The sequence below is a fragment of the Triturus cristatus genome, chromosome 7 (genome assembly GCF_964204655.1).
Source record: "Triturus cristatus chromosome 7, aTriCri1.1, whole genome shotgun sequence".
In the NCBI taxonomy this organism is placed as follows: domain Eukaryota; kingdom Metazoa; phylum Chordata; class Amphibia; order Caudata; family Salamandridae; genus Triturus; species Triturus cristatus.
Genome location: NC_140590.1, coordinates 1,065,862,134 through 1,066,006,312, shown reverse-complemented (window position 1 = coordinate 1,066,006,312; position 144,179 = coordinate 1,065,862,134). Strand labels below are relative to the sequence as shown.

Below are 144,179 nucleotides of genomic sequence, written 5' to 3'. Positions count from 1 at the left end.
TGCACTTTCCTGATAAGGAGTCTAAGACCACTTCCAGATATTCAAACATCCTGAGAGAAGTGGGGTAATAGGGGTCCCAAGAGCAGATCTCATCATTTCTGAGGGTCCCTCTGAGATACCAGGTCCCCTCTTTCTCGCTTGCAATTGCCTATTTTACATATTAGTTTAAGACCACTTCGCAGATACACAAAGGGCTTGGAGAAGCAGCCCATGGATTTCAAGGGTCAATTCACACTGCAGGGCCACCTCCTGAACCCTTGCACTTTATCTGCATCCATATGAGCCCTGAGGTCCCACCCCAGGCAATGGTAGCACCTGCCCCAGCATAGCGCACAATCCCAATGCAGGCAGATGCTGTTTCCTTCAGCTTTACCTGTCTATCTGCAGGGCACCACAAAAGTGACAGGATCCTTATTCACAGACAACCCGGTCTTGCTCTTTAAATGGTGTCCCATCTGCATAATTTTGAGTATGACTGTGTTAGATGTTGAGTCACTGCTGTTTGTGCGCCTTCACTACTAAATACCTCACATTACTTGATAAATTAATCCACATTCACTTAATTCCCATAACTGGTGCTCATCCAGTTGCATTTTTTAACTGTACACCACTAACAGATACATTTTAAACACCACATTCAGTTTTAAAGTCACTAAAGTTAGCTCACCCTTTCATGTGGATGATCAAATGTTTCCAAAACAGCAAACTGTCATGTTTTCTATTCCACTTTAAAAAAAAATCCAAGAAGCCTCTGTTGGAGAACTTTCTATGCAATGACATAACATACACCTTTTCCTTTGCACGAACCAGTGGAGCAGTTTCAAAATGATGCTTTACACATCAGGTCATTCGCTTTAACCTCTTATATGAAGGCTTGATTACCCCACTGTTAGAAATGGGATTTCTGTTTGCCTAGGGTATGCACCGAAGCCAGGCAGAACCCACCACTCCAGTCAGGGTACACACCCAAGATAGCCCTTGCAAACCACCTTGGTCGATTGGCAGAGCAGTCAAGCTTATCTCAGAGGCAATGTGTAAAGTGTTTGCGCAACACAAACACATATTGTGTATGTTTCATATAACACATAGACCACAATCACATAAACCTTAAATCACTTTGCCAACTAGGCAGCTGTCATAATCAGAACAGTTAGTGCAATAAAGAAAAAACGTATATGTTGCACACGTCATAAGCACACCCTTCCTGCGTTCCCAGGGCAAATTCTGAAATAACGCTTGTTATCCTGACCATGCAAGGCAAAAACGACATACATTAGAAAACATCAGGGACTGCAATGCAGGTTAGGTCATACATGACTCATGGTTGCTGGACTTACTATGCCAGTCCGGGACATGTGAGAAATAACAACATACATCACAAAATCAGGGCATAAGTATGACACAGTTAGGTAATGCACAACACAGCATATCCATGTCACCATAAACAGCACAAGTCACAGCGCACTGGCGCTTCTATTAGACCTGTTATGGTAGGCAGTACATTCATGTAGGGCACAGAACCCTCTGGGCGCCTCCTTCCTTAAGTCCAGTAATCACTGCACTCTGATATGTAGGCTACCGGGTCACCTGCCTGCCTACAACAGTGAATTTGGGAGCTCAAGGTGCTTTCCTAACATGCGGCCACTCCCACTAGGACTCTGGGTCTCTTTTCTGGTTCCTGGTTCCCCACACAATAGAAGTGAAGAACCAGTGGTGGGCCACACACACTACCCCTCTCGGTGGGGTAATCTCACTAGGTCCCCCACATATGGAGTACCCAGAGGCAGCAGTGGACGCTGTGAGCTCTCCCACTAGGGGAGCTACAGCCGGGTATGAATATGGGCAGAAGAGCTCTTTCCTCCAGGACTATGCAGTCACACTTCTCACAATGACTTGTGCCACCCGCGAAAGAGGCAGGATGGACTCCTGGCTTTAGGGCAGGCCCCCACACAGCCACACTGTACCTCCATAAGCAAGCAGCTGCCCGCGACTGTTCGGTGCAGCCGCTGATATTCAACCTTTCACAGGGAACACAGCCACCACAAATAAAGGAGACGCTTGGACAGGCAGCAACAGGAGACACTCTCCTTTATCAATTGGACCGCGAGCCCTGCTCTCCAGGTCTCTTGAGGTAGAGGGGGACTCACTGTATGTTTTTTAACAGCCCGCACAAGATCAAAGAGCAGGGGGAAGGATGCCTCCACAAGGTGCTTCCCCTTGCAGTAGGTGTCGTCGCAGCCTCCCTTGGGGCCGGGTGGAACATCGGGGCTTCGCTGGAAAATGAATCAGAGCCCACAGCGCTCATAACGCACTGGCTATGGGGACAAGCAGATCAGGTTGCAGTGCCCGCCACACGCTGATCTTTTGTCCTCTGCTGAGACAGCAGAAAACTTAGTGCTCACCCCGCACTTCTTCCTTGGCACAGGTCGGGACCATAAGGGGGAAAATCCCCCAGGCTTCTACATCAACCGGGGTGGGGAAGAAGCCTACCTCCCCCTTGAGAACAACTGGGGGTACAAGATCAGAGAATGAGCATCAGGCCAGCACGTCAGAGTCCTTGTAGTCAGTGGCTGTCCTTCTTGAAGCACAAGCAGGCAACAGGTCAGCACAACATGGGAGTAACTCCATTTGTGGTTGCTCCTGGCAGCACCACAGCTCCTCCTGGCAATGTGCAGTCTGCACATTTGGTTACAAGTCCACACAGTGTCTAACATCACGGGGTCAAAACCACTGTACTTATACTCCAAATGTCTTTGTTCTGGAAGTGAATTCAAATAACTTCAGAAGTGCAAAACACCCTCATTCAGTCCCCAGCCCTGGCTCCAGACACAATACAGGGGGGCAGAGACAGCATTGTCAAACGCAGGTACAGCCCTAATCAGTTGCAGGTGACAACTCCTCCCACCATTTTAGCCCAGGAAGACTCATCAGAATATGTAGGGTGCACATCAGCTCCCTCTGTGACTGTCTAGAGTGAATGCCCAAAGCAGGCCCCTGTCAGTCTAAACCAGATGTTGATTAGAGTAAGACTCAGTGGCAGCTGACACGGATCAGGGTGGTGGGAAAGGGGGTAAATAAAAAGAATATTTATCTTGCCTCCTCGCTGCATATCTCCTCCTCGTCCCTCTGCTCCGGCCGGAACAGGAAGCACCCAAGCTCCCCTAAGCCTCTCACAATGCTGCAATGGAGCATTGTAATTGGTCTGAGTGCCGTGGTTCGGCGTTCAGACGGGGACTGTGAGCCTGGGCATGCTCTCCACTGAGGCTATAATGCAGCCTGGGTGAAGAACATGCAAAGTGTGCATGACTGTTTGGCTCGCCCAAGACGGCCAGCCAAACATTCATGCACACTTACAGAGTGCCAACCCCTCCTCCCCTTGCTCCTCTGTCAGCAGAGCAGCCCAGCCCCACCCACAAAGCGGCCACAGCAGGCAAAAATAAAATGATAATAACATTGGGTTATCATAATTTTATTTTTCCTTTAATTACACTGCTAAAAAGGAGTGGGGCGATGCTCCTCCGCCTTAGCAGAGGAGCCGGCACTGATCAGGCTGCAAAGCAAGAAGAGTCATAAGCACAAAGAAATGCCCACTTCTAAAAGTGTGATTTCTAAAATAGTAATGAAAAATTAGCTTTCACCAATAAGCAAGATTTATCACCACAACCAAACATGGCAACACTGCTCCTTCAAGAGTAGAAATTACCACTGAAAAACATACCAGGGAACCCCAAATGCAAACCTATGAGAGGAGAAGCCTCACAGCAGTCAGAAACCAAATAGGCTGTTTGTCAGTACCAGGACATGCCAGACACAAAGGCACATGTCCTACCTTTTATCTACACAGCAACCTGCCCATAGGGCTACCTAGGGCCTACCTTAGGGGTGGCCTATAAGTAGTAAAAGGGGAGTTTCAGACTTGGCAACCACTGTAAATGCCAAGTCACTGTGTCAGTAAATTGAGACAGGGTTGAAAGGCTACTTCTGTGGGTGGGGCAAGCAGTGCTGAAGGCCCACTAGTAGCATTTTATTTACAGACCCTGAGTATATAGAATACCACTGTACAAGAGACTTACAGGTAAATTAAATATGCCAAACAGGTGTAGACTAATCTTATAAACTTCACAGGAGCAAGCACATGCACTTTAGCACCGATCAGCAGTTGTAAAGTGCTCAGAATCATAAAACCCACAGAACAGGTCAGAAAAAATACAAGTGGAAGGCTAAAGATTTGCGGATAACCCTGGAAAAAGGGAAGATCCAACACCCGCAATGAAATATGCATAACAAAGAAAGGCTTCACGCCTGCAAAGTGCCGGCAGCATTTTAGTACTAGCTGCATACAAAGAAGATACTCAGTGAAGACCCCTACAGAAAGGTGGCACCTCAATACAGACTTACTATTTAGCATCAAACCCCACAGGAGATCTCAAATTAATTGCATGAATTTAACTGACCCGAACATTTTGGGAGAAAAAATTCGTATTAGCCATCCGTTTTAGCTCTTTGGCAGCTTCAGATGCTTGAAGCTTTTTCCCGTCTGCCTTCCCTGGTAAAACACCCTTAACACCCATGAAACACTTCAACTTCCTGAAAGCGTTGTAAATAGAATTACACTGTAATAACACTGCACGAGTGATCAATGGTACTACCAAGACATGCTTATTAGCACTGCCATCAATTGTCTATGAGTCTGCTGGAGCTAACTGGCTGAGAATGAAGAACAATAAGGGTAAGTGAGCTTGCGATACATCAAAAGACACTCCAATTGCAACCCGTTCGGTGCCACCAAAAATTAGAATGTCACCCACCTGATGCACCTAAGCCCAGTTTTTCCCCTTTTAAAAATCAGTGTAGATATGCCAGTGTTTTCAGAAGGAGGCCACACAGCAAGAGGCCATGGGATTACATCTTGTTTAGAAACGTGATGCACTCTCTGCATGGTACAGTCAAGAAGTAACCAAGAGGTGAGCTGGGCGATCTGCAGCCGCAGACACCCATCACACACATCTCAGTTGGGTGTGGCAATGTGTTCATAATGGAGGGGTCAGCAAATGCGTACTAAATAACCAGTTGCAGTCCCTCACTCTGGGCGTAGAGCACTTATGTGCTCGAGTACATAGCGGTAGGGTACTGAAAAAGCTTTCTTTTTTCGTAAAGCTCAAAAAAGCAAAAAGCCTCTCCTGGCTTCCTTTCTTACAAATGCATCTAATATGACGCAGAATCAGGCTTGCATGTGCTGGCCATGTTAAGTAAGGGGAAACCCCCTTCATTCAATAAGACTGCCATACAAGCCCCCAGTCATCAGGTTTTAACGTGGAAGTCATGTAGGCGAGCACATACACACTCATAAGTCAATACGAAGACAGCAAGCACTTTCAATTGAAGTACACTAATATTGCCTAATCAAATGTGATACTCCTGGCTCTCAAATTGTGGGTGGAGCGCTGTCAAGCCAGCCCAAAAAAATCACAAAGTGTTACAGCCCCAAACAGGACAGTGGATGAGGAAGAGTGCAAGATGACAAATGGGAGCCTCCAGTCAGGATCTGGTAGGTGAATTAGGTCAGGATTTAAGTATCTCAGGCCCCACATATTTTCAAATTCTGATGCACCACAAGTGCCCCCCCCCCCCCATTACTTCACCACCAAAAGATCGAATTAGGTAGGGTTGTTTAAAAACAATAAAGCAGAGGGTGAGGGTAAAGAGCTTACTAAAGCTATCAGAGGTAAAACTGGTCGAAGACGTGGTTTCATACCAGGAAGGCGCCTGAAATTCAGTCTGTATTGTTGCGGGGATTCTGCTCATGCACAGAACTATGCACAGGAAACCAGGACCTCAGTGAATTGTGGTGTACCAAAAAACTCACCTCAGTACTCAGAACCCCTATCCGACTAGCATCAGTGTCTCATTCGTTCTCCGTATCATCTCGAAGCTACCAATGATTAGACAACCGAGAACAAGTGACTTGGAGTACTCTCAGGAATGGTGGGAATCAGAAACACCTGTTCGTTATTATTCTTATATCAGTCCACAACAAAAGTAATCAGAGACACTGAGAAGTTTAAAATTTTTATTTTTAACTACGTGCTCTAAGGTGCAGTACTTTGGCTAACATAAGCAGACAAATGATTAAAAATAAAACCATCAGCATTGTTACAATACCATAGAAAATGAAGGGAGAAATCATGTTAAAAATGATAGTGGAAAACAAGTCCTATAATACTTTGTGAACCACCCTCCCTTGGCTAGTAAACTAGTTTTATAAACTAATAGAAGGTCTCTAGGTTTGAATGGGGAGCCCCATACCTCAAAGATCAGCTTAGGTGAATCACATCACAGGATCAGCTCTGCTCTCTGTGTCTGGAAAGGATTTCTCCAAGTGTCTGAATCATGCATGCAAATGCAATATTAAAGGCACCCGAGTTTCAGATATTTGCAGCTGTGTGCCTGTTGTGTCTAGAGCGTGGGCCGATCAACCTGAATTCAACAGCATGCATTGTTATTTGACCTTGACGGCTTCTGCACACAATGTTCAGACTAAGTTTGCGGTGCACGTCTAGGGATGTGAATAACAGACCGTTCTCATGTGAAGAAAAAGCGAGCAAGCAGTTTTACTTGTAATAACAGCTACCTGTAGTGTTGTGTGCAAAAAGCAGCAAGGTGGCAAGATGGCGTTTAACTTCTAAAGCGCTTATGCTAACATAGCAATGTATGTACATAAAACCCTGTCTCCACTACAGTATCAAGAATGAGACCAACAGCAGCAAGGAGAGCGACATTGGTCAGGTGACTACATTCCTCAAGCCTTATCTAGCGCTTGAAGCTCTAGTGGGGATCCCAGCTACCCAGGAGAAGATTCAGAGACCACTGCCACTATGTCCTCACCCTTCACTGCAACTCCTCCAGCACGTGTTGGTGACTCACTGCACGTCACATGCCTCACGTCCCTCAGAGGAGCACAACTGGGAGCACGAAACAGGAAGCACTGGGATGGAGCCATTTGAAGCTGATACTGCTCCAGCACCTGTCTCTCCGTTGTCAATTTTTGAAAACCAATCTCATTTCACCAAAACAAGAGGCATATATTTGTCATTAATAAGCATGTTTTTGTCCTGAAATAAAAGTTTTAACTTGATACTAATTATACATTTTGTAACCAAACATCAGCTTGTATTTTTCATCAAATATTTACATGTACTAGTGACACACATGAAGAGACTTTGCCTCACACGGCCTATTGTTGTCATCTAAGGCAATGGATGCTGACAATATAGAAAGAATTACCACTATTAAATCAGTACCACCATTATACAAGATATGGGATTTTTTATTTTATCGTTGCCCACAATATTACCAGAATTTTTGTTGTGTTGCCAGGCCTAGTATTGTATTTTTTGGGACATTTTCATGCCATATATTTTCTCATTTAGAAAGAAACAAGACTTACCCTCGTTTTGCTAGGCCAGAGTTATATTAAAGGTGGCATCAATGATTAATTAATCCCCACTATTGGATCATCATTTTGCTTTGTTCACCCATTTTCATTTTTGCAAAAGTACAAGAAAGATTTTTCCTTTGATTTGCTGGACATTGTTAATAGCATGAGTCAAACTTTCTTCCCATTTGCAGATTCACCTTACATACAAACTTTAGAAGGGCTTGTCACGGATCAAGCAAGCTGGCACCTTATGGTCCCAGTGAAATATAGGACACAGAAGGACATCTTTGTGAAAGAGCCATCTGACCAGTTGATACTGGACTTTAGTATGGCTCTTGCTATACAGGGAGTGAATGAGCCTATCTCCCACTGCTGTCTGTTCCCTACTATCCTAGAAGATGTCTCTGGCAGTCAGGGAGCTTCAAGAATGAACAGGAGGAAGGTATCTAGAGTCATTAGTACATAAAAAGTTATTTCAGCCTACCGAGAACAAGTATAAGATGCCAAGTATACTTGGGAAATATGCAAACTCAGGGGTGGGGGCTTGATGAATTCCTGGTTTGTCAAGCTCTACACTTTCTTGCAGAAAAAACAAAGCTTCAGAGGGACCTCATTCAGAATGTATACCTCCAAGTGAAGCACTGTTTGGTTGCCACTCTAGTTCTTGCTCCATTGGAGGAATTTGAGGCCCCAAAAAGTGACTAAATCTTAACATTGAGAGGAAGAGGGAGGGAGACGGCAAGGTGGCCCAGTGAGAAGTGGGCCACGAATTCCATGTTTGTCATATTCAGTACATTTGGTGACAACATCAAAGGCTTTCGTGGAAACTTGAATTTGACATATCCGTCCTTGGCAAGCCATGCTCTGCCTTGCCTTGCCTGGTTGACTATGAGCTCAAAAAAAGAGAAAGTGGAGGGGCGTGGCTTGGCAAGCTAGTATGGTGGACATGTGCTGAGCGAGCTCCGTCCAGCCCTTAATTAATCCTACACTATCCTGTTCCTCCGATGGCTATTTGAACCCCACGGAGAGCCTACAGCCCCGGGGCATTGGCGACGCCTCTCTGAGCCGACTTTCGTTACCCACAGGGGCTGGTGGCGGTGAAGCGGGGTCTCGGCCGTTGCGAGGCCCTCTGGAGGCGCGGCCTAGCTGCCCAGCGCGAGACCAGGACGTCACGCTGGATGCTGCCTGGATCCGCGTGCTGGGAGAGCGCGGCCGCTTTGGAGCTGCATCGCTGCCGGGGTGAGGATGATTGTGCCCTTGTGTCGGCCCGGTGGATGAGAGAATCTGAAGGGAGTCAGCCACTGATCCGTGTCGCTGATCGACGCAGAAGACGGCTGGGTAGCTCGGCGGCTGGATCGGGCCACGGAGGTGAGGAGCGGTGCTTGTGGGCGGCTTGGCCGGCAGGCACGGGGCCTCTGGCCACGCTCATGGCTGTGAGTGAGTCGACAGTCCTCTGGCCCCGGAAGGAGGGTGCGCCCTACTGCTGTCTGATGCCCTCTACCCAGCAGTGAAGGCCCGGAGAGTGCGCGGCCACTCTGGGCTCACCGAGAGTGGGAGCCCGGACTCATATGCCTGTTTTTTTCCCCTTCCCCACCCCCCTGCCCACATATCGACGGGGGTCCGGTGGCACCATCGAGCCGCGAGGGAAGTTGACGGGGAGCTGTGGAGGACTAGCATGATCGCCGGCGAGTCCCTGGGCCGGCCTGGGGTTCTATGTTGTGCAGATTCCTTTTCCCCCCCAGGCTACAAGGGGCGCTCGCTTCGGTGGTCATTCGGACCACGGGGGTGCCTCATATAACCCTGTTGCTGGCTGAGATTTGCGCAAGGCAGTAGGGGTGTGAGGCCTAGGGGTGTTTTGTCTGGGGCGGCAGCAGTGGAGTTGGTGGCTCGAGTGGAAGCCGACAGTTGAGTGCCCCCTATTCCGGTTCTTAGGCGCCTTCGCATCGGTGGTCGGTCGGGCCATGCGAGCGCCATTTGGGGCCCCTGGCCAGGTGGGGTCCCACGTGAAGTAGGCCTCTAATATCGCTTGCTGACCTCCATACGTACTCCTACTCGGCGGCTGACTTGGGTCGCGGGAGTCCGATACTGGGGGTCTCTCTCTTTCTTCCCCTGTCCTTTCTGGGCTTGTGCTGGGAGCCCCGAAGACGGCCATGACGAGAGACAAGGGAGGCAGTGGCTCGTCCAAGCAAGGCCCCATTGACAAATTTACTGGCCCCAGGGCAGCGGCTGCGGCGTCTGGGGGACAGCAGGGGACTATGTCGGATAATGCGGCGCTCATGGCCGCCATTACCCAGTCCAGGGACATGTTGGATGCGAAAATCGGGGCAGTTGGCTCTGATGTCATGCTTCTGCGGCAGGACTTGCGCACTGCTGTGTCATGGATAACTGAGGCTGAGACCCGTATCTCCGGGGTGGAAGATGATGTTACCACACTAAAGAAAAAGATAGCCGCCATGGAGAATGCTCAGAGGGGGCTTGCGCTGCGAGTGGAGGATGCTGAGGGACGAGCAAGGCGCAATAATCTACGCTGTGTTAGGTTCCCGGAGGGATGTGAGGGGGAAATATGGAACACTTCCTCATGCAGTGGTTGGAGAGGTGGCTCCCTCTGGAGGCTTTGTACTGCTGTTTTGTGGTGGAGCGGGCTCACAGGGCACTTATGCAGAACCTCCCGCCTGGGGCTCGTCCACGGCCAGTTATAGCGAAGCTCTTGAACTACCTTGATCACGATGCGATACTGAAGCAGGCATGGATCAAGGAGCCTTTGCTCTATGACAATGTTCGCATCCTCAAAGGCCCGTTTGAGAGAACTTAAGCCTCCATATGCTCTCCTGTTTCCTGCCCGTCTACGAGTTGTATACCGCTCCCGCACCCATTTCTTTGACTCACCAGAAGAGGTTTTTAAATGGAATGATGAGACGGTGCGGGTGCGAGCACATACGCCGCCCGGGAGGGAATCCGACTCCTCATCGGGCAAAGCTGCCCGAAAGGGACCCCGGTTGCAGCAGAAAGGCACCAGACGTTCACGGTGCTGGTGCCGCTCTCAGTCCGGTGGCGCTTCCTCCCGGATGGGCTCGGCCTCTGGGCGACAGACTTCGGTGGACTGATTGGTGGATCTGCGAGGGACTGCAGGGTCATGGACTAATTCATCCTTATCGGAGGGGCTGCTATATGGGCCGGGATCTCTGCTAGGCTCTTGCTAGCGGGGAGCGCGCCCAGGATACATGGGCTGTAAGTTGGGGATCCATTGGTCGGGGTGGCTCGCACCCTCCATGTGGGGGTTGGGGGTCATTCCCACCAAGACAGATGCTTCAGTGTTTTTGAGGTATAGGGTGGGGGGTTTGTTGGGTGGGGGTTGTTTTTGTTCGCAGATCGCACTGTAACTCATTGTCTGTTGTTCTTCGCACATGCACCGTAACGTCTTCCTCATTCGTACATTTGCTGCCACACTCCCAGATGGCCGGTATATCCACTAGGGGGCAGATGTCCTCAGGTACTCTCTGCATCATTAGTTGGAATGTGCATGGTGCCCTCGACAAGATTAAACGTGGGGCCATACTCCAGCAGGCTAAACGAGCTGGGGCGGATGTCCTTATGCTACAAGAAACACCACATGGGAACAAGGACCCTCTGCTTTCAGCGCTATCGGTTTCAGGATGTCTTCCACTCTGGCTTTGCGAGGGGATCATGGGGGGTGGCAATTATGATTCACCGCAGGGTCCCCTATACACATACCAAGCATTGGACGGACACTCAGGGGCGTTATTGATTCCTCCAGGGCAAGGTCACGGAGGATTTTTTGGTGCTGGGTTGTGTCTATGCTCCCCCGCTGGAGTGGAATCTGGTGGAGCGTCTCATGACCCTTTGTGCAGATATGCCGGACGGCTTATCCGTAGTTGGTGGAGACTGAAGCGATGTGATGGACATGGCCAGGGATCGCTGGAGGGCTGGGGTCGGTCCAGAGGGTGGTTGTACCACGAGGTTGTACTCCTTAGTGACGGGGCTTGACTGGGTTGATGTATGATGGCAACTCTACAGAGATGGTTGGGAATTCACTTATCTTTCTGCGGTCCAGGATTCGTATTCCAGAATTGATTATCTCTTTGTCCCCTGGGTGGCGGTGAGTAGTGTGGTGGCGGCGGAGATTCTTCCGCGGGGCCTGTCGGATCACTTCCCGGTAGACCTCACGCTCCAAATAGGGCAGAGGAAACAACCGTTTAGATGGCACCTCTTCAAAACGATGACTATAGAGAACACATGAGTTGTGCTATTGACCAATACCTGACTGTTAATGTGGGGTCGGTTCCCAGGGCCGAGTTATGCTGGGAGGCAATGAAACCCACACTGAGGGGGGCCAGACATTTCCTGGTGCACGGCGGCGAGTATGGCGCGAAGGGAAGAACTGCTGCAGGTGGAGGCGGGCATAGAGGATCTCGAACGCAGGAGTCGGGAGGCTGGAGGCGGCCAGGTTAGGAGGCAACTATTGATGGCTCAACAGAACTATGCCGCACTCCTGATGGATGAGGCCCGCCAAGCTTGGCTGGTGATGCGTAGCAGGGTGTATCAGTGGGGGGATAAATCCAGCAATATGCTGCATCGACTCTGTCAAGGGACGTTTCATTCTCGGGCTCTACCAGGCGTCTTGGGCCCGGCTGGCGAACCGCTTACAGACACTCTGGCCCTCGCGGAAAGCTTCGCCGCATATTATGCAGATCTGTATGCCCCTAGGGAATGCCTGCAAGCAGCCACAATAGATAAGTTCATAATTGATCTTCCGCCCAAGGCCCTGTTGGATGAGGTAAGGGACCAGTTGGAGTTGCCCCTGACAGACTGAGAGCTGGGCACGGCCTTGGGAGAGCTTAACTTCGGGAAGGTGCCGGGGCCCAACGGGTTTCCCAGAGAATTTTTTAAACATTACTTTTTGCAGTTGGGTCCTCAATACCGATCAGTGGTGGAGGAGGCTCGAGAGTGGGGCTCACTCCCTCCGGACTGGAGACATGTGGAAATGGTTGTATTTCATAAGCCGGACAGGCCCCCGGAGCAACATGCATCATAGCGTCCCATCTTGCTCCTGAATGTGGAGGCAAAAATTCTGGCTAAGGCTCTGGCCAATCGCCTTCTGCCCCGTATTGCCACTCTGGTCCATCCTGACCAGGCTAAGTTTATGCCCCAGAGGGCGACCAGGCACAACATCAGGTGGGCGTATGTGGCGGTGGCGGCTATTCGGCAGCTGGGGGAACCGGCGGCACTTTTATTGGCTGACATGGATGGGGCATTTGATTCCCTGAGCTGGGTGTACTTGTTCGCTTTGTTACATAGGCTTAACCTTGGACCATGATTCCTTTCCTATCTAACTCTCCTATATACTGATCTAACGGCGTTGGTGCGGTTTGCCGGTCCGACCTCGTCCATGTTTTCTATCAGGCGGGGTACGAGCCAGGGCTGCCCCCTGTCCCCCTACTTATTCGCACTGGCTATGGAGCCTCTGGCTGCATGGGTGCGAATTGATGCACAGGTACGGGGCTTCGAATGGGCTCCGGGACTGTCCGATAGGATCGCAATATATGCGGACAACGTCCTTTTCTTTCTCACGGCTGTGGACAGGACAGGGCCGTGGCTACTGCGTATTATGCAGATTTTTGGGGAGACATCTGGACTATATATGAATCCCCGTAAGTCCACGTTGTGGATTCTTGGAGATCGGACGGGCGTAGGTGCGTGGGTCTCATCGGTTCAGCTGGCGGTGGAGTGCTGAAATATCTTGGCATGTTCCTATCGAACGTGCCCACTGTCTCCTGGGAGCGTAACCTGGTTCCGGTGTGGGAACGAGTGTGTGATGGCCTCAGGTCCTTGTCCCGTATGGTCCTGTCAATATATGGCAGATCGACTATATTTAAGATGATGGCGCTTCCCCGGCTCCTCTACCAACTGCAAAACCACCCATACCAGATCTCGCCTGATGGTTCTGACAGGTGAATGCTGCGCTAGGCAGTTCTTATGGGAGAGGGGCAGGGTGCGGGTAGCCCTGCGGATGTGTTTCTTGTACACTTATTGCGGGGGCTAGCGTCCTCTGACATTCACTCGTACTACAAAGCCTCACATTTGCTGGTCCTCAATGAGTGGTGGTATGGCAATAAGGAAGATCCAGCATACACGGTCGAGCGGCGACTCATGGGAAACTACTCGCTTCATTCGATCCTCTATTCGGCACCGCTGCGGGATTCGCTGCTGTCGGCTACAAGGGTCGTATTCCAGGTCTGGAGGCAGGTGCTGCGATGGATGGGGTGGTGGACCACTCTGACTCTGGAAACTCCCCTTTGGAATAATGGGTGTTTGCAGCAACTGGCGGCACTGCAAGGCTTCCGGGGGTGGGATAACATAGGTATCTCGGTCTTGGATGATGTTATGAGGGGCTGGCACTCAAATCCTTCCAGGACCTCCAGAAAGAATTCCACATGCCGCAGTCCCAATTTTATTGATACCTTCAATTTAGGCACAGCCTGTCCCCTAGCCTGGAGGGCCTGGAGTCCTTGCCGGAGTTCAGCCCACTGGAGGCAAAGGTTTTTATGGGGGACCTCAAGGACCGCAAAATCTCCCAGATTTATCAGTCCCTAGTTTCCCATTGCTCCCCCATGCTACAGAAACTCCAGGGGGATTGGGGGGGCGATGTAGGTCCGTTGGAGGAGGAGGACTGAACTGAGGCCCTAGCTGCTCCACGGGGAGTGGCCATAGCAATACGACTTCGCCTCGTCCAGTTTAAGTATCTACATAGGGTTTATTATACACGAGTGTACCTGCGCAGGGTGGGGCTGATAGCCTCTTCTATGTGTCTTCGATGCAACCCGGTAGAGGGCACACTTATCCACACTGTCTGACATTGTCTCTCCCTAGATCTTTTCTGGAGGGGGGTCTTTACCTGTCTCTCGGAGGTACTGGGTTGGGATCTCCCCCGCTCACCGAGTCTGGCTCTGCTCCATGTAATGGAGGGGATAGGAGGCAACATCTATAAGCGACACCTAATGCAATTGGGCTTGACCCTAGAGAAAAGGGACATAGCAGGGCGTGGAAGGCGCCGAGGGCCCCTTCCGTGGCTGCATGGAAAAATGGCCTAGACTTTTGTATGGGTCTGGAGAAACCCATCTTCATTGCTAGGGGGTACCCGCACAAACACTTCTAAAATTTGGAAACGATGGGCGGATTATCGGGGACTGTTGTTGGAACTGGTATCGGTAGCAGAGGACCATCCTCTGAGATGACTCCTATTTTCATACTGGGAATGCGGGGATGTTGTGCGGGGGGAGGGGTCCGGATGGGTGGGCCTCCTGCTCTATTCAAATGATTCGGTCAGGTTATGAGGGCATAGTGTGATCGGGGGTGGGAGAGTTGGGGGCGGGGGGAATTGGAGTTATTTTTGTATTGTTACTTATTCTTTTATGCTTTCAATTGAAAATGTCAAAGTCATTTTTTTGTGATTGGATTGTGCAGATGTCTCTGGGGTACAGAGCCCTGCAATATATGTGTATCTTGACAAATAAAATTTGTTTAAAAAAAAAAAAAGAGAATGTGAAGTTAGCAGTGGGCAAAGGCAGGCAAGTCATCTAATAACACAATTTCATTGGCTACAGATTTTAAGTTGCTCTCACTTGGAACTTCAGGTACCCAAACTAAGGTTATCAGAAACCTCCAAGGGAATACGGTATGCTCTATTTGTTTGCGCAGAGTTCTCCTTTCAAAAGGTGTGCTGTGCACCAACAAGGAGAGTGCACAGTATTATATTGAATGCACTGCTCCCAGGGCAGCTGTGAAGTCATGCTGCCCTGGTGGCAGTACATTCAACTGAAGTATGGAAGGGTTTTAAAGCCGCCACTACATGTTTCACTGTGCATGCTGCAACCCACCTGCACCTTTCGGGTGGGGGGTCAATGAGTGACTGCACCCACCTGCAAGGGGATGTCTGGAGGTCCCTAGGACCTCATTAACCTGCCTTCATAGGGCTGCTATGTAAGTGTGCCTCCTTGCAGCTTCTTTGCCTCTGTGCCAGTGTCTATAATACGATACAGGCAAGGAGGCAAAGGGATACCCTCATTTGCATGGGGCCATGCCCCCATGTAAATGAGGAAGCACCCTCTGGTGATAGGGATGGCCTTACATGTGCACCAGTGCTACCTGTATTACAAGGGCCGCACAAGCGTCTGCAGCCCTTTCTGCATTTTTAAAGTGCCCCGGGAGCACAAAGTGGGAGCACATGCCCATTGCGTCCCCGGGGCACTTTCCATAAGACAGCCCCTAATCTCATATTAATGAAATTAAACTGTACTGACATTTCTATAATGATCTTTTCCCCTGGGTGGATAGCTCAACATAACTAACTGAGTTATCTCAGATTTCTTAATGGAATACCAGATCTAAATGAACTCCACTTTTAAATACAGTGAAATCGACACAAGTCATTTTTACAATACACTTGGGGCGCTATTGAACACAGGGCGCACTTTCCCTGTATGCGCCACGGCACACCCTGAAACAGGCGCGCCTGGTGCAAACAGTGGAAGTGCGTCTTATTACATTGAATGACCTGCCCCTAGGTCATCCACGAAATCATGCTGCCCAAGTGAAAAATGAAGCAGCTTTGATGCAGCCGCTCCTTGCTTCACTGTGCAGGCAGCAACGCATCTGTACTATTAAGAGGGAAGAGAGATCGACTTGCAGGTGGGTGTAATGAGTGACTGCAGCTGCCGGCAAGGAGATGCCTGGGGGCTCCATATGACTCCCTATCCCCCCTCTGGATGGCTGCGATAAGGGGGTTCACTGACAGTGCGCCACCTAACAGCTTCTTTGCTTCTGTGCCCACGTCTATAATATAGCAAACACAAGGAAATGATGGATAGAGTGCTGAAACTTTTCAAACACTCACCCTCAGTAATAGATCTGGGTTGAATCCATTATTCTTTAGCTCACTTCGCCACCCCAGTTCAGACACGGCTACATGGGACAGTCCAGCCCGAACTGCCAAGCCATGTCTAACCTGGACCGGAAAGACAAGGAGATGATGATTGGGACCGGTTTCGGGGTAACACCCCTCATCAGCCAGGCTCGCTTGAATGCCATCTCCTTGTGTTTGCTTTGTTTGGCCTATGTTGGCAGGGTATGCCCAGACGTTGTTCCCTTGCTTACTTTGCCACTAGATTCAAGCTAGCCTGGCTGATGAGGGGTGTTACCCTGAAACTGGTCCCAGGATGCTTGTTTCCGGTTCACGGAGGACCTGGCTTGGCAGTTCAGGCTGGACTGTTCCCATGAGACACAGGGTCAAGACTGATTTGCATATAGCTGTGTCTGAACTGGGCTGGTGAAGTGAGCTAAAGAATTATGATGGATTCAACCGAGATCTGTGACTGGGGGTGAATGTTTGAAAAGTTTCAGCACTCCGTCCATCATCTCCTTGTGTTTGCTTTGTTCACATCTATAATATGGCACTACATGTGCGCCAGTGATGTCTGTATTACAGAAAGGGCCACACAAGCGTCTGCAGCCCATTCTGTAATACAAAGTACCCCGGCAGCATGCAAAGCGGGCGTACATGCCCATTGTGCATGCGGAGCACATTCCATAATACAGCCCCTGAAGTAGCACGCATAGTAGCTCACCCCAGCTACTTGATGATCGTAAAGGTAAGCTCATCTAAATGCTATCTCTTTTGTGAATTGAGATAGGCTGTCCTTGCATCAATGGTGGTCTTGCAAGGACTCTTTTACAATCAATGGCAGGGTTTTAGGCTAGACCGTCTAGGCTTTCTGCAGTCTGATTTTGTTTATTGTACGTCTGCAGCACTAAACCACCTGAACACCACACACAACTATAACATTTAAGATGTGTCTGTGTCATTACATTTCTTGTTGGAGCGTTTGAATGAAAGGCAACTGAGATGAACTTCTCTGCAAGTTTGTCAATGGACTGCCGTACAGTACATTAAAACTGTCCAAAATTCAAAGAAAACAAACCAAGATTATTGGCTTGTGAAGAGTAATTTGTAAATATGCATAACTCATTTGGCAACTTGGGAAATAAATGGTAAGAGATACAGTTGATTTTGTTTTTGAAAGCAGATATTTATTCGATTAAATCTCAAATTGCAAAAACACTATGTGCATGCGTACAACATGCACAGTTAAGGTGACCTAGAATATTTTGAATAGCGGCACCACAACGTTTTCAACATGTTCGCATTTCAGTGGGGAATTTCCTTCTGAATGGCACTCTAAAAATGAATGAATTGGGTCACAGATATTCTACTTAAGACCCAGATATTCAGGTCTCACTTTTACTCAAGTTCTACGTGAGATTTTAACGTGTTTACACCAACAGGTGGAGGATGACAAGCCAATTTCCTTCCATTCAATCGTTTGGTTGCAACCATGAAAAAAATGGTTTAACTTGAGTGTAACCTTGAGAAAATTTCAATGATTGGTGTTTTGATTAATATTTTGACAAAACAGGTCGAAGGACCTATTAAATCTGTGTCTAGTCATGCAATGTTAAACTGAGAAAATACTTCATAGCTCCCACATATGTGGCAGGTGTGACATAAGTATTATTTCCTTTTTTAAGCCCAGTTCTCCAAACATACGTTTACTAGCAATTTTGTTACGTTTTTGTGTTTTCCTATGATTTGTTGGATTTGTATTGGTTTCAATAAACAATGCAATACATTTTTTATGGCTCTCATGCTCACATTTGCACAGTCAAATCCTGTTACAGGTTTCACCAGAAGTGTTTTTTCTTGGGGAGTCCTTTCCTGACAGGCATAAGTTGATGTGCCGGGAGGTATGTGGTGACAGTTGTGATGGTCTGTTTTACCTTTTTCAAATTTTCTTTCTCAAGAGTAGAAACCTGCAGGATGTCAAAAGTAAAAGTTTGTAAATTGTTCGTTCTGACATGATAAACATCAATGTTTCTATGCTTGACTACATGTTAGCAAAATATGTCTCTAATATCATCTAGATCACGGTTACTCATAGTAAGGCCCGCGGGCCGCCAGTAGCCCGGCAAGCCTTCCTTGGCGGCCCGCGGACCTTACAGACATCCTACCTGTGTTTAAAAAAAAAAAATAGTGTTAGCAAACACTGCCGGTTGCAGCAGCCCGGACTCTGAGACTCTGCTCTGTGGGGGCCGGGGGATTCCAGTGATTGTCAAAGTGGAGATGCAGGCGCCTAAGAGGTGAAATGCAACAAAGCTGATTAGCATGTAAATGGTCGTTTAAAGACCTGTGAAGTACTGGGGTGCGGCTGTGTGTGCGCGCTGGGAAGCTGACTCAGCCGGGCTGAAGACTGACACACACACTGACACACACACGGGGTGAGATGACAGAGGGTGACGGAGGGAGGGAGAGGAAGAAGGAGACAGAGGGAGAGGGAGGGAAACAGAGGTTGACAGAGAGAGGGAGACAGAGAGGCGCAGTCTGGGGGAGACAGAGGGAGGGAGACAGTGGGAGAGGGAGGGAGGCAGAGGGAGGGAGAGGAAGGGAGACAGAGAGAGGGACAGGGAGGCAGAGAGGGAGACAGAGGGAGGGAGGGAGAGAGACAGAGGGAGGGAGACAGAGATGGGGGAGAGAGACAGGGAGAGACGGAGGGAGGGAGACGGAGGGAGGCAGAGGGAGGGAGAGAGACAGAGGGAGACTGAGGGAGACAGAGGGAGGGAGGGGGAGGGAGAGGGAGGGAGGGAGGGAGACAGGGAGGGAGATGGAAGGTGACAGAGGGAGGGAGGGAGACAGAGGGAGGGAGGGAGAGGGAGACAAGGAGAGAGACAGAGGGAGAAGGAAGGAGACAGAGGGAGGGAGAGAGACAGGGAGAGATAGAGGGAAGGAGACAGATAGAGAGACAGAGGGAGGGAGACAGAGAGAGAAACGGAGGGAGGGAGAGAGACAGAGGGAGAGGGAGGGAGACGGAGGGTGACAGAGGGAGGGAGGGAGACAGAGGGAGGGAGAGGAAGACAGGGAGGGAGACAGAGGGAGGGAGACAGAAGGAGGGAGACAGAGGGAGGGAGAGAGACAGGGAGAGACGGAGGGAGGGAGACAGAGAGAGAGACGGAGAGAGGGAGACAGAGAGAGAGATGGAGGGAGGGAGACGGAGGAAGGGAGGGAGACGGAGGCAGGGAGGGAGGGAGAGGGAGACAGGGAGGGAGACAGGGAGGGAGACAGAGGGAGAGAGACAGGGGGAGGGAGACAGAGGGAGGGAGAGAGACAGGGAGAGACAGACAGAGGGAGGGAGGGAGATGGAGGGAGACAGAAGGAGGGAGAGGGAGGGAGACGGAGGGAGACAGAGGGAGGGAGGGAGATGGAGGTAGGGAGAGAGACAGAGGGAGAGGGAGGGAGACAGAGGGGGAGACAGAGGGGAAGACAGAGGGAGGGTGACAGAGGGAGGGTGACAGAGGGAGGGCGACAGAGGGGGAGACAGAGAGGGGGGAGGGAGACAGAGAAGGAGGAGGGAGACAGAGAGGGAGGAGGGAGACAGAGAGGGAGGAGGGAGACAGAGGGAGGAGGGAGACAGAGAGGGAGGAGGGAGACAGAGGGAGACAGAGGGAGGGAGACAGGGAGAGAGACGGGGGAGAGAGACAGGGAGAGAGAGACAGGGGGAGAGAGAGAGAGAGTGAGGGAGAGGGGGGAGATGGAGAGAGAGAGAGATGTGTGTATGCCGGCTCTGGTGGCTCAGTGGACGAAGGCGTCTGCTGCAGGGACCTGTGTTCAACCTCATGGTCATAATTTTGTTTTTTGCTTTAGCCCCGCCCCTCCCCCTCTGACCCCGCCCCCACCGGTGCGGCCCTCGGCCACAAACCACACTGTAAATTTGGCCCCCGAGTGAAAGTTTGTGAAAACCCATGATCTAGATAGATATGAGGATTGTGTCTAAAATATCTGTGCCAAAGCATAGGGAATTCCTAACAAAATCTGTCTTCAAAGATCAATATCCATCCGCCTCGATATTTTTGGAAGATCACTGAAGGACCATCTGCAGTTCCAAGAGTGATTGTATCTGCATACCCCAAAGTTTAGTTTTCCTTTTGAGGACAGACTCACGTAATCTAGAGGCAACTCTCAGGTCATATTGGTCTAGTGATATTTAACTACCAAATCAGGGCCCAATTTTCTAGCCACTGCTTTGGATCATCAGTGTCTGGAGACCCCATCAGGTGTAAGTGCATTGTAAATCAATTGGTCTCATGTCTCTAATATCATCTAGACAGATGTGAGGATGGTGGCTAAAATATCTGTGCCCAAGCATAACACATTTTTTACAACTCTGTTGCACCTCACCAAAGTTCAATACACATCTTTCTTGATGCCATGGGTCTGAAATTAGGACTAATGGCTATGAGGTTGGTCATGTGTTTGGAGTGTGGTGGATTCATCTAAGAAACGTGATGACTGCCACTCAGGAGTATTGGATGTTCAGATCATGGTATACACATCCATGAGGAGATGTAAATGCCATGCTTAAAGGGGACATTGTTGATGTTGTAGCAATATATCTTAAGACTCAGTCAGATATATCATAAAAAATGCAACATTCTACAATGCTTTTGGTTACTGATTGTTAGTGATAAAGGACTCGGTAAAGATAACTGTTTTTTCCTCTTCACTGGTTGTCCCCACTCATTCAAATTCACAGGCACAGCACGGAACTATTGCTGTGTTGTTACAAACATTATCAAGTCACTTTCTGCCTCTTTAGAGACATGTGTTTATAAACTGCTTTGCAATGTGATTGTAGCTTATGCCATTTCATAGAACAAAATAAATAAGAGCTGTTAAAACGGAAATATCTCTCCCACCTAGGCCATGATATAACATTTGGGCTCAGGATTTCATCAATTTTGAAATATGTTCAGCTTCGTCACCCATTTTAAGTGGTTCCTTTGTGTCTGTCTCCCTCGGAGGGTGTAAGCTTTGAAACAATATAAATAGAGGCATAACCATAAGATCTATTAAAAATGTAATTATCTCTCCCATATAACCGTAATATAACTTTTGGGCTAAGGATCTCATCAATTTTGAAGTATGGTCAGCTTCTGCACCTTTTCGACTGAGTATTTAATCAATCTTGAAGTATCGTCAGCTTCGGCATCCATTATAAGTGATTCATTTGCTTCTTTCTCTTTTGTAAGCTGCAACATTTAAAACAATAAAAATAAAGCCATGTTCATATCTCATATTTCAATTTAACATGGGCTAATTTGTACAATGGCTACATGATGAGTGCAAAAGGCACTAAATCGGCTAGGCGATCCAATTACAACTAATATTTTATGAATGGAAGAATTTATCTACTCTAAAGATCTGCCATTTTGGGTGACCCTGAAACAGATGGTTATTATTATAATCATTTTGAAATCAAACATTAGAAATTGAGAATTATACATTTAGCCACACTCCATCACAGAAAATATGTATTTGTAATGAATATTCAAGAGGTTATAAAACCAAGTCATGTTTTTGTGTGAATAAAATGGGCCTTATTGATCACAGTAATGTTTAAAAAGGTGTTTGTAGTGGGTGGCATGATGGTGGTACAGTAGAACGTGGATCCCGACAGGCCCCTTGCCGGCATCACCCAGCAATCCAGCAAGCCGATTCCACCAATATGACAATCTGATGAGCTGCAGGACAAATTTCCTTCCTTGCTGCGGCAATGGCTCTTGAATCGTCAAAGCTAGAGGAAACCGAGAGCCCCAAGATGGCGGCTAGCACATAAGGCAGACGATATGAGCTAGACAGTGATCGAAAGCAACATGCAATGGTAAGCACAGAAACTGTTCGAGACCGAACAAAGATGGATCTTCCGTTTGTCCACACAACACAGGGGTCTCAATTGTAAACATACTAATTGGGTTCTCATGGACATATAATTTACACACTTATCTCCAACCTACATGACCTTTGGAGTATTGAACACATAGGATGTGACCATGCTATAACTCCTTTATTAATATCCAAAACTATCTTACAACAAAAGACACATTAACCCTCTGTTTCTGCCACACTTTAACTGATAATCTACATCCTACTCTTTAGGACTATTTTTCACGCCCAACCTGTTGTCTTTCCATAGAGGTGTAACACAGTAGACAACCTCAGAGTGAACTCTGGTCTGTTGCCCTGAAACTATTCATTTAGCTTAACTTGTGTAAAATCCGCTTCTATCATCATTTGAATAGGATTAAGTCACACTGATAAACTTCCTGTTTAGACCTCTCAGCCCAGAATTTTTTGCAAAACGATGTCTCATCTCGCTGCATTATCACGATTCAGTATCAACACGAATCGAGTCAGGTAAATCCATGCAGAGACAAGATGGCGGAGTGGCTACTTCCGCTTTCCGCGTCACAAGATCACCTTTAAAACAAAAGCGGCTCCTTAGTTCCGGTAATATCCAGATGTCGGGGAGACGCGTAGGATTACCGGCACTACCCGCATCCTTAATCCGGTAAGTGAAGATCACTTAGTTAGTAAATGTTTGCCGCTTCCATATCCCAGCTGCTGCACCCCTGGCCCGTTAATTCGTCCGGCAGGGTAGCCTTTAGTTTCTACGTCCAAGATCCAACGTACCTCTGTTCAACTTCCTGCTCACTTTATGGGGCCATTTTTAAACTGACTACATGTCGGGTTTATTCTCCTTAAGGACCCATTGTCGCCCTGTGCAGATTACCGGGTTTTATTAGGAATCTCAGTTCCGTGCCCTGCCGTATCCTGCATGTTCCGGGCACCATTCACTGATGACATATCGCCACAATTAAATCTATAGGCACGTATATCTTACAAATTTGTCGCTTTCACTCCTTACCTCTGCTTAGCCTTGTTTGTTCGCCTTACCTGAGCTTATATTAGGGCCATTTGCTCTCCATAGGACTTGACTTCACATGATTTTTGCCCACTTGAAGTCCTCACGTTTCATTTATATTTATTACTGCACGTAATCATTACGCACATTGTGTCCTTAGTTACGCGACCCCCAGCGATTACCTTTATAACGCCAGTCTCAACTTAGCTACATTGCCCTGGGGTCATTGAATTTTAACAGCTTGCAACCTCCTGCCATATATTGATATATACAGAACCGGACACTTGTTCACAGAGGGATCTCCCACCCAGTACATTCGTCTATGGTATACAGTCACCATTAGCTCACTATTGATTTAGACTCACAACCCCAGGGAGCATGTACCATATGTTCACCGTTAGTTGCGATTTCTAGCTTTGTACACACGGAGTCCTTTCAGACAGTTTTCCCTGGATACTCTGTGTTTGACTATCTTTAGCTCTGATGTCTTTTATGTCACTTTTCAGTTGGCCCGTCTATGTGGTCGGGATCCCCCCCCCCTTTGTCTATGAAGTGAGACTACCCACCGAGTGAGGCAAGTCTCTACCCCACTCTGGAGGGCCTGGTACGGTCAATGTGTTTAGTCCTTTTAGACTACACCTTTTAATCATTGCGCTCTCTCTTTTTTGGCTAGCATATGAGTAATTTTACTTTTACCTTACATATACTTGAGATATGAACCCTGGTTACTGCACCTCTACTACCGATTTGGGTATGAGGTCTTAACTCTGTCTGTCGATCTACTCGCTTGACGGAATGGTTTGATGTCGCTGTTTTTCTCTTTTTCTCTTTTCTTTTCTCTTCCCTCTTTACTTAGGTGGAGTGAGCCTGCGGGTTCCATCATCTGGAACCATCCCTTTACATACTGCACTCACCTAATTTCTTAGGGAGTGCTACTCTAGGACCATATTTTGGTGTCACCCCTAGAGATTTATTGGTCCTGAAGAAGTGCCGCTCGACTTAGGAGCCCCTATGGCACGAAACATGTCGACCACCCATGCATAACAGCTACCCAGGTACCTTATGACCAATTGGTAGCCACACTGTTTTTACTTAGTCCCGGTCCTACTTCTGGAATAAAAGGGTCCTTAGGACCAGTACCTATTTTAAATCACTGTATCACCAGATACACACCATCACTAAATTCCTTTTTGAGCCCGCACACACACCATCCACATACGGCGTTCTCAGATCAAAAGAACTCCGCTAAAGATGCCACCAGGCCCATTGGACATTGCAGCGCCGGTCCGACGAGGAGCACCTTATGATGAAGCATGACACCCTAACAGGTGTGTGAGGGCATTACGATCTGAAATAGAGTTTTCCCAGCGACACAAACAATAGGCAGTTACTGTCTTACCTGACATCTGCCTTATAGAGGAACTATCTCCTTCTTTTTGATTTAAAAGTTATAAAACCATATAATATATATTTATAATGCATTTTCCAGAGGTTATAAAACCAAGTCATATTTTTGTGTCAATAAAATGGGCCTCACTGATCACAGTATTGTTTAAAAAAGGTGTTTTGTAGTGGGTGGCATGATGGTGGTACAGTAGAACGTGGATCCCGACAGGCCCCTTGCCGGCATTACCCAGCAATCCACCAAGCAGATTACACCAATGTGACAATCTGATGACCTGCAGGACGAATTTCCTTCCTTGCTCCGGCAATGGCTCTTGAATCGTCAAAGCTAGAGGAAACCGAGAGCCCCAAGATGGCGCCCGCGTAGGCCTCGGCTGTAATCCTCAGTCTCTTCAGCCTCACTGGAGACACACTCGTGGCGAAGTTTCACCCATCAGATGGCTCTCCTTGGTGGGCAGTTAAAAATCTGGTGGGGGTCGGGGAATCTGGACTGGATCCTGGTCTTGCAGCCGTCACACCACACAACATCGTAGCTGTCTGGTGGACCTTGTGGTGGGTGATCCAGCCTTCTGCTGTCAGAACCCTGAGCGCTGGGCTGTCCACAGCAGCCACTTCAAGCATTCCCCCGGTCAACTCAGAAGATAGACCACCCTGGCCCCCGGCCTAGCATTCATAGTGCCTACTCCAGAGCCACTGGGGTTATTCGGCCCAGGTCTGAGCCACTCGGCCAACTAAAGACTTGTAGCGGTGGCAGCTGGGGAGCAGCATATCAGGACTTAAGCACTTGGATACCCCCTTCCTCACTGACAACGGCCTCACAGGCTCCCACTGGGGACTGAAGATTATGAGCCCTAACCTGATGCAGGCCCAGCTCCACAATGCTCAGCCAGCACACAATGTAGAGGTCGGTACCTGCCTGACCCTGGGGTGGCTGGTGCTGCAGCAGACTAAGCCTCCAGAGAATCTGGTATGCCCTCATCGCTTTGCGACTTCTTTTCTGCACTTAGCGTCCACTAACCGGGCCCTACGTCAAGACTTTGACTGTACCCTGCTGCACCGGCAGTCACTGAAGGTGGCCTTTGCCCCCTTTGGCTCTTGGGACTTACACTTGCTGTCCATCTCTGTGGCGGATGCTTCCAGGCATGCGGGCTCTGAAGTGTTTCCCTTGGCACAGACCTATCCTGATCTCTGCCTTAAAGGCAACCGGTGGCAACCTGCCATAATAAGGCTCAGGGGTGGCGAACTGTTTTACTCATTACAGTCCTTCTACTCTCCAGCAGCTTCTGCCCCCCACCAGGGTGGGACATTCACCCTGGTGGTAGCCTACATCTAACTCAAGGTGCAACCTACCCTCAGCTCCTGCTGCGCACTGATCTGCACAATGAGATCTTCAAAAACCAAACAGGACCAATAGGTCAGAGAAATGCTCACCCGCTCCACCCTGGTCCCTGCCAAATACTCAGCACTATGTTCTCAGCCTGTTACTCATTCTGAATCAGAGGGACCACTGGATGCAGATTAAGCCCCGGTGGCTTTCCTGGACTCTCTCTTTGATTCTCTGAAGACAGACCTCCAAGCCCTCAAAAATGACCTCTCGTTGCTACATGCTGGAAATGTGTCAAGACCTGTACTCACTCGAAGATCGTGTTTCTACATTAGAGGACAACGAGACCTCTAAGGGACAAGAGGTAGAGATGATAGGACAAGAAATATTACGCCTGCATGCACAACACAACAAGTTTAGGGCCCAAAGGATCTGGAGAACAGATCCCTACATAACAACATTTGTCTCAGGGGCGTCTCATCAGTGGAGGGCTTCGCCATGAGAGAACACACCCAGGCACTCTTTCGCTCCATTCTAGAGTGGGAAGACAGCACTGAACAGGACCTTGAAAGAGTCCAATGGGTCAGCCTGCCTGGGAGCATAGCATCAAAGTCAAACCAGGCAGGAGGTAGGAGGCAGAGGCCAACAGCGGCCCTCCGCAGCCAGAAGAAGTGGGTGAGAGACTATTTAATTGTCCCAGGTAAGAAAGAGACTATAGGGGGGAAGCTGAACCTGCATAAATACCTATGCCACTGGGTTGTAACTTACCAGTGAAGGGGTGAAGGATAAAGTGCATAGAAGGGGCACCCATCCGGCTTATTCGGATTCACATTTATACAACAGACATGGAGGTCTCTGTGTACATATATGTAGTTTTTTGTTTTTGTTTTACTATTTTAAAAAACTACTTTTATTTTCCAAATCAGAACCAGGGCACTGGACAATCCCGTTACTGTGCTCCTGGGTCCATTGATGAATTCTGAGCCTGTTATACACCCCATACCAACCTCCCTGAGCAGCCTGCGTTTGCTTGCGAATGCTACCACTCTCAAGTGCTAACAGGGTAGGCCCCGTTTTGCCAAGCCATAGTAGGACAGACCACAGGACAGTAAAGTCAAATGACCCCAGTCCCTATGGCTGTGGCCCAGTAGCTCTTGGCTGTACGATAGATCAACCAAAAAACAAAAAATAGGATCTGATAAATATTATTCAATTCCCAATTGAAAAACAAAATTGAATTGCATAAGAGAAACATGTTTGACCCTTATAAAGAGTGTGATCTCGGACAATGGAGCCCAATTTAAAAGAAATGTCCGCATCACTAGTCAGCTGAACAGACTCCAAATACATCTGTCTTCTTTCATCCACTGAAAATAAAATACCTACTCACACAGCGATTCTTGAGGGGCTTTCCAATCTGATCATTTTGTCTACTATAAACATAGTAGGCTTGTTAGACCTTTCAGCCTTAGGGTGGTCTTCCCCCAAACCTTTGCCTTCCTCTTCCATTTTTGCTGATCTCAATCATTTTTGCTGGCCTTAGGACTCTGCGCATGTGCTAACGTGCATGTGCTCCCTCCTTAAAACATGGTAACATTGGCTTATACCCAATTGGCAAATTTAATTTACTTGTAAGTCCCTAATAAAGTGGCACCACATGTGCCTAGGGCATGTAAATTACATGCTTCTAGTGGGACTGCAGCAGTGATTGTGCCACTCACTTAGGTAGCCCTTTTACATTTTAAGTGCGGCTGTCGGCTAATGGCCGATGTCCTCACTACCTCCCCAGTGCAGGTGTCAACCATTGGGTGATACTGGGGAGGCACTTAAAGGCCCCACCAAAGGAGTCCTTTTTTTTCATCTGTTTGCTCAAGAAGATCCTACTGAGCATCATGATTGTTTTTTTTTTTTTTTTTTTTTTTTTTTTTAAAAACCTTTATTCGTGCATCTTAAAAGAACAAATACGGGCCTACAACCGTCAGGCCGGCCACGATACAGTAAAGCACTGATACCCACATTACAGCCCCCGTGCATCAACGGTCAGGATTAACAACAGGTTATGAGTCACATACTGGAGATATCTTTGAAACCCGGGGAAGGAGAGGTGAAGGTTAATTTTAAGTTTTTTGATAATTTTATCAGAGAAAAAAGTCAATGAAGGATAAGAGCAAAGGAGATTCGAGTCCGCAAGATAGCTTCACCACACGGGCGAGCAGCAACATCAGTAAGAACAACAATGGGAGTAAAATCTCAATCAGTGAGGCGGTGCAGAGATATATCAGGATAGTCACATGAGCAAGTACGCGCCCCTCCAGAGCCGCCCCCACTCGATCCACCCCACACCCGGACCCCGAATCGAGGAAAGTAGAGCACAGAGACATAAAAGAAGAAAGGCCCATAGAACTAATTGAGAACAGAGTATTACCCCCCCACCCTACACCAATGCGGAGGCTACGGCCTACCCCCCCCCCAGCATAGTGCCTGTCGCCCAATGAACCCGAAATATAGAGAAGAGAGAAAGTAGGAACAGAGTAAAGAAGGGAAGAAAACAGAAAAGAAGGTGGGGAGGAGCCCACTGGACACCAGAGCGCCCCGAACCATCAGCCAGTTATGGCCCCCACACACTGAGAGCCCTCTACGCCAAAAAACGGCATGCAAAGATACCATGGCACCACAGTTTAAGCGAAGGGATACAAGTCGCGACGAGTGCGCGCAAAACATACATACAGTCCCAGTCCCAGGCCAGCCCGTCCATAAACCATAGCGATAGAAGTCAGTCTAGCCCTGGCCCGATCGCGGGCTTGGGATTAAACCAGCTCCTGCGTGAAGGCCCCGTGTCCCGGGCAGACAAAGACAAGATGGCCGCTTGTGAGAGGATGGTGAAGTAGGATCACGAAATGGCCGCCGACCATCGATTGAGGTCCCTCGTTGCACCACATAAAATCCAAACCTGGCAAGTAAGGTACAGGAGTTCCACAAAAAGGCAGCAGTGGGCCACCGCGGACGGTCCCTCGAAGCCGTTAGGTATCGCTCAGCAGGATAGCCTCGCGGACGCGGTGAGGCAGGGAACAATAAAGCAGGCAGCCATGACCAGGGGGACAAAGTATCCGCAGTTGAGGTGGAGAGCGGTGGACCCTGGGCGCCGGGAGCGCTAGATGAAGGCACCAGTGTAGCACAATCATACACCGCCGCTGCGTCCCCGCCAGAGGACAAGAGCACCGGGAGACCCACGCCCTGTGGATGACAAACAGTGCGCTCACGACCCGCAGCCGACAGTATGGGGTCAAACCGCTCACTCAGCGCCTGCAGGCCAGCGCACATCTGTAGTTGAAAGTCCCGCAGGACAGCCAGAACGGAGCCGCATGTCAGCGGAAGCTGGGCCCCAACATCGGCAGCAATCCGGGACGGCACTGTGGAGCTGGTGTCCGGAAGAGGGAGGGCGAAGTGGGCAGCGGGCGAGACCGGAGCATCACCCCCCAGCCGCGAGCAGGCACTCAACGCCATGTTTTGCCGCTATACGGTGCAATGGCCAGGGGGGGGGGGTCGTGGCAAGGGGTCAATTCCCCTCAGGTCTACGCCGCAACAGGAAAGGCCGACAGTCGCTTCTCTTCTCGCCGGTCCCCCTCGCCGCTGGCTAGGCAATAGGCAAAGGGGGCAGCAGCCTCCCACAGCTCGGTCCTCAGAGCGGGGCAGGAGACTCACCGCACCGGGGCCCACCCCACAGCTCCAGCCCGTCAGGCACAGGGTGCAGAAGGTGTCCGGCCGTCTCTCCCCGGGCTCATCCGGCAACGATCCATGGTGCGAGGCGAGATCGGGACCGCGGGGCTCAGGTTAGCGCTAGCTGGTCCGGTAACTGCGGAGCTTCCAGGAGGCCGGCAAAGGCCGTAAGGGCGCAGGGTTTCAGTGCCGAGGACAAAAGCACCCAGAACTCGGGCATCCGGGCGGGTTGAGACTCCGGGAAAGCAGCAGCGCGGTCAGCGCGTCTTCGCACACGGTGCACCTCGAGAATCGGCGAGGATGGGCATCAGGATAGTAGTCCGAGGCCACGGACCGACGGAGCCGGGCGCTCAAGCGTCTGCTCCGGTCGCCATCTTGGCTCCTCCCCCATGATTGTTTTTTTTAACTCCAATGACGATAGGCGAAATCTATGGGCTCATCTATTTTCAGTGAGTCAGTACTCAATGAGATTTCTCAGTCCTCGTTGGAAAGGGGAAAATCTCTCCTTTCCAATGGTACCTTTGCCCCATTGATCACTGCTTGGGGATTGCCATTGGAGAGCAATCCTTTAGCAAGGATCCACCCAGAAGACACCAGGGATAGGGGGTCATGGCCCCTTAGGCAAGGGCGTGTGCTTCCCCTTCAACAATTATTTTATTTCAGTCTTTCTGCCCCCCTGGGGGGCAGCTTGGAACAATTACCCAGGGGGCAGAAAGCCCACTAGGCACCAGCGTTATTTAATTCATTATATAGAAATAGAGGCGTGGGATCTGCCCAGCATGGGCATGGCCATGCCCCCACTCCACATAAATGGGGAACCTGTCTTTCTGCTCTCACTGGAGGTAATTACCCCAGATCAGGCCCCCTTGGAGGGGGCAGAAAGCCAAACAGGTGCCAGGTTATTTAATATAAATAGAGGGGTGGGGAGCCCACCATGAGTATGACAAAACCCCACGCCAACTAAATGGGGCAACAGTCTTTCTGCCCCACTTGGAGGGAGACAGGGACAAGTATTCCCGATCTGCATCCCCCGGGGAGGCTGAAAGTCCAATAGGCACCAGGGTCATTTAATTATATAAAAAGAAAGGAGTAGGGGATGCCCAGCATGGGCATGGCCATGCCCCTACCCTCATAAAATGGGAAACAGTTTCTCTTCCCCCTTGGGAGGCAGATTGAGGTAATTACCCCTGAAGCCCACTGGAAACCAAAAAAATGAATTTTCTAAAAAGAATACTGGGGTGGATGCTGTACAGCATGGGCATGGCTATGGCCTCACCCAGAGTAAATGGAGCAACAGTCTTTCTGCCCTCTGAGGGGCAGATGGGGGCATGTACCCCTAATCTGCCCCTGGGGGCAGAAAGCCCACTAGACTCCAGGGAAAGTTTAAAAAATATATATGTATATGGGGACGGCCTGCACACCATGGACATGGTTATGCTCCCTCCCCAATTAAAGGAGGCAATAGTCTTTTTGCCTCTCAGGGGAAAGATTGAGGTGATTACCCCCGATTTACCTCTCAGAGGGCCAGAAGCCTACAGTATGGCAGCAATATATATTTTTAATGAAACAATGGAGTGGGTCTTGCCCATCCTAACATCAGGCCCACTCTCACCCCTAAAACCTCAACAGTATTTCTGCTCCCCTGTGGACTAAAACATCCCAACCAAATGGCAAGCGCGAGGACATTTGATTCTTTTGGGTGTTGTTCTTCATATGGGCTATCTCCCAATATCTACCCACTTACAAAGGTGAACGGCTGCACTTTTGGAGTTTCGGTAGGCTGCCACCTAGGAAAACGTACCAGCCGCAACAATGAAACAAACCACACATTAATAAAGATATTTCGCCTTTCAAGGTTTTGGTATTGTATGTCATAACTGTTAAGAGAAGCATCAGCAGCAAATGCAGACATATAGAACACAAGGGGTGTTGCACATGAGATAGATCTATAACACAAAACCTCTGGGTATTTCTATAGAAAAATTAAGGGCCTTCTCTAGAGTTTGGCAGCCAGGGTACTCCTTCAAAAGTGTAGCAAATGTCCTGTTCACCGTATTAATCGTGCATTAAAAACAATGACAATCTAAATGTGGAGGACGTGAAATTCAGCACATTTTAATGGAGTACACTGTTCACTGAAGACTGACTAAAACCCCATGATCCCACCACAGAATCCACTGCATAATTCTCCAAGAACCTGTCCAAACCTACAACCACAAGAAGTAGGACGTGTAGGGAAGACCCGCAACCTTGCAGCTACCCAGTGTGCATCAATGTCGCTCTCCTGTGCAGAACATACTAAAAAGCAGTGTTGAGTAGAAAAACAACTGTCTTGAAATTTTGCGCCACCATATCTAAGAACAATGGCCTAGGATTTACACAATACTCAATTTTGATATCTAGCATGGACTTCCAAACACTGACTATTAGTGCACGAGTTTTTCCTGATGAGTAATCTATATGTGCCACACATCAAAGTTCTGGCATTTCTATTAAGGTCAGATCTGTTGCAATTCACATGGGAGCGCCTTAAAATCCAGATCCTTCACTATAATGAGGAAGATTACACGCATTTTAGCATTTTTTATAAATAATGTCCATAATTTTATTTGCCTGCAGACTTGGATATCATTTTTCGTAGATTATTTTTTTTTTAACCCGATATGCTGTGTATGTTCAAAATCAAACTGAAATCTTTGGAACTGTGTTTCTAATTCTCTTACTAAGTGTTGAAAACTAATATGGCACTAACATAGTAATATGGCTTCCAGTAACTGTGTAGTGCAAATAGAGTTTTCATTAAAAAAGAGGACTCCATTCTTGGTAATAACTTCAAGTCAATACATCCCTGGCCCGAAGATGTTTCTGTACCTGGATGTTTGGCAGATGTAGCAATCGCATTAAAAGGTCATTTCTGCTACTTGTTTTTGGTGGCTTTCTTGGTAGTAGAGACTGTAGTAGAGTATGGGAGAGAAGCTGCCATATTTTTCATTGGCTTGTGGGATTGTCTTTCGTAAATGCTGCCTTCGGATTCGTTAATAGGCTTGTAAGTCCCTCCTTAGTACGGCCTTGTCTTCATTTGGACCCTCCCATGGTGAGTGACCATTTTACTTCAGTTGTTACACAGGACCTGTTATTTTGTCTGTAAGCACTATTTACTTTATTGAGTTTCTCTTACTGCTGGCCTAACATGCGTTGCTTCAGCTGAAACTGCTTGTGTTTTCTTAAGCAGCACGGCCGACCGCGAAACATGGGCTCCTGCTTTCAATCACTTTAACCCGGCATTATTGCGTGTCTGTTTCAACCCCTCAAGTAAAATGGATTTAGAAATGATTAGCGAATTAAGTAATGTGAATTCCAGGTAGCACATCTGTGTTACATGTCATCTGTACTACAGCCACCTGACGGGTTATTTTCAAAAACCTGTTTTATTAACAACACCACCATCAATACCACCACCACCAATACCACCATCAACAATACCACCACCATCAATACCACCACCTTCACCAATACCACCACCGCCAATACCACCACCAATGCCACCACCAATACCACCACCGCTGCCAATACCACAAACACCAACCAATACCACCACCACCAAACCCACCAATACCACCACCACCAATACCACCAACAATACTACCAATACCACCACCAACAATACCACAACCACCAATACCACCAGTGCCACCACCAATACCACCACCACCAATACCAGCACCAATACCAGCACCAATACCACCATCACCAATACCACCACCACCACCATCAATACTATCACCAATACAACCACCACCAATACCACCACCACCAATACCACCACCACTAACACCACCATCACCAATCCAATACTACCACCACCAATACCAATACCACCACCAATACCACCACCAATACCACCACCACCACCAATACCACCCCCACCAATACCACCACCACCAATACCACTGCCATCAGTACCAATACCACCACCACCAATACCACCACCACCACCAATACCACCACCACCACCAATACCAATGCCACCACCAACAATACCAGTACCATCACCACCAATACCACCACCACTAATACCAGTAATACCAGCACCACCAATACCACCACCAATACTACCACCAATACCACCACCACCAATACCAATACTACCACCTCAGCGCCTCTCGCTCACTAGTAATAGCAGGGGCACTGTACGAGGCTGGTGCTGCAGCCGAAACCATCCCTCCCTCCATGCCTGCCATAAAGCACAGCCCGCACTGTACAAGGAGGTGAAGCCAGGGCCCTGCTACAGCTTGAGTTTTTTTGATAGTATCAAGGCCACACTGGCCATTCCGGGCCTCGGGACTTTCCCTCGGGTGGCTGGAAGGGTGTGGGACGGTTTTGTAGCAGTGCAGCAGTTTTAAAAGCACTGCAGAGTTCCTTGAATATTCAACAGTTTTCAGGCAACAATAAAAGTGCCAAGATAACTCTGGTGATTAATGTACCTCCTGGAGAGAGATCGAAGTTTTGACTCATCTAAGGTAGCACAGAGGGTTAATATGCCTGCAAAGCACATGTAATATGCAGATCACAGAACAGTAGTTTATGTTCCTCTCTTTAACAATTGCTTTAGTAACCTTCTTGCTTTCTCAAATATGCTTGAAAATGCACCATTTGCCCACTATTTTTCAAAATTTTCTTTGGGGGACAACCCCCCAAACCCTCCTTATGATGGTCAGACACGTTCGCTATGCTTGCTCGCCGCTCGGCACTCACCCTGGACATTTACGCCTCACGACTTTCAAATGTCACCAGCCACCACTGATTACTGAGGTATGAAGTAAACATTACTGAGGTGCGTGGGAGGGGCAGTGGCCTCTGGAGTAACTCATTCACTTACGTTCTCCCACTCACATCTCTTTTCTCTACTGTCTTGTCCTATTACACGCCCTTTTTGTTCCCTGCCACTTCTAACGCCCTTTTTTCTCCCTGACACTTCTCTTTTTGTAATCATCCATCTGCAGATCTTACATGTCATCTCCTTCTTCAGCATTCGCTTTTCACTATGTCCCTTTGCATGTACTTCCTTGTGACGCTTCCCCACCACCATGCCCCATCACACACACACACAATGTATTTCCTCACTTGTAAACACTATTTTAATATCCTTTGGCACTCTCAATATTTAAACAATTGTTGCACCTCCTTTGCACACTTTCACATAAAACGGTAATTACATTTGGCACATATATGACAATTGCTCTGTGCACCTGGTAGATAGACCAAGGAATGGATGGGTTGTAGCCTGAACACTTAGGATCCTTTGACATGCCGTGTGAGATGCTCACACAGTCTTCAACCTCAACTCCAAAGCTCCCAATCCTAACTTCCCAGTTATATTTTGGGGGCTTTAAGTGGGGAGGGTCTTGCCAGATCAAAGACATAGAAGTAATTAAGAATTACCATTGAAAATTGTTTCCACTGGGACCCATATTCATGTCCACAAATTTACAAGCAAAAACACTGATCACATGAATATTTATTTTTTATTTTATTTATTTATTTTTTAGCATATATGCCATAAGAAGTAAAAAATGTATACACAAACGTTAAGGACCAATAACAACATTTGCAAAGATTTGGAATTGGTACATTCCAGAAATTAATTTCACATAAAAAAATTCCTGCTAAGAATAACATTTAAAGTAACCAGTAGACTCCAAAGACTGATTCCTTTATACAGCACCCATAGCTCGTGTAGAAACTTGGCCAGCTCATCTCACTCCCACTCAGTGTGTGTAGGGGAAGCCGTCGGGGATGCCCACTCTCGCCATTTTTGTTCACTCTTGCAATGGAGCTATTGGACCAGCAGCTCCGTCAACGAGGCGGAGAGTGGGGAGTCCCCTTGAATAAAGAGGTTCATATATATTCCTTATATACTGATGATTTCCTCATCTATATTCAGGACATCCGGGAGGGGATTTATGAGATTGCAGGGTCTCTTGAAGAATTTTTCAAGGCCTCAGGACTGGGGGTGAATTGGACCAAGTCATGTGTCTTCCCATTCCACAGGGACTGCCCCCCAACAGTTGATGGTGGACAACCACCTGCTGGCATGGGAGCCTCGTACAATTCACTATTTAGGGATCCGCATGTACGACACCACGCAGGATCTCATTGATAGAAACCTCCCTAGAGCCATATCCTCCCTACACCCCCAAATGCCATTCTGGCGCACCTTACCCCTTACAGTCCACAGGCCAATTTCACTATCTCAGATGGTAATGCTTCCCCACCTCTTGTTCTTCTTCCCTAATGTCCCAATGCACATTCTATGGGCCACCTTTTGGGCCCTACATATCTTGCTGGTAATTTTTATATAGAACAGGGGAAGGAGAGCAGTGGCACTGAGGAAATTGCAGTAGCCTGAGGACAAAGGGGGATTGTGGGCACCCAACTTTGAGCATTATTATTTGGCGGCTCAGCTGCAGTGGTCTGCAAGATGTCTAGCGGGGCGACTGATGTAGGAGCTGGGCCTGTCATTGGCAGCTCGGACACAGATAGTAGTAGGTAATATGCTGCTTCTCGGAGCTAGACCCCACAGGGAGTTCAATAACCTACTGCGCATGGCCAATGCGTGCTACTGCAGAGGGCTCAGACTCATGCCAGTACTCTCCAGAGGCTAGCCTACACAATATAGCGCCATTCGGAGCATTAATCCGATGGGAGGGCGTGGTGGCCTGGGCAGAGGCCAGAGTGGGTCGTCTGGGCGACTTATTCCGCGAGGGTGTCCTCATCCCCTTTAACCATTTTCAACAGGAATACGAGTTACCAGCCTGACACTTCCTTGCATCAGGCCCGGTTCTAGGGAGTGTGCCGGGTGGGCCAGGCCCACCCAAACATGAGCCTTGGCCCTCGCAATGAATCTGCCACCGAGGTACAACAATAAAATGTTCAGATTGGAGATTCATGATCCTGCTGGAGCTCAGTCATTTGTCTGTTGGTAGTTTTTAAGTGCAGATAAACTGTATTGTATGTGGATAGCTCAGTGGGCTACTGCCTTTGTCACAGAGATCCTTGTGTTACTTGCAGTTCAGAAATTACAATCCTAAAATAGGACAGTGACCTCTGAACTGTCATCAATGAGCTGCATACAAACGTAGGTTTTTTTGTGTTGTGATATAGTTAGAACTTCCCTGGTCTTTCATTATTCTAATGTTGCTAAAGGGAGTTTGTTTTGGCAGATATACATTTTTATCAGTAAAGCCAATCCGAAACCACAGGAGTACTCTTTAAAATACTGAGTTTGTGCTTCTCCAGACCAAACCCTCTTAAAATATATTGCTCACCGGCATGGATGACGTGATTTCTACACCTTGTATCCTCACTGGCTTATGTGACATTCCCCGTAGACTGATTTACATGTTTGCATGATTGATTGTCTCTGTATAATGTGTGAATGATGTAAAGTACTGTGACACCCTACACTGATATGAGTAACGCTATACAACAAATAAAATGCATATGCGAGAGGGGCTATGGAGAGATGAGGGGCACTGGTGGAGGGTGGCAGTGAGAGAATCCGAGGAGGAGGTCATTGGGGGGGCGGGAGCTACAGAGAGATGCAGGGCACTGGTGCACGGTGGCAGTAAGGGAATCCAAGGAGGAGGTAATGGGGGGAGGGACTTTGGACAGATGAGGGGCACTGGAGGAGGGTGGCAGTGAGGGAGACTGAGGAGGAGGTCATGAGGGGGAGGGGCTATGGAGCGATGAGGGGCACTGGTGGAGGGTGGCAGTGAAGGAGTCTGAGGAGGAGGTCATGATTGGGAGGGGCTATGGAGAGATGAGGGGCACTGGTGGAGGGTAGCAATGAGGGAACAGAGGAGGAGGTCATGGGGTGGTGGGGGGGCTACAGAGAGATGAAGTGCACTGTTGGAGGGTGATAGTAAAGGTATCTGTGGAGAAAGAGGTCATTGGTTGGGCGCCAAAAAAAGACTTTCGCACCAGCACTAAAGCCAGCCCTGTCATGGCCTTTCTGTTTTTGGTTATTTAATTAACAGTTGGGTCATTAGGGCAACTGTGGGACGTACATTTACTGCTATATTCAATGTTTCAAGTTTGAAGGTGATTTTACTAATGTTTTTTTCCTGGAACAATGAAAGTGGAGCAAGATGGTGGCTGATATGGGGCTGGGGCCCAAGGTCAGCTGTGAGATAAGGTTCACTGGAGAGGGGTGGTAGAAAAGTGGATAATCAGGCCTGGAAGGGAGTGCGGTGCAGAGTCTGGGGTCAGGTGGAGGTAGAAATGAAGAGGGATCCTCCCTGGAGGCTCACAAAGAGGGAGCCCGAGTAGTGTCACTTGCCTGATATTCCCACCCCAGAACCCTCCTCTTCCCATCAAAGGGACATTACATGGGAAAAAAAACTTTTTGAGAGTGATAAGATTTAGAAAGTGATTTGGAAAACAGTGCATTTTACTGGGCTTTGTAAGACTAAGAAGAGATGAAGGAGGGCTGTGAAGCAGGCCTGGCTAGACATCTTAGAAACAAATCGGGCCTGCAGTGGCCCACCCGAATGCACCCTTGGCCCACCCAAATAAAAATTCCTGGAGCCGGGCCTGCCTTGCATATGGTAGGCTGGTGACTAAACTAGGAAGGCTATGGGGCATTGTGGACTCGGAAATAGAACAGAACCCGCTTGTATACACCCTCCATATGATGGACAACGGATGAATGTTCCTCACGTGGTTTGCACAAGCACTAGCGTACATCACATCTGACCCACGCAGGTGACACTCGAAGAGACACTGGTCGAGATTTTACATCCAAAGAATGGGGCAAAGTCCGACACTACTGAAGGAAGGTGTCCCGAAATGCCGAGTTCCAATCCATACATTCCAACATCCTCCACCGAGCTTCCTGTGGTGTTTCAATTAGTGCTCATTGGCATGCTAGCGTGCTCGCGCTCAATAAACACAGGAGCCGGTGGTTGCGTTCTACACGCGGCTCCGACTAACTTGCCGAGGCCACGCCCCTTTATTTAATACCCGCTAGCGTCTGACGTCACGCGTCAGTGCTGGCGCACTCCGGCAGCGCGGTAGGCTAGAACGCCTCCTCGCGCGCCGAACATTACATTCCTTCCCAACTTTATCAAAACAGCAAACAATTAACACGAAATGCAAATAAACGATGGATCTGTTACCAGTCCGCCAGTCCAGGTAGGTTACAGCAGATAGTCAGCCAGCTGGGATGATGGTGCTGGATTCCTCCGCAAACCATAGTGGGATTGGCTTCCTCTGTACCGGGTCACCTCCGGGGTCCTGCACCGTCAGGTGTTGTACTCATCCTGGGGCGAGGAGCAGCTGGGCAGGTTACCCCCGGGGGTGGCCGGCCGGGACTGGGGGTCGCGGTCCATGGGATCATGATTGTCCTCCGGAGCTTCCTTCCCCTCCCGGTCTCCACACAGTTGGCTCGGGCTCCCTCCTTCTGGCTCGCACCCGGGACACGGAAGTGTTCCAGGATGGGCTTTCTTGAAAAAGGATACATCCCTGGTGACTGTTTCAGCTCCTCTCTGAGCGGTTACCGCTGTGCCGGTCCGGCGGGTGACAGTCCATGGTCGTGGTTCGAAAGGAAATCGAAATTTGCTTCCAGGGTATCTGTCCTTAACATATACTCGATCTCGCACTTGGATTGTTGACTCCTTAGCTCCTCTCCGTCGGCTGGCTTGATCATTTGAGCGAGTCCGATTGGCCAGAGTCTTCTCGTTGCTGGCCTGTGCTGGAACCCAAGTCGGGTGGTGGGGAAGTGTGTCACTCACTACTCGGCCCATGGTGGCCGTTCCTGGCGCTGCCTCCGTTGTGATGTGGGGGGTCATCCTGTATTCCCTCAGAAAACGATAAATCGCCTTTTCCAACGGAGATCCGTCCGCCATGGCTATGCGTATTGTCTTATTCAGGGTGCGCATAAATCGTTCCACCTCTCCATTGGCTTGAGGCCAGCGCGGTGTCACCTTGCGGTGGTGGATCCCCCAGCTCCTGAGGTACTCTGCGAATTCTTGCCCCTGAAAAGGGGGTCCGTTGTCAGTCTTGACCACCTCAAATATGCCATGAGTGGCGATAGTTTTCTCAAACTTTGCAATCACCTCTGTGGCTGTTTGGCTCCCCACTATCTCGACCTCCGGATACTTGGTAAAATCATCGATGATGACTAGTGCATGACGTCCATCTGGGAGGTGCCCGAAGTCGGCACTCACACATTCCCACGGCCTCTGGGGGTTTTCTTCTGTCACCACGGGGTGAGGGTGATCCGGCTGTCCGGCCGCTTGCCACCAATTGCAGGTTCTCACCGTTTGCTCTACCATTGTGTCCACGCCGGGGAACCATACTTTGGCTCTGAGCCTGCCCTTGGTCTTTACCAAACCTTGGTGTCCTCTGTGGGCTAGGTCTACCGCCTGCTGGGCAAGGCTGGCCGGCATGACCAGTCTGGGGCCTCGTAGCAGACATCCTTGGCTGTCAACGGACAGTTCCCCCTTTATCTTCAGGATGGAGTCCAGGGTCATCTTGGCATGGGGTGTCCTCCTATTTAGTGACTCTTAGATGGCCCTCCAGTCCCCTGACTTGACTGCAGCCGCCACTATTTGCAGACATTCGTCTCTTCTTGACGCGTCGATGATTGCGTCGAGGCTCATAGGAAGGGGTCGTGAGCGTTCAGTCACTAACCGGACATATTCTTCTGTGTCCTCCGCCTCGTCCCTTTCTTCCTTGGTGGCTTTGCGCGGGTGCCTAGACAGGTAGTCCGCTGGATTGGTGGCTCCCGGTTTGTACTCCACCCGATAATCGTACCCTGGTAGTTGGAGTATCCACTTCTCAATTCTGGGTGGAGGTTTTGACGCCGACCCTTGGAAGAGAGGTATGAGTGGCTTGTGGTCAGTCGCTACCGTGAAGTGATGGCCATACACGTACACGTGAAAGTGCCTGCAGGCCCAATGGATGGCGATGGCCTCTCGCTCGATCTACGAGTAGCGTTGTTCCGTCTCAGTCAACGATCGGCTGGCGTAGGCGATGGGGGCCCACTCTCCGTTGCTCTGAAGTTGCGCCAACACCGCTCTCAGACCATAGGGGCTTGCATCCACTGCCACATTGGTGGGCTTCGCCGGGTCAAAGTACGATAAGGTGGTGTCTGCCGACAGAGCTGCTTTTGTTGCTTGAAAAGCTTGCTCCTGTTCGGGCCCCATTGCCATGTGGTCGTAGACTTTGTCAACTCCCTGAGAGGCTTGGTGAGGTTGGAGAGGTCGGGGATAAAGCGTCCACAGAAATTTACCATGCCCAAGAAACTCCTTGCTTCTGAAATGTTTCTTGGGGCGGGGGCTTCTTGAACGTCCTTCACCTTGTCTGGGTCTGGGGCCACTCCTAGATCCGAGAATGTGTACCCGAAGAAACTGATTTTGTTCTGCAGAAATTGGCATTTCTTCCGGTGCAGAGTCAAGCCTGACTCCTGGATTCTCTTGAGGACTCCCCTCAATCTCTGGTGATGTTCCTCGACGGTTGACACGTAGATCAGCAGATCATCACTCACATTCAGCACTCCAGGGAGTCCGCTGAGGACTTCCCTAATGGTATTCTGGAATACCTCGGCGGCACTCAAGATGCCAAAGTTCAGGCGCCGATACCGTCTGAGGCCCACGTGCGTGGAGAAGGTGGTTATATACCTCGAGTCTGGATGAAGTGGCAGCTGGTGATAGCCTGATCGGAGGTCCATTTTTGAGAACCACCTGGCCCCATTCAACTCCTCTAAGATGTCATCAATGGTGGGCGTCAGGTGTCGTTCCCTTTTTACGGCGGCGTTGGGGAGGCGCATGTCCACACAGATACGGACCTGTCCAGGCTGTTTTGGCTTTCTGGCAATGACGATCGGGGACACCCACGGGGTTGGTCCACTGAACTTCTCGATGATGCCTTGTTTTTCGAGCGCCTCCAGCTCCTCTTCGACCTTTTGCCTCAGATGGAACGCAATTCGCCTGTGCCTCAGCGCCACCGGTTGGACAGATGGGTCGATATGTAAGGACACCTCTTTCCCCTTCAGGCACCCGATTCCTTTGAATACTTCCCCGAACTCCTCCATGATGGTATCCAACTCCTCCTTCAGGACTGCCATGGCGAACGATATCAGTTTCAGCTCTTCGGCCGATTGCCCGCTCAGCAGCATACCACTGCTTTCTTCTGTGACATAGATGGTGGTGCCTATTTTCACCTCCCCGTGTTGCAATTCTGTCTTGAAGCACCCGATGAGTGGGATGGGCGTCTTTTGACCGTATGCAAACACTCGGATTCTTGCTTCTCGTAGCGGGGGTTTGGTGCGTAATTGGTGATAGACGTTGGCGGCCATCAACTCAATGGATGCACCTGTGTCAATGGTCGCTTTGACTTCCTGTTGGTGGATCAATATGCGACATTTCGGAAGTCTGCGCTTCTTCCTTTGTGGCTGGTTGATCGCGAATACGTAGTGGACTGGGCACTCCTCGGTGTCATCATCCATGTCTTCGCTCTCCGCCTCTTCCCGCACCGCGTGTGCAGCTTCTTTCTTGACTCTGGCGGACCTGCACACCGCTGCGAAGTGGTTCATCCACCCGCATGCGCTGCATTTCTTCCCTCTTGCCGGGCACTCTTGTATGCGGTGGGGATGGCCTCCACAATACCCTCAGTCTTTCCTTTTCGTGTCCGGTTGTCTCTTTCCTCCTGCTGGTCTCACCTTGGGGCGTACCACATTCACCTTTTCTGCCACCTGGACCTGTTCTGTCTTTACGGGGCGATGTAAGGCTGCTTCCATGTGCGAGGCCCTCGCCTGCGACAGCTCCTTCGACCGACCTAAGGTGAGGATGTCCGCTAGGGCTTGCCGTCTTCCTGGAGGATGGTGACTCGGAGTTTGGATGAGTAACACCCTTGTATGATCTGTCCTCGGATCTCCTCCTCTCGGAACCCACACGTGCTGGCAAGCTCCTTCAGTCTGTCATGGAATGCATCCAGCGACTCGTCGGCCTCCTGCTTGGCTTGACGAAAGATGAATCTTTCATAGTCTCTGTTGGCCATGGGTTCGAAATGGGCATTTAGCGTATTCAGCAGCGTGATGTATGTCTTTGGCGTTGCCTCCACGATGGTCTTGTAGATGCGGTAGATGTCCTTGCCGCCAAGGTGGAGCAGTAAGGCTCTGCGTCGTTCCCGAGCTATGCCTGCTCCCTTAAAATATATTTGTAGACGGTCTGTCCAATCCCTCCAGCGCGGGGCAAGGGACGACGGGGCCCCATCAACGACAAACGGCTCTAGGGCGGGAATCAACGCCATCTTGGCACGTGCTCAGCGTGCTGCGGAGGCCGTCCGCCTCTCTTCCCTCGCCGAATGCAGATAGTGGGCAAACGCCTTGTGCGCGTCTGGTGTGGCTCCCCCCGTGCCTCCTCACCATCAAACGGGGTCACGTCGCTCAAGGATCCAGTTGCAGGGTCCTCGGCCTGGACGCTTCAACAGGGCACGGGCCTGCTCCGGGGCACAGGACAGGCATCGGCTGGTTAATGGTTGGGCCTTCCCTGCCACTCACCAATCGTGGGGCACTGCGCCTGGGCCTCTTGGAAGGGCCTCTCACCACCTGTCCCCAGTGCAGCACCGGCTGCCTCCACAGGGCCTTCCTGGAGAGAACACTGATTGCTGTGTAAACCCATGGGAGCAGCCACTCAGCCCCATGAGGTCACCTGCATAAAGTGCAGGGTTCAGAAACACTCCCTCGTCGCCAGTGTGGTGTTTCAATTAGTGCTCATTGGCATGCTAGCGCGCTCGCGCTCAATAAACACAGGAGCCGGTGGTTGCGTTCTACACGCGGCTCTGCGCGCGCCAAACATTACACTTCCCTGACCCCCAAAAGCTTACATAGAATGTTTAGGTCTTCGCCACATTGCTCGTGGTGCTGTACACCGATCGCCAACTTGGCACACATGTTTTGGACCTGCCCTGTGGCTATGGCCCTATAGCAAGGGTTTACTGAGGCAATGTCTGAAGTGACGGGCCGTGACGGACTGCTCACTATGGAAGGGGCACTGCTGGGCACATTTGCACAGAAGAAAACATGGTGACAAATAGATTTTTAGACCTGCCCTCCTCATAGCCCCGCCGTACATAGCAATGCACTGGAAGACGCACACTCTCCCAAACACACAGTACTGGTGCGCGGCCACATTAAATGGGGCAAGACTGAGGGGGTGGCACTGAGACGGGAGGAGGTCCGGGGATTGTGGAGGGTCCTTATAGGAGCCCTGTGGGAGGGGCTACTGCATGAGCTCCAGATGTACCCTAACTGGGTCGCACTCTCACCCTATGAGATGACTCCATTGCATATTAGTTTGCCGCATTAGCTGGTTGACTCCTCTAATTTGGCTATGGGCCCTGACGACCCTTTATTTGGTGGGGGTACGGGGTGTGGCCTTCTCCTCTGCGGAAATGCATGTGATCTCCATGGAAACAGCATTTACAACGCTGCCATTACATCGCGTAACTTTTACAAAGCGGTCATTACAACGACTGCCTTGTTAGAACACGATGCCTTTACATCGCAAGTCATTAGATTGACTTGCTGTAGGGGGCGCTCTAACCTAAGGAATAGTATAATTTACTAACCCAACACCTTCCCTACTGTTGCGCACGATGGAGTTGGAATATTAAATTATACTATTCCTAAATCCAGCGCGCCCCCTACAGCAAGTCGATCAAATGACTTGCGATGTAAAGGTATCGCGTTCTAACAATGCGCTGTAAAAGAACGTGATGTAATAGCATGCGTTGTAACATGCTATATTCATCTCCATACTGCTGGCAGAGGGAGGAAGTGACCTAACCGCTAGTTGTTTACTTTCAAAATGAAACGTAATGAGGAGGTACTACTGAAGATAACTGATTTGCTGCCACAAGAGGATGGAATATGAATTCCCACTCCCGTTGTGATCTGACTTGTCAATGTTTGTATTATTGTTATGCAATAATGAACCGACTGCTCCTGACCAAACACTGCTAATACCGTATATAAATGCTTCCTGGTTCGTATCCTCTTGTAATCCATGTACTGAACTGAAAACCAATAAAAACGGTTACAAAAATATATATAATTTATAATAAGGATGCATTTTCATTATTTAAGAGCATACAATCCAAAATCAAATGCAGACTAATAGTATAAAACATGCTAGAGATGACATGCTAAACAATCGATAAATCATGCACCCTGGGCTCGCACTGGCAGTGGGCATCATAAACTGCAAAGACAGTTGAAATACACATACGAATACACATTTAAAAAACTGTCTGTAAACCTCTTGAGGTAATTCATGCTGGCAATACAGTCGATGTTTACATTTGTCATGTTTTTTCTTCATCTTGCATTCCCTAAGACATTTGATTTTTGCAGATGTTGGGCCTCTTTCTGTAATTGTTTTCAAACAACTTTTCTTCTACAGCGCATACTGTGAACTGACTCACCTCTAGGCGTTTCGTTGAAATCAGGTTGAGGGTATTCGTGATGTAATTGCCCTACATACACAAAGTGAATAATACAAATGGTGAGTATACATAACTTTGTATTACTGACGTTAAATTTGTGGTAGCGTGCCATCTAGTTTGGCTGTACTGTTGCTTTAAGATAGTTTACGCCCCGCTCGTTGATTTCTCTTGTGAAGCTGCTCGGTTGCCAGTACAGTCATTCACTGTGCGGTCTGTTTATGAGCCAGTCTCCTCTGTTGCTGCTTTGCGTGCGCGGACGTCACCAGGAAGAGTTTCCCTCAGCTTACATCAGCTGACGCCCACAGTGGGAACACCGACTTTAAACAGGAGCCTTCCTGGAGCCAGGTAAGCAAGAACACGGTCTCCTGTGCTCGCACTCCTCCTTCAGGTATTTGCATTTTTTTATATTACTCAACGATAATGGGGAACTTACTAAAAAGTAAAGCAAACGAGTCGTGTGCCTGACGTTATGAAAAATAAGCTTTTACATTCAACAATATGAAGCACACAGAACAGGTATTTGGGGCTCCCGTTCACATAGTAGTGTTGTTAGATACAGGTCTAAAGTAATCCAGCACATACATAAGTACCACTTGGTGGAGATAGCTGTATTTTTTTAGTCATTTTACTCAGCGTTCGAAGTGGGCGGGATCGGCATGGCACGGCGTGCCCCTAGTTTTTAAAATTTAATAGAATCCGTTCCCCTATTTTTTTATTTAAAAAATGCGTCCCAGGACGGAAGAAATAGTCAAGACCTATAGACAAGGCTCGGCCGTTCGGGGACGGGAGGGTGGGCAGAGAAGGAAAATGACTCTGTCTTTTCTTTCTTGCCCAGAGAAGATAAGGACAGTGTCCAATACTCCTGCCCTGCCTCTGTCCCTCCCTCTCTCTCACACTCTCTTTCTTCCTCTTCCCCATATTCCCTTTCTTTCTGTCTCTGTCTCCTTATTCTCACTTGCTGAAAACCATGACTTCAAGTAACAAGTCTTACCCTCTCTAAAAAAAAGAAACACTTATGCTGGAAAAGTCTTCTTTTTCTGGCATTTTTCTTTTCCAAAGTGAAGCCCTGGGACAGAGAGAAAAAAAGTCCGATAAATAAATCATGACAGATCGCGCAATAATCAGTCCACGCAAGGTACTTTAGCGTAAAAGGCCTTTTTATTAGGACAGGGTTGGACAACCATAACCAGAAACATAACACAAAATCCCCAACAATCCCCAACAACAACATTCCTCACTACCCATACTCTCCAAGACTCCAACTACTCCATCCCCACTTCACACCGCAACCTTCTCACTTCCATTCGCTTCCTCACTTCTCTTCCAAAACTCCACCATCATCTCCATTCGTCGTCCACTGCTCTGACGCACCCCCACGTTTCCCCAGTATCCCCCTCCCCGGAAGGGTGAGTATGCCCGTCATGGACTCCTCCCCCCTCCCCAATCCGCCCCACACAAACACAACCCGCCCTAAACTGGCACGCTGAAAAAACATGACCTCACCAACTAGTCATGTAATTGCCGGGTGGGCGGGTGGCCAACGATCCACTAACTACCCTCCCTGAGGCGCTGGGGAAAGGAAGAGGAAGGACTTCCTCGTCCTCCCCCTTTTAATCCCTACCTGCGACCCCACCCCTTATCCCACCCCTTCCTCCCCTGTCCTTCCCTTGCGCGAACTCCCCGGGGGAAGACTAGACCGCTGGTCTTACTTCCCCCGGGGGCCTCCTCGCGCAATAATCAGTCCACGCAAGGTACTTTAGCGTAAAAGGCCATTTTATTAGGACAGGGTTGGACAACCATAACCAGAAACATAACACAAAATCCCCAACAATCCCCAACAACAACATTCCTCACTACCCATACTCTCCAAGACTCCAACTACTCCATCCCCACTTCACACCGCAACCTTCTCACTTCCATTCGCTTCCTCACTTCTCTTCCAAAACTCCACCATCATCTCCATTCGTCGTCCACTGCTCTGACGCACCCCCACGTTTCCCCAGTATCCCCCTCCCCGGAAGGGTGAGTATGCCCGTCATGGACTACTCCCCCCTCCCCAATCCGCCAACCAGGGAACCCCCGGAGGGCGGTTACCTGCCCCACCCCACACAAGTGCACCTTTCGCCCTCACCTCCTCATACACCAGATCGACTCATTCCACAGCCCACTGATAAAATCCCTCATCTCCATCATATAGTAAGCGTTTCCCATGTGCGAAAGGTGCACGCCATCGGTCCTAAAAAGCAAGGGCTCCTCGAGCCGCAGACCAGGATGCGCCAGCACCTTGATCCCACAGTCCTCACAAAAAACTCTCATCGCCCTATTCAATTTTCTGCGAGCGCGCTCCACCGCAGCGGGCTTCAACGCCCCCCTCCAAACTCTTCTGGGAATGAACTCAGTCCACACAATACAAGCGCCAGCCAGATTGCGTTTGATCGCTGCCAAGTCCCTCTGCATCAAATAAATCAATGACACCGCTGATTGCCGCACCAGGTCGTTCTCTCCCAGGTGAATTACCAGCAGATCCGGACATCCTTGCTGCGAGACCTTCTTCGTGAGCCAAGGCAAAAGTTCCCCCCAGCGCATTCCACTCCTACCCCACCAGAACACCTCATGACTGCAGCTTCTCAGGCCCAGGCTACGCCCATACACCTGCCTGTCAGAAAACTTGGCAGCCCAATGCACAAATGAATGTCCCACTATCCAGGTAACCGTCTTGGCTCCAGGACCCCCAACACAACCTACGAAGAAAAAAGGAGCATTAGAAACGAGAAAGGTCGCGCACAACGCTCACACAGCCGCCGCGCACCCCTCCGCCCTACTTCCTAACGTACCGCTCGCAGCAGCGCGAACGCCATCTACCAATCCTCCTGATCTTATCCCAGGACCAGCCCAGCCGTGCCGCCGCCGCGCCGATGCGAAAGGAATGCGTCCCATACCCCGCCGGGTCCCTACCTAAGCGCCGCAACGCCATGCGCAGCACCGCCAATAATTGGTAAGCCGTGACCCTTTTTCCCGAGGCATGACAGAAAATCTCCCCCACCAGACGGCCGCACTGCCCGCAAAAACTGCTCCACTCCCGCACCGGGCACACTGCCAACTCCCCAGACTCACACAGCCACACCCACGTGCCTCTGCCAGCCTGATCCGTCTTGGAACGCCCCAACCATATCCCCAGGCGCCCCCCATCCAAACGTACATCCTCGAACCTCATCCCCATCCCCCCCTTACCCCCCAGCAACTCCGAAACCCGGAAAGCCCCAAAGAACATCCACGACATACATAGGCGGAACAACGCCAACTCATACCGATCATAACACAGAAAACCCAACTCCCCCAACACATCCACCAACAGGTCAAAAGTGATCGCCTCGCGCAACGGCGCTCCCCCCCGCCCTCCCCGCTCCCTGGTCCAGCCCTTCAGCATCCTGCTCAGCAACTCACCCGTGGCCGGATCAAAACCCAAATAGAGCTTCCCATAGAAGGAAATCCCCGCCAGTTTGCCTGCAATCGTCACTGACGACAATCCTCTGTCCATGCAGTGCAACACATAACGCACGACACCCGCCTCACACTCACCCTGAGACATCCGCCACTCACCCCGCGACCACCCCAAGAACACACACAACTCCACCCATGCCAAACGATACGTCCGCCGCATGGACTCGGCAACAGACTGCTCCACCAGATTCACCACTCTCACTCCCCCCAGCTCCAAATACCCTCCGGCACCTTGGTCTTGGCAAAGTCCGCTCCGGGCGCCAACCTTCGGAAACGCTGCCACTGCGAACGAGACAATGCATCCGCGATGTCATTGCTAACGCCCGGCACATGTTTCGCGCGAAACAGCACATTCAAGCGCAAGCACAGCAGCATGAAACTTCGCAGCAAGCGCAGCACCCGCAGGTCCCTCGCCCTCTGATGGTTCACCAAATCCACCACCGTCCTGTTGTCCACATGAAAAAGCACCGATCGGTTCCGGAATTCCTGTCCCCACACCTGCAACGCCACCAGCAGCGGAAAGAACTCCAGAAACGCAATGCTCCTGCCCTGTGCCAACCAGTGCGCCGGCCACTGCTCCGCACACCACCGACCATCCCAGAAAACTCCAAAGCCGCGCGCCCCAGCCGCATCCGAAAAGATCTGCACCTGCCACACCATGTTGTCATCAGCAAAGTCCAAGGAGACCCCATTGAAGTCACTCAAGAACCCCTGCCACACTCGCAGATCCGCCCGGACACCCACCGAAATCCGCACCCTGTGATGGGGCAACACTGCCCCTGACATGGCCAGCCCCAGTCGCCTGCAAAACGTCCTGCCCGCCCGCACCACTCGGCACGCAAAGTTCAGCAAGCCCAACAAACGCTGGACGGACCTCAAATCAATCTTCCTTTGCACCACAACTTGGCTCAGACAGTCCTGTATCTCCAATACCTTCTGCTGGGGGAGGCGCGCCATCCACTCCACTGAATCCAATTCAATCCCCAGAAACGCCAGACAACAACTGGGCCCAGCCGTCTTCTCTGGCGCCAACGGCACACCAAACTCCCCTGCCATCCTCTGAAAGTGGCCCAAAGCCGCCCCACACTCCCCCGACTGACCTCGGCCTACAAACAAGAAATCATCCAAGTAGTGGGACACCAGCCGGTGCCCCGCCCTGTCAGTGAAGGCCCATTGCAGAAAGGAACTGAAAGTCTCGAAAAGAGCGCAGGAGATCGCGCACCCCATGGGCAAAACCTTGTCCACAAAGATGGCCCCCCCGAACTGCATGCCCAGCACCGAGAAATCCTCCGGGTGAATCGGCAGAAGGCGAAACGCCGACTTGATGTCACACTTGGCCAATTCCGCCCCCCGCCCACACAGCCTCACCAACCCGATCGCATCATCCACCGACGCATACAGCACCCGGGAATCCTCCTCCGCGATGAAATCATTCACCGACCGTCCCTCAGGCCATGACAAATGGTGAATCAAACGAAACTCGCCAGGTTCCTTTTTTGGAACCACCCCCAACGGGGATATGATGAGTTCAGGTAGCGGCCACGTGTCAAACGGGCCGGCCACGCGACCTTCCAACACCTCCCTGCGCAATTTTGCCTCCACCGCAACTCCTTCGCCGACCGCAAATTCTCTGCCCACCTGCGCTCCCGCGGCCCCTGGTACCCCACCCGAAACCCTTCTGTGAATCCCCAAAACAGCCGCAGCGCCGCCGCCCGATCAGGGTAGCGGGAGAGCCACGGACCCATGGCCTCCACACTAACCGGTGTAGGAGCCCTTTGGCCCAGCCTGTCCCCTTCCTTTCGTGACCCGCCATTGCTCGGACGGGGTGGCCAACGTGAAACACTGCGTGACCGGGTGCTTGCCTCCACACTTAGAGCACTCATGTTTAAATCGGCAGGGGTGGTGGGTGCAGAACCCCTTGTTGAAATTCCAACAAGCCCCAGTGGTGGCTCCCCCACTCTTAGCAGGCTGTCCTGTTGCGCCGGCAGCGGCAGCCTGCCCACTCGCTCCCCCAGCTCCACCTGTTCCCCCACCCGCCCCCCCCGAGGCGGGACGGGACTGAAAAGGCCGATAAGCCACCGGAAGGCCACTCGCAGTGTGGGTTGCCGCAGAGGACTGCGTGGAGGCCATCCATTGCACCCACAGCTCCTGATCTACCTCTCCCCAGGGCTTGTCAGGGTTGACGCTGACCCGCGCCCGAAATTCCTTATCGTAACTGAGCCAGGCGAAACCCCCAAAGTGCATCTGCGCTTTTCTGATGACATCCATGTATTTAAACAACGCAATAGCCCTATCCTGATGCTTCTCGCAATAAATACTGGCATAAATCAGGAAGGCCGACGTCCAATTTTCCATATTTACCGGCACCCGCGGCCGCCGTGTCAACTCCCACTCCTCCTCTTTAGACCCCTCCTTCGCCTGAATCTCCCGATGCAACAATTTAAAGACGTCCACATACTCATGTTTCCAAATCCTGCCCCTCGTCTTTTCAGACAGATGGGACCCCAGTGGCATCGCCAACCCCATATACGGAAGCTTTTTCTTATGTTTCTCTCCCCCTTCTTCCTTCCCATCTGGCACCTTCTCCGTCTGAACGCCAGCTCCCACCATCCGCTTCTCATCCCCCTCAGGGGCCGCCGCCTTAGCCGGCACCTTCGGCTGCGCCGTCTTTCCCACCACCCTCACTGACCCATCCCCCACCCCCACAGACCTACAAGACTTCTTACGCCCCAGCCCGATCCCCTCCTCCCACGCCCCCCACCATGTGCTCTCACCTGTCAAAGTGCGTAGCACCTCCTGCGCCCGTCCGCCGGGACCCGGGGCTGACACCCTCGCCGCTGGCGTCTTGCTGCAGCTGGCTTTGCTTTCCTGGAAAACACCAAACTTCCGCGTTGCCACCGGCCCCATCACCTCACGCACTTCGCCTTCTTCCAGCTCCTCACTTTCCGACTCGTAATCCAGCTCTTCGACCACCACAGGCTCACTGGGCTCCACGCGCACCTCACGCACTACACGCTTCATTCCTTTTCCTTTCTCTCCTTGGACAAACTCATACTCCGGCGCCGATGATGCGCGCTCCCTCGATGGAGGGCAGGCCGCCGCGGACCCCCCTACTGCTTCGCCCCGGCGTCTGGAGGCCGTCGTGCGCCCCGCCGGCCCACCTCGGCCTCTACCAGCAATCTGCGCTGGCTTGGATCCCCCCCCCCCTCGTGACCGGCATAGTCCGAGGGGGCCCCAGCGCCACCAGGTCTCTGCGACGTCAAGTCCGTCCCTGCCTCATCCAGCCACACCCAGCGCCCGCGCCCCCGCGCCGGCTCTGCTCCTCCCCCGCGCGCCGCGGCCCGGTCCGCCGCCCGCTCCCCCTCCCTGGCCGCGCACATCTCCTCCCACCGCCGCTCCGTCTCTTCGATCAACCGCCGCTGTTCTCGGATACGCTCCTCCAAAGACATCTCCTCCCAACCGTCGTCCCACCGCCCCTCCCCCGCGGCCCGCGCCCCACGACCGCGGCCCGTACCCCCAGGCGTCCCAAGCCCCGACCCCCGTCCCCCCGCCGCCTTCGCCGGGCCTTTGCCCTTACTTCCCCGCCCCCCACCCTTCCCCTTGCCCCCACCCGCCGTGTCCGACGCCTGGTCCCCCCACCCACCGCCCTCACCCCCCGTGGACTCACTCCCCGAAAGATACAGGGCGAAATCATCCCCCACCTGCCCCTCTGCGTCCTCCTCCAGGTCGCTGTCCTCACTATAGTCCACTAAAAATGAAGCCACCCCGCTGCCCCCGGCCCCGGGCCCCCCCCGGCCCGACCGCACCTCCGCCGCCCCAACCTCGTCACCCCAAGCCCCCCCACCCCTCCCCGCAGGCACCCCCGACGACGAACCCATTGCCGGGAGGCTCAGACGCCTATCTCCGGGCTTCCCCCCAGGCCCCGCCTTCCTGCCCCCCCTCGCGCACCCACCGCGTGCTTCTTAAGAGGCGGTTCCTCCATGCAGGCCATAACCGCCGCCGCCACCCCCGCGGACGCCGAACGCGGCGTCCTGGACATTCCCACCCACGCCTGCTCCAACACACCCGGCCGCAGAAGGTCCGCCCTCCCTGCACGCCCCAACAACTGTAGCGCCGCCCGCACCGCCGCCTCGTCCGGCGCCTGACCCCCTCCCGACTCCATGACAAACGCGCTCCGCACCAACCACCGCTCCGCCCCAGCCGACTCCACCCGACACCCGCAGGCCGCCACACGTTGCCAAACGAGGCAGCCCTGAAATCGCTCGCTACACCCACAAACACACTCCACTCACCGCCGCAAAAACCACGCCCCCGCCGATCCACCGAAGCTCCGCAGGCCCCGCACCGCGCACCAACGATCCACTAACTACCCTCCCTGAGGCGCTGGGGAAAGGAAGAGGAAGGACTTCCTCTTCCTCCCCCTTTTAATCCCTACCTGCGACCCCACCCCTTATCCCACCCCTTCCTCCCCTGTCCTTCCCTTGCGCGAACTCCCCGGGGAAGACTAGACCGCTGGTCTTACTTCCCCCGGGGGCCTCCGTGGTTGCAAAGTGGCCAGACTGGTTTTATTCACACCCATACACATTAGCGCCACACTACAGAGTTTGCCAGCTTCTTCCATTTTCTCGTCTTTCTTTGAACAGCATTGTTTTCCCCAGGTCAGGCAGTGCACCATTCCTGGAGGCGCTGCAATACCTTGTCCCCAATCCAGTATCTTCATGAGGGACCTGTCTTGGCCTTGGGTGGTATAATACCCCCTGTTCTATCTTTCTCCTATTTGCTACAATCTCGAAATGCCACGAGGAATGTCCATTGTCTGTGGTATTTCGCAATTGGAGCACGTAGGAGAAAGATAGAACAGGGTATTATACCACCCTATAGCCTTGACTGGTTTCTCATGAAGATACTGGATTGGGGAGAAGATTATACATCATTCAGAAATTCGACATTGATGCAATGCACAACCCTGATGAAGTCCAAAGGGAGGAAATGGGTTTGCTGGGCTGAATGGAATAAGCTTTTTTTAAAATAATGAATAAAGACTCCTGAATGATTGAATCACACCAAATTATCGATATTGGATATGTTTTGGACAGCTCTATATCTAAACTACGTTGATTAATCAAACAAATATTTATATATAATAATTCATGCTCCTTTTTAATTTTTGAAATTGTTGTTTATGGATTGTGGATTCTAAGCAGTGGGGTCACGAAAAGTAGAGCCTACCAGAATCATAGATAACAATAACTATACACTAGTGCGCCATTAAGACCCACACTGCTGGCGCTTATATTTTCTTATCTTGCATTCTTTATTTACTATGTGACAGATTCATACATTTGCAGGACACTACTTGCAGATTGGTGTGTTTATATTATAATTGGTGCATCTTGTGGTACATTTACCTAATACACAGGATTAAAATTTAAACTGGACTCTACATTTGACACTGGACCAGGGTCCAATGGGATGCTTTTGGGACAAACATATTTCAGCAAAGAACTGTAATCTGCTGTCATGCTGGTGCCTCATCCTTCAGCATACTTGACTCATACCTCTGGTCATAGCCTGTGTAGTAAACTGCTTTAGAAATTCCTAGCCCCAAGTTTGAAAGAATTTGGTTGAGGACCAAATCAAATTTAAAATAGTTATTTAAATTTGTACACCTTTCTGTCGTCAGGTGAAACAGTCTCAATTTTGACTCAGGATTTCTTCTCTTTCTGTACAGTTTTACCTGACGTGTTTCAGTCTCGAGATGGAACCTTTAAGTGTGCTGCTACTAAGTTGGTGTGAATGGGGGTGTATTGCGTCTGCCAGGACTCTGTGATTGCTCACGATCACTGTGCCAGTTAGCAGGAGATCAGCTTCATTCTAGGATTTGGCAGAAATTCTTAGAGCAATGCAGAAGTGGTCATTTTCCAGGTGGTGGTTCTTCAGCTAGACAGTTCTATTGCTACCCCACTTAGGCCAATAGGCCATATCTGCAGTATTGGGAGAGGCGGGACGCCACCTAAAGGTGCTGTGGATAAGCAGCATTTTGCATCTCTCTATCTAGAGGCAAAAATGTTTGATGAGGCTGAGAAAAAAAATATGAGATACCAATAGTGATAATGACTTCTCAATGCTCACAGCGAAAACAGTTGTGAAAGAAAGGGAGAAGCTCAACAGGAAGACTAGTGCCACTCAGTTCTTATCAGTTCCCAGCTACTTGAACTCCTGGCATGCCTCAGAGATTGAAAGAAATGCTTAAACCAAATTAATAAAAAGTGTTAGACATCAATGTGATTCCATAATTTTTTTTAAACTCAATAGATGATCAGAATCTTCTTTAGTTTGCCCAAATTAGCCACCCGGTTAAGTCTCATTGCCTCCAGAAGCGGGGTTTGTGAGTGAGTGAGAAGACACTGGCTAGTTTTCTTAAGTTAGAGAGTGAGAGATTGTTGATGGTGGATCAGAGGTGATCCGCACAGAGCGAATGCACCATTGCAGTGAACATTGCCTCCTTTTCTTCAGCCATCCACCTGCACTTCCATCATTTAGGCTTTGTTGTCTGTTTAATCTTTTTTGTAATTTTTTGACTTCTCTGAGTAGTGCTATTTGACCGCTTTGCTCGTTCAGAATGTGTTGAAATGGCACCACCTTGTGTTTTTAACATATTAAAATATTTGTTTCCACCACACTTCAGAACTGCAAAAAATGTGCTTTATTTGTGCTTTCCTAATTCTGATATATTCTGGAATAATTGCACTGTTCAATTACAGACATTTAAATTGTGTTGTGCGCTAGGAAAAGCCTTTCCTTTCACATGTCCAGATTGTCAGATAAATCATCTCACTTTGAAGTGAGAGAAAGAAAAGTAAACACAAAACTCAATCGGAAGACAGAGCCTGACATGTGACCTCTATCTAAGAATGCACAGCAAATGTGACAAGATAAGAACAAAATTTAAAGGTCTGTTTACAGAAAGAGAGCGCACCTGAAAGAATACAATAAACAAGCTGTGCTCCATAGAGGCACAAATACATGCTGGAGAGCCTAAAGCAAACCGAGCCAGCAAGTAGAAAGCAAGAAAATGTGAGTTACAAACCACAAAGCCAATGGTAAGCAATGGGCAGAATGCATTCTTAGGTCAGCTTTCGGAATGTACCCAAGACGTCTTTAACAACCATACAGCTGCGTGTCTGGTTGGCTTTGACCTAAAAATAAAACCTTTGTTATGTATTTTCTCGAAAAAAGCCTAATTATGACTACGAAACAATATATCACTTTTTAAAGTAAAATAGTGATTGGATGCACCAACTGTTTTGAATTTCTTAATGATGCACTTCTTTTATCATTTACAGGGGATTACATGTCTGCGGAAGACAGGGAAGCTCAGGAAGATGAGCTGCTGGCCCTGGCTAGTATTTATGAAGATGATGAGTTCCGGAGAGCAACGTATAGCCAAGGCGGGCAGATAAAAGTGTGCCTCGAGCTGCCCCAGGATTTCAGAATATTTGTTAGCGGTGGGTCAATTTTGTGTTTTAAACTCTGTCCTAGATCTAAGATGTAAAACGTCACCTGCTCTCCTTTATCTTACTTCGGAGTTACATATACTGCTCTAAAATGGATTGAATTCTTTCATTAGAAACAGAACCAAAGATTAAGACTTGTCACTGCTATTCAATACATGAGACCTCTTATAAGAGAAACATATAGGACACAGGGAATCATAGAGTATGCACCAACTACCTTTAAGCTGCTAATTGGGGAAGATGCTAAGGGCTGTTTGTTAATACTAGTGGAATCTAGCTGTGATAAAGAAGTCGGCTTCAAGGTGTTAGGGGGCAGCCTTTAAGATCCGGGCAGCTTGATGGAAAAAGGCGGGCCTAGGCAGGCTTAATTGGTACACTCCCCTACAGAGGAATTCACTTTCGCCAGATATAGTCCATGATACTTGCTTGCTAAGATGGGAGAGACGGGCGTTGTCGAAACTAGGGGAAGGGATTTGTTTTCAAGGAGTAGGTCTGGCATAATTTGTGGAGGTCCGGGACAGAGTTGATTGAAACTATAGAGATTCCTTCAAATATCTACAAATCCACAATCTTTTACATAGGAAAACTAGGGGCCTTACTGGGTTTTCCAGAGAACCTCTTCTGGAGCTACTGCTTGGCTCTGAGGGGTGTACCATTATGAAGATATATAGACACTTGTGCTTTAACATCTCTGATGATTTGGAGAAACACAATAGCAAGTGGCAGCAGAGACTCAACTCAAGTGATCTCTTTTTGTATGAATCCCTCTAGCTCAACGGTACCCTACTTTGCTCCTCTGGGTTGCAGGCCCAGTATTACAAAACATTCTCTGACTTATATTTCACTCCTGCAAAGATTGCGAGGTGGGGAGTGGGGTACGGAGGGGACACCCTGCCCTCGTTGCCAAGGTCTTGAAGCGGCTCTGATCCATATCTTCAGTACATGTCCACGGCTAGATTCACTCAGGCTGGAGATCTCAAAATTCTTGGGGGACGTCCTAAACACTAATTTAGTATTGACTTCACAAATCATGCTTCTAGGTGTGCAAGAGGTAGCAGATGCTGTAGAAAGGGAGGCTTTGGTTTTCCTCGCCACAGCAGTTTGTAGTATTTGTATTGCTTCAGCAAGGCTTGGTCCCCAACCCCCCTCCTTCCAGCAATGGCGAGGTCGTTTCTTGTCAGTGTTCAATCTAGTGTCTGCACTATACGACTATAAAGGTAGAAAGGCTAGGCAGAAGGGAAAGAAAATCTAGGGTGCCCTCTTAGACGGGATACATTCCCTCCAGAAGATGTGAGACTCAATCATTTGTTGGATTTGGGTTGGCTTGGTGACCTTAAGATATTTTAGAAGGGACTTTGTAATAAAAAAATATGTATCTGCATGCCTTAAGCACTTTATTGCTCAAGCAATTGTATGCCCTCTGTGCTCTAAGAACATGTTTAGGCGGATATAGTTCTGATGATATTATGATATTTTTTTTCTTACTAAATGGTATCAGCTGTACTGCATTTATGAGTCTGGATTTTAGACATATGTGCGTTAGTAGCTTTTATCTCCACTAGGATATGAATTGTGTATATAGCTTTTTTATCTAGTATCAATGGTTTTCATTGGGATGTTGGCAGTGATCTTTATTCTTCACTGAGTATAATTCATTATAAGATGTTTAGCCAAACACTTTAGAATTGAGTTAAAATGCTTTTCTGTTTTTTTGTATTTTAAGAATATGACAATCTGGAGATTAGCGCATTGTATTGATATTTTTTGTACTTTATGCATTGTATTCATCGATTTGGATTTTAGATATACTTGCCTTAGTAGCTTTTGCATTCACTATGGTATGAATTATTGATATATGTTTGTCTATTTCATCCTCGAATTCCCTTTTTTCACTGTGCATGTCCCCCTCCTCCATGTCCCCCTATAATGGTGAAGTATATATTAAAAAGCATCTCCAAAAATGTATATATAAAAAACAGAAAGAAATATAATTAAAACGAATAAGTCAATAAGGTATGCAATGTTCATCAGGCATAGATACTTCCTGTGTCTTACTACCTTCTGGCGATGACTCCAAGATTCAAATGTTCTATTGAGAGAGGTTTAGGGTCATATGGAATTTTGGTGGGAGATATTTATATATGATAGGCCAGGGTATTGTAGCAGTGTTTGAGTTCAGCCTGTATTTTTGCAGTCTTTGCTTTTACCATCTTTTTTCACAAGTTACTATTCTGCGCTCTGTGGAGCCGTTCTGCTATCGCAATACTATTTGGTGACATTTCTAAGGATGCACTATCCACTTAAGTCACAATTGTTTCAGAACTGAATCTTTACTGGGATTTCGGAAATAGGAGCATCAAATTGCCCCATATGACTTAAAAGTCACCTGTCGCCCTAAAAGTGATTACGACTAATTGGAAGAATGTAGGTAGCTTTCTCTACAGAATGGGTATTCCCAAACATTTTCCCCGGGTCCAAAAAGTTTGGTCCGTGATGTGACCAAAGGCCACATTGATGCCAGTTGGGTGGCGGTTCAAGGAAGATTGGCAGTAAGGTGGTTGTAGGGTAAGTGAACCATGTACATCTAGTGGATGAATTGGAATTGAACAATGTGAAACCAGAAACCATGGGATTAATCCTGGCTTCCCCACTTTACCAATTTGTGTGATCCTAGGCAATTGTTTTATTTAATTGTCCCTCCTTTTTCTTCATTATCACTTATAGGAGGATCTCGAAATACATGACTTCAGAATGTGCGCTGTACAAAACCTTCTCCTGTGTTTGATTTAATTATCTAAAAATGTTGTTCATATATGTTAGAAACTCCGGCCAGCCAAAGGGTGCACATAACAACTGACTTGCCGTTTTAGTTCACTATTGAAATTATTGTCAGGGTGGTTGAGAAGAATGAATATTTCTAAATTCTTGTTTGAAAACTATCACTTTTAAAGGAATATTTCTCAATGCACTGATATAATCTGATGTACTAAGGTGAAAGGGTAGTTCTGCATGTTAATTAAATGCATTTTTGAATTTTGAAGAGCCTTTGTCATATTTGTATACTTTTGATGCACAACGTCTTTAAAAATGGAGGTGTTCCTAAAGTTAAGTGGTGCAGGACTCCCTAGTTACATAATTTCTTTAGCATCAATAAACCTTTAAAAAAAAGAATTGCCTGTTTTTTTAAACATATTTTTATTGTTAGTGTGGAGTTGAGTAAACAACAGTCCAGTGCTGCTGTTGATCAGTGGGCCCGAGACGAGTAAACAGCAGTCCAGTGCTGCTGTTGACCAGGAGGCCTGTGTAAAGGTCAGGAGGGCCACATAAGGCCCTCGGGACGTACTCTGAGTATCAATGCTCTACAGGGAATTTGCTTCTGATTTAGAGCTTGGTGGATAGGTTACTCCATCACAAACGGGATGGATACCCCATCCACTTTATTGCAAGAGCATCATCTCCTATGGTACTTACAATTGGCCAGACAGGAAATCTGTCATGTTTGTGATGAAGTACCCATCCCCCAAACTTTAAATCACGCTTTTTGTCACTAGCATCACATAAAAGGAGAGAACGAATTGCTGATTACATGCAACTCAGATACAGCATATAAATCAATTTAAATGTATGCAACAAAGAAATCCTAATCCGTGAACATCACTCAAAAATAAGCAAGAGGATTCTGCACTATTGATTTTAATTCAAACAGAGACCCATATTTTACATTTGAAATGCTGAGGAACTGTATTATCCAATTTTTATGAAGCAAACAGGAAAATACTTTTAAACATGTCTTTTCCATGCCTTTGTCCTGTCGCAAATACCATCAGCACCATTCCGCCTTACACAATTAGAAAATTGGTGCAAATGGATGTTCACTTTTTTTTTTTTCTTCTTGAACTGTGCATTTTTGTTTTTTACGTGGCCTACTGCTGTCAAAATATCTCTGCTAAATGCTGCTGTACTGCAAGGAAAGCTAACATGCGTAGGGCAGTGGAGACACACAGATAACATATAACCTATGTGTTTACAGCAGTGTTTCCCAAACTAGGGGGCTTCACGAGCCGATTTCTGGTGGGTTGCCAAAGATGCCTTTAAAAGACAGAGGTCCAATGTGAGGCTATTTCTTCTGCTGCTTACTTTTCCTTAACATGGGATTGGTGTTTACAAACTTCTCTCACTTTGCAGTCAGAGAAAGAATAGTAAAGTGAATTATGTGACATTCCGGCTGGGGTACATAAAGCGTGGAAGGAAATGAAAGGCTGTAGAATGTAATTTTTTCCTAACACACAGCAAAATTTAAATACATATAAGTGTAATGTAAACAAAGATTTTAACAGGATCAGAGCAAATCAAGACACTTTACTTGGTGATGCAAAAATAATAAATATTCATTGCAACCTGATTTCCACGCATCATCATTTGTGTGCAATATAGTTGTATCTATAAAACTGTATGTGTGTGCAAATTTAATGACCATTTAAAAGGAAAATGTGTTGTCCGCAAATGACAATGCGCTACCACATGATCCTTTAGTTACATGAAACAATCACCTGCCTCATGTCCGTTAAAGCTATGTGGGTTCGAGAAAGTTTTTCATACTAAAAAGTGGGTCTTGGGTCTAAAAATTTAGAGAAGCATTGGTTTACAGTGTATGCCATAGCAGTCTGTGGTGTATATATAGTAGTTTTAGTATTCACAGTATGTATCATAGCAATCTGTGGTGTATATATAGTAGTTTTAGTATTCACAGTATGCATAATAGCAGTCTGTGGTGTGTGTATATATAGTAGTCCTAGTGTTTACAGTATATATCATAAGTCTGTGGTGTATATAAATTAGTCTTAGTGTTTACAGTATATATTATAACAGTCTGTGGTGTATATATAGTAGTCTTAGTGTTTACAGTATAAATCATAGTAGTCTGTGGTGTATATTTAGTAGTCTTAGTGTTTACAGTGTTTATCATAGCAGTCTGTGGTGTATATTTAGTAGTCTTAGTGTTAACAGTATATATCTGATGCCGCCGAAGCGTTGTTTTTTTTTTTATATCATCTTATGTCCCACACCAATTACTATAACACTAACGGAAACATAACTTTAATGATGGGCCCATCAGTCATTTTTATTCAGTTAACAGTTTCAAAGGTCCTCCAATGGATCTTTGGTCGAGCTAAAAGGAACTAAGTAATGAAAATCGGAGAGCTACTACCCAATGAGGACCTGTAATGAAAGAGTAAGTTAGACATCAATAAACAACAGTATCATGTCAAAAGAACTCATAACTCATGAATAAAGACAAACACTATTCTTTTCTATATATTTCCTCTTTGTTATTCAAATATTAATGGTCAAACACAAGTACAGAGTAAATTATCATCGCATAGTTCTCAATGTTACAGGTTAATTCCACAACAAGCATAACAGTTTGAATGCTCAAAATCATAAAAATATCAGGTAGAAAGCGAGAGCGAGAAAAACATCTGCATTAACAGTTCTCTTACGAACCTTTTGAAATGAAAATTCGAATGCACAGCATGCAAATAGACAAAAAGGCTAACCCCACGGCCGTTAGGATATAGCATGAATGGCATCACCAGCCAATGATGTGCAAAGTCTTAAGGAAAGTTAGGATTGCGCAGGATATGCCAGCCAGAGTAACCAGGAATCAGCATGGCATACAGCATACCACAAACACAGGGTCAAGTCACCAATCTTGTGAACTAGCCGCCGAACACTTTCACACAGTACATTTTTATAGTACAGTTCTTCTTTATCGCTGATAAATTGTTTCTATTACAACTCTCTACAAGCCTCTCTATTGGACAATGACCATAGGAAGACAATCTCCTGACAATGAATTTATAAATATTTTCTAAGCATGCTTTGTCTAAGAATTGTATAACTTCCTAGAGAGGAAGAGGAAGAACTACAGCTACATTTGTGCATAAATGTTGAAACAGTTTCATCTGAGTCTACTACATCCTTTGCTTAGGCAGGAAAGAACCTATAATGTTCTATTCAGAATAAACTAATATCTTCATTCTAAGGAAGCATTTAAACAATACAAGGCCAGGAGCACAAAAGCACATCCCCTAGCATTTCTATGGCCTACAATATTTTAGCTAAAGAGAAAATAATCATTTCTAAAGCCTGCATAAACTTTGACGAAGAATAAACAAATTTCTCGTGTTTTAAAGCAGATTCCTGCAGTTCAGGACATATAAAAGCATTCATTTAGACAGACAGGATGATTCTCATTTAATCATCCATTTTCAGTTATACTAATTTGACACAATCATGTTATTATTTCTTCGGCTAAATGAGTAATTCTACCAGGTTCAATTATATATTTTGCTTCGTACACTCTAACAGTGCACATACTAAGGAACCAAGCTACACATTTTGTGTCATACCTTTTAAATAATGCATATTTAGTGTTTCGTTTTCAAGCATTACTATTTATTAACACACACACACAGGTGGATGTCATTGAGCCGATTTTATTTTCAAAAATCATGCTCCATCATATCCTAGCAGTCTGTGGTGTATATATAGTAGTCTTAGTGTTTACAGTATATATATCCTAGCAGTCTGTGGTGTATATATAGTAGTCTTAGTGTTTACAGTATATATATCCTAGCAGTCTGTGGTGTATATATAGTAGTCTTAGTGTTTACAATATAATATCATAGCAGTCTGTGTTGTATATATAGTAGTCTTAGTGTTTATAGTATATTTGCTAGCAGTCTGGGGTGTATATAAAGTAGTCTTAGTGTTTACAATATATATCATAAGTCTGTGGTGTATATATACTAGTCTTAGAGATTATTTCTGTCTTTATAAGCCTCTTTCCTCCCCTTTCAAGCCTTTTGCCATTTTTCATGAGGTAACACAACCAGGCGACAGGGAAGGTTTAATATAAGACATATAGTGATACATATGGATATAGTGTTGCACACTTTAGCATTATCTGTAATATTGATATAATATATTTATTAAAATATCCTGTCAAGGGATAGACTGCAACACTGTATTGTATTCAACTGCATTGTTTATCATTGATTTCATGGACCCTAAAAACGTAACTTAATTTTCCAATCTTTTATTTACACAGGCGATGATGGTAAAAATTCTATCAAACGTGACTTTGAAGTTTGCTTTTTGCCTCCAGTTCTGCTTACGTTTGAACTCCCAGCTGATTACCCATCAGCCTCTGCTCCGGTGTTTATGCTCAGCAGCAAATGGCTCACACCAATGCAGGTTCGACCGAAACCCTATTTCTTTTAAGTTACCAATGAAATAACATTTTGATGAATTACAGATAATGTGAAGCACTAGAAATGTTTTTTTACTTACTCACTTCCAAAATACTTTTTATGGTAGCATTTATTGAATACTGAGCGCCATTATTCTTTTCAAATTATTGATGTAATATCTTGAGGTATGTAGCGTAATGCCATCTAGAACATGTTTAAGACAGTCAAAAAGGTTTTGCTCAATAATGTACATGAGTGTGATGGGCAATATATGATTAGCCTTAGGAGTTGATTCTAGTGCGCAGCCCTTTAGGGGCGAGGAAATAGAGGGAAAACAACGTTCTTTTCACTGATCTTGAAAAGATTTGCTCACTAACTTAATTGAGAAAAATCTGCTGCTAACTCTCAATTTATTATCACAATATATTTTGAGAAAAAAATTGCTCTTACTCTAGCCCTTGTTTACATCCCTAGCATCAAAGTACACAGTACTTTAGTACATCCTATTTTACATTAACCCATTAGCCTTTCTTTTCTTTTTATACCTTCCAATCTGTATACATAAAGCAAAAACATGCAAATTGTCTAGGCTGTTATGCATCATTAAATTTACACATAGGCAGACACTAGGTAAAACCCTTTGATTCATCTGGCTCCTAGTTCACCCTCTACCTATCCAATGAGTTCTAAGCCTACCACAGCTACCTTCACTATGCCAATAATGTGCCTTGAGCTCTGAAAAAGTTAATCAAGGCTCATCCACCTTCCACTTCAACCTGCTGAGATACCACTTCAGTCTGCACGCTACCACACCTAAACAAAGCACACCTCTTACAGTATTTATCTGATTAATTACCACACTCCTAATTCATCACAGTCACCTCTGCTATACATAGCAATATCGATATCCCATCTAATACCCGAAGCCAGCAATTACAATTACCTGCTCAAAATCACCTTATTCAATTAGTGCGCCGAATTCCCAAGAGAACCACAATCACCCTCAACTTAAGTGTACATAACTGTAGCTCCACAATCACCTACTATGTCTTTTCATAGCAACTATACCTTAAGGAAGTCTGGGTATATGATTCATTCCCCTACCTTATTTGATAAGGATAGGAGACCCTTCTTTTGTATCAGAGCAAATTAGTGGATGCTGCATTCTGATTTGTGACTTGGTGTGGGCTTATGGGAAAGCTGTATTTGAGAATGCCTGTATTACAAGCATCTTGGGGGTGGAGCGGGGAACACCATCCACAGCCCTAAGAGAGAAACAGGAGCAGCCATATTGACTCTCAGGATAATCCTAAGCCTTTGATCCTTTGGGCCAGATCATGGCTGAACCTTGCATAGAAGCAATTTGTATTGCATTTCAGAATAATGTATACAGAAATATTGCCTTAAATGCATATGTTGTCCTAAATAATGCTAACAAAAATATCACCCTATTGGTGCTAGATGTTCTGCTATAAACAATAGTCGGAAAATATTTTTGTGTACAATATGTAAGACACAATATTTATCTCAGATGATACTCCAACAACCACATTCTTGTACCACACTATAGTGGCTGTGCCAAAGTAAAGCTGGGCTGGGAAAGCTGGATTTCCTGAGTTTCTGGGAAATGGGCAGAACTGGGAGATAGCATGTTTTTACAATGAAAGAAAGGTCCAAGTAAGTCAACTTGGAGTGACTGGTGCCAAGGTGGCCACAAATTATTTAGTCATATTCTACTTTGATTTAAAGTCCCTAATTACCATGACAAGTTTTTGGATAGTACGTATGCACTAGACTCTAGGAGTTGTTGTCCTAGTTATGGGCAACTTACTGTGTCAGCTGGGCCGACAGGTGAGCGCACAAGCCAATGGTGTAGGGTAAAAGTGTTAAACATGTATTTCTTCCACTTTTGATCCCATTTCAACTCACAAATAAGGGTATCAGAAGAGTGATGTTGTCCATGATTATATTTTCTGCCACTTAAGATCCAGTAGTAAAGTTGATGATGAAGGTGTGACTGCAAAGGCCTTGTGCAATCTGTAAGCAATAATTTTGTGGTATGAGTTCAAATAGACACCTGACAGTTTTCAACTTAGGCTTGAGTTTGCAGAGGAGAGCAAAGTAAAGGGATTAGTGTCTATAGAGGAATTGTTATTGCTTTTTTGATTTGTGTCTTTAATTTTAAGATTTTATGGTATGATGTATATATCGTTGTGTTATCAAATTTCATAATAAACTTTGTTGTGTTATTAAGGTAGACTGACAACTAGCAAAATGGCATAATCTGTTTTTAGCACAATAAATCTATTTGAATGGGCTCTCTTTCAGACTTTACCATGGTACATTTTCCTCCTTTGACTCCAAACATCCTGTCTCAGTCCCTTAAACAGCACCTTTTCTGTCATCCTGTATGCCGCTCAGCGGTGTGGAATTTTATAAAATATCTACTTGCCCAAGGGACAAGGTGCATAAAAAAAATCTCCTTTTCCTGCCTAAAGATCCATTTGTCCCATTTGGTGCCATGCAGTGAGATGATTAATGACGACACCCTTCTTAATGTATATGAACTCTGAGAATATCCTTTCTGATTATGTCAGGACTAATAATATGTGAGAAGTTGAAACCTAGAAATGCTCTGCTTATGTCACAATTCTGTTTATCCAGAATCTGAGCATACAAGTATACCAGTATTCTATTTATGCCAAACCTTTGGATATTTACAGGCTCTGTTTATGAATCAGCTCTATTCAGAGCAGCTTTTTGATCACAGGAGGGATCTGACTAAGGCAGCATTTTAATTATACGCGAGTCTTGATCATAAAAGATTTCAGGATATACCATTGTTCTAACTGAATCACTGATCTTATTCTCATTTTGGGATGTTAGTACACAGATCCTCGATTGTTTGTTCACAGAGATTTTCTTGGGTTGGCTCTGGCCAGGTACTCTTGCCAGGCTGAGGTGGATTTGACAGGAACAGTATGCATATTCTCCCAGCCCAAGTCTAGACAGCAACAAGGAAAGAGTCATGCATGTTATCACATCCACAAATGAGGACAGGGACAACCTAAAGGGTCATTTCCATTTTGTGCAGCCACCACTGATTCCTCCACAGTACATTAGTCATCCTGTGCACGTCATCCTAGGCACATGACTTAAAGTAACAAATAGCACACTGCACAGCACAACGATTGGTGTGCAGCAATAAGGGCCACGTTTATGGTGGTATGAAATAATTTTACTGTGTAATGCCCTAAGAAAGAAATTTGTTCTGGCCTACAGTTGAAAACAACATATAATCCCCTGAAAACAAATTAGCTGACACAAATTGTTTGGATGCGATGTACACCTCAAGTAAGAACTTTCACAGACACCAACAACAGTGTGCTTCACCAAGAATGGTCCACAGGACACTGCATGTAATCATTCCTTCTTGGACTAATAGAACATGGTGTGTGGCTGCTCAGAGTGTCAAACAAGCATTGGCACAGCTAATAAGTCTCGCCTTTTGGACCTTATAAGTGTTTAACTATGCAGCACCTTATCCTGGGACAAATACAATACAAAGTAAATGATGTAATAAAATAAATATAACTGAAACCACCTACATTTTTTCAAGTCACCTCTATGAAGTGCAATCCACCTGATTCCCAGTTCCCTCCTTGGCACTAATATCCACAATCCAAAATCCACATGACTTGTCCTGGGCATGTAAACAAACCAATAAAGTTAACAGGGGCGGCTCCACCGCTAAGGTGGAGGAGCGTCGCCCAACTGCTCTCAGAGCAGTGGAAGAAGGAAAAATAAAATGATGATAACGTTATTATCATTTTATTTTTTCATAGCTACCGGGCTCGGTTAGGGTGGGGTGAGGGTGGTGTCACAGGGAGGGGGGGAGTGGTTTATGCACAATAAGTGCACATGATGGTTTGGCCGGCCATCTTGGGCCGGACAGTCATGTGCACTTAGCATGTTCTCTGCCCCTCTGTATCGCACAGCCTAGGTGGAGCACATGCACAGGCTCCCACTCCCTGTCTGAACACCGAACCACGGTGCTCAGACCAATCATGACGCAACTGTCATACTGGTGACAGTAGCATCGTGATTGGCTTGAGGAGCCTGTGTGCTTCCTGCATCTGGGATTCGGAGTGAGGAAGAGAGGCAGTTATATGCCAACTCCTAGTTAACGTTTGTTGATGCTGTTGTGTGTCCTGTGGTCATCTATATTTGGGTGTGATCAATCGAAATGTGCACCAGCATGTTTTAATTGGTTATGTTGGCCATGACTACAGTATTTAAATCCAGAAAATTTGGATTAATCTCTATCTTGGATTTTGACCAAACATTGTTTTTTTTAATGTGTGTTAGAAACAGAGCGTGCCTAATGAATGTGTATGTGCGTCTGTGTGTTGGTGCACGCACGGGAAGAGACGGATAAGGGGCTTTCATTAATCAGTTTTGTGGATGTAAGTGTTTTTTCAATATTTGAATACTGTCTGAAATTGTTTTTGTAAATTCTGATATTTGAGAATAAATAAAAGATAATAGTTGTGTATTAATAATGGTGCTATTCTATTGATATCAGAAATTAATGAATTGTATAGCCAAGCCACGTGGGAATTACTTAATTGTTTGTACATGCCTTTAAGGTAAGCAGTCTTTGTCTGTATATTTGTTTGCCAGTGAATATGTTGTAATTGAGACAACGTTCACTCTAATCACACAGTGGGCTTCAACAACTCCAGCTGTATTACCCTCATGAAATATTGTCAGCCTTTAATTCCTGGTTTGCGCATGATAGACGCCTATATTGCAACACCGTATGTGGTTACAAATTTCTATGTTTGGCCATGGTATTCCATGGACTGCCAGTAGTACCTCTTACACAGGATTTTAAGCTGGTAATGGTAGAGGAGCACGTCAGTAAATTTGAAAATGGTTTATAGAACTGCTCGCTGTACCACTGGTTTATAAGATTACACACACAAAACATCATGAAGTGGTAATATCAAGTGTGCTATTGTTTGTAAGCCCTTTATATTTTCTGTTTTAGCTCTCATCTCTCTGCAAGCTGTTGGACAGTTTGTGGAAGGAGAACCAAGGCTCTGTAATTTTGTTTACTTGGATGCAATTTTTAAAAGAAGAGACTCTACAGCACCTCAATATCACATCCCCGTATGAAGTCACAGTGTACGGTGCTGGGCTTTGCAGTCAGGGAGATAAGGCACAACAAAAAGAAGAGGCGAATACATCATTATGTGGAGCGATGGCAAACTCTGCGGTCCTTGACGAAAGAGCTATGCAAGAGGCTGAGTCACTCGACAGACTGATAAGAGATATATTGGACTTTGATCAGGGTCAGCAGTTGAGGAGCTTCCAGAGCAAACCATACACATGCAATATCTGCTTCTCAGAAAAACTTGGTGTTGACTGCACACAGTTTAAGGTGTGCCAGCATGTCTACTGTAAAGACTGCCTAAGGGAGTACTTCGAAATACGAATCAAGGAGGGTCTGGTGCACCGTCTCAGCTGTCCCGAACCCACATGTGACTCCACTGCTACTCCATCTCAGGTAACATCTGTCTTTTGTAGGAGTGTATTATTGTTGTATCTCAGGGACAAGGCCTACCTCTTTGATGGGGTTTAGTTGTGTTTTATTTGTGTCAAAGGTGCAGGTCAACCAAATCCCTATCTTACTATATGAAGAAACAATGCGAATAGGTAGTGGGATCTGAAATGAAATCATTAATTGACCATTTGTTACATTCAACACCACAAAACAGAATCCTTATGAGAGCACCCAGGAAGACGTACGTTAACATTGAAATAATGTGTGGGATGGGACCATCTCAAGAACATCCCCTATATCATTGTAATCATTGTGGCTCAAGGGGTTTGCCCCCAAATGCCTTTTTTCGAAGAAAGCCACTTTTGTTCCAGATGGATTTTGACTTAACCTTGCACAGCCAACTCAATTAACACATTTTCATAATCCAACTTCTTAATTTCTTCTAATTTCTTCTCTTTAAATCTGCTTCATTTGTGGACTTGACACCCCACTTCATTTGTACTCAGCTGTAATCTAATGGTCCTTTCTGTCTCCACTCGCTTTCTGTCCCCAATCTCTACTCCCCCCTTCTAGTCAAGAGGTTCCTAATGAGACGACAGCCCTCATGATCCACCCTAAATGCAATCTATTCTTGTCCACCTTGCCTTCATTTATTTTTGCTGTTCTCATGTTTGTCTTCCATTTCAGTGCTTTTTTCTTGGTAGACACCCAATATTTTCAAGCAGTACAATCACGCAGGGACAGATTGGCTTGAGGAAAGTGTCACACTTTCTTTTGGCAAGGTAAAAACGGGAGAGAAAAGAACTCTTTGCGTCCTTCACTCACAACTTTGGATTCATCGTATATCTCAGGGACACTTGTACTTCTATACTAGGCTTCCTCTGGGATCAACATTATTATCTCCTAAACACTGGGAAAGGGAGTGCAACCCTGGAGAGGGAACCAAGTACTTGGGCCCTGTGGTAGGCTTGTAAATAGTTTATTGCCTTGTTGAAGTAATAATTGCCCTCCACAGATGGAGATAATGACTTGTGTGTGTTTGTTCTCTAGAGCCTTCTCCATTTGGCCTATTTTTTTTGTCAAACTTTTTTTTATTGATATTTTGCATGAACACACAATGTATCGCTACACACTGCTCAACACAGTGATCTGCTACTGTAAGGCATTAGTGAAGGGTCTGAGCTGTTATATAACACAGGCACATGTCCCACCCTCTTCTCGTAAGGGATCTCAAAAAAGGAGGTACAGCTTCTAACAGTGGAGAGGCTCGGACCAAGTCTCACCGTTTATGAGCTACAGGAACTATTAGCACGGCCCGTCTTTCTTTTGCGACGGTGTGTAGCAATTCCCTTCCAACGGGAAGGAAGAATTCCAAGTAACACAAACCACCATTTGGCCTATTTTATATGGCTTATTATGTTGCTTTGTTGCCCATATATATAATACTCCTGGTGCTGATATTCCTTTCAGTTGTCTACTGGCTAACTGTGCCCTGGCTGCAGGATCATTATCTATGGCAATAAGGCATATCCTCTTCAGCCATCCAACACCTGGGAAGGCCACCCTGCACAAGCTCCTGTTGGAGACACTATTCTTTCTTTTGTTCTCCATGACTCAAGACCTTATTTCCTCACCAGATGAAAGCCAGAAGGACTCCATGGCCTAGTTGCCTGTTTGTTCCAATGCACCAAGAAACATGCAAATCCCAGTGTGATTCTTCGTTCTCTTTTATATGCAATTTATGAAAATTAATTGAAAACTAAATGAACCACTTAAAACCATCTTGTGAACTAATTACTCAGCACGACCTGGTCTTGCATGTTGACAAGGCAACCTGATATGATATACAAGATGATAAGTTATTAATATAGGGCCTTATCTGGAGTGTTGGGGATATGATACTGTGGATATCCTGTCTACTGTATTACTAGTGCCACAGGCTACAATGCACTTGTAACACTGCGGATGGGAAATCCGCCACGTTTGTGATGGAGTACACTGCCTACCAAACTCTAAATAAGGCCCTAAGCATGTCTTTCATCCTCCTTTTTAATTTAAATCAAGTTTTTAATAGGTTCAATCAATGATGACGCTGTTGTAAATATATGCAGTAAGAAACATCATACAAGAGGAAGTTATAAGTATAAGTTGAGAAAATTGTAAATGTGGAAGAAACGTTATAGCTGTAAATGTCAACACTTATCAACCATGATGTTTGTAGCAGAAGAATATTTGTACTATAGAGAAAATAACAAGTATCCTGGAGAGCCTTTTATGATTATAGAGGAAAGGAAGGGGAGAAACAGAACTGTATGAGAGCAAGAAAAGTAGAACAGAGAAGAGAAAGAAAAGACTGAAAAGTATGCAAGAGTAATCTAGACCAGATGCAGTATGTAAAGCTATTGAGTTAAGGGCGAGACTTGGTGGTGTCTTCATTGTAAACACCTTAAGTTTATGAGTAGGAAGGCAAAGAATGATGGATGTGTGGTGGTTATGTGTCCTTTTGTGGTAGGTAAACATCCAGTGAAATCCAGTTTCCTAGAGATTTGTGAGATTGTGAGATTTTTGGAAGCATTTGTTGCCTGCATTCTAGTGAAACAAAGCCAAGGCCACTATGTATGGAAAGAAATGTTAGTAGTGCTTTTACATTCTGAGAGGATTAGTTTAGTACCCAAGACAAGCATGAGATCATAAAGTAAAAGGGTCTTCTGGGTTTAGGGAAGGGGAGTCTATGAGTGCAAAGATGCCAAGCGAAGCTATTGTGGCATCGATGGTTTGTTGAATATTAAACATTTTTTCAATAAGGTTTTGTATTCGGGCGCAGAGAGGCAGAACATGTGCACGAATTAATAGAACATGTGTCAGGTCCCCAGGAGATAGTTTGCAGTTCCATTAGAGCTGTGATTCAATGAGACCTAATTTATGGAGTTTGCTTGGGGTCCAAAGTGCAGTGTGTAAAAGCCACCGTCAACTGAAGAGATTTGTGAAGAGGGATAATATTGCAGGCTTACAAACGTTCCAACTCACTATTACTTGTCATGAATCCAATGCCACAAATACATTCGGCACCTCCACACTATCGCCAGTCATTTGCCTGGGACAACAGAACTGCCCGAATACAATCCATTTAAAGCTAAGCTCCTGATGAGTCCAATAGGAAAATGTGCTATATTTCAGAATTACCGTTACCTAATTGTTAATACCCCTGATAAATTCATAACCCTTAAATTAGAGTGGGAGAGTTGGGTAGGTCCCCTTGAAGTCATTGATTGGAGTGATGCCTTGATGACCCCTTCGGAAATTGCTGTCTCCTCTTGGCTAGGATTGGTCCAGTTGAATTACTGGTACACAACCTATCTTACAACCCACCATCTTTGAGTTGTGGGCATGATTCCCTATTCCACCTGTCTTTGCTATGCACACGCGAGCTCATACTTTTTTCATATGGTCTGGTCATGTCCCAAATATGCTGGGTTCGGGGGGGGATTGAGGGAGTGTTTACCTGGGTCTTGGGAAAACTAGTGGATTTATCCCCCAAGGAGGTCCTTCTGGGAGTATAAGAAGATTTTGGTGGCCCCTGGAGAGAGTGCACCCTGGTTCATGTGGCCACATTAGTTACCAAGAAAGACATTGCTCGCAAGTGGAAAACCAAGTACCCTTGTCAGAATGGAAGGTGGAAGTAGAATAGTGTGTAAATGAGGAGCAACCGATTTGCCAAGCAAGAGGCTGCCCCGTAAATATTCCAGGATGTCAGGAAAATTGAATATTTGATGAGTAACAACAATTCTGTGATGTCGCACTGTAACTTGTATTATGATGCCGGAACTGTATGTTTTGTTTGCCTTAAATAAAACAAAGTATAATTGATCCATCAAAAAAAATTATTGGTGAAGGAGTGCTCAATTTTTGAGAGTGAGGGGCCTTTGGCCTTGAACAGAGCTTATAGGACATAGACTGAAGAAGATCTGATTTTTTTAGGAAGCCAAACCAGGATCCTCTGTTTGTCAGAAGTAAGCCCCTGGTTTTGCTAGGTAAGCTGATTGGTATCTAATGTAGTCTGATGTATTTCCGCCTCCTTTAATCCTTTGTCTGCTACCGTCGTAATCTCATATTTTTGTTTGATTCCACATTGTAACTTTGAAGGAGATTGGAAGTGGTATGATGAGGCTTGATGTATGCGACATCTTTTGACATGGGTTTATTGCAACCTAGGAATGTATGGAAAGGAGGTATTTCCTTCCAGGATTCTCTCAAGAACTTCACTGTTTTCAAAGTCTTGACTAAACAATAATTGGATCTTTGCCATCCTTATGGATCACATTTCTCCATTCAGCATTTTATTGCTGACTTATTTACTGATAGGGAGTGTGTTGATAATAAAATGGGGGGGGACAGCTCTCTCATCTGGTTCAGGTTATAGAAGCACATGCATTCCTTTGTTTGCAAAATTTCTGGTTGGTGTGGTAGTTAACCTGTCATCACTTTACCCCCTCATCCGGAATCCAGAGGTGCAGAGTAAATCAGCTCACCCCCTTTAGCATTGTGCTCCTTGTACTGGTTTTGTTAGATTGATTTGTAGAGCACTCTAATCACCGCTGAGGGTATCCAGGTGCTTTAGCATGTGTGTTGCATGTTGTCCCCACAGAGTTATTCGAAGAGCAAGGTCCTCAGCCTCATGCAGAACTCAAGAAGTGAGGAGGAGGCTCTGACGTGTTGTGGGAAGTTGTACCATGTTTTGGGTGCGATGTAGAAGAACAAGTGACATGCTGCTCTGGTTTTGTGAATACGGGGAATGTGCAAGTGTGAGTAAGGCTGAGCGTAGGTGTCTGGATGGATTGTGAAAGTGTATGTGGTTGTTCAGGTATGAGGGTCCAGTATTGTGTAGGGCTTTGTAGATGTGCGTGAGTAGCTTGAACCGGTTGCGTTTGTGAATGCTGAGATTTGTGAATGGGGAGCCCATGAGGTGGGGTGAAATAGGGGTGCGTTGAGGACGGTTGAGTATGAGTCTTGCGGCAGTGTTAAATGGTCCGAAGTCTGTGTACGAGCTGCATGGAGATTTCGCCATAGAGTGCGTTGCCTTAGTCAAGTCTGTTTGCGATGAGTGTTTGTATGATGGTTCCTCTGATGTTCTGTGGAAGTCACTTGAAATTTTTCACAGCATTTGCGATATGTGGAAGCAGGTGGTGCTTGCTGCATTGACTTGATGTTGATGTTGTGCTTGTCTTCCAGGATGATCCCCATATTCCTGGCTTGGTCGGTGGGTGTTGGTGTCGGTCCTACTTCTGTCAGCCTAGTTCTGTGACCCACGAGTAGTTGCCATTTCCGAAAAACAATACTTCTGTTTTGCCAGAGTTGAGTTTCAAGCAGTTGGTTCTCATTCATACTGCTTCCATGGTCATGAAGTTGGTGAAGTTAGCTGTGGCGATGATGGGTGTCTTATCGATCAGGGAGAGGATGAGTTGGGTTTTTATTTTATTGTTATTTTATTTTATTTAATTTAATGCAATTTTATATGGCGCGAACATTACCCAAAGGTGTCAGAGACCTTTACAAAAGAACCAGTTGCGTTACATAAGGACTTTGGATTACATGAGTCACATAAACAGGAAAAAAATGCAAATGTACAAGTGGAGCGAAAGGAGGGAAAATTGCAAATGTACAAGACACTCAAGGAAGAGATACAAACAGATAAACTCTAAAATCACATAGGAATGGTAGTAAGTACAAAGATCTACTACATGTACTAGTGGTTAGAGATAAATATATATACAAATTGCAAATTCACTCAGGATTACATTTTAACAGCGATTAGGCTTGGACAATTATATATTACATATTTACAGAGCAGGAAATTCTTGCCAACTTTCAGCCAGGTGTTCAGGTGGTGTTGCATTCAAGGGTGGTGGTCTTGGGTCTGGAGGGATCCCCGAGTTGGAGATATCCATAGGGGTAGAAGGCCGGATGGTGGATACTTCTTATATGGTCGCCATCTTAGGGTCAGGCAGCTTAAAACATTAATCGCCGGAAACATTAAGATCCTTTTGCACATCTACAACTAAATAATTGAACCTTAGCAAAGAAAAACGTGGTTGATTTGATCTTCAGGTAACGGGGGCTTGGAATGGTAATCAGGCTTATTGAAGACTTCATGGGTAATGCCGTAGCTAATGATGATCGTCATCAGCCATTTTAGATCATCACATTTTACTTTTTCGGGTTGTTGGGATTACGGGTGGCAATTATGCTTCTTAAGCACATCTGGTCAGCCGCTGAGGGCCCCCACAGGGGCAGAGCTCTGTCAGGAACCAAAGCCCGATGCTCCGATCCACAGTCGGTCCTAGAAACTCCGGGGTCAGGCACCAAGTTAAATAAAAGTTAAGATTCCGTTTTTTAAGTTAAGTTCTTTATGCAGCGCGCCTCACCGCCACTGCGATCAGCGCATTGAAGGCAGATCGCCGTCCCCTGCCTCACGGGCACTCATCGGTCAAGAGTCAGCATGTCTTATCCCTGAGGAGTCACCATTTTGGGGACAGGCACCCAAGTTGAGTTAAAGATTAATTAAAGTTGAGATTATCATTTTGTGAAGCGCGCCTCATCGCCACTGCGGTCCGCGCGTCAGAGGCAGACCCCCATCTCCGGCCTCACAGGAGCTTATAGGTTACCAGCCCGGGAGGCAGCGAGGTGCGGATCAATGTTCCCTGTGGGGACACACAGCACGATTCCGGAATACTCCCTTCAACCTTAATCTCTGGTGAGTCCCGGTGTACGTAGCGTCATCGGGGGCACAGGAGGGGCAACAGGGATTTACACTAGGAGTGATCCTGAAGCCCAGGTGCTCGATCTTAGAGCTCATTCCCCCGCCGCCATCTTGGCTGAACCCTCAATGGATGGGTGTCATCTGCGTAGGAGATGATGGTGATGCCTTGAGACCTGATGATGCTGGTGAGCAGTGCCATGTAGACAATGAACAGTTCCTTGCCTTCCAAATGCTGCTATCTTACTGCTTGGAGTTCCGAGGACACTGACATGAAGCCACACTCTGTCCCTCCTTAATGCTGTGTGGGCCGCTCAAGAGAGGATTAGCCCCCATGGATCCCAAGATTAAAGAGGTTTGCCCTATACATTGCCGTAAACAGTTGCAGAGTAATATGTATCTGTTCACCATCTGCATATGAATATTACTTCTCATTATTTTCCTCCTGGAATGGATTTAAATTTTACGTGCACCAAAGCTCAGGGGGCCATACTTCCACCACCAGGTCTTCCAGAGACTTAGGGCCATATGTAGGAAGCCTAATACCGGTCGGTAACGGCCGATTTTCGGTAAATATCCCGTTACCGACCGGTATTTAGGCTTTTGGTATGTAGGGGACACATTTCAGGATTCAGTAATTTACCGAATCGGTAAAATTACCGATTCGGTAATTTTACCGATTCGGTAAATACCGAATCCTGAAATGATATGTAGGGGGAGTGTGTGGTTGGTGTGGGGATTCGTTATTTACCACCAACTAAAAGTTGGTGGTAAATGACGAATAGCTGTAAAAAAGCATTTTTGTGCACTTTGAAGTGTGCAATGTGGCAGACATACATGCCCTTAGGGCATGTATGTGTGCCACATGTGCACACATGCACGAATCAGGGGTGCAACAGGGTGTCAATGTGACACCCTGCCACCCATGATGATGCCTCCCCCATTACCGATTCGGTATTTACCGATTCGGTAATGGCAATTGGCTTCCCATTCATTCCTATGGGCCTCCAGGCCCATAGGAATGAATGGGAAGCCAGTTGCCATTACCGAATCGGTAAATACCGACACTTACCGATTCGGTATTATTTTACCTACATTACATTTACCGATTCATAAATACCGAATCGGTAAAATTCGGTATTTAAGAATCGGGTAATTTACCTACATATGGCCCTTAATCTCTTGCTTATTCATCCACCTAGAATAAAAACATTCACCCAACTCAGTCTGATCCTGTTCCCTGTGTCTGGACACAATATTTGTGTCATTACACTTTTTTACCTTCAGGAGGGGTATGACTTTGAACCCCGTTCAATCGTTTCATAATGTGTTGTTTTAGGGTGGCATTTTGGTCTGTGCAGCTCAAGATATGTCTGCATTACGTGTCCCACACCATTACAGTACCCTACCTCTTCTGTCTTCTAGCTAGTGAGACAAGGCAGAGAGTGGGAACAGAACACTGCGACCTTGAGATCATCCCTGGATTGATTTCCAGTAACAATGGCATATGTGTTCAAGTGAAACAAATGATTCTGAATTTTGAGTGCCAAACAACCTGCAACATATCATGGAGGGTGCAATGCTAGGATCTCACATGCATGGAATCATAGGACCTGAGGTAGAACATAGCCTGGAAATGGGGGGAGCAATAAAGGAAGCCCTCAGCTAGGTGCCGTCCCTCTCCAACCTTGTATTCAGGTGTTTACTATGAAGGAATATTTTCTTGACCAGGAGTAACAAACAATTCTTGCTGGTGTTTTGCCTCCTCGTTTGTCAGTGTCTTGACCAATGTACTGTTTCTGAAGCACAATAGTGCAGAGTAACAGCCTTTCTTTTTTTTGTGGTACTATGAACTTCTACAGCATAGTCTTGCTAAGCATTACTAAGATTGTGTGGCGAATATGTTTAATTGGATAACATTTGTCTCACTGCAGGTCAAGGAACTGGTTGGAGATAAGTTATTTTCGCGCTATGACCGTCTTCTACTGCAGTCCAGCTTGGAATCAATGACAGATGTGGTTTACTGCCCAAGGACGAACTGCCAGACTCCAGTGTTGAAGGAACCAGGAGGCATCATGGGAATCTGCTCCAACTGCCGCTATGTTTTTTGTGACCTTTGTAAAATGTCCTACCACAGTGTCTCTCCCTGCGCACAACCTGAAGGTATGCTTTTTACTCTTTCAGGCTTGACTTTTATTGGACATTATCAACCATTTTGTTTGTACTGAATATATTTAATTGGAGCACTTTGATAGTGGTAAATTTGTTAAAGAATAAATGCTGGGGCCCAATGTTTTGCTTAGAATCCTGTGAAGTGTCATCAAATGTTGGTAGTACCAAAAACCAAGGCTGAATAATCTTGATTCCACCTCATGCTTCTTAACCCCTACCAGACACTTCCTGGCCCTTTATCTTACTCTTGGAGTTTATTTTTCATCACTGTGTTTTGCGTCCTCACTATAGACAGGCCAACCTGTCTGTCGGGAGTACCTTTGTGTAATACTCCACAGAGCCAATCCTTGCTCAATATTGCATGGCTTTTGTTACATTCTCAGTTGCCTTCCTCCCATTGGCTATTTATCTCCCCTTTTTTTTTTGGCCCATCTATTGTAGCTTCTTGGTTTCACTGTGGGTAGATTTTTTTAATTTTTCCTGCTTCAAATGCAACATTGCAAACAGAGCCACACAACACTAGTTTTCTGCCTTTTAGTGCCATCTAATAGTCATTAGAAAAAAAAACTAAACAGAAGTATAAAGATACAACATCGATCTTGTTTGTTAGGTCGAGCCTAGGCAGCACTTGCTCTGTCTCTTCGAGACATGGTGTACATCATTTGTGGGCTTACAGCCTGCCCATTGCCTTTTTTTTGTTACTTTGATTGTCCTTTAAATAAGCTTGCTGGCTAGTGGTTAATTCTTCCTCTGTCCCTCCTTTTTGTGTTTTATTTCCTCCCACAGTCCGCTGCCCAATTACTGGTATCTGGTGTTTATGAGTTGGTTTTGGGAACTATTTTTTTCTTTGGTTCCTGCGGGTGTTTGTCTGCGCTTGCACCAGTCCCCGCCTCGCCACAAGTCAGTCCTTGCACGTGGTCCACCCCTGTTATGCGTAAGTTGCTTACTCCCCCAATTGCTTGTTTTATTCAGGCATTTGAACATGGAAGAGGCCAGGACATGCAGCTGGAGCTGCGTTTCCTGCTCGTGTTTGTCTGTATCTGCACCCGTCCCTGCCACACGTCAGTCCTTGCACATGGCCCACCCTGGTCGGCGTAAGTTGCTGACTCCCCTATTTGCTTGTTTTATTTAGGTTCAGGCATATGAGCAGGGAAAGGACCGGTATTTGCTAGGGCGTTCCGTGAGGTTTGGTATGCTAGGCTCACACTGCTGCTCTGTGTGTGCCTCGAATGCTAATCTCCTCTGTAGGGGCTATGTTTTCCATCTGTAGTTGCTCCCGACTCCCTGTGATGCCCAAATATTGCGATCTGCTTGCCATGTTCCGGAAAGTAAAACGTAAACAAACGCAAACTACGCCTCAGTGGCGAGAGTTGCTCAAATGGCCCAGCTGTTAGAGCTCATAAACGGAACAGCAACTACACCATCTGATATAGTCATGCACTGTAAGAAAGACCCCTGATTTTTCCGGCTTCAAGGGGTCTGTGCAATTCTAGACAGAGGGCTATGTGTTTGAATTTAACTTTATTACAAAGACAAGTCATAATCTTGTTGCTAAAGTAAAAAGTAGACAATCAATTGATCAAACTGCTGTATCAGTACATTGTTAATTTTACGTTTATGTTTTGCCAATCAAGCAATGTGATTCAATGCTTCCTGTACTAAATGTGGCAAATTCTTCCACTGTCTTAAACTTAAGTATGGCATGCTAAAAGAATGGACGAGCTCCCTCAGTTTGTGACAGCAGGTCCAAAGAAACATGACTGCATTATGCTAATGAAACCAGACTACCCCCACTACATTAACTATACACCTGCATTAATGTGGAACAAGGTTAAAAAACAATGACACCACTACTTCTCTCAAAGACGAGACCGATTCGGGTCAAGTTCGCGCTATATAAAACTCTGTTAAAATACACACACACAAAAAAAAAGCCACGTTTGCTACTGGCAGGGGAAGGAGTTCTCCTTCCTCTTGGACCCACTGGCCCTTCCAGCTGCTCCTCTGCATTATCATCATCAGTGGCATTCCTTGCTTCTACCCAGGCCCTCAGCGCCTTGTAGAACTCTGCCTTATTTTTGAATCCAGTAGTAGAAACATTGAATTTCTTGCAGAAGAACTTTAGCTGTTTTACTGGGTAGCTGTCCAGTTTCTCTTCTTCCAATTCCCATTCATTATCATAAGAGACTATGGATGCTGCTTTCTCCACCATGGTTAAGCTTGGCAGTACTCAAAAATAGAAAGTCCCAAAAAGAAATCTACCAACAAGTATTGGTTGCGTTATGGTCTGCACTCACTAAGTAGTGTTCACCAATCACTGTACATGAGTCACAAATGCAAGTCCAGAATCCTCACCGCTGACCACCAATGTTAGACTTGGGGGTCTCTAGTTGGCACAGGTATGCACTTGTGACAAATAGGGACCCTCGCCTCTAGTCAGGGTAAGGGGGTACACTCCTAAAATAACCCCTGCTCACCCCCTTGGTAGCTTGGCACGAGCAGACAGGCTTTTCTCAGAGGCAGTGTGTAAAGCATTTGTGAACACATACAGTAATCAAGTGACAACACTACCGATGGACACCACACAGGTTTTATATAAAAAATAAGTCTTCTTTATATAGATTTACCACAAGACCATTAAACGACAAAAACATACAATACTGTTACTTTAGATGGTAGAATTTTGCTTAGTTCTCTTAAGTTCTTAGATGCGACACTTTAAGTGAATGTACCTTTTAGATGCGACACGCAGGGCAACGAAAGTGTCGCAACGATGTTGATGTGATGAAGTTATTGGTGCAAAGAAATAAAGACGTGAAGATCTTCCAGATGTGGCACGCTTCTCCGATGTTGCGAGAAGACTCGACTCCGCCCCGCAGCAGGTTCCTTGGTGCGTTCTGCTGGGAAGAGCCACCCGGTCTGTACTTGCGTTACGAGCGCGTCACCTCCTGCGGGGCCCCCTTCTGACTATCCCTCCCTCCCGCTGCTCCGGAGCACCGCGGCTTTCAGCCCGGGCCTAGGCCCCACCCTGTACCACAGTTGCAGAGAACCTCTTCTTTCCGCAGGGCTCAGGCTGATCTCCGCGGTTCCTGCTTGGACGACAAATCTGGCTCGCCTGCAACTCTCACCTCGGGCCTGCACCTCCGCCCGGGGTCCATAAGATTGAGTTTGCTGACGAAAAAGCCGTATGAAAACCTTTGTGACGACCACAGCCCCTTGCAGAAAGATATCAGAATTTCGTCTTAAGGGATCGCGGTGGTGACTCTCCTCCTTGCTTGTGGTGCTGTGCCTGGCTCCTTGCTGTCCGGTCTCACGCCGCCGCCTCGACATCTACAGTGGCCACGAAGCGGAGACCGGACTACATCCCCCAGAGATCTTAGCAGCCGGAAGCCGCCGCCGATGCCGTTCTGCGTGCCAGGAGGCGCATAAGAGCTTGGGCCGGCTCCCGCGTCGCGGGACGCGCGCGGGCGGCGCCGGGAGAAGCCCGGGACAAGGGCGGGACCGTCTGTGGCCGTCCGGGGCCGGTCGAGGCAGGGCTGGGCTACCCCCCTTACGTAAGTGTATGCGGTACGATTCAAAGACTGCTTGACAGTTTGCTATATATCATTGCCCTGCCCATTTAGTGGTACTGTGACTCGCACTATTTGGAAGCTGGCTCACGTGGGCGTTTGTAGACTGTGTCCTACTATTAACTCCTGTGCACCACTTTGCGACTGAGTGTTGAGTGACTGGCTCCCCATAAAAGTTGCTGCTTGGTTTCCTCTTCCTGAAGGTCGCAGCTGCTATCCTCTGAACTGAGCCACCTTTTGATGCTAGATGAAAGGTGAGGGATGCGGTCGTTGTCGCCCCTTCCCCTGAGATATTAATGTTGGATTTGTTGTGTTTTTGCTTTTAATTCTGTTTGATTGCAAAATAATATTTCCTTGTATTGTATTTGCAACAACAAGGTGATCATTCACCAAACACCAGTTTTATTGAAGCTAGCTTTTTACTGGTTTTTATTTTTGAACTAAAACGTGCCCCATATTCTTATCCATGGCTAAAAATAAATCTACCATGGATAACTATCTCGTGAGGGTAGTAAGTAAAATTAATAATGACAGAAGAAAATCACTGGGCCGTGATAGTAATACGGAATTAATTCCCCTGAGTAATGATGTTAATACTAACCCCAACGCTGTTGTACCTATTGCTCTTGCTACTGACTGTTTGTTAACAGAGTTCCTTGCACTACCAGAGTCTCCTATACTATCAGAGTGTCCTGTACTATTGACTGCAAACCAAGATGCATCACCTCTGAAATTGCTGGATGAATCTAGAGCTGACCCGTTAGTGCGCTCTCCTGTAAAAAGAGCGGTAAGGAAGTGCAGAAAAACACTATCCAAGCGGGGGGGTGTACAGCATAAGTTACCTTCTGAAACTGCTCATAAAAGTTCTTTTGGCCATAAGGGAACTATGACCAACAATTGTGGCACCAACATAGATATGAGCATAGAAAATTTGTCCCATATTATTAAGGTATTGGAGGATAAACTAGAAGCTGTCGTCAAACCACTTGTTGAAAAAATAGATTTATTATCTGCAGAAGTACTTAGATTAGGTGGCTCTCTATCTACAATAGTTGATGCCCAGAATAATTCACAAGGTAGGATAGTGGAACAACATGGAAATATCGTACATCTCCCATTAAAGGAGAGTGCTCCTCCACTTAATCCTAGGGTTGATAGCCGAATGATGGATAAAATCACTCCACCAACAGCAGCCCCAACCAGTCCAGGTTGGACGTCGGCCCGAGCAAGGAAAATGCGCTCTACTAACCTACCCCCACAGTGTGAGCCATACGTCGTTGTTCTTTCAAATGTCCCACCTATAGACTCCCTGCAGTCTAATGCGCGGAATGAATCACACGACTCTCTCAAACGGAAAACAGTGTCCTGGCTGAACAATAACTGTGGGTTCCCCGTCAATTATTCAGACCAGATATTATCAACTAGACGGGTTCCCTGGATTGGGAGTGCCAGGAAGACCTGTAAAGGCGACTGTATAATTGTAAACTTTAAACATCCCCAACATGCTGCGACTGTATTACTTAGAGCAGCATCGTTGGTATTGGGAGAGAATAGTGTGAGTGTTCATCCTTTAGGATATTTCTATAGCCATTTAGCTAGGGTTCCCCAGATTAATATTCCAAATACGTCCCAAAATTCTAACCAATGCTTATCATTTCAGATCAACACAACTAATAGGTATCTGGCATTAAGTACCCTGGATCAGAATGATTGACTACCGCCAGTCAGTAATTCAGATGTTGAGACTAAGATAGCCATCCAGGCTGGAGACGTGACTTTGCCTACTATGGAACCTATCCAATAGTCTTAACAAACAAAGATGGAGACTCCTATATTGCTCCATGGCACCCTGACTTTTAATCCCATGGCAATTGTTGAGTCCCAAACTAACATAGGAACTACCAATATTGGTCTGGGTGAGGCTGGACAATGTGGCACTAGGAATATCGAGAATGTGGGGATAAATATTGTAAAACCATCACCAGATAGAATTAATATTTCAAGTAGCCCTGTGGTTAGCGTAGCAGAACCTCTATCTGTTAGACTAATATCATGGAACATAGCTGGGCTAGCCAGGAACCTACAGGATGAAGCCTGGTGCTCCTATATTGAGGATTACGATATTGTTCTCCTTCAGGAGACCTGGGCTATAGAAACACCACATAGACTGGGATACAAAACATTTTGTTGCGACGCAATCCCGTCAGCAAGAGGAAGAACGTCCGGGGGTTTGGTGATATGGGTTAGGGTTACCTTGGAATTAGATATTACCCTATTATCGATTCCTTCCCCCGACTTATTGGGTTTAAAAATAGTAACAAGGGGAAATGAAATAATATATTTGCTAAATATATATAATAGACCGCACCCTCTTAATAAAGAATCGAAGGTGGTAGAACTTCTGGATTCTTTTTTAGACACTCTAAATCCAAATGAACAGATAATTGTCGGAGGAGATTTTAACTGCAAATATGAACCAGTATTGGGCTTGGACATCCTATTTGATGATCAGGATACAGCTAATATTGTCCTGCCTTTGGAGTCCATTGGCATAGTCAAAAATCATATAACAGCTATGCAGATTTTACAAATGTCAGTGAATTATGAATTAAGGGCGTGTAATGGTCGTTTCCAGTCTGATAGACCAGCGGCTCCAACATTCTGTAAAGGAAACTATAGGTCACATATAGACTTTGTATTGGTTTCCATGAGCCTATGGTTTTTAATAATTGATTTTAAAATAGACCATAGAATAGAGAGTGATCATTTCCCCCTCCAACTATGGTTACATCCAGAGCCTTTTATATCTAATATAAGCATGGAAGCTATGTTAAGTAGCCCCACCGGGGAATTCCAGGTAACAAACAATAGACGTGCTATAAAATGGCCCTACATTCTGGCTAAGGAAGAGACGATGGCAAAAATTTATAATACCTTTGCTGATACCTTTGAAGCATGCCAAATGCCCGCTTCAGGCACTCAGGATGTTTTAGATTTACATCACAAATTAGTAGATGCACTCACTCCTCATTTAAGTAAAATTCATAAAAAGGATTTGAGCCAGAAAGATAATCACTTAGAGATAGTAAATCAATGGTATAATAAGGATTGTCGTGTAGCCAAGACTAATATGATTCAGGCTGTTAAATTAAAGAATCCCCAAGGTATTAAAGATAGTAGATGGGCATACAATAAAATATTGGCCTAAGAAAAAAAAGCATGGGACGATGCCCTCTGGGACGATCTCTTAAATGCGGCCAATCGGAAAGATCAGGGTGCATTTTGGAATTTAATCTCTAAAGGAAACAAAAAAGGTAGATCATCCAGGGATATTTACCTTGATGAAAAAACTTGGTATGATCATTTTTCTAAATTATATTGTAGCACCGATGAGGGGATGGCTACGGAGGACCAGGAGATTAATATAACATCTGATAATACCCTTTTGCGCTTTAGTCTAGAACAAACTATCGGGGCGCTACAGGCCATTAAAACGGGTAAAGCCCCTGGTCCTGATAAAATCCCTGGTGATTTGCTAAAGCACGATGTGGAAGTTTGGGGGCCCTACATTAATTTTCTTTGTAACTCTATAGTGGCCGGAACACCAATCCCCTAATCCTGGAAAGGGGCTGAAATTGTAACAATTTTTAAGAAAGGGGATCTTTATGATCCGGCCAACTACCGCCCTATAAGTTTAATAGATCTTTTACAAAAATCTTTGCCAGACATATTTTAAATAGACTTTTAATATGGATAGAGGGGGCACAGATTTTATTGAAATACCAGGCAGGATTTACGTTAAAAACCAGCACGGCTGATCAAGTATTTAGATTTATGTGCATCTGCTGGAAATATATTAACATAAGGAAGGGCAGTTTATACGTAGCATTTATTGACTTGAGGGCCGCTTTCGACCTTGTACCTCGTAAACTACTGTGGTCCACTCTTGAGAATATGGCAGTCCCTAGTGAGTTACTCAAGGAACTCATTAGACTACACACAGGGAACTATGCTATAGTTAGATGGGGAAAGGGAGGAGAAATTTCAAAAGCCATCCCTGTAGGTCGAGGTGTACGCCAAGGTTGTGTGCTGGCGCCCAAACTCTTTTCTTTATATGTTAATGATATACCCACCTATCTAAGAAATTGTAAACATGATTCCCCGAAATTAGGAGATGAGGTGATCACCGCATTACTTTTTGCTGATGATACAATCCTCATCTCACAAACCCAGTATTTATGGACATTAACCTTAAAAGGACAGATCATCAAGCCACACTAAGGCCATTGTTATATTGGGTTAGATTATGGACAACCCCTGAGTTGTGTGACTACAAGAGTGGACTGATGGAAATAATTCGAATTGATGAGTACAAAAAAATTGCATGGTTAAAACATATTTCCCAGTGGTTTACCAGGTTAGGGTTCTCACATTTTTGGGAAGAACCCCAGAATATGTCACCATCTTCTAAGAAACTTGTGAAATTTGCTTTCTGGACATATATTAAGGACGAATTATTTTCTAGATCCTCATTAGGTACATTGACCCAGAGATTTTTGATTATAAAGGACACGCCTGTATTCGAACAATTTATGGATGATATAAGACCTCCCCTAGCAAAAACATTATATTTAAAATTTAGATATGGGATCTTACAGACTTCTGTAAATACTAGTAGTTGGGGGGGTAATGATGTTAGCGGGTTGTGTACCCTTTGTTCCCAAAAAGCAAAAGAAGATGATGCCCACCGACTGTTTTTCTGTCCAGTTTATAAAAAACCAAGGGATCGCTGGATTAAACCCTTATGTAAAAATATGGGGACCGGGTCCTTTAAAGAGGCAGAACGCATACTTAAGTCGAACACCTCGCAACCAATAGTGTTTAGTATAAGTAGATTCCTATTCAACGTGTACCTTGTAAGGAATCAGTTAGGTTCCAAACTGTAATGCATACAGGCTGGTGAACCATTTCCTGGCCTGATAGCTATTATGAATTTTATTTATTCCCCCTTTTTTAGCATGTATTTAGGAATTGTTTTAAAATATAATCTGGCTTTTAAATTAATTTATAATGTATGTCTGTTTTTAAAATCTATAAGCATAGCTGGGATATGATTAATTGTGGTTTGACCTTCGTACGTATTATCTTGAAGATTTTGACTGTATATTTGTATATGTAATTGGAAATGTTTATGTATGTTTGCTTTTATGACAATATAAGTCGAAATAAAGCTTAGAAATGAAATGACTCGACTCGATGCTTCAGCTACAGCGGCGACACACTTTACGTGATGCGACGACAGCGGCCTTGGCAGCGACACTCTTCTCTGACGTTTGCGAGACGCTTCCGCTCGATGCGATGTTGCAGAGGTGACACCCCTTTATGCGATGCGACGACAACAGCTCCGACGGCGGCACGCTTCTCCGTGGATGCGAGGTGCTTTTCTTGATGCGGTGCAATGCGACAACTACGATGGCTGCGATGGTGACACGCTTCTTCCTCGATGTGAGACTCTTCTCTTGATGCGGTGCAATGCGTCAGCTACGATGGCTGCTATGGCGATACGCTTCTTCGGCGTTGCAAGACACTTCCTGGATGATGCGAGACGCTTCCGCTCGATGCGATGCTGCAGCGGCGACACACTTTACGAGATGCGACGACAACAGCTCCGACGGCGGCACGCTTCTCCTTCTTGAGTCGCGCTTCCAGCTCCTTGCGACAAGCAGTCCCTCAGAAGGCCCAACAACAGCAGCAGGCACTTCCAAAGAACTCTGGGGCGCTGGGGGGTGAAGTCTATTGTTCCTGAGACTTCAGCAGGAGGCAAGCTCTTTTCCAAGCCCTTGGAGATCCTTCACAAGTTGAGCAAAAGTACACACAAAGTTCCTTTCTCCTCTCTTTGGCAGTAAGGCAACCACTGCAGGCCAATCCCCCAGGTTCAGGGATAGTTTCCTCCTCAGCTTCTTCTGGTTCCTCCTTCAGCAGAGGTTCTTCTTGTTTTCCCAAAGTGATCTAAATTCTTGGGATCAGGGTCCCAATACTTATACCCCAAAATCCTTTGTCCTCTGAGGGCAGAGGGGCCTTTGCCCAGTCCAAACCAGTTCCTGAGCACTCTGTTTACCAGACTTCTCCTTTCCTTTCACAGTGTAGGGCAGAAACATTAGACACCCCACAGGAGGTGGAGCCAGCATTGTGGAAGGCAAGTACAGCCCTTGAGCACTTTGTTGACAGGATTCCTTCTCTTCATTCACTGTGCAGGGCAGAGACATCAGCTGCTCCCCAGGAGGTGAAGCCAGCATTGTGGAAGGCAGGCACAGCCCTATTCAGGTCCCAGGTGCAACTCCTCCCACCCATCTAGATGCAGATCTCTCTATTCACCACTGGGACACCTCACCCTGTCTCCTGGAATTCCCCAGCCCTGTCACTCACAGAAACCAGACAAAGGAATACACAGCCTAGCAGAGGCAGGTTTGAATAGTTAGACAAGAAAATGCCTACTTTCTAAAAGTGGCATTTTCAAACACAGAATGTTAAAACCAACTTCACTAAAAGGTGTATTTTATCATCCTGAGTTCAGGCATACTAAATTCGAATTTCTACCATGTTCCCTGAGTCAGTTAGGATTATAAAATGTAATAACCAAACTGCCCATTCTGGCATATGGAGAACAGGTAGCCTTGCAATAGTGAAAAACGAAAATGGCTGTAATTCCACTATTAGAACATGCCACACACACCAGGGCATGTCCTACCCTATCCTTACAATGCACCATGCACTTGGGCTTACCATAGGGGTGTCTGATATGAAAAAAAGGGAAGGTTTAGGGACTGGCAAGTGGGTGCACTTGCCCAGTCAGCATGACAGTACCAAACTCCACGCAGGCTCTGCAATGGCACACCTTAGACACATGTTTACAGGCTGCTTCTGTGGGTGGCACAACCAGTGCTGCAAGCCCACCAGCAGTATTTGGATTTACAAGCCCTGGGCACTCCTGGTGCACTGTACTAGGGTCTGACAAGTAAACCAAACCAACCAATCACGGAATCACAAATCATACATCAATTTACAATAGGGAGCACTTGCACTGTGGCACTGGACAGCAGTGGCACAGTGCCCTGAGCGACTAACACCAGCAAAAACATATGAGGCAACAGCGAAAAAATGGAAGGGAGACCCACGCCAATGTGCCATGTCTAACAGTTACTTATCCAGAAAGACTGCATTTCTCCCTGTACTCGACTATTCTCATGATTTATTTACTGCCTGAAGTACGTGTACCAACAGCCTGACGCTGCTTCAGTTCTATTTTCGCGTAATGAAGCAGACATTCAAGTTAAACCGTCCGAATAACCTCTTCTGTGATTTTCTCATCAGATTGAACTGCGTCAGAAGCTTTGGCACTTAGGAAATTTTCACACACTGACCGTTAGTCAGTTTACTGTCCTTGTTGCTTCAATAAACAACGTGTATGCAAAGGGCAATTGCCCTCTTCTACAAGAAAATGATGCAGCGCGGCACCGTAAGCCATTTAGCTGTGACGTGCTGCGTCATTTAGCACAGGGATGCATCCTATTAACAACAGTACGACGCATACCTGTGCTTTTCCCTGAGCTGGCGCACAATTGGCTGTCATTCGCCAGTGCAGACACCCTTGGGTCATTTTGCATGGGTACCTGCGTTGCGGGGATGGATGTTTTTATGCAGGAAGGGACACTTTCCTGCACAAAACCAATCACTGATGGCATTTTCCTCTTTGTATGCATTAAAGTATTTCTCCTCGTTGCGACATTTCTACACTTCCCCTGGGAGGCGTAGGATTCTGACGCATTCCCAGTTTTACAAAATGTTGTGAATCTGGGAATGCGTCAAGTTCCATGGATGTTGCGTGGGATCACCCACAGCAACACCCATGGAACACCACTTTAAAGCAGAGTAATGCATGAAAAGGGCCCATATTGACAAAGCCATGAAAAGTCACGCAGGGTGATTTTACGTGACCATTGCGCCGCCGGTGCGTAAGAAAAAGTGACGCACCGGTGGCGCAACGGACTTGTAAATAAGCCCCTATGATTTTAATGTATGGTGTCCCACTGTGTTCAGACTTTATAACTTCTATTTCAGATGCTTGCTGTCCAATCTAAAAAAACTTTGCTAGGCCCACTAGAAATATTCATGAGAATGACTATGTGTTTGATGTCTGAAAACATGTACCGTGATTTTAAGTTCTTTTGAAAAATTAACACCAGGCCTTGCATGCTCTTATGCCTGTCGCCAGAGTATTGTTGTATTTGTGCTGGAAAGGCCAAAACAAATGGAGCGAAGACTGCTGATAAAGTCCCATTCAGAGGAATGGATTCAGGGCACACTGTGCCTATTGTAATTCTATTGATCCAAGGACATATTCTTCGAACTTGTATTTATTTTATTACATCAGAGCCTTTATAGAGCACAAACTTAGCCACCAGAGCGCTCAAATAATTAGTACAGTTACATGCACTCTTCTCAATTTTTTTCAGCCGTAGACACTGATAGCTGGTATTATTTATTAACCAGCTCAGTGGTCTGATTGCCTCGAACTTGGCAGGATGAAGGGCTTAGTGGACACTGCAGGATTTAATCCTTTTATCGTCAGTTTTACACTGAACTCTACAGTGGATGCGCTGGTCCACTGAGTTCTCTTACTAACAAGAGGAGACGCCAGTGGCAAACACGTATGATTAGCGTGGCTTCAAAACACACTGCACATAGGTGTAGGGCAAACCGACTCACGGATGAAATGGCGGCTAAACGGCAACTGCAGAGGAATTATTGTATTACTGTCGTCTGCATCTATTCTTCATGACTCGTGACCCTAATCTCAAGAACATATATTCAAGTACAGTCCCTCCTTTATTTCCACGGTCCTCACCTCCTCCCTCTCTGACAGCCTTCAGCATCCATGGGACAGAAGTGCTGTAGAAAGAACAACAAGCATTTGCATTGGTCTCGCATTTGCGAGAGTTTAAGCTATTGGCATTGTAAACGACAATGCCTTTTATTTATATGATTTGATAATTAACACATAAATAAAAGGCATTGTCATTTACAATACCCTTAGCTCAAACTCTTGTAAATGCAAGACCTATTTTATTTTAAAGAAACGGCCGCCAGTGTTTCTGGCTGCCTGGAAAGTGAAAGCGCGCATGGCGCACTGAATGTTGCAGGAAAGCATGTCGTGCCTGCAGTAGGAGAAACTCATTAAAGAAAATAGTGCTTACAGACTAAAACAGACATACCGTGCAACAACCGAAGTAAAAGGGCAAGTCCTCATAGGAGGTTACAAATGAAGACAAGGCGGTACTAAGGAGGGACTAACAAGCCTATTAACGAATCAGGAGCCAGCCTTTACGAAGGACAATGACACAAGCCAATGACAAATATTTGCAGGGAGTGGCAGGGGCTTCAAGGCCATACTCGAATACAGCATGCCACGTAGAGCAGCGAATGCGCATGCGCTGCCTAGGCTCGACCTAAAAAACGAATTAAAGAAACCAATTGTGCCTTAGAAAGGTGGATAAAAACACCTCACCATAGTTGTATTGTTGCATGTTCTCTTTTGTTTGCTTCTATTTACAACTGATTTAGATAGTCGTGTGGCACCATTGTGTTTCTTTTTCACTGTTGTAACTTTGGTGACGAGTTCTATTGGGCTTGGTAGGTGAGGTGGATTCTGCAGACAGCCACCTCTATGCTTAATATTCTGCCTTATGCAAACATCTCCTCTCTGCTCTTCTTGCCAGGGAACTCTCCATTTGGGCAAATCTGCCGGTTGCACTAACGTTAAGCGATTTGCTATAATCCTTAGGTAGGTGACCAGATAATTACAAGATAGTAAATGAGTTGTGGAAGTATACTAAAGGACACTTACATTTTTGATTTGAGATACTTAGAATGCTAAGAATAAAAGGGCTTCGGGGGTCAAAATGCAGTTTATAGTTACAATCTTTGTTTAATGTAAAATTGGGAGATTTTGCGCCACCCATATTAAGGTGTCAGAATCGTTTGCTGCATCTTTTTCGCCGTAAGCACATGCATACATTGATGCACACACAGACACTTGTTAGCTTTGTAACTTAGCACTTGTTGCAAGTATTGCCCATCTCATAGTACTCATTTTATCAACCTTAGAGAGATGAAAGGCTAAGTTGGACACATAAAGATTTGAACTGACCGGTGGTCTTCAAACTATAAGTGGGATAAGTCAGAACATTAATACTATTTTATGAGAAGATTAAAGGTGGGCTAAGGTGCTGGCTAGCTTGAATTTCAGTCTCCTAGCTCAGTGGGTTAATGCGTTGATCATGTAGTCTGTAGGCCAGACAGTCCAAAATTGTTAAAATGATGCACCAGCACCTTGCACCTATATTTAACCTGCATGTTATTAGTTTGAAGCATTGCAGGGCTAATTCAAACGTTCTGTCTTGAGAGGTTGCAAACACAAACACCATTGTAATGGGTAGCAATTAACACCTTTTATTAAGTGGCAAAAGCAGTTGAATTTGCCATGTTTGTTGTATAAAATATGATCACTAATATAATTATACATGGAGTCAGTGAGAAAATGATTTGAATTCATGCCAAAGCCACGGAATCGATTGGATGAAAAAGCTAGAGGTCTGTTGTAAAATGTTATGACATGGATGAAAAGGCATTCACAGACATGTATGGAGTTTGATATGTAAACTATAGATCCAATCTGATAGGACATGAGGACTATAAATTGATGGTAAATTGGTAATGACCTATGTATGCACAATATGTGGAATATACATTTAAACTGCTGATTTGAAGACCCATTTTACTAGTTGTTATGTTATTAAGAAGTCTGAAACCGAGTTTTGCTTGAAAATGAAGGAGTAATTGATTGGTTGATTGAAATATTTGTGGAAGTATGGATAGGGTATGAGATGTCTTTTACATATAGAGAAAAAAATACACTTCTCACATGTTCAACCCAGTTGGAGTGTGTAAAAGCGTGATACTACAAGTCTTGATATGAATGTTCAATGCATTGCGTTAATATATCTATGAGGATAAACAAATAATAATGGAACAAACATAACAAGTGGATCAAACTTTGGCCGCACATATATTTGAATGAGTGATTGATGATCTGTTGAATTGAATAGACGGGTTGCTGGGGGACCTTTTTAGGTCTCGCTTGAGCCAGCACGCATGCGCTGCTCTGCGAGGCATAAGTAAGGGCTTTTGAGCTCTGAACACACGCTTGTGCATGTGCTTTTTTTTCTGAGCCCGCAATTGGCTTGTGCATGTGTCTTTTTTAAAAACAAAGGACGCAATTGGTGCAAGGTGGGTGATTGTTCGGCCTTGTTTGTTGGATGGCTTAGGGTCCTCGGGCAAGAGCTTCAACCTTATATGTCTCCAATTATCACATTGGCGGTAATAGGAAACAGATGGTGCTCGCTTTTTTTTTTGTTTCCCGTAATAATGAACTTTGTGGTAGCTATAACCCCGCAATTGGCTTTAAACACTGCCTCGGGCTAAGTTTTAGTCTTAGAATGGAGACTACACCAGGCATCACAGATTTGGCTGGATTTAGTTATTTTACTTTGGTGTTTTGTGTTTTTACTCTGCCCATTATGTTTTATTTCGGAATTGGTGAATCCGCAATGAGTATTCATCCCGTCTTTACGTAGCCCATCCCTCTCTTGGTAGGCAGGGTTGCTGTGTGCCCACTTATGCCCCCCTCTTAGTGGCTTAACTGTTAGAACTGCTTCTCTATACCGAAGTATGTGTAGTCCTGAGCAGTGTTCTCCCTACCTAATTGTGCACAATCCTGATGAGGCTTCTTTCTCCCTAACAAATTGTGCGAAATTCTGAATAGTTTTCACCCATCTAATTGTGCGCAATCCAAAGCAATGCTCTCCCTACTGTGTACAATCCTGAGTAGTCGGCCCGCTATGTTAGGTGCATAATCCTGAGCATTGAGCCCGCTATATTAGGTGCACAATCCTGAGCAGTCAGTCTGCTATGTTAGGTGCACAATCCTGATACGTCAGTTTGCTGTTTCGTGCAAACTCCTGAGCGGTTCGCCCCTAGTGTTCCGTGCAGAATTTTGAGCAGTTAGCTCTTGTGGGCAATCCAAGGGTTCCACCTATGTTCAATGCACCGTACTGACCCCTCCCCTCCTCCGCCCGGCCCCTATGCACAGTCCCGAGCAATCACCTACTGTCCCGTTCATTGCTGATTCCTTAAAAGCCAATCCTCTCTCTCTCTCTCTAAATCTCTCTCTCTCTAAATCTCTCTCTCTAAATCTCTCTCTCTCTCTCTAAATCTCTCTCTCTCTCTCTATAAATCTCTCTCTAAATCTCTCTTTCTCTCTCGCTTTATCACTCTCTCTCTAAATCTCTCTCTCTCAATCTCTCTCTCTCTCTCTAAATCTCAATCTCTCTCTAAATCCCTCTCTTTAAATCTCTCTCTCTCTAAATCTCTCTCTCTAAAGCTCTCTCTAAATCTGTCTCTCTCTCTTTAAATCTCTCTCTTTCTCTAAATCTCTAAATCTCTATCTCTCTAAATCTCTCTCTCTCTCTGTCTAAATCTCTCTCTCTCTAAATCCCTCTCTAAATCTCTCGCTCTAAATCTCTCTCTAAATCTCTAAATCTCTCTCTCTAAATCTCTCTCTCTCTTCCCCCTCCCCTCTAATCAATTTTTCCTCCCCCTTTCGGCATTGTCTCACTTTCAAACTCATCCAGAATCTTTTATTATTTTCCAACTAACACCTTTGAAAACCGCTAGACGGAGTTCACGTTCACCCACAAGTCCTCTACCCCTACCCCGTTTCCCTCATTCATTCTCTGTGATAAGCGTTCGGAAGAACCCGCAGAGCTACAAGGCGCTACATAAATGCAATTAAGATCCAGTCAATGAAAGATGGTTCACTCTGGGTGAGCGTTACTCAGCAGCAAAGCAGGCTGTAGCACTCTTTCTCTGGCTGTCTCTCCGAATTCTCATAGTCGCAGGAACTACAATCTCAGAAGTGCAGAGTAAGACCCCATAGACACAGACAAGTAAGCACTGAAGGAGGAGTCATCGCCTTAAGGTGACGACAGCCTGACACGAGCCGGACGCAAGGGTCGCTCCCTCGCAGCCACTTTGGGACTCTACTGATGCATAGGTATGTAGGTCTGCGCACCAGTAATGGAAGAAGGAACAAGCATCTGCAATGCAATAGGTCTAAATACACTCCACATAATATCACACAGTGCCACATAATTATATGCTGCATAATTACATTGCACTCAATGCAACATACACTCCTACTACCACTCAGTGCCACATAATTACACGCCACATAATTACACTCTACTGAATGCAATATACACTCCACACAGTGCCACATAATTATTTTCTACATAATTACACTGCACTCAAAGCAACATACACTCCAAATAATACCACTCAATGCCAAATAATTACACGCCACATAATTATACTCTACTGAATACACCATAGACTCCAAATAATACCACTCAATGCCAAATAATTACACGCCACATAATTACACTCTACTGAATACAACATACACTCCCCATACCACTCAGTGCCACATAATTACACGACACATAATTACACTCTACTCAATGCAACATAAATACACACCACATAATACCACTCAGTGCCACATAATTATATGCTACATAATTACATTGCACTCAATGCAACATACCCTCCAAATACCACTCAGTGCCACATAATTACATGCCACATAATTACACTCTACTGAATGCAACATACACTCCACACAATACCACTCAGTGCCACATGATCACTTGCTACATAATTACACTGCACTCAATGCAACATACACTCAAAATAATGCCACTCAGTACCACATAATTACACTCTACTGAATACAACATACACTCCCCATAATACCACTCAGTGCCACATAAGTACACACCACATAATTACACTCTACTCAATGCAACATAAATACACTCCACATAATACCACTCAGTGCCATATAATTACACGCCTCATACTTACACTCTACTCAATGGAACATAAATACACTCCACATAATACCACACAGTGCCACATAATTATATGCTGCATAATTATATTGCACTCAATGCAACATACACTCCAAATACCACTCAGTGCCACATAATTACACGCCACATAATTACACTCTACTGAATGCAACATACACTCCACACAATACCACTCAGTGCAGGAAAAAGTTGCCAGCAGTGCAAGTACCAAAGAATTAGAAGGCATTGTTTAATGTTAATATCTTTTTTTAATCAGGTTTTTCAGTTGTATATAATGTCGTCTTCGTTGGTATAAAGGTAACAAAAATGCTTCACACTTTTTAATATAACTTTTCAACATAATGCACAGCAGCCACAATGCTCTACAACATAGCCAAAAGTTCTGACTAAACACATAAGGTCCCAAAGGCGAGACCTATTGGCTATGCCAATGCTTGTTCTAATTATAGTAAGTGAGAAAACGTGCAGAGAGCAAACTTTATTATCCCTTTCTGTTCTTCTAGTGTCATCAAACACATTTTCTAAACTTGTTTTGGAAATCTTGCCTTTTTTCAAAGAAACTGAGAAATTTGAGTAATTACCTTTCTAAATTTGTCTCTTAATTAACGTGTGAAGTGATACTACAGAGTGTATCATTGTAACTCCTTGTATACCTGAGCAAACGTATGACATTCACCTGTTCCTTTATCTGCTCACACCTCCTTCCCAAGAGGGACACAGGTCTGATAAAAACAGTACTCATTCTCCTCCGCAGATAGTGACAATAGAGAGTCTGGGCCTCTCTCCTATTTTTAGATGTCGCTCACAGATAGCTTTTAGCTGTCCGTTGTCGAAGACCTATTGTGGACAATATCAGTACTTGCTTTTGGCTTTGGGTTTTCTTACCACAGTCTGGCTTTCTTATCAGTCTCATTTGTTTGCTTCTTATTCAATGTCTTTCTTTCCTCTCCTTGTGTCTATCCATCCCTTAGAGCATAGTCTCTTTACTATCATTTGCTTGGATGACTTGTATGCTTGCACCACTTACATCCAAGTAACTACTTCATGGAAGTGCTTGTTTTCTTGCTCAATCTCGTGTGCGGATACCCCATAAAATCTAATCCCAGAGCTTTCTATGCTGCTCCTGCCTTTCCACCCACCTGCTCTTCCACTGCTTACTCCTCCCCTCGCTCTAGTGATGACTGCTCCCTCACCAACGACTACTCGGTTTCAACACCCCCCATATCTCCCCCCTCAGGCCATCCTCATAATCTTTTGGAGGCCCTGCAACTCGAGTTTGCTACCCGCATGGACGTCATTTAGGGGTCGCAGCTGCGACTTCTGCCTTGCCCCTTGCTAACCTTGGCACTGCTTCCGCAACCCCTGGCCTCAGAGGTGGCAATATCAGTGCCTGGAACACAGGGGCAGCTCTTCCTAATGGACGCTGGTTGGAGCTCAACCTGCCTGGTTTCTGTCATTTTTTTTTAATTATACAAATAGTGAATAATATTATTCACTATTAGTGTAATAAAACATGGAGTACATTAGCTGTAATATGACCCTATTTGGAAGATAAGATAAGTACAAAATGCTGTTAAATCTATGTTGTATGGATGCTTTTGGGTGAAAGTGTGTTTATGTGCGCAAGAGTGTGTGAATGTGCTAGTATGTGTAAGCATGTGTGTGGATGTCAAAGGAAAGGTCAAATGGAGGGCAATGTCACTTCCGCTACACCAGGCATTTTGGTGAATTGACATCCATGGCTACCGAGTCACTCCCTTTATTCCTCAATGTACTTTTGACCATATTTGTTTAATTTACGTTAATTTTCCGATCCAATATTGGTGTCCATCATGTTGGAAAGTAACTTAAAAGTTAGAAAAAGAAAACAAGGTTTGTTTTTGTAGCTGCTGTTCCGCATTGGCAAGCAAGCAGTTTGTTTTTCAATTTGCTGACGTGGAACAGCATCGCAAAAAACCATTGGTAAAGCAGAAATGTAAGGTAACTCAAAAGTCACGTCAAAGCCAATAGGCTTTGACAATGCTTCTTTTTTTCTATAGTGCCAATTTTGCACTGACATGAATGCCAATTGGCCTTCCTCAACTTGTTTCAAACAAAACTGATTGGCACTGCGAAACGTGTTTTCTTTGGTACTGTTTTTCTGACTTTCTCATCATCCTTCTTTTTCCCTTTTGTGATTTTCTCTGTCTTGCGCTGGGTCTAACTCTGAGGAGAAAAAAGAAGTGCTGGTTCCCATCAATGAGTGCCAGTGGGCCTTGCATGCAACCCACGGCTCTAATTAAGTGCTGCCCTTAGAGAGAGAGCGTATGTAACTTAGTTCATGCTACTTCCTTTCTTCCCCCTCTGGTAGAGAATTCTCATCTTGGTTACTCCATTTCTTGTGTTCACTACTTCTAGCGTCCAATGTCTTTATCTCCCCGTGTCAGTGCCTATACCCTCATCTCAATGTCAAAGTCACCCTGTTCATTTGTTGTGTCTGTATCTCAGGGGCTCATTATAAATCTGGCGGTCCACGGACTGCCAGACTTGTGGGGGCACTGTGGTGGCAGTCTCCCAACCTCCCTATTAGGACCTGGCGGTGGGGCGGCGGTCTTGGGGCCGCAATGTGCTTGGCAAGCATATTGCGAGTTTCCTACCGCCACACTTGTCATGGCGGTGCGACTGTCATGAAGTGTGTGGCAGTGAGAAAACAAAGGAGGCCATACAGGGCCCCTTTTGCCTCTGTCCCATGGGGTGCATGCATGGGGGCACATAGTGTGCGCCCCTGTGTCCATGCACCCCAGTACTTGCACGGCATGGACTGCAGCAGTCCATGCCATGTAGGTACTGATGTTGCCATTCCAATTGCAGTGGGAACGCTAAAGAACCGCCCGCCAGACAGAAGAAAACTTCTTATCTGTCAGGCAGTTCAAACACGGGTTTGGCGGTGTGGGAGTGGGGTGATCCCACTCTCGCACTACCAAACTCATAATAAGGCCCTCAGTGTCTCAGTATTAGTATTGATGTGTGTGTTCCTGTCTGCCCCTGTTGGTGTCTCCCAATCCTATTGTGTGTGTCTCTCATCAAAGTCTGTGCATTCCTATGCCTGTATCAGTTTCTGTGTTTACCTGGCACATTTTTTATTTCTCACTGTCTCAGTGCTATGACAGCCCCCAAAGGTCATGCCTTCCTGTCCTTATCTCTGTCTCCCTCCATCTGTCATTCCTAGCGTCTGTGTCTCCTAACCACAGTATCCATAGTTCCCTTTTGCAGTTCCTGCATCTTCTTATGGCACACTCAATGTCTACCTACATAACAGTGGATTCAGTGATCAGCAGTGGTGTGTATGCCAATGAGTTTAGGTTCTAGATCTGGTGTGGGTGTTGGGGCAGGTGCATGAGTACGTGCCAATGTGGTTACCAGTGTAGGTGCAGCTCCCTGTGCCCATACAGATGCCCAGACATGCACTAATGTATGTGTGAACGAAGTTGTTAGTGCAAATGTTGGTGGAGGTCCCAATGTTAGAGTAGTCAGTCCTGCGCAACTTGCAGGATTCACAGCAAGCCTTTTGAGCCACAGTAAAGTACAAAATCCCACATTGATCTTCAGGCACATCAGAAATGAAATGAGCCCCGGGATGGAGGTATGTCTGCAGTGCCCTCTATTCCACTGATTTGAAACCTCACCTAATGATGAATCAAATCGGTGTTCATCATAATAAAAGAATCAAGCAAAGTAAAATCAAGCTACTGGTATTGGAAGCTAATGTGTTTTAGGCGCTATCTAATCTACTTACCACCTCAGATGTTAACACTCACTTCTTAAATTATTATGAAATCACCATCATATTATCAGAATTCAGTGCAACAACTAACAGCACTTACCTAGCTGGCACCACCTGAGATTGGGTCCCTTGGTTCTGGTCTTCTATGTCCTGCTCAGTCAAAACAAAGGGTCTTCAGCGTTTATCTGAAGCTATTCACCAGCATCAGGCTCTGTTGAGGAGGACAGAGTTCCACACAGAGGGAGATTGTACTGAAAATGCTCCACTACCTCAGGTGGAGCGGTAGAATGTAGGGTTGACGAGTAGAGATGTATCTTTCACTTTTAAATTAAAGTTTGGCCGATAAGGCTGCAGTCTGGAGCTGAGGCAGTGAGGGGCCTTATCAATAAGGCATTTGAAGGTTAGATACGCCCAGACGTGGCCTTGAAAAGATGTTACCTTTGACTAAGTCTTTTGACAGCTCTAACACCTGCATGCTATTTGGAGTTGAACTAGCAGGGTTCCAGGGATGCCTGGACATAGGGCATTACAGTTGTCTAACTTAATAGAGACACCCTCTAATGCAGCTCGATTTTAATTTAAATCTAAAATTAAATCTAAATTTTAATTTAGAACCCTTACTTTAAAGACAGCTTATTTTAGGTACATATAGACTCTGCATATCACCCCACTCTTTTGTTTGCATCCCTTCTCCTCATCTCTATATATTACATAATTATTTGCCTGCAAGGTTATTGTTCCTCTGCCTTTCATTTGACTAGCTGTGTATGCACAGTGATTTGCTGCCCTTTTTCGTTGGGCCTAGTTCCCGCTTTATAAAACTTCAAATAAATGTGCCTTGAGAGACATCAGAAGGGCATGAAATGTGTTAATCAAGAGAGATTAACAGACAGGGGTGAGAACTGAATTGATTGAGACATCTACTGCCAAGTGCTCTTCACATTTGTAACCTTGAGCGACTAGAAATGAATAAAAATGTGTCACATTGACAGTTTAAGCAGAATATGAATGCTGACACCTAGTCATATTTTCATTCGCTACAGTCAGTGCCTCATGTGTACTAGCCAATTGCTTCCTTCCTCTCCCCATTCTAATACTGTAAACAGTGTAACAGTGCATTCAAAACAGGGAGCAAAACACCATGCCTACTTGATCCTCTGGCCAGGTGTCCTTGGGTGGTCTACCCAAATAAAACACCTTCCCTTTCTCACTCTTATGTCATTTGCCATACGCGTCTGTGCCAGATGAGGTGCTTGCAGGAGAACCTCAATGCAGCGATAGTCTGAGGGGTCTCAAGGCCTAACAGTCAATGGGCAGAGACTGACCGCAGGCTCTATATGTCCAGGTTAGAAGGGGGAAGCTGTGACATGGTCAGCAAGAGAGTTCCAAGAACTCAATGTATTTGGAAGATCAGAATTCTCATACATATGGGATGGGCAGTAGTGTATGTGTTGGGCGTGTAAGGTGTCGTAGTTGAGAGTAACCTGAGACAAAGGTTTGACAAAATACAGTCTTTGGTGTGAAGTAATGATTGTGGTTGTGTGGTTATGAGTGGATGTCATGTATTGTTTTAGATCCGAAATTACCATGGTTCCATCGTGCTTTTAGATACGAAATGACCACGGTACACTGGTGCTGTGTAATTTACATACAAATGGGCTAATGTACTGAGAGCATGAATTTGATATGGTGTGTAATATGAATGTTAGACAGTGCCAAGTGTTGTGGTGTGTCTGAATGATCATGGTCTCAAAGGTGGCTATGGTGGTATTTGTGGGGTTTATGGTGTGAGATGTGTGCTGGAGGGTAAAAAAATCAGTTTTAGAGAAAGGGCTGATGTTTGGCACAAAAGGAGGCAATTCCATAGCTTGTAGTGGAATAGTGTATGGGAACTTGTGTCCTGTGGTGGAGGAGGACTGTCATGGGTTTATATACTGTGCACAGGTCACTTCCATAATGCTGTTGTGGTGTGCTTGTCATGTTAGGGTGTTCTCGCTGGAAGGTTTTGGCAGAAAAACATAATGAATGTCATACGTAGGTTGAGGATGTTATGGGGTGACAGCTGAGAGTGTGTAGGCACTTGAGTTTGTGGTGGGAGACCTGGTCTAGGTCTGATACATTGGGTGTCATGATAAATGCATGCTAGTGATGCAAGAGATATGGCAGGAGGTGTTTGTAGGGGCCCCTTTTTGGTATAGAGTTAGTAGAGAAGGTTGGCGTAAAGACTGCTTTTAGTTATGAAGTGAATGCTTGATATGTCTGGTTTCCAGGCATTTTGATTGGTGAAGTTTGAAATAGTTATGTGTGTCAGGAAGGGTGGAGTTTGCAGTTTGTGATGGTGGAATACCGAGTATGAGGTTTGAAGTGGGTGGGGTGTACTAGTGTCAGATGAGTTCCCCGAGAAAGAGGATTGATGTGTGGAGTGGTAAAGTAATTGTGCCTTGTTCCACGGTCTCTTAGTAAATGTTAATGCTCTCTGATGTGATGGATGAGTGGTAACATAATCGTATCAATTGGGTAAGATGGAATTTCATGTCTATGAAGTTTGAGGATTACTTGGGTTGTGGTGTGTTCTAGTGTGGAGAGGGCAGGTTGAAGATATTTATGAGTCTACTCTATGATGGGGACATTGTTGTTTGATGAAGGGTAGGTGCTGAAGGTAGATTTGTACGGTGGCTTATGGAGTGTATGGCAAAGGGTTGTGAGATGGCATGTTTTCTTTTAATGGTTAGGAAAGTGGAGGCTTGTTGTATGGGGTTTGTGATAGGGATATTCATGTTTGTGTTTATTTCCATGTGGTTTGGTGGTTGCGAGTTTATCTAAATCTATATTTTCGAATGGTAGTTTTTGGAGGGTGGTGGTGAAGGGATGAGTGATTTGCTGGCCGAACGAGAGGCAGAGACTTCCACTTCCAGCGTGTTGATGGGTGTAATGTGTGGAGATGAATGTGTTGCTTGCTGCAGAAACCTTTAGACATTTGTGGATTTCATGGAAGCACATGGGTGCTACATTGAGTTATGTTATTTTATGTCATCATAATTGATTTGTGTAGGGCACACCTCTCGTATTAAGGCTTCATGGTGCTGTCCATGCAAGACTAGGTCCACACCACCTACTCCGCTTTGTCCAACTCAGTTTGGATTCACATTCTTCTGATATGGTTGCAACACCCTTACCAGTGACATACACAAAGGTCAAAGGATTTTGTCATTGCTCATCCTACTCCCACTCAGCACCCTGCCTGCACCACGTATTTGGCCTTAGGGCCTTCAGCAAAATAACAAAAAGTACTCTGAGTAACACTTTCCTTTCAATGAGCTGGGTAGTACTTGCACACATGAGCCGTACAACACCTCCTCCATCATTCCTCCTTAGGGCCAACAACAACTTTATGTCCATACTGACAATGCTAAATGCACATCTCCACCTGTTACTTCAGGTCCTTTATTTACTGACCCCAGTCACCTCTTAATTCCTATAAACACTCTCCAAAACCCAATATACCTCCTTATATGCCCAACTAGTGGTGCCCAAAGCATTCTTTATTATGCATTCTACTCTGTTATAGCCAGTTTCCTCCATGTTGATATTGCTTTCCTTTGTTCTTTCATACATAACACTTCCAGATAACCAACTTGTATTTGCAGCAGATTGTTCCGCAGATCGTGAGGCCAATCTTTTGATCATTGACTCTGGACATAATTATGCTTTAAAGGCAGTCCTAACTGACCAAAAAAAAGTTTTGCATGTACTTATATACTCACTGTGCTGTGCATGTACTGATATAAGCTGTGTATTGTGCATGTGATTATTAACTCCTCATGTGAATTCAGTTAAGTTCTCCCGTTATGTATGCCATTATATACTCGCCTTGTTGTGCATGTATGTAACTATATTCTGCGGTTCTTGTGCATGCAATTAAATGGTCTTCTTTTGATTGTAATCAGAGCGTAACCTTTTTATGTGTACTGTTATATACTTCTGCTATTGTGTGTATAGTTTTATTCTCCCCTTATTGTCTATATAAAGGTACTGTATTCTCATCCTGTTCTTATGTATATTATACTGTAATATAGAAAAACAAGATGAGCATACAAGTAATTTATATGCAGAATAAATTATATTTTATTGTTATATTATATTATATCATATATTCTTCAAGTTCTGTATGTCATTTTGTACTTCTTTACTCTGCATGGATGTTTTTTCTCCCCTTCCTGTGCTGTAATTATGAACTTGTTTTTTAGTGTGTGTAATTTAATACTTCCCTTGTTGTGCTGGTAATTATCTCACTTATATGCATATACTTTCCCTTTTGTGCATATTGAGGTCCCACTGGCCTGCAAAAATATTGAAATAAACACACCTAGGCTGACCTGATTTCAGTCTAAACCTATAAACAATTGTAAATCTATAAACAAAGGTAGCTCATCTTCGTGTAAACATATAAACATTGATTAACACACAGATTTCCTTAAATTTCTACGAATGAAATAACCATTATAGAAAATAAAGTGCCATCTAAAAACATGAGGTGATAAATATGTTAGTTTTTAATTCTTACGGAAGTAGACCATAAAATGTGGCTTACAAGCACGTTTTCACATTTGGCCTGATTATTGTGGAGAATATGGGAGAAATAACAGTCCTGTAAAACATATAGGGGTCTAGTTACAAAGCTAAATCTAAATGTGTAGATATACTACATGTAAACATGTAAATGTACTCTTACACTTTGGATTACTTTACTAGTTTGGGCTGTTTACCATTAACCAGTGTAAAATTACTGAAATGTGTACACTTACATGCCCCTATTCCCTGAAATAGGGTGTGGCGTCAGTAAAAAATGAAATAGGACCATAAAGCTAATACTGATAGTAACTTTATGCCCATATTTCATGTCACGTATACTTGGTGGAGATGTCCATTAACGAGGCAGAGATCTCCGTAAGGTAAGGTTTAGGGAAAAGTTTAAATGTTTTACATATTTGTTTTAAAATAGAAAACATATTTTTGTTAAATATTAATGTTAATTCATTTGAAATATTTATTTTAAATGTAGACCAGTATAAAAAGCTACAGCATTAATCACTTAATTTTACATGAAATCTTTTTTGAAAAAATATTTTTCTGAAGTTTAATTTTAAAACAAACTTCCCACATAAAGTAAGAAATATATTTACATATTATGCAAACCAATTATTAATAGTTATGTATAAAATAAATTGATAGCAATTTGTTGTCATCTACTTTCTGATATAAAGCATCTTTCACATTGTTGTTCTCTGCCTTGCTGCTCAGCCAGTGGTGAGGTCATTAGAATGCTGGAAGTGTTTGTGCTTCGACATGATCAATTGGTGTGCATGGGCTGAGCAACAAGGAGGCTGCTCCAGGTGGGGCATTACATGGAACTTATCATCTTCCTGTAACCTGTAACTGAAGATAAAACTTGAAGAATAAACATATATCCTTTTCACACATAACCTGACTCCGTGCCATACTTCTTTTTTACACTGGCAACGGGCGGAGAAGGCCCAAGCATGAAGCAAAGTTCAGTGCTGGAACAGAAAAGATTTGAAGTATCACAGAAAGAAAGAAAGAAGATTTCAGAGAAAAAGATATTGAAGCCTGTGAAGAGGGTTTGAGCCTGGTAGCCCCACCGGTGTCTATTTCAGCGAACAGTCAACAGTCCAATTTCACTGGCTAGCGCTGAAGCAGAAGGCTGCCTATTTTGCATATATGAGAAACACTGGTGTCGAGTGAAAGACTGCCTCATTGAATGCTTCTAAGATCTCTATATGGATTGTAAAATGATTGCCAAGAGGTTTGTTGTGCCTCCGACTGGACTGTGAGCGCCTATGTAACTGTAACTGTACAGCCTCCAGTCCAAGAGTTTAAACTGTCCTTTGTAAGATGGGCAGTAGACTGTATTTAGCCTTAGCAGCTGTTCAATCTTTTGCCCTGAGTCAGCTGTATAGATGGTTCATATTTCTGTGAAGCATGATTAACGGTAACAGCAAGCTAATGGTATAGCGTGTCAATTAGAAGTCTGTTTGACATGCATGAGGAGATGCGGCAGGTATGAATGGACTGGTGAGAGGTCACAAGTGGTAAGTGATTACTAGCGCTTACCCCTTAATGCATGCTGTTATTGCCCCAAGAGTTTGAAGCAACATTTAAAAAGGACCATGTGGGCTATTGTGCACCTCTTCTCACGCGCCTTAGAAGTGCAACTGTTGTCGGAGGCGCCGCGTGGCAGGGTTGGAGTGGTCACGAGTTTGGGTGGTCTCGAGTCAGCACTTGAAAATGCATGTTTCACTGTTCCTGTTGCTGGGAGCAGTCAGCGGAGGGAACAGCAAGCAGCAGGAGTTGTTCAGCATTCCTTGTTTTCCTGCAAGAGCGCATGCGGGAGCATGCACAAATGATTATGATGACATGAGCGCAACTTTATGACATTGGAAAAATAGAAGAGAAAAAAAACTAGATCGTACATGCACAACGGGAACCAAGCCTCTTCTATGTGTACGCGGATGCATGGCAGACGTCTGATTGACGTAATGGCTCGCCGGCTGTAACGCGCAATCTAAGGCTGGAACAGACATTGCTGTGTGAGCGTACAATGTGTGTCGGTTCTGGAATATGCGTGAGGAGAAAGTATAAAAGAACAAACTCTGCGGTCACTGGTAACTGTTCAACAGGTTTAACATCAACTTTTACAAAAGAACCTGATGTTCATATATTCTGTCAGGTGTGGGGGGCACTGAGGACACCATATACAAATCAGGGTGTTCCAGGCCTGGTGAAGTTGAGGCTGCTGTGCACTCTAAGGCATAGTCTAAAGCTGTTTACTGAGCGTGTTGCAGAGAAGTGCAAGACTTTACCTGTTACTGAGGAAGTAGATTTACCACAGTTTATTGGCATACCAGCTTCTTTTATTTCAGAAGAATGTCGGGTGAGAAATCGCTCACCAGAAGGGAACCTTCATACCTTTTGTGACTTTGACTTTTGCCAATCTAAGTTTGTTGAAAATGTTATTCTGTCCTACATATATTTAATCTATTTATGGATACCTTCTCTGTCATTGGGGAAGCGTGTTATATGCCCTGTGAGTGTGGCTATATATAAGGGTATAGAGGTACCCTGTGAGTTGTCCTGAGTATGAGGCATGGTGGGTTGTGAGATACTCATTGTTTATGGGTTGAGAGATACCCTGTGAGTTGTTGCCCTGAGTATCAGGCAAGGTGGGTTGTGAGATACCCATTGCTTATGGGTTGTGAGATACCCATTGCACCCAATTGTTACTGTCCTAACTAGTTGGTTATGGGCATATGGTATGAAAGTGCATTGCACCCTATTGTTATTGTCTTTCCTAGTTGGTTAAGGGCACATGGTATGAATGTGTTGCTATTTTTGGGATTCCTGTTCAATCTTGCCTGTTTACTGTTTGTGGTGGTACCCATAAATTGTTGGACGGATGATTCGGGTGCTTTATCATCTTACGTCTATAGGACTTCTTTTTGTTCCTATAATGGGGAAGATGTGTTGTAATCTACTCTCTGATATAATGCATCCTCCCCATTGTTGTTCTCTGCCTTGCTGCTCAGCCAGTGGTGAGGTCATCAGAATGCTGGGAGTGTTTGTGCTTCGATAAGAGTCAGTTGGTGTGTATGGGCTGAGCAGCAAGGAGGCTGCTCCCGGTGGGGCATTACATGGAATTTATACTCTTCCTGTAACCTGTAACTCAAGATATAACTTGAAGAATAATCTTATATCCTTTTCCTACATCACCTGACTACATGCCATACTTCGTTTTCTAACACAATTTATAAAATTTATATTAATGTTACATTCATTTCTGAATTTGAAAAGGTTAATAAAATATTTTACCATAAAAAATAATAATTATGGGTCATTTACAGGCATTTTTAACATTAACATTTATTATTTATATCTATACTTAATTTAAATAGTTTTTAAAAAGGACCTAAAACAGTCGTTAACGTATTCCATCTGAGACCTGGAGTAAGTCCAGCACCAAACATGCCCAATCAATTATACTGCAACACCCTCCCGCAGAAAATAATGGAGACAGGGACTTCAAATAGAATTCCATTTCAAATAATGTTATAATAATTTCATTTACTTCGACATTTTAAATATATATGTTTAATTTAATGTTTAGAAGATTTTATATCTATGAAAAAGAAATGTTTTATGATAAAATATTTTAATAGCCTTTTTTAATGTAACAAAAATAAATGTCCTTTTTTAAAAATAATTACAACAATTTAAAGTAATTCTGTACAAACATTTTGTAATGTGTATTAACTAATACAAACATTTTACTTTAGGGATGTAATTTTTTACAATAAATCTTTAGAAATAATCTTAACTCATTATAATATATTTAAATTAATTTATCATTCAATTCATAATTAAGTTAATAGTGTAAAGTTGCTACTTTTGGAGGTAGGCAGTGTTCACCACCACCGGGGAGGAGATCTCTGTATGGTAAAGTATAGGGAAAAGATAAAAAGTTTATTAAACTTTAAAATAAATTGTAGAAATATGTTTATGTTCACTATTAATGTACATTCATTTTATATATTTATTGTAACTGTTGAAAAAAATAAAAGAAATGCTACAACAAATTACCTTAATTTTGGATTAAAGATTTAATTTAAAAACATTTTATTAATTTAAATTAAGTTTTGTTTAAAAAATTCAACTTAAAGTAAAATGTATACATTTGTTTATTTTGGAGAAAACAATCAATTAAGTTATGTATAGAATTAATATGGATTAATGTAAAACAAAATTGTATTAAAAAATGTATTTATTCTTAAATACATTTAAAAAAAAAATATTGTATCAAAATAATATTATTTTTCATTTATAGTTTTTTAACATTAAAATATATATGTATTGTTGAGCAAGCCGTGAAGATTAAAAACTTGCGTAATGATCCCCGTGAGTGCGGTTTTCCTTGGAATATAAGGTGAAGGAGAAAGGAGCGTACATATATATATATATATGTTTGTATTTTCATTCCCTACATCCATTATTTTCTATGGCAGGGTGGGCAGGGTGTTGCAGTACCAGTGGCTGACCAAGTGGGGTGCTGGACTTACTCCAGATCTGAACTGGAGTGCATTTCCTACTGTATTGGGTCGTTGTTTGGCTGTAGTAACTTTGGAAGTGCAGTTTGTGAAGAGCAATGGATTTAATGTTTTGTAGGTATGCGTCTGTCTTTCCCTAAACACCCCCTTAGACATTCCTAAATTCACCCTTACTCCTCCTAAAACCCCTCCCATTTAGTAGCAAGTATTCCCCTTTTCCCACTAATTTCCCCTGGTCCCTTCCCCACATTTACTCATAAGTAGTAAAATTACATGTGTCAAGATCTCCCCTCAGAAAAAGGAGGAGAAGTGGGGGTGGAGATTTATACTCGTAGATTTGTGAATTACATTTTGTAATAAGTAAGTAGTACTACTGTAGTATTACAAGTGTCACCGTAATTATGTGGCTCGGGAGAGCCAAATTATAGGGCACAATTTCTGATAGTATTCCTTCATTATTTTCAAATTTTTACTCTAGTTAACACTGTCTGGGAATAGGTTGCACATAATTAGTACCAGTCCAATACTCAAATATAGCAAAAACCAACAGAAACGTGACCAGTCAACCTTTGCAAAAGGCCTACTTTTGTGCTGCTACAGGTATCGCTGCATTTTTAGTAACTTTTGAACCGTTTGAACTAAAAACAATTTTTTCATTAAAATCTGCAGATTATGCAGCAGATAGTGGATTATGTGGCAAATAGGGCATAGTCATGATTATGTTAAAAACGTTGTAGCCACACAATCACATAATTCCAGTGGGCCTGAGTATTACTGTACGTACTACAAAATGCAGTTTGTGAATCAGATCCTAGGAGTGGGAACGCAGTGAATGAGTGTGAAGCCGTTCGACTGAGCTATATAGACCTGAGCTTTACACAGTCTTCCAGATGCCCATTGCACATAATATCAATAGCAACACTGTTACATAATCTATAATATAAACAACAGAAAATTGCCATTTGATATATTTTATTTGGGGGCAACTGTGTAAAAGCACTGATAAACACTAATTTCAAAATGTTAGGAAAACACTTAAAAAGCACCCCTGGAATCTACAAAACAAAACTGAGGAGACACTGAAGCACATTCCCCTATAAACACCGAAAGCTGGATGTATGTCTAATCTGATCTAGAAATGTCTTAGTCCGGGATTTACATAAATAGTTCACACCTACTTCTGTCATAACACACTAATACTCAAAATCTTTGCTGTTGAGGCTTGACCTTCTGGACGATATTTGACTCCTTTGAAAAGAAGATTAATTTATAGATTTTTATTCTCACTGTTTACAGAAGACGATGAAGTTACTGAAGCACCACAGAGTGATTCTGAGGAAGAACAATCTTTGAGTTATAAAGAATTAAAGTACAAGAAATGGGAGAGGAGGCTTAACAAGGAATATATTGCCAAAAACTGCAAAAAGTGCCCCATGTGTGATGTCAGCATCGAGGTGAGGTCATTTCTCACATTTTCATGTAATGTTTACAGTCTTGAATGGAAGAATAAGAGAGTGAATAAATGGTATCATTCATACGAAGAACATATACATATTTCAGTCGGGCTGCTTCCTCAGACTCCCTGTGGCGCAATATTGCCCAAATGCTCTCATAATGCAATGTAAGATCCTTACCCTAGGTAAAAACATGCATGTTTAATTGGGGTGGTTGTGGGTAAAGGAGTTGCAGAGTAGAAGACTGCAGTAATTTAGGATTCCCAGGTGGATCCTCACAGTGATAGCCTATGTGAATACGAAATTAGACTTTGCAAAGCATGTACACTGCTGGTATCAGCATTAAATTGCGTATTCGATAGGACAATATGATGACCAAAGATTATTTACATATTTGCAAGAATCACCTTGGATGGGCAAGCTTGGTACACTTTCTGCTCCTCATCTGCCAACAAATTCCACAAAATCTGTCTTAATTAAACTACTTTCTGAACATATTACCTGGCGGTCATATATACATGACCCTTCTCACTTAGTGCAGTTGTACTCCATGGAAGTGGCAGGGATGCCAAAGGTAAGCACAGACGCTTGAAAAAAACTGTTCCGCTGTCTCTTTGGACCTCCCGCTTGCTTTTACTCTGCAATTCCTCTCCGCTAGTGACAGTGGCAGCAGTTAGGGGCAAAGAGGTGATTCTTCCCTGTGACTTTTTACTGAGAGGGAGTACATTACAACCCAACTGAGCTGTATGGCACACTATGAAGTAACAACTTAAGCAGCGTGGAAACCGCAGCAAGCGGTGTGGAAAGAAGAAGCTAATTTAAAAAAAGGGTAGTAGAGAGGATGAATAAAAAAGAGAGAGGAGAGAGGACATACATTTCCAAGAGAAAGGACAGATTTATAGGGTTAATATTCTCATAATCCAATAAATCAAACAAGTACAGTCCGCAGAAACAGGAGTCCTCTTCAAAGAGGGACTGGTGAGTTTTTTAACTGGGATCTTGGTCAAAAATCAACATGAAAGAGCACGGATGCTAAGAGTGTTAGAGAATATACACACACATACACACCCATTAGTAAGATAGAAACATGACAATCTGCATGCTTCCTTTAAAGAGTTTGATCCAGCCTCTTTCAACATTGAAAGTCACAGCATCTCCATGTACGCAGATGACATGCCTCTTTTTTGTGCGACCCTGAAACAACAGGGGCCTGTATAATGCAAATAGTGAGGATTTATGGTGATGCATCCGCATTGGTCGTGAACTGGAACAAATCAATGCTGGTGCCAGGGGGAGGGAACAGCAGATGCCATATTATGGCAGTTTTCCCTCCAGATCCATACAGAGAGCTTTAAATATCTAGGACTCCACATTGCAATGAGCCCCCAACAGTCATGGGATCATACAGGCACATGCATCAACCTTTTTTGCGAGCGCAAACGGTGCAATTCGCAAAAATCAGCCGATTACGCCCGCAAAAAGGGCTTCTGCGATGCATCAAACAGTAAGGCTCTTGCAATTTAAGAAATCCTAATATATTGAGATTTCTTAAATTGCGATTGCATTTAAGGAATTTAAGCAATCGCAAGTTATTGCGATTTATTTATTGATAAATAAATAAATACATTGCAATAAATGTATTATTAAATAAATAAATCGCAATAAATACATAGATTGCAATAAATTGCAATTTCTTAAATAAAAAAGAAATGTATTTATTTATATTTTTTTAATCAAAATCGCAATAAATATTATTTATTTATTTATAATAAAAAATAAAATAAATTTTATTTTCATCATGCATTGCATTTAAGGAATCTCAAATTTTGATTCCTTAAATGCAATGCATGATGAAATTGCAAATAGCGATTTCGCTAATAGGGGTCGCAAATTACCATCAATTTGAACTTGATGGTAATTAGCAAAAACTTTGAAAAATGCACTAAAGTGCATTTTTCAAAGTTGTAGGTTACACACACACATGCCCTTGGGGCATGTGTGTGCGCAACATGTGTGCACAGATCAATTTCAGGGGTGCAACAGGGTGTCCTTTTGACACTCTTGCACCCTTGGATTTGCATGCGCAATTTGTGAGTACCTATTGGGTACTCGCAAATTGCGCATGCAATTTCCCATTCATTCCTATGGGCCTGTAGGCCCATAGGAATGAATGGGAAGGCATTCCTTAATTGCGACTCGCAATTTGCGAGTCGCAATTAAGGAATGCTTGGGAATCACTAATTTTATAGCGATTCCTACATGCATAGGCTTTTGCAATTCCTTAATTGCGATTCCTTAATAATCGCAATTAAGGAATTGCAAAAGCCTACATTGATGCATGTGCCCCTTAATATCACTCCCCTCCTGACTCAGCTAAGATCTCCGTAAATGGAAGACTGTTCCACTTTTAATCAAGGGTCCAATTACACTATTCAAAATGATTGCCTTCCCCAAATTATTATATATCCTACCTAACCTCCCCTTGGCTGCCCCACAACCCTTTTTAATAAACACAAAACAGTCATGAGGCAATATTTATGGCTGGCAAAACAAACGAGAATATCACGGGCCAAGTGCACTCAGGGTATTTATGATAGGGGAGACCAGGTGTGGCAAACATCTAGCTTTGTTACTGAGCAGCGTACCCTACAATTGTTAATTACTGGAATTTTGGTGAACGTGATGATCCTGTATATATGCCAGAACTTGATCCCTTTCCAGACACAAACCACTCACAGTTGCCATATTCTTCCAAACTCTCTATGCGTCTCCTGAATGTCACTACGTTGACAATGACTGCATAGGGCTGGTTCAATTGGATTACCTAGGAGGTTCAGTCTCGTCAGCCTCCAAGTTTGGCGATTTCAAGACTTTGGACTGTACAGGGATCTCCAGGCTGGAACACGTCTGGGACGGAGGTAAATTAAGTCATTCACAAACTTGTGTGAAGAATATCACACGTATAGGTCCCAGTTCTTTAGATTCCTCCAACTATGAAACATATAGAACCATTAATGACCAAGTCCCTCAGAATTTTATCATATGGAGGCCAAGTTGACAATGGATCTCAGGGGCAGGGGAGGCACTTCAAGGTTATATCCCTCACTAGCAGTTAATGCTCCACACTCCATGACTCAGACAAGAGCTAGCTGGGAAACGGATACTGGAATGCTGGATGACGATGAATAGAAAGAAGCAAAAATGGTCCCTTGGACAATAACAATCTCTTCCCGTCTTGGGCTTGTTCAATGCAAATACTTTCATAGAACCTATTCCACATTTCAGTGATTTTGGAAAATGAGGAGGGAGTCCTTTGTGAGTTTTACTAGCTTCCATGTGGTGAGGGTCACCTTAATGCACATGATACGGGACTGTACGAGTATCTGGGAGTTTTAGAGGCCGGTAAGGGGGCCCCTGGACAGGGTGAATGGACAGCCGGTCGATCATATACCTCAGGCTGCATTTACGGAGGAAATGGGTGGCACAAGGGCATCTCGTACACTCATTGGTTTGGGTTTTCTAGTTGCTAAAAGAGACATAGCAAGGAGGTGGAGTGCTACGCCCCCCTCCCCCCCCACAGTAATAATAATCCAGATTTGTAAATCGCGAACAATCACCCATAAGGATTTTTAGGCGCTGGGGGCCATCGGGAAGATTAAGCAAGCTATTGCCCAGAATCACATGTTGCTAGGCTAATCTGCCGCCGGCGATCGAACCGTGATCCCCAGTTTCCGGAGTCAGTCGCCCTCTTCCCAGTTAAACAGTTAAAGAATGGACACAAGGTAAGGACAGATGATCCAGGATAGAAAGGGGATGTCAAGGGGTTGCCCACAGAAATACGATAGAATCTGGGGGAAGTGGGTGGACATGATGTGAAACCATATTTGCATGGTTGGTGAAGGTGTAGTATTACCCACATTTTGTGACCCTCTTCTGTCCTGTTTTATACATGTGTAACGATTATACTGTGAGTGACTGTTCTGCCTTCTGGCTGCCTGCTTTGTGTTGAAAACAATAGTGTTTTTTTTTTAAATAGTAAATATTTATAGGTGAAGGAAAGGACCAAAAACAAATCTCAGCAAATGGCTTCATTCAAGCTCTTTCCATGTGTGGCTGTCTCTCTAAGTGACTATCATAGACTATGTGAGATCATGCTTAATCCTCAGTCATATAAACTCATGTTTACTCCTCAGTTATTGACAGAATCAAATGGATGTGAGGGTCCCAAATTATTTTGCTGCACAATGAAATATGTAATGGGTTCTGTGCCTAGAAGGAACCGGGAAGGCGATTTGAAATGTGACTATATAGCGGTGAGCCTCAGATCTGATCCCTGAGAGTATCTTTTATACAGTGACTTTTGGAAGGAAGGCACATTCAGATGTCAATAATAGGTGGCCTCCAGAAGTTGAAGTTTCTGTCAGAAGAAAGAGGAGGCATGCTGAAAAATTGGTGGCTTAATTTGGTTATTTGTTAACTTTTGTTACTGCCAACAGAACAATAGTTCCGCTGGGAGCTATCCCAAAAACCAATGGGCAGATGAGTAGGTAGCTTCTGCCTTGTTCTTACCCTTTGCTCCTTGTTTTCATTCCTGCTGTTTGCTTAGGACTACCATAACTAATACTTTGAACTGCGCCAATATTTCCAGAAACTAAACTACTTCAAATCTGGTGATTTAATTGGCGCAAGTAAAATAAGAACTTGACCAGATAATCTTTAGATTACCATTCATATATGCCAATCTAAATAGCCACAGAGATTAATTCAGCCTAGATATCCCATAAAGGGAAAAAAAAAATCACCAAATTATCATCAGAAAAAAATACATTTCGTTCAATGACAACTGATTCAGCTGCTGGCTGGGCTTCCTCCTTAAATAAAGTAAGCCTACAACATGCTTATAACTGGGTATGTCCGCCATATTACAAGATCAATACATCTTAATCCACCTGTGATAAGGCAGACAGGATATCTGTCATGTTTGTGATAGAATACCCAGCCATCAAACTCTAAAACAGGCCATTATCTTATCAAATTGTTTTAATGTGAAAAATAAGATTCCACCTGCACAATAGTGAGGGCTTCTGGCGATCGTATAACAAACTGTACAGTTTTAAGTTGAGCAGCTTTTAGTGTAATTGCAACCCTAAAATGATGTTATTAGACCATATTAAAAATATTAGATGACATGTATATAAAATATCAGTTTTGTCTTTCCATTGGTTGAAATCCATAATACACAAGGATGATATACTTCAATTGAATTACAGGAAATAATTCTTAAGTATGTCATCTTTCTTATTTATTATGGTACCAGTAGGATGTCTCCTAGCAATGCCTTGTGTGCTTGCAGTGAAAACCAAGAAAACAGCATATGAAATATTTGTCCCACTAAGATAGACCAACCACAGCCTGCAGTATTTGACTCCAGACCTTCTTTAATACATGAAATGCTGCAATGCGGAGATTCTTCATACGAGATACGCCTTGCAGCCTTATTAAGTAACTGTGTTTATTACTGCATACATTAGTTGTGCAGAGTGTGTAGCTGTCAGGTACAGCAAACACAACCCCCACCATTCAGCTATACTCAATTTTTAACGCATGTGTAGCATACATACAGTGTTTGGTCTTTCGCAGGCACTGTCTGCCAAACATGATACATTGCCTTTGGCAGCAATATCTTTGTTAGTGCATGTGGGGGTATACCTGATGAATAGGTGTCTTGGTTGGCATGAAAGTTAAAACAGCCCACTAAGTGGATGGTGGTTGCATGTGAAGTAGTTATATGTGCAATGGGAGTACCCAGGTCTTCCGAACTGGACTGACCCATCTTAGTTTGGCAATATGTGTTGTAATGTGTTTTCTTGGCCTTTAGATTGCCAACGTGGTTGTACGTAAAGATTTAGGATCACATGATCTGTTTATGGACATCAGGTCTGTAATAGGGTTACCTGGTTTCATTCAGTCTCCCTTTAGAGGTATATAAGCACACCCACAGTGCACTACCTCATAACCTCAGGAAAACAACAGCCTAGACAGTGGAACGGAAAAGGAAAAACAGCTAATTCGAGGATATGGCCAGCCAAACCATGTATCACTTGATGGAACTACATATAGAAGAAGTAACTCGGATTTACCACTCTTTTGGCAAACCCACGTTTCTTACCTGATTAGAGCAAATTCTGAAGAAAACCAAACAATTAAGGAGTTACATTTGGGTTAAGAGGTTAATTTGCTTTCTACAACTAGTGTGAAATATTCCATCTTGTTTCTAGGTTTCTGAGGAGTGATGGATTGTAGAAAGGTGCAATGTTACTTTACATCTGCAAGTATACCATGATGGTGTATCACTTGTAGTTTTCCACCTCACGGTGGATTCATGTTGTGGTTCAATATGATAAACATAACGGTGCATGTTGATTTGTTTCATTTTAGAAGAATGGAGGCTGTCACAGGATGTACTGTACCAAGTGTTTGCACATGTTCTGCTGGACGTGTAGTCTTCCTTATTATTATCGCATCCCAACTACTACTAATCAGAAATCCGCACCAGCGCTCTGCACCTGCTAGTAGGTAAGCTTTGTGTTTGGATTGGAAGCCTTTTGTTATGGGAGAGTGAGTGGGAGTTTGGATTTTCTGTCATATGGCAAAAGACATAGAAGTGCGATATGTGGCTAGCGAAACGTATATTTTTTAAGAGTAACGTAATCTGTGATTGAGTAACGTAAGAACACTGACACTGCAAATGGATTGGCAAAAAAGAGTTTGAAGTGCAAAATAATTCAATTTGTGACAACAAGCAGTCGACTTAACCCCTTCGGTGCTCATGACGGAACGGTTCCGTCATGAGCCACGGTTGAGCTGTGCTCATGACGGAACCGTTCCGTCATGACCACGCCCGCGCAAGATTCCGTCAGCACAGCGGCGGAATTTGCGCAGCATGGAAGGGGTTAAGGACTGCACCCACAAAGGAATTTTCTGGTGTACAAAATGGGGGCACATGATTTGCAGTTGCTTTTGGTTACCCTTGCCGTAGTCAGTTGCTCCTATTCAAACTTGAGCATAAGTCTCAAACTAAACTAGGGCAAATTAAAATACATATATTTTTAACTGATGAACAATTAGTTCACTATGGTTGCACACTCTTGGAGTGGAAGAGATAGACATAACAGGTTTTCTCACTGCACTTTTCCATTACCTGGCCCCCGAGCAAGGGAAAACATGAAATTATCCCTCATTCCAAAATGCATAACTTGGACTGTGCGGGTAATACTGCACCTCACAATATCATTATTATCATCTATGATATTTGCCCCTCAAATGCTGGTGCACTTATAATGAGGTCCAAATTAGGAATGAAGAGATTGTGTTAAAGATTTGTCTGCTTTCGTGTTGGTATCATTAATATCAACTTGCTAGTGAAGCTCTGAATCTCCCACCGCAAACTAGAAGGCAGACTTGGTACCCCTTCAGGAGGTCCCACATCTACACCATGATGTACCCAGGCAACACTGTATGACATTTCTCCTTCAAATCCATTCCTGTTACACATCTACTGTAAGTCCAAAGAGGTGGCGGGTTTGGTGGGTGATTTTCCCGTTAAATGGATAGCAAAGGGATCATGAGGGCAGGGTGGTGGGAGTGTGGGACAATGTTGAACCTCAAGGGTTGGCAATTGTCTCATTAATTGCCCCCCAATATGGGCAGAACACATTTTTCCAAGATACATTCATGTGGATCTCTGTATTCTCAAATGTGTTGTTAATACTAGGTGGTGACTTTCCTCTCTATTATATCATGCACTCGATAAATCGATTATCCACCTGTCCACACCATATACATCGTCATTATGAGTTGAACGAACTTAACGTGGGGAACTACTAGACCCAGAACTACAGATTCCAGCCGCTATCTGCAACTAAATTGAGCCTTTAAGAGTTTATGGGAAGTAACAATCTGCTGGACCTGGAATTAAGGGATCTTTTCATGCAGGTCTTTCCGAATTCCGGGGACTTTTCTACCTGGATTAACACCCTCTTTAAGCAGGTGACAGATGTAAGAGGGGTCCACACTGGGTCACTGTGAGGATGGTGGGAGGTTAGGGTTCGGCTTTAGGGCAGCCATTGGGGCTGTTGGAAAAAAGGTCACATGCTGCCCCCTGTGTGGGGCTCGTATCGTGGCCGGTTGACCTGCTTCTGGCCCCAAGGTTCTGCTTTGCCTGGAGCTTTTAACACATGCATGTCTGCATCCAGAGAAACTGGTCTTGTAGTCTCAGGCATGTAATTTCAGGTGCAAGAACTAGGCCACGCAGGAGGTGTACAGATGCAGAGAGGAAAGATGTCATTATTGCTAATGTGCAAAGCTAATAAAGCCAGTTATACATGAAATACTTCAATCACTCTAAGGGAAATATAGCAGATCATTTACTGACACATAAAATGATGATTTCTCTGAGTAAGCACAACATTTCTGAGGAACAGTGCCAGGGGCAAGAGGTGTTTGGACAACGATCAAAAGGTATGTTCATTCTTTTCTTTCTATCTGCACTTGTTTTCGGACTCTCTAATCAGAGGAATCCTATATATCACATTCAGGGCACATTGGATAACATAAGAGGATAAGGAAGGCGATAAATAAATGCATTACTTACCAGTAAACTTCATTACCCCAATTAAGGTCCTCCTCATACCAGCACGTAACCAAGTGAGGTGGCCCTTTCCCCAGACAGGCTATACACATGCTAGTCCTATTTCTATTTCTTTAGAAACTTAAGGTTCCTCCCTTCCTCCACTACTCCCGTAAGTGACAAATCAAAAACAGGTGTGTAAAACCACAAGAGAGGAAGGGAGGTGTGATGGATGGGGAGGACCTTAATCGGGGTAATGAAGTTTACCGTGAAGTAATTTATTTATTACCCCCTCATAGGTCCTCCTCGTCCCAGTCCTAAACAAGTGAGGAAATCACAAGCAATAAATGAATGTTTTACACCATGTTTTGAAGCTTGCTGATTATTTATTGAAAATAACAATTACTTCATTGTTGCTGTGAGAACCCCAACTGTAAAATTATTTGTAGATGAATTCTGAAACTCCAATCAATAATGAATAACAAATATATGATGGGATTTCCATGTAGCTGCTCTGCAAATATCATGGTTTGAAATTCCCCCTGCCTGTGTCCAAGAAGTGGAAACAGCCATAGTGGAATGTCCTTCTATCTAAGCTGGGGGAAACCACACCCAACGACTGGTAAGCTTGACCAATAGCTTGTCGGACCCAACCACTCAAAGTGGCTGTCGTAACTTTTTTGCCCTTTTTGACCCTTCCAAAAGAAACAAACAGGGATTTTAATATCCAAAATTCCTCAGTGCATTGCAGATAAATAAGTAACAGCCTTTTCACATCTAACAACGAAGGAACCTGGTCACCTTCCTCCTAAAGGAGACGAAACACAATCTCCTGCTGTAAGTGAAATTTTGAATGAACTCTTGGAATGAAATTGGGATCTGGTCACAAATCTGAATAAGTAAAAAAACAGGGCTCCCAGTTCCCTTAACCTCCAAATGGCTTCCAGTTCCCTTAACCTCCAAATGGCAAAAGTTATATGTGATTGAGAACAGTAGTTAAGCCCCAGGAGGGAAAAATAACATGTGAATCCGGTTTCCGCAGATCAGAACTTTTCAGCAGGCGAGCAACCAATGGAGAAATCTGATCCAACTCACCTCTAAAACTCCTAAAGGCCCATATTGCCACCCACTAAGCCACCAAGGTAGCAGAGGCTAGTTCCTTTTCAAACCCCTCCTTTAAAAAATCCAAGATCTGAAATGGATCCGCCAACACCTGATCTATCTCTTTAGGAGAACACAATTTAAGAAATGAACCCCAACTTTTCTTATATGACGAGAGTGTAGAAGGTTTATGAGAAAGCTGTATGTCTCTAGCTACCTGGCTCGAACAACCTACATCCCCTAATGCTTGCTTCTCAAGTGCCATGCCATCAACTTTAGTTGGTGACTCTGGTGCAGAAGTAAGAGTGGGAATTGCAGAGGAGATGGAAGAAACAGGAGTTTAATAAATCTGCTCCTCGAGAGGTTGAGCAACAAAGGAAACCACTGTCATCTTGGCCAGAAGGGGGCAATTACTACCACCTCCACCCTCTCCTTCAAATATTTTGCAACACCTTCGGGCAAAGGGGAATCAATGGGAAGACATACAAAAGTCCCCAGGGCCAAAGAACCAAGAGAACATCCACTGCCCATGGATGATGGCAACTCATCTCTGTGTAGGAAACTGGGAGAAGTGTATTGTGAGGCGAGGCAGAGAGATCTATCCGAGGTCCCCGAATAGGCTACACACCTGATGAAACACTGACAGAGATGGGTGGAAAAGAACAGATGAGGGGAGATTGCGACTGATGTTGTCTGCATGGTATTTGAGATCCCCCTCAAGATAAATTGCCTGCATGGCCATGAGATTGTTCTCTGCGCATGAACAGATAATCTGTGCTAATATATTCAAATGTGGACACTTCATACCTTCCTGGAGGTTCAGGTAGCACCGTTCTGCCTAAATGTTTGTTCAGACTATCAGGTTCAAACCCAACAGCTAGCGTTGAAAAAACTGGATTGCGTCCCACATCGCAGCCAAGCTCTGACCACTGACCTTTGGCTTCCAACCCCCCCAGGGTCGCTCCCCAACCCCACAAACTGGTATCTGTTGTCAATAGCACATGGGGAGGCATTTGAAAAGGAATACACTTCTCCAAATTGGGCATATACTACCACCAACACAACTCCTGTACAATTGTCGATGACAAAGAAACCTTTCTGTCGTAGTTGACTAAAGTGGATCCCAATGGCTCAATAGATGATTCACCAGTGGGTTTAGATAGTTTTTACTGATGATCTCCAAGTGTAACAATGTGTCTCCTGCCAGATAGAAAGGATCTTAAAAGGTCCCAAGCTTTCCCAAGGACCCCACATGCCTTTAGACGGTCCATCAGAATATCATGATGAACCGTATCAAAGGCAGCGGACAGATCCAACAACACCAGAACTGCCTTGCCCCCCGATATACAGCACCCCTGATCTCATCTGTGGCTTTAATGAGGGCAGTCTCAGTGCTATGGCCTTTCCTAAGTCATACTGAGAAGAGTCCAAAGCTTGTGTCTCTACTAGAAAGGCACTGAGTTGTGTATTCATATTTTTTGTCTATCAGTTTCGCTGGGAGTGGAAGCCTAGAAATGGGGCGGACGTTGTTGGGATCATAAGGATCCAGATTGATATTTTTTAATAGGGGCAGGATGGAGGCTAATTTCCAATATGTAGGAAACTGCCCAGTTGCATACATGCCATTAAAAATTGGTAATAGCAGCGACGCAATAGGGATCGGAGCCAGTTTGGCCACGGCCACTGCCACTGGACATGGGTTCTAGGATGACCCTGAGTTTGCAGCCGTGAGGAGCTCTTGAATGTCTTCAAGAGACACTGGTGAGAAATTCTCAAACATTACGTTGGGAACTGTTGCTAACTTTGGTTCCTCCGCAGTTGCATATACACTCCCAGAGCTCGACCCACTGAAAGCGCAAAAGATGGACTCTTCTTTGGTCAGGAAAAACTTGTCAGTCACAGTTATGTTTTTCTATCAACCTCTCCTACAGTTTCTCCTGCTTTCACTCAAGCTTCAGCAGAACATGCCTCCATCCTTGCCAAAGAGGTTCAGTCATTGCTGGACAAAGAGGTAACAAAGAAAATTCCCGAGAAGGATATGCAGCCAGTGCTACTCCCATTATTTCTTGATGCCCAAAAAGCATGGTGACATCGGACTGATGTTTGACCTACATTTCTGGAACACCTTCTTTCAAAGAGACAAATTCAAGATGTTGACTCTTTCACAGGCCTTCTCAACCTTAGATCCTAAGGACTGTTTATACATATACATGCCCTGCAGTCCCACAGGCCGTTCCTACACTTTGTGAGAAGGGAAGAAGCACTTTTAGTTCACTCTCCGACCATTCAGCCTCACCTCGGCACCAGTGTTCATGAAGGTAAGTGTGGTGAACACAGCCCATCTTCACATGTCGGGAGTGCATGTCTTCTCGTGCCTTGACAAATGGTTATTGAAGGCATGTTTATCACAGTCAGACATGGCATACCTGTTGACGACCAACTCGCTCCTCTCTTCCCCAGGGTTCTCCATCAAAAGCTGAAATCTGACCTTCTGCCAGTGCAGAATATTGATTCCCTTAGAAGTGGCCTATCTGGACATTTAATCACAGGCTTTCCACCCTTGTAACGAGTTCAGGACATTCAGGGTATAATCCTGATGCATCAGGCGCAATCTTGGGTTCTGATTTGAATGATTCTGAGGCTCCTGACCTTGTGTATTCTGCTGGTGCCCCGTGCCCATTGGCACATGCAGGCTCAGTAGTGGAACATGTGTGTGTTGGATGAGGTGGCTCCGAACCACTGTGATCGATGAAGGAATCTGACATGACTTGTGGCAGGCCATTCTCCCTCTCCCATCCAGAGCTCACAGAAGTGACAGATCTCAAGGCCTTACTTCCTTCCAACAAGGGCAATCTAGTGCACATCATGACAGACAACACATCGGCCTTGTGGTACAAGGCTTTGTGGGGTCATATACACTGTGCCCGGTTGCACTGAGGCTGTGTCCCTGACTGGACCCTCAGGGGATTTCCTTGACTATCAGCCATCTAGCCAAGCACAAGTGACATCTGCATCCAGAGGTGGGCACGGGGAATATTCGCCCAGTGGGGTATGTCTTTTCGCCACCTCCATGAAGGCTTATTGTTAAGCATCCATGGGTTCTGAAGAATGCCAGGAGGGATCAGGCTCTGCTCCTTCTGACTGGGCTCGGAGGGTCTGGTAGTATGACCTCATAAGTCTGAGTGTCCGTTTCCCACTCTATCTACCTCTTGAGGAGGACCTACTCTCCCAAAAGGCCAAACCTCCAAAATCTACACCTCCATATGTCGAGATCAAGATGAACCAGCTGAGTAGTTCCGATCTTCCGAAGGAAGTATTGGATGTCAATTTTGCTACTCCTTGCCCATCCACAAAGTCAATCTATTCTCGATATTGGGCAAAGTTGGTGGCCTTTTTTGAGGGCCATTAGGTCATTCCGCTGCATGTTAAACTTTAACATTGGCTCCTGTTAGTCCTGTCTTTGGCCTGGCCCTTTCAACTTATGTTTTCTGAACCAACCCTCCTTTTTTTATTTATTTCTTTTCACATTTTAAATGTATTCACAGAGTAGAAAACAGGTAGTAGACATGAAAAGTATTGCAAACATTAATTATGGCTTCCCATTGAACAGCTCCTCAGCGAATCACTATGCATCCCAATCCACCACTGAGCCAGTGGATAAAGTTGTAATAGGATTATTCTATTACATTTAAGCGTTTATAACCTGCAACATGTTCAGCGTGCTGACTGAAGAGCAATATCCAGAGAGATGCAGTGCTGCCCAATGCCAACCCTACGTGTAGCCAGTTTGGTTTGCTGCAATCATGTCTGCATGCTCTATATGCAGTCTGCGTTAATGCGGGACGCAGGCTTGAGACACAGAGGAGCCAGGAGAAGAGCTGATGATGCATTGTTCCTGTAAACCTTCCTGACATGAAGTGCAGAAACTACCTATGGTATAAGAGAATTAGATTGTCACCATCTACCGCATACAGCACACTAGCCTGAACCAACCCCCTGTATTTAGGTTACCAATTGTGATGAGTTTTTTTCAAAGGGTTTGCAACTTTGTTCCCCCCTCTTTATGCCACAATCTGATGTCAAAATAGTCTATGCACAGCTGTTCTTTAAGGTTACTGGCTGTTAAAATGTGTTTCACACTGTGATTATTGCATAGGGATCGGTCCAAACTGGGTCCAAACTGAGGTGACATAGTGAGCAAAAGAATGATGGATTAAACCTAGATCTATTGACTGGGGGTGAGTGGTTGAAAAGTTTCAGCACTCCGTCCATCATCTTGTTGTGTTTGCTATATCACTAGTAGTCACTCATCCTCATTCTTGGAGTTGCCTTCTAGGTGTTAGATTTTGCACACTGTCACAGATCTCAGTTGGTATCTGGTGGTTCTGGTCTCAGGGTGCAGAATCCTTGGTTTAAAACTGACAGTGATCAGGTGTGGCACCTATAAACAGCTCTGTGCTGTCACTTCCAGAGGCAAGCAGGGTTACCTTGGAGTCCCCATGGCACCCCTTCTGGCACATGGGAGCAATTGCTGGACAGATTTTGAAGGTAAGGAATCTGTGTTGAGATACAATATCCACCAGAAAGAGCATTACCCAAGGTAATTAGTTTGTTCAACTCCCCTGGACATGCTGTTTAAACAGATCTATAGGTGAAGAAGGATGACAGTCTCATGGCCTAGGACAGTGGCATATGTAAATATGTATTATCTTCTGCGCCCTTCACACTTGCCCCGGAAGCTCCATGTCTTGTTGCCATCACACTTGCTGAAATAGACACTCATAGTGAGTAATGCAGTAGGCTAAACCTCCAAGAGGGCCATACTGCCCCTTCTTCAATCACTCCATCTGGGTGAGTTTGCGCCTCTGGACATGGAACGATGCATTTTAGAGACCAATTTATGTGCAGATAGGCTGGTTAGTAAAAGTAAGGGGGCAGGTTGGTGCTACTAAAACCCAACCCAACCCAACCTTTGCATATGTCCAGTGCCAGCTGGTCCAGATGAGGAAAATACTAGCAAATCTTTTGGTCAATAGGCAGCCATAGTCAAGTGAGCAGGCATGCTTGGCAGAAGAGTGGGTCAAGGTCAAGGCAAGGAAAACAGCAGAAGGTCAGCATGTAACCTTGATCCAGCTTGCCAGAGAATTTGTAGGTTGAGATGAAGAAAATACCAGTGAGTCTGTTGAAAGAAAAGTAGGTCAAACACTAGACTAGATGGTCCAGAGAATGAACAAAGGCATGGACAAAGAAGAATTTGCTCAAAAGGCACTAGAACCGATTGGGGGGTTGATTTGTTTGTAGAGATACTGTTATTACATTGCCAATTAAGGATTATGTATAATGTGCTGCTGTGGAAGTCGTTTTTGTAAATCTTGCTTTTTATCAACAATAATGCTAACTTTTATCTCTGTAAAGCATGCTGGTCAATCCCTCGCTACATTCTACAAAGAAAATAAAAGCTGTGGCACTATGGTTTCCTTTGCTAATCACAACAATGCTTTATTTAATCTCATTTCGTAGACATTACTAATTGTTAGAGGCACAACCAGAAGGAAAGAAGGAAAAAGAAAAACAAACCAAGAAGCAACCAACCTCAACGAGGAAGGACAAGTCAGCTCACTTACTTGGTTCACTCTTCATCCAGCCCTTCTTCCAACTGCAATATATCACTCAAGGATTTCACTCTGTGCATTTCTGATGGAGAGTGGAAGAATGGCTTACTGCTGAAGAGTTAGTGAAAAATATCAGATGGATTGAATGCATGTTTATACCATGGTGTTAATTCATTTGTACTGCGACCTTTGAAACTCATTAGATCATTAATACTTGATCGACAAAAGCATGTCTTTACTAAGAAATTGAGCTATAGAACTATAGCTCATGTATACATTACCTTTGCACTCCAGCTGCATATTTCCTGAGATATGGAAGTTGTTGGCTGTTATGTTATTATTTACCTTGATGTTTTTGAGATCACATTAAAAAAATGAAGAAACACTTAGACAAGTTATTAATAGTAATTATTGCTTTTATCGCCCTTCAATATCAAATTAGTTTGTATATCTCTTCAGAAGAAAGCATTGCCCTGTTCTGATTTGTTAATATGTAAGGTAACCAAATTACAAGAGACTATCTGCTCTTGCTGGCATCTTGAAAGGCAAGGGGATACCGCCTTTCAGCTATCCGCACTGATTTCCTTTAAAATTCTGTGGATGATGGTGTGTGTTGCGATTGCTGTTTTATCTTTCTATAATATTGGAAATTCTTCTGTGGTCTTTTCTGGTGGGATTTGACAATGATCTGCCTTGCTTGCCAGTTGGGAAATGAAAATAAAACAATACTAGTAGCGAACCTAAAACATAACCTCAAGTTAAAAACTTGATACTTGTAATTAGTAAACATTTCACTTTTTTACACCTACCGTAGTCATGTTAGAAAAGATGTGCATGTGACAAATGCATGTGGTTAAATCAGGTTGATACAAATTCCTGGAAATATTTTCTTCAGATGTATCATGTTCAATCTTTCATCATAAATTCTCATAAGGCAATTACATTAAAAAATATAACAATGCATCATTAGGGATTTCTCTCACAGTTTGTAAAGTATTTAAAAAATATTTATATAATGAACATTACTGCAAGTTATCAGTTTTAATTTCTTATGTCTACCAGGAACTGTAAGAACTAAATTTGAATAAAAATGTTTATGAATACCAAATGACACAGTGCTTTTGTGGAGTACATTGGTAACACTATTGTGTAGCAGAGCGATTAGCAGTGCAAGAAAGAATAAGCCTAAAACAGTGGTCACTGGTAATGAGTCTTTGTCATCCAAGGCATTATGGATGCCACTTATTCTCTTTTGGGGCTAGTCACAAAGGAAACTTATACTTGTGAGTAAACTTACATGTGTAATGTACCCTTAAACTTTTGAATAGGGGGGAGGAGCCTAGCGCGCAACCAAGATGGCCGCGTAGGTGCGAGGCTCCCGAGGACCTCCGCAACCTCCTACGATTATCCTGAAATTATCCTGCCCTGGATGAGGGGACTATGTTTGTGAACCTGAGCTGAGGTGGCACCCGTTTCCCGCTTTCAAATCGGACCCCGGACACCGGAGTGAGCACCGATTGAGGTTTGCGGCCTTCCCCTCGCCGGACCCCGGATTTGCGCTGTGGGGTGATCCAGTGACAAAGTGAACAACAGCAGCAGGCAGGGCCTGGCGACTCGCGTACCCCGCACTTTCGCTTTCGCTTTCACACCCCCTTGTCGTCTCTGCGGGGTTGGGTCGCGGAGCCCTTGGTGTTGGTGTGGCCTTGCTGGGAGACCCTGCCTGCCTGCAGGCTGTGATCCACCCCGCTGCTCTGAGGGGGCCCCCCCCGGAGCTCGTGGTCCGGCTTTCCTGCTCTACACGACGTGGCTGGTGCTGGGAGACTGGTGGCCATGGCCACGAAATAAGATGGAGACCGGGCAAAGACCAAATCGACCCGGCGTTGCGCCGTCCCTCAGGCCAACAGTATGGACCGCTATACCCTCCAGAAGGGATCTCCCGATGGACCGCGCAAGTCCCCTGAGAGCCCTCCTGATGCCCCAGACCTGCCCGCAGATCTGACTCTGCGAGATGTCATGGGCGCCATTGCCGAGATGAAGGCCTCGGTGGGCCAGCGGTTTGATACACTGGCGCAGAAGATCGACTCGGTCCTCGTGGATGTTGGCCTGGTGAGGGCCGATCTTTCCAAAACCAACGACCGAGTAGATTCTTTGGCCCACACCGCATCGGGCCTAACGACAGATGTGGCGGCCTTGCAAACAGAGGTGTGCCGGCTTAGTCAGGCAAGTGCGCTTATGGATCGACGCCTGGAGGACTCCGAGAGTCGGGCACGGAGGAACAACATCCGCATTATCGGGGTGCCCGAGGGACGCGAGGAGGCGGCGGCGGATCTCTTTGTGGAGGACCTGATTGCTACCCATCTCCAGCCACGGGGGCTGAGCAAACTCTTCGCTGTGGAGAGGGCCCACAGGGTTCCCGGGGGAAAGCCGAAGGTCGGAGCCCCTCCGAGACCTCTCATCGCCCGGATTTTCAATTTTCGGGACAGAGACGCTATCCTGCAAACCTCCAGACTGCATGGACCGGTCAAGCTTGACAATATGGAGGTAAATTTTTATCCTGATTTCACCCCAGTGGTCCAGAAGCAGAGACTGAGCTTCCTAGGCGTCAAGCGCCGTCTTCGGGACCTAAACCTCAAATACGCCATGCTCTTCCCAGCCAAGCTGCGAGTGGAGGTGGATGGTCGCACGCACTTCTTTGATCGTCCCGAGGCGGCCGGGGACTGGCTGGATACTCTGCCCGGGGATCGTGATCGGGGGGGCGGGGGGGGGGGCGGCGGGGGGAGACGGCACGCTGGATCAGGACTGAGGGTTTAATATTGGGCCTCACTCTGGACGAAAATGATGCCACTTTCGATTCTGCGTCAGTTTTTGTAAGTTCCCCTCCTATGGAGGTTGTGTTGGGTCTATTGGGGATTCTCCCTCCTCCTCTAGGGGGTCTAGTTAGTTTAACTATATATGGGGCGACAGGCACACTGCACGTTGGGGGGGCTGTTCGGGCTCATGCAGGGGTGCAGGGAGGGGGGAGTTCTGTTGGGGTGGGTGGGTAGGGATGGGGTGTTGTTCGTTTTTATCACAAGGCAAACGTATTTTTGTGTTAGTTCTAAAGTGCTCTCCGGGGGACGAATGATGGCTTCTGTATATGATGGGGGGTAGGGAATTAACTTTGTTGTCTTGGAATGTGAATGGACTGGGGGACAGGATCAAACGAGGTGTGGTCCTGCAGTTTTTGAAGCGAATCTCGCCTGATGTAGTCTTTCTGCAGGAGACACACCTCATTGGCAACTCCTTCTGCGCCATGAATCGGCGTGGCTATCGCCTAGTGGCTCACTCGGGCTTCACGTCTGGCTCAAGGGGTGTGGGCATCATGGTGAAGAACTCGCTCCCGTTGGAGGTTGATGAGGTGCTCCACGATGACAGGGGACGGTACACGGTCTTGGTGGGAAGACTGGAGGGCAAAGTGGTTGTCTTTGTGTCAGTATACATCCCACCGGGGCTGCAGTCGACCACCTTTGCGGACCTGGGGCGCCTTCTCCTTGGCCTTCCGGGGGGGCTTTTAGTTGTGGGGGGGGATTTTAATGCGGTGGTATCTGGGACTCTGGATCGTCACCCCCCTAGGGACCTCCCCCGGGCACAGGCGTGGCTACCCGGCCTCTTGGATACATTTGGATTAGTGGACTGCTGGCGTTTAAAACACCCCACGCAGCTGCAGTACACTTTCCACTCGGGAGCCCATGGTAGCCTCTCACGACTAGACTATGTCCTTGTCCCGGCGGCCTATGTTGGGAGGGTGGGAGAGGTGCGCCATTTGCCACGGGGTATTTCGGACCACTCCCCGCTCCTACTGCACTTTGATGTCTTTCCGAGGGGTGAGGGTAGGGTGGTCCCAATCAATCCTTGGTACCTGCGCGACCCCACCATTCGCGCTGAATTGATTAAATCCCTTTAGCGATATTTTGATGAGAATGTGGGGTCCGTGCCTTCGGCTGTACCGCTATGGGAGGCCTTCAAGACAGTACTCCGAGGGGAGGCCCTATCCCTTATTTCCTACGCCCGGAGGCGCGAGCGGGAGGAGGTGACCCGGATGGAGGCTGAAATAGCCGAGTTGGAGGGTAATTTAGAAGGTGGAGTGACGGATGCCGCATTACATGTCCTCCAACTCAAGCAAGCGGCCTATAGGGCCCTCGTCACGGAGGCGGCCAGGGGCCTCAGTAGAGAGCAACAGGGGCGACTGTATGATGTGGGTGATAAGGCTGGTAAACTTATAGCGTGGTTGGACAAAAAAGAGAGAGCGAATCGTGTGGTCCCGCTGATTGAGAAAACGGATGGTGTGTGTGTAACTGAGCCAGAAGAAATCGTCTCCTGTTTCGCGGATTATTTCCGTGGGGTGTATTCCCCGGTGTCTCCCTGCTCGGAAGAGGATTCCCGTGCCCTGCTCAGTGATATCGCGCTGCCGTCCCTTTCCGGGGATGACAGGGTGTCGCTGGACGCCGCTCCCACCTCCGACGAGATCGCCCTCGCCATACGCTCGGTCGCTTCCGGCAAGGCCATGGGTCCGAATGGTCTCCCTATCGAGTTATACATGCTGCGACCGGATACGCTGGCACCCCACCTCCGGGCTATGTTCCTGGCGGCACACTCGGTGGGCTCCCTCCCGCTGGACCAGCGTCTGGCCACAATCGTGGTCATCCACAAGGAGGGGAGACCTCGGGACGGGGTTACATCCTATCGGCCCATTTCGCTACTGAATGCGGAGCCCAAGATTCTCGCCAAGGTACTGGCCAATCGGCTGGTCGGCGTGGTGGGCGATTTGGTTCATCAGGACCAGTCTGGCTTTATCCCCCATCGCAACACAGCCCTTAATCTGCGGCGTTTGCACGGTGTGCTCGCACGTGCCCCGTTCATACGGGAGCCGGCCATTTTGGCGTCCTTAGACGCCACCATGGCGTTTGACACGCTTGAATGGCCATATATCTGGGCGATGCTTGCGAAGTTTGGATTTGGCCCAGGGTTCATCAGTTGGGTCAAGTTGCTGTATTCGGGCCCATTGGCGCAGGTGGTGGTGAACGGAAGAGTATCGGCTCCGTTCGAGCTGGGCCGGGGCACACGACAGGGCTGCCCCTTATCGCCGCTCCTCTTTGCACTTGCCTTGGAGCCCCTGGCGGAGTGGCTGCGGTGGGAGCCTTCCATCCGTGGTCTCCGCTGGACCCCTGAGTATGAGGACCGCGTATCCCTATACGCTGATGACATCCTCTTGTACCTAGCTTCCCCACGTAAATCACTCATAGTACTGGTTGATGTTCTGCATTCATTCGGTCGTAACTCCGGTCTGGTCATCAACTGGGCTAAATCGTGTGTGTATGTTCTCTCCGGGGAGGCTCCTATCCTCCCGCGGGGCTGTCCGATCCAGGTCGCCCCGCAGGGATTTAGGTACCTGGGTGTCTTCATTACTCTGGACCCGGAGGCTCGTTATGATCGGAACTTGCTTCCCCCCCTCCAGCGTCTGAAAGAGGATGTCGCGCGCTGGCGGCGTTTGCCGCTTTCGCCGCTCGGCCGGGCGGCATTGTTTAAAATGATGTCGCTGCCGCGTTTCCTGTACGCGTTGCAGAACACTATGGACCTCGTCCCAGCGCGCTACTTCCGCGAAGTGGAGAGTTTGCAGCGCCGCCTGTTCTGGGACGGGAGGCCACGTATTGCCCTGGCTAAGCTGACGCTCCCATGGTATGACGGGGGGATTGCCCTCCCGGATATTAAACGGTACTATTGGGCCTCCCAGCTAGCTGCGATTAATCAGGGCCTATATGGGCCCGCCTTAAACCCGGCGTTTGAAATGGATAGGATGCTACTTCCAGGTGGTGACCATAATCGAGCGCTCTACTCTAGCGCGCCCGACGCTCGCCTAACGGGCCCCACGCGTGTCATGGTGCGAGTGTGGCACGCGGCCAATGCAGCTATGGGGTGGAAGGACCGTTTGACCCGGGCGTCACCACTATACGCGTCTGAGCGGTTGGGCTCCTTGTGGACCTCGAAGGGCTTTGAGAAGTGGGACTTAATAGGCATCAGCAAAGTGGGGGATCTCTGGACGAGGGGAGGATTCAAAACGTTCGAGATGCTGCAGACGGAATTTCAGTTGCAGGGCAGCGAGTACTTTCGGTATTTGCAGGTCCGGCATGCGCTGGGCTCCGTCTTTCCGGACGTTGCCTCCATCCCGGAGTGTTCCCCCCTGGAGGATAGAGTGCTGGATGGACACGTCCCTGACAGCACGATCTCACTGATCTACAAAAAACTGATCAACGACCGCTCAGACTTGTTGACTGCCCTTCGTGAGGCTTGGGTAGCCGATGGGCTGGAGCTGGACGACGAGGACTGGATCTCCGCGGTGGCCTCCCCGAAAGAGGTGGCCATACCGGCTCGCCTTCGTTTCGTCCAGCTCAAGATACTCCATAGGGTCTACATGACGGGGCCAAAGCTCCTGCGTATGGGCAATGCTGAGGACGGTTTGTGTAAGCGTGGGTGTGGTGCGTTGGGGACTTTTTTGCATATCTTGTGGGAGTGCCCAGAGGTGGAGGGGTTCTGGCGTGGTGTGCATGAGGTGCTGCGAGTGGTTACGCATGTGGCGCTGTTGCCCGAAGCGAGGAGATGCCTGTTGAATGTGTGGGAGCCTACCGATTACTCGGTGCCGCAAACGTGGTGGGTGACTCTGGGGTATATGGTTGCCAAGCGTGACATTGCCCAACTGTGGGGATCCCAGAGGCCCCCGACTGTCTCGGCTTGGAAGGAACATATGGATTGGTGCATGTTTCAGGAAAAGGTGGTGTATGTGGCGAGAGGTAAGCCTGGGACATGGGTGAAAGTATGGGGCCCCTGGAACGCCTACCGCGGGGGAATCTGTGCTCCACCGTTATTGCCTGATCCGTCGCCGGCCCCGTCCCCTTAGCCAACTCATTCCCCCGGTACCTGGGCATTAGGTGTACCCAGCCCTAGTTCTGATCTCTCCCCCCTCTTGAGATTCCTATGGATGGCTAGGATCCCCCCTCTGGGGGAGCACGTGTTGCTATTTCCGATTGAGGATTGCCTTGTGGGTTTGTTTGTATTTGTCGTTCTTTAAGTTTAAAATGGAACCGTATAGTGGGGTCTGGATAGTGTGGCTCGCAACGATGTTAACTCCTGTGCATGCTCAGCCGCAGCACCATGTGTTTTATAAATGTATATCGTATGCTCCTTTCATTGCTAGCGGCCGGCCGGAAGGTTGTAGGCCCATATTTGTATATTTTTGAGTCTTGTAATAAACGGTTTAAAAAAAAAAAAACTTTTGAATAAATGTGTTACTTTTAGCTATTCACAAAATCAGAGTTAAATGTACTCAAAAGTCTTGACTTACATGTCTCTGCTCTCCCAGTTTAGGGGGTGGAGTCAGAATAATCCTAAATTATGGCCATATATTTACTACATGTAACTTACGATTGTATTTACTTCTGGTGGACTATCCGCAATTGGGGTGGAGACTTCACTCACGGGATGGAGACTCCGTGTGGTAGTCTATAGGAGATCTCCACACATGGACCGGATACCTCTGAATGGCAGTTAATAGGAAAATGATACACACCTGAAAGAAATCAGCACACCCGATACACATTCCCTAACAACAACATAAATACAACCCACGCCATGGAATCTGTTACTTTCCTCTTCAACTTTGGGGTCGTGCAGCCACAGCTGCATCTTGGACACTACCGAATGCTGCCTTTGCTGAAGAGGAAGAGACATTTCTCTGAGGAGACAGCCCCTGCAGTTACATTTGTAGGTAAATACTACGAGCAATTACATGGGCTGCATCCAGTCTCCCTCAGTGGCACCTAGACGGCAGCCTTATGAAAGGAGGTCACTGCCTGTTAATGCATGGGGAAGGAGATCTGTACAGTAATGGTCTGGACAGTAAAAAGAAATGGCAAGATGAGAGGTGGCGGGAGAAGGATACGTTCTCCAGGATTCAGCTGGCAAAAGTTCTTCCAGGAGGACCAACTGGAGCCTGTCTGCGTCTCACATCCCTCAAAAGGGATATCCTCTCCACCATGCACCCCCAATGACAAGATGGCCTGCCACTTCAGGACAATACTAATGGGGTGCCAGATAAGTTCATAAACACCAATGCCCACTCCTCTACTCTGCGTAGCTTGGTTAGTTTCCAGGTCCATGTGTGACAAGCAAAGGCAGTTCTTATAATGTTCTTTGAATTATGGGACCTGCAGTGGTTTATACTGAGTTAAAAAAGACAAAAAGCCCAAGAATAGTAAGTTAAAAACTCGTACTGGCCTAGCTAGTCACGCATGAACCTAGAAAACTTAGCAGCTGTGACTATTTTTATCAACACAAACCCACAAGAACTCATCTATATCTGTCCTTCACTTATACCTGCAATGTTAATTACACATTACATATAAAACCCTTCTCAATGCCCTGTAACACTAGCCCATACACTTTCAATATGTTGTGTTAATGTTTATTTTACTACTCTTTATCCAGCCAGATTGATTGCTTCAACTGGGGCAGAGGTCAGTGGCACTGCAGCAGGGCACCACATAGGGCAGGTCTTACAATGCAAACCACCTACGCAGACAGGTATATCCCTATGTTAACAAGTTGAATAGCACACTATATACGATGATCTCACTAGTGTTTTGTATCCAAATGGAAATGTCAATGTTTTTTGCCATGTCTTTTAAGAACGCGCCATACAGGATTGGTTGCCCTTGGTTTCTGTAACCAAAAGAGAAATATCAATATGTGTTGTTTTGTATTTTAATTGTGCTCAAATCTTGCCTTCGTGTGTATACTGGCAACCTAATATATAGTAATGCTTTATTTGAACCTTAGAGTTGTGTACTGTTGTCCCTTATACCACCTGACACAATATAATCTTCTGCTTCTAGCAGTGCTCAACTCTGGGACTGTGGCCACACAGCAGATGAATACTGCACACTAGGAAGTTCAATCTGTGCTCCTAGGGTAGCTGTATGACTTTCCACATACATCCCTGTTGTGGCATGCTGAATAAGTCAGCATATTATTTTACATATGTTTATTAATATCCAAATTGGCCCTGAAATTCACATATATCCCTTTTGTGGCATGGTGAATATGTCGGCATATTCTTTGACATATTTTTTATGACTGTTGTGATGTTTCTCAATTTTATGTGTTCTCATGTTCCTTTAAATAGATCTCATGATGTAAGTGTATTTGGAATGTTTGGTCTCCTAGCGACCGTCTGTATGCGATGTTGGGAGAACAGCTGTTGACAGAGCCTGCTTGATGGCTCTGTGGTTTTGTAGCCAAATAAATAGCCAGTTAACTACAAGTTGTTCCTGCCTAGTTACTACATATTTTTGGCGACGATATTTTGGCTACAATGAAGAACCCACACGACTACAACTATACTTAGTTTTGAAATTAGATCTTCTTTGATTTCAAGATCTACAGTTACTACAGCCAACTGAAGCAACTGAAGCAACGATCGCCAGCTTTATCTCAAAGGTACTGTCAACATTTATATCTATATCTAAAGCGATCATCCTATTGTTTCACCTAACGTGGATCGTTATCATTGTACTGGGACATTCAGGAGAAAGACGATATCTCTGAAATTTATATTGCGAGCATTGTAACTTTTACCTCTTTCACTACGCGTGAGATTTCTTTCACCACGTGTTTAATATAACTTCTGTTGCGTTCACAAATAAAGAAGGAATACCGTTTGCGCATACCTATGCCTTTTTCCTCCACGTGAGTCATCGCGCGCAACACTACTAACGCTGTCCAGTTCTCCTTGCATTCAAGATTAAATAGCAGCGCGCTCTTTCAGTGACGTCTTTGCCGCTTTCTTCCCAACAATCCTTGCACGGTATTCGCGTCAGATCACGTTACGTGACAGCTGCATTTTGCTTTGGGAAACAAGTCGCCTCAGAAAAAGGATTACAAGGTGTATTCGTAACGCTTCTCCCGTTACGCGGTGTTCTTTCATCTACGAATTGGCAATTCTACGTTGTATTTCACACGGTGACATGCACAACATTCTAAGAACCAACGAGCGTGTCATAATTCGTCAGTCGCTGCGGAGAAGCACACCGAGTGTCAATTTTAAGATAACATTTTTAAGATTCACATTAATCAACATAACGATGACACGCACATCATTGGACTTCAAAATTCACTAATCCAGCGTGTCATTCCTATCGGTGACACGCACACCACGTGTGGAATTTATTACTAAAGTAAGACTACAGTTTTAAAACAAATAATATCCATCTATTGCAACTGTATACAGAACCACTTGTGTTATTTTGTAGCCTGTCACTTTCAAAATGTGGTAACTCTTTATAAATACAAAATGTATTGTTTTTGAGTACAATTTTAGTGGTTTACCTTCAAAATTACGAACATTCATCGTAATCAGATTCCCTCGTTGACTGAAATGTGCAGCAGCAATCTGTGAGCCCTCCGCCTTCATTCCTGGAATCTCCAGGAGACCCGCCAGTCAGGTGGGAAGTTTGGTTCGACGCCTTCCAAGTGTATTTGGGTGCCATTGGCGCATTACGTTTTAGTGCAGAGAGAAAGAAATGTCTTTTGTTACACTCTCTTGGGTTTGAGGGTAGGTCCATATTCAAACACCTACCTGCTCTTTCACAAGAGGAACTTCATGACATTGATGAATTTGAAGAGACGATAATTAAATTGAGGACCAGGTTTGATAAACAAACCAGTCTCATGGTGCGGAGACATAATTTCTTTAAAAGAAAACAAACCGATGCGGAAGACGTCGATGCTTATATTTCTGTCCTGCGAAGGCTAGCTGCGGATTGCAAGTTTGAAAATTTTACAGAACAACCTATAAGGGATTAATTCACGTGTCATTGTAAAGAGAAGAGTATACGGCAAAAGATGCTTAGTTTGGGAAATCCCACTCTAGACGAAGTGATAAAAATAGCCAAGAGCATAGAAATTTCCATTGTATCACTGAAAGAACTAGAAGAGAAGCTTCCAGAAAACATAAATGTTATCAATACCAATACTAGTGTAAAACCACGGAGTAAGCCTGTGTCTTCAACTAGTCAATCTGTTAAAGCAAGGTCTGACACTACAAATCCACCATTTAGTAACAATATCAGCAAGTGCATGAGGTGTGGTAATCCTCCACATAACAAAGGCTCTCGGTGTCCTGCAAGTAATGTAATGTCCAATTACTGTAAAAAAATGGGACATTTTGCTAAAGTATGCCTTAAGAGGAGTAGAAGTGTGAGGAAGCTTGCTGTTTGTGTGGTTGAATCCGAGTGTGAATCTGATTCTGAAGTGATTTCTGTCGTAAGAAGTATGGATGATGGCCCTCCTTATTCTGTAAATCAGGAGGTGGTTGTTGGCGATCCTTCCTCGTGCGTAGATCCCATTGTATATATTAATGTTGGCAAGCATACTGTGAAGTTGTTGATGGACTTAGGAGCCAAAATAACGATGATTACACAAGAGCTGTTTGATGCAACATGGAAAGGTGCTTGTGTTCTTTCCCCTCCTGATCGCTCTCCTGTTTCTTATGAAGGGCGGGAAATAGACTTGATGGGGTTTTTCGAAGAAGAAATGGAATTCAAAGGAAGAAGGATAAAAGGAAAAATGTATGTTGCGGTTAAAGGTCTAAATATTTTGGGGTGGTTCCACCAGGGGCTTTTTGGGATGATATTGAGACCAGGAGCTAAAGAACAAGTATTGGTAGTAGATTCCGAAGATGTTAGCCTCATTTGGAAAAATAGGTTCCCAGAAGTTTTTGAAAAAAACTAGGAAGGAAAAAGGGTTTTAAACACAAGATCATCGTTAAGAATGGTGCCACTCCCGCTAAACATAAATTAAGGGGAGTGCCATTTAGCGTCAGAACTGACCTCGAAAAAGAACAAAAAGAGTTATGTGAACGAGGAATCATTGAACCCACCGATTCCTCGTTGTGGTTATCTCCCTTAGTCGTAGCAAGAAAGAGGGGAGGGGATCTTCATGTCTGTGTGGACTTGAGGTCACTAAATAAAGAGATATGGATAGATTCATACCCGTTACCAAAGATCAGTGATTTATTTTCACTTACAAAAGGAGCACATTTTTTCACGAAGCTAGATTTGGCGAGCGCTTACCATCAGGTTGAGTTAGACCCCGAATCACGTCACCTTACAGCTTTTTTTTCACCATTGGGAACTTTCCGTTACTGCCGCATGCCATTTGGGCTCGCCTCTGCGGCGTCTGTTTTTCAAAAGATTATGACCAATATACTTAAGAACGTAGAGGGCACAGTAGTCTTTCAAGATTACGTACTAATTTTTGGGTCTGACATTTCTAATCATGATGATGTTTTGAGCAAGGTTTTGACTCTTTTCAGGAAACGTGGTGTAGTACTGAAGGAAGAGAAATATAAGTTTCTTTGCAAAGAAATTGAGTATCTAGGCCATGTAATATCTCAAGATGGGGTCCGTCCCCGTCCGGGTCTACTTCAAGGCATTCTAGATGCCCCAGAACCAGTGTCAAATCGCTGTTGGGGTTGTGCGAGTATTACTCGCAATTCATTCCTAATTTTGCTTCCATCGCACGTCCGATAAGTAACCTGCTAAAGAAAGGAGTGAAGTTCGAGTGGGATGAAGAGTGTGTGGTTGCTTTGAAGCTAGTGAAGTCAGCTTTAGAGAGTGGTCCCATTTTGAAACCGTTTGACCCTAATTTGTCCTGCTGTGTTACAGTAGATGCTAGTCAGGCAAGGATTGGTGCCACGCTAACTCAATGGGACAAGAACTGTGAGAACACGGTGTGTTTTGCTTCAAGAGTGTTAAGAACTCCCGAATTGCAATATTCAGTAATAGAAAAAGAGTTGTTGGCGTGTCTGTGGGCCATAGAGAAATTTAGACCTTATGTCTGGGAAAGTGTTTTTTGTTATTTACTGATCACTAATCCCTTGTGAACATCTTGGGGGGGGGGGGGAGTGTTAGCAAATGTTGTTCTGCAATACCAGTTCAGGGTCAAACACATTTCAGGAGGGATGAACATACATGCAGATTTTCTATCCCGTTTTCCAGTTTTACCATGTGATGTCGATGAGATCTGTTTGGAAGATTTTTCAGAGGAAGACTGTGATGATTGTTTTGTTGCTGTACTTGATCTTCCAGAATTCACCCTTAGTTTGGAAATTGGGTCAATACATGCTCTAGATTCTGATCCAGTGATTCGCGAAGTACTTCCTCTTGTAAGAAATGGTTGGCCTAGAGAAAAAGTTTTACCAGTTGTTCTTCAACCTTTTTGTAAGATTTCTGATGAGCTGTCTGTGGAGGATGGTGTGTTGTTAAGGGGAGAAAAGTTTGTTCCTCCCGAGTTATCTCGCACGACTATCATTCAGAAGGCTCACGAAGGTCATTTAGGGTCTACCCTGACAAAACGGCAGATAAGAGACACATACTGGTGGCCAAGTATGGATGCTGGAATTGACAATGTTGTTGCAAACTGTTGTATATGTGGGTCAGCAGATAAAAGTTTGAGGGTATCTGCTCCTCCGTTAATTCCTATTGAGTGTCCCAATGGTCCTTGGTTAAAAGTAGGTATAGATGTTATGGGACCTTATGAAATTCTCCCTAGTGGTTCCCGTTTTATATTGGTCATGATGGATTATGCATCAAAGTGGCCAGAAGTAAAAATTGTCAGGGAAGCAAATTCGAAGGCTATTGTGGATTTTCTCAAAGAGGTGTGGATGAGAGAGGGACTTCCTGAGAGTTTGGTTTCTGACAATGGTAAACAATTTGTTAGCACAGAATTTGAAAACTTTTTGACGGAGACAGGTGTCAAACATTATAAAAGCTCGCTTTATCATCCACAAACAAATGGACTAGTTGAGAGGATGAATCGTGAGGTGGGTGAATGTGTCAAATGGGCAAGATCAGGTGGCCACAACATTTGTAAATCAATAAACACAATGTTATGGTTTTACAGAACCACTTCACACTCCTCTACTGGTATTTCGCCTTTTGAGCTAATACGTGAGCGTAAGCCAAATACCAGTTTTAGACCTGCATGGATAAGCAAGTGGGTTAAGTCCGAGTCTGATGTCAGTCAACTGATGTCCTTAGCCAGAGAAGACATGATTGTCACTCAAAATAAGCAGAAAGAGTATTTTGATGCACACAAGGGTGTAAAAAAAGTTCCTCTCAACGTGGGAGACATTATCAAAATTAAGTCTGGTATTCATTCCATGAAGGGTAACAGTAAATTCAGTGAACCGGTCAGAGTTTAAAAAATTTACAGAAATGCTGTTATGGTCGAAGGGGGCCACTGGTGGAATCTTAATAGAGTTGTTAAGGTTAAACAAAGAATGTTTCTTCTGCATCAGTGAATAAAGTTTGCCACAATCCTGTCGAAACATCTTATAGGAAGAGTTCAAGGGTTATTGTTAAGCCCTCTAGATACAGAGTATGATTTCCTTGAAGTTTTTTTTTTATGTGTTGTTTGTTTATATTTTTTGTATATTTTTGCAGGAAGAGAAGATATGTTGTGATGTATCTCAATTTTATGTGTTCTCATGTTCCTTTAAATAGATCTCATGATGTAAGTGTATTTGGAATATTTGGTCTCCTAGCGACCGTCTGTATTCGATGTTGGGAGAACAGCTGTTGGCAGAGCCAGCTTGATGGCTCTGTGGTTTTGTAGCCAAATAAATAACCAGTTAACTACAAGTTGTTCCTGCCTGGTTACTACAATGACATCCAAATTGGCCCTGAAATGTACTACTGTAAGGGTAGCAGTATGGTACTTTAGGCCAAATTTTAATCATTGCAAAATCCACTTGTGTGCCTCTCAAAATGAGTAGTGAAAACATGTACCTAGCATGTTCTTCAATTTACAATAACTTACACCCCTGTGTATGTCTCGTTCTCTTGTCAGCTTCTGTCATTCAACGGCCTCTGGTGTCAACCTTTAAAACATGCTTAACTCAAACATCAAGGGACATCCTGGTAGATGCAATTAGGCCCTCTACCATGCATCCGTTGGATAAGTCTGCAAACCTATAATCTTAACTTCTACATTTCATCATTTGTACTTTCACCAACTCTTTTTTGTTAGTATATTAAATGTTTACAGATTTATGGTGGTTTATAAGCTCCCATATGTCTCTGTATCTGCATTAGTACTAGGTCATGATGACTTATACAAATTGACAATATCCATAGAACCTACATCTTACCTATATATACTTTAGAAACCCCATCTACAAGTACCCAGATTCCCAGATGACTTCACTGGGATCTCTAACATTGTCATCTCTGTGGCTGGAGCGTGTGATTTTACATTGCTTTATATATAAAAGCTTATCCATGGATCATTCTTTAATAGCATATGTTGTCCTGGTCTCACATGGTACTAACTTTATAGTTTATTTGCAGAAATAAATATTAAAGTACTGTGTTGAAAATTTGACACAAAACTGGATGTGATGGACTTCTGTTGAAGGCTTCTTCTTCCTGGTACTGGGGATTTTGAGCGCTGATGCTGAACTATCCACAAGCAGAGGACGGCAGACAATCCAAGAAGAGATCCAATCCTCCTCCAAGCAACAATATCTACAGCCAGCACTGCTCACCAGGAAGAGGAGCAAGAGCTGGTCCAAGATGAGGAGGACCTGAAGAAAGAGGAGGGCATTATTGTCCCCGCACATAATTCCTTAAAGGCCACTTCATGGCCGGGGAGCAGTGTTCCTTATAAATTCCTTTTGAGGCTTGCCAGTCCCCTGCCATTAACCAAGCAGCCATTGATGCTATGTACTCCTACAAACCCTCTCAGTGGGCCAACTTGCTGGCTATGTGAGACAGCTATGCATGTGGGGATCGGGAGTGGGAGGATCAGTTGTACCAGCAGCAGAGTGATGTGCGGCATGATATTCATGAGATAGGGGCTACTGTGCGTGAGATTGCAGACTCACCTAATGGACTTCATTGGATGATTGACAAATAGACCTGTTGCAGAATGTTACCCAGACATTCCAAGATACACTAAGACCATCTAAGAACATTTAAGGAAGAAACCCTGTCTGAGCCATGAAGATGATAGAGACAATCCGCAAAAAATTCCAATGTCAATCTTTATGGCGAACACATGGAAATTATACACAGGAGATTATACACAGATACCAGCACCACCTCCCATCACTTGCACCACCTACATAATCACCCAGAATAGGAGCACAGTGTTAAAGACATTCACCACCAACATTGTGTAGGCAGAGGTGGAGGAGAAAACATGAGTTCACTCAATATCTTGAAAACATTCAATGTCACATTTTTCCTAAATAACAATATGTGCACTTTTTATATGCCACAAGCTAATGTTGAATGATTTCTGTTGCATTTACCACACAGAATAGTGGAATGTATGTTATATTCTCACTTAATTTTCAAAGTGTAAGACATTAAAAATTGCCTTGTGATATGGAGAGCATCCTCTAAATAACCAAATATTTCCTTTGCGTGACATACCATGCATCATACAGTATGATTTGTAAATGAAATTAAGACGTTTGTTTGAGTTCAAACTATATATTCAAAACGAGTTTTACACAAAAACATATTACATGGCGTAAAGAAAAATTGTCCTTGAGAAGGAAAAGGAAAGAAAATGTCTCAACTCACAGAGGAAATGCTAAATTGGAGGGGTTTGGGCAAATAATAAAAAGACTTCAGGAGGCGTCAAGGGAACTAGTCTATATATAAAGCACAAACAAGTCCACAGTCCATACAAACAAGAGCCACTACCAACAAATAAGCCAGAGAAGGTGTCTTATTCAGGTTCCTGGCTTGGAAGCAAACGTTACTGGCCATCTTTACTCTCGGTTTTCAAGATGATGTTTTGTTCCTCCTCTGATGCAGATGTAAATTGGCTGTCGGGTGTGGGTCATGTAGAGCGCTACTCCTGTCGATATGTTCTAAACTTGAAGGTGGGGCGATCATCTACCGAAGCCACTGTGCCAACCAGTAAATACGAAACACCAAGTTGAAGTAGTTCCCTCTGCAGAAAAACTCCAGGAGGATAAAATGCAATGGCAGAAAAAACCTCCAGAGAGTGTAGGTGACAATACCTTACATACAAAAGAGCTCAAGGAACACAGGAAGAGTAATTACAGAGGAAAGGGGCAAGAAAAACAAGCCTAAACCTGGGAGCATTGTGACACAATCAGGAGATGGATAACTGGGATTAAATGGCTAGCCCTGGCTGTAAAAAGATCCTGTGACCTGGGATATTAAAGAAACCATCTTTTATTGGGCAGAAACATCTCACAACCCTATAGAATGGTTGTCATGATGTATTGGGAAACTTAAATCCCATTCACCACAGCGGGGGAGACGCTTCAGTTGAGCAAAATACCACCTAGGCATCAATACTAGCTCCAGGCCCCCCACACCTGGCCTGTCCGTACTCGGGAGCTCGGTAAGAAAGCCCATGGCGAACGTTTACAGGGAACTCTAACAGTATACCCCCTCCCCTGAGGCACCTCATTTGTTAGGATGTAGGAGAAAAAAATCTTTTGACTAACCTTGGGGCATTAACTACAGATGCTGATCCCAGGACTGTTCACTAATGGGATAAACCTTCCCACGACTCAAGAACTAAAGCATACCACGGATATATTGAGATTCACAAATATTAGAAACGTCAAATTCTGGAAATCCTTGTATATGTGGCTGTGGGGGGGGATGATAGGGGAAAAGGTTAGAAACAAAGGGATTAATTGTGAAACATGGGAAACAGGAGGTACTTGCCAGAAGACAGGAAACAGCAAACAAAGCCACTGGGTTGACAAACTTGATGACCAAAAATGGGCCAAGAATGAGTGGGCTAAGTTTGGGATGCCTCCCTTTAGGAGGCAAAAACTGAAAAATAGCCAAACTTTATTTCCCATGGAATAGTTACTATTTACTAAATGTTGCAAAATCTCAGAGGCAGAAGGTACCTCTGAGTCGGTTAAAATAATCTCTGGACTCATCCTATAATGAGACCCTGGGCGCAGAAGAAATGTGAGACTCCAGTTACACTGTGGACACTATTGTTGGAAGCAAACTCAGCATAAGGCAATAAAACTACCCAGTTGCTACAAGTATCATTACAAAAACCTCGTAAAAATTGCTCCACAGTCTGATTGGTGCACTCTGTCAACCAACTGGTCTGGGGATGAAATCTAGAAAATAAGGCACAAGAAATTCCCAAAGCCGAACATTCTGTTTTCCAAAGCTTTTTAATGTATAGTGGGCCTTTGTCAGAAACGATAGTTGATGGCAATTTATGCAGGGGAAAAATATCTTTGATAAAACATCTGGCAATATCTTGGGCAGAAGGTGCTTTCTTGAAGGCAGAAAAATGTAGCATTTGGAAGAAAGTGTTCATTGTGACTATAATGGTAGTGTTACCTTCAGAAGGAGGAAGTTCAACAATAAAATCTGTTTAAATGGTATGGCATGGCCTAGGTGCCTACAGGTAAGTGATGAAGTGTACCAAAGTGTTTGGAATATGATCACTTAAATTGAGCACAAATAGTACAGGGTGAAATATACTCATTAGTTACTGTTGGCCACCAAAATTACCATAGAATGAGATCTAAAAGTGGCAAAGGCAAAGTGGATCCTTAGAGAGTCCAGGAATTCTTTGATTTTGTTTCGATCCCCATTAAAGTGCTGGGCTCCGACACAAACCTATGGTAATTCAGGGGGCACTCTGGGGGCTAGAACATGACGCAGGATTGCATTATCATTACGTAACATCTACAGCTCCACTCTCTGTTGGTGAATGGTATCTTGAAAGGCTTGAATAGGATTTGTATTGGCCAGGCGATGTTGGCATCGCAATC

The 144,179-nt window shown here is 45.4% G+C and overlaps 1 protein-coding gene across 4 annotated transcripts; it reads left to right on the top strand.

The window, feature by feature from the left end:
* The first annotated feature begins 45,409 nt into the window (after positions 1-45,409).
* On the top strand, positions 45,410-126,395 carry LOC146811098 (E3 ubiquitin-protein ligase RNF14-like). 4 transcript variants are annotated; one of them, XM_085618145.1, is made up of 8 exons: positions 45,410-45,565; positions 56,068-56,229; positions 63,353-63,498; positions 68,548-69,066; positions 77,752-77,980; positions 109,788-109,945; positions 116,384-116,521; positions 125,196-126,395. In XM_085618145.1, exons 2-7 carry the CDS (start codon positions 56,076-56,078, stop codon positions 116,516-116,518), a joined length of 1,341 nt encoding a protein of 446 aa, XP_085474271.1. In that variant the 5' UTR covers positions 45,410-45,565; positions 56,068-56,075; the 3' UTR covers positions 116,519-116,521; positions 125,196-126,395. The 4 variants fall into 4 exon arrangements, with proteins under 4 accessions (XP_085474271.1, XP_085474272.1, XP_085474274.1 ...); XM_085618146.1 differs by having other exon boundaries at positions 45,419-45,565; positions 116,384-116,517; XM_085618148.1 differs by having other exon boundaries at positions 45,518-45,608.
* Positions 126,396-144,179: the final 17,784 nt, after the last annotated feature.

Bases quoted from the DNA above. Each gene is read 5' to 3' on its own strand.
- LOC146811098 (XM_085618145.1), top strand. From the start codon at position 56,076: ATGTCTGCGGAAGACAGGGAAGCTCAGGAAGATGAGCTGCTGGCCCTG. The intron at 63,499-68,547 runs GTTCGACCGAAA...TTTCTGTTTTAG, and splicing joins AATGGCTCACACCAATGCAG to CTCTCATCTCTCTGCAAGCT. The intron at 77,981-109,787 runs GTATGCTTTTTA...CACTGTTTACAG, and splicing joins TCCCTGCGCACAACCTGAAG to AAGACGATGAAGTTACTGAA.